Here is a 144179-nt window from a genome sequence, read left to right as displayed (position 1 = left end):
TAAAAATGCATAAAACAATTGACATTACCCTCCTAACCATTTTCTTATAAAAATAATAAATAGCGCCAAAATTAAGTCATATAAATACCACTTCATAAAATATACAAACCAGCTTGTCACCCCATAAAATATACTCTTCCACTAATACAAGTTTATATATATATATATATATATATATATATATATATATATATATAATAATTATTTTTACTCGCAACTCTTTAAATTTTGAAATAAAAAATATGCGCTTAAATTCACATTTTATTATTACAGTAATAATAATGATATTAATTTAGCTTCAATCAATCGTAGTAAAATTTAAATTATCAAAAGACAAATACCAAAATATATTTAAATTCCTTTAACCCATATTAGTTTTCATGTAAATAGGAAACATAACAATATATAAAATTAAACAAAGACTAAACCCCGTAATTTACTCTTTGGACTAAACCCATAATAAGTTAAGCATTTTTAATCTTCCAGACTCACTTTCAAAAATAGCAATTAAAAAAGATAAATAAAAAAGTAAAAGTATCGCAATCTTTATATTTATATTTTAATTTGTATTTTAGTTTTTTAAAAAAAATAGATAAATTAACCCTTATACATTAGATGAGTGAGCAAAACAATCAATTTAACCATCAACTAAAATTTAATGTTTATATGTAAGGTATAATAACAAATTTAACCCTCAATTTTACACATTTATTTTATTTGACTCCTACTCTTTTATTGGAAGTAAATTAGAAATTTTTAAACTAACGGGCAAAAGGATCAAAAGACCTTAATAACAAATTAAAAAAATCAATTAAGCCCTTTTAAAATTTAAAATTATAAACAAAATTTATAAAAAAAAAAGTAGTAAAAAGTTTGTAATTATAAAACCACGTTGTTAAGAGATTCAACTAAAATTACAAGTTTAAAAAAAATAATTTACATGGATTGGAAAATAACAATTGTGCATAATAAACAAAACATCTACGCATGAAAATTGTATAAGATGTCAAATATTACCAGCAAAAATATTAATAAAATCTTTCCCAACAACTTTTGAGTTGGTAGAAAGGAGGAATCAATTCAATGGCCCAGTTCATGAAGTCATGAACTAAAGAATTCAAGATTGCCAAACCTAAACAATGCATATCATCTTTTCGTATCCGGCTAGTCTTTGATTGCCCTTTTATTTTCAATTTTTTCATATAAAGACAAGTTTGGTGTCACAAATGTGAAGGAGTGACAGGAGGGTGATGGCTGATCCTTTTATTATGCCCCTTTTTAATTGTATATAAATACAAGTTTTATAGTAAACTTCATCATCACTTGCAATTGCCAATACTAGAAACAATGGAAACTACATCTTGGATTGCTTACTTGACAGCATGGCTTGCCACTCTAGCCCTCATCCTCCTCTCCCTTCATCTCCGCCGTTGCCGGAAACTCAACCTACCACCTGGTCCAAAACCCTGGCCGATAATCGGCAACCTCAACCTCATTGGTTCACTTCCTCACCAGTCCATCCATGCCCTCTCCCAAAAATATGGCCCCATCATGCAACTCAAATTCGGGTCATTCCCCATCGTTGTTGCTTCATCCGTTGAAATGGCCAAAGCCATATTGAAAACTAATGATGCTATCTTCAGTGACCGACCCAAGACTGCTGCTGGCAAATACACTACTTATAATTACTCCGATATTACGTGGTCATCCTACGGTCCATACTGGCGTCAAGCGCGAAAAATGTGCCTGACAGAGCTTTTTAGTGCAAAACGCCTAGAGTCGTACGAGTATATCCGAAAAGAAGAGAGGAACTTGCTTCTGAAAAGGTTGTACGAATCATCTGGTACCCAAATTGTTTTGAAAGAACATCTTTTGAGCTTGAATCTTAACGTAATCAGTAGGATGGTGTTTGGGAAAAAATACACGGAGGGAACCGGCAAAAACGAGATTGTGACCCCAAACGAGTTCAACGAGATGCTGAATGAGTTGTTCTTTCTTAATGGGGTGTTGGACATCGGTGACTCGATCCCTTGGCTCAGTTTCCTGGATTTGCAAGGCTATATAAAGAGAATGAAGGCCTTGAGCAAGAAATTCGATAGGTTCTTGGAGCATGTGTTGGATGAACACAACGCGAGGAGAAAGAGGGTGAAAGATTATGTTGCGAAGGACATGGTGGATGTGCTTCTGCAGCTTTCGGAGGAACCCAATCTTGAGGTCAAGCTTGAAAGGCATGGTGTCAAGGCCTTTAGTCAGGTAATGATTGTTTGTTTCTTTCTGGCTCACGTATTTTGATGGTTTTGTTTCACTTTCTTGGTTTGGCTGGCTTCAAATGAGTGGCCATTTGTTTAATCTTGGTCGACATAAGTTTCCTTGCATTTTACACCTTTAACCTAAAATTTGAAATCAGATAGGGTAATTACGTACATGGGTTACTCCTCCCATATCATCTCCCAACATAATATTTTTAAAGAATGGAGTACACCGGGCATGATAAAGCAGAATAGACCTGGAGCTTCATTAATCGTAAGATTGGAACTGAAGAATTTATATACATACGGAAGAAAAAAAAAACCTTAGCAAATTCTAAGAAAATTGAGTTCTTTCAGTTATAGAGATGAAATTCAAGTTTTTCCCATAAAAACTCATACAATTCCTTGTAAAAAGTAATTCTAAAAAAGGAAAAAAATAAAAGACATTTACAAGTGACCAAAATGGTAATTTACGAAAGTTGAGTGACTAAAATGAATATTGAATTAACAGCGGGTGACCAAAATGAAAATTGTTGTTAATAATAGTGCCTAAAATGTAATGTATTTTTTATTTTCAGTATCCAAATGAAAACTTATAAGAGTGGAGTGTTCAACTATGCAATTCACCCCTAAATTTAACTATTCGAACAAAAATACATGCATCGTTTACTTTCATTAACATTTCATTCTTCTACTTTATTTTGTTTTCTTTTGTAATTGTTTATTCAAACATATTGTTAAAAAAGTGAAGTGATGGATAATTGATTAATTTATTCGTAAAATTGAGGTAACTACTTTCTACCACAAAGGGTTTATCGATAATAAAAATAATATATATATACACTTAATATTTAGTCTAAAAGAGTTCCAAGTATAAGTGAGTCTGATATATATTTTAAATAAGATTAATATTTTTATTAGAATTTATTTTTTGAGTTTAATATTTTCATTTAAATACTCTTAAATATTAGGCGAATTATCGGGATTGAAAGGTAACCAAATCTATAGGTTTAATTGAATAAGACCAACTAATTAGCTGTGAAGGTTTTAGCTCTTTTCATATGATGATTCTCTTTTTTATACGTATTTCAGGACATCATAGCTGCTGGAACGGATAGTTCAGCAGTGACAGTAGAATGGGCAATTACAGAGCTATTGAGAAAGCCAGAAATATTGGCCAAAGCCATGGAAGAGCTAGACAAGGTAATCGGCAGGGAACAATGGGTTGGAGAGAAGGACATTGGGAACCTACCCTACATCAAGTCAATTGCAAAAGAGGCAATGCGTTTACACCCAGTGGCACCAATGTTGGTGCCTCACGTTGCTAGCCAAGACTGTGAAATAGCTGGTTATGACATTCCCAAAGGCACTAGAGCTCTTGTAAACATATGGACAATCGGGAGAGACCCTAATCTTTGGGACAAGCCCAATGAATTTTGGCCAGACAGATTCATTGGAAAGAGTATTGATGTAAAAGGTCATGATTTTGAGTTGTTGCCATTCGGGTCCGGAAGAAGGAAGTGCCCTGGATATCCTCTGGCGATTAAGGTCATTCAAGCAAGTTTGGCTAATATTTTACATGGATTTAATTGGAAATTGCCTGCTAATACTACAAAAGATGATCTCAATATGGAGGAACTATTTGGGCTCTCCACCTCTAAGAAGCACCCACTTGTGGTTGTGGCAGAGCCTAGGCTCCCACTTCACATGTACTCTTAATTATTGTAGCCTTTGAGGATGAGACTCCTAGTGATTGATGTTGTTTTGCTTTTGGGTTGTAAAATATAAGCTCCATATTCTCAGTGGTGAATATCAATTTCTCATATATATATATATATATATATATAAAGAATGGTCTTAAAAGAGAGATATATAAAATATAAATTTTGAAAAACTTTTTGGATGATTTCTTTCGTCACGTCATCTCCTTAGCTCATACACTTGACGCAATCATGATTCATATTTTGCAAAATTGGTATTGGATGGACGGTATTAATTCTTCTATTTATAATATTAATTTAAACATATTATATTAATCAAGTTGATATGATGTCATACCTATAAATAAATTTAGATGTAAATAATTTCTCTGGCTGAAAATGTGGTTTGAAGACATAATCAAAGGATTTGTTAACGTAAATTCTTAAACCTCAAGAGGTTTTTTCCTCTCATAATTATTAGTTTTAATCCACAAATATTAATTAAAATTCAGCTGGTAGATAAGAAGGAACAATGGGTTAATTTCATGAACTAAAGAATTCAAGTGAGAGACTCATCGCTAAACTTAATATATTTATATAACAATTTCTTGATCGGCTGATCTTTTAATTTCTCATTTAATTTTTGTCTGTAAATACATGTTTTATAGTAAAACTTCATCATCAATCGCTATTACTGGAAACAACTAACTAAAACAAATGGAAACTTTCCCTTCGGTTTCTTACTTGACTCCATGGCTTGCCACTCTAGCTCTCATCCTCCTTTTCCTTCACTTCTGTTATCGCCAGAAACTTAATTTATCACCCGATCCAAAACCTTGGTTTATAATCAGCAACCTCAACCTCATCGGCTCACTTCTTCACTAGTCCATCCATGCCCTCTCCTGAAAATACGACCCCATCACGCAACTTAAATTCAGGTAATACCCCGTCATCGTTGCTTCATCCATTGAAATGGTCAAGGCTGTGATGAAAACCAACGATGCCAACTTTATCGATCGACTCAAAATGGATGGAAAAGTTAATGTGTTGCTTCAACTTGTGCAATTGTCAAATCACCCCAAAATGGATGGGAAAGTTAACGTTTGTTAACTTTGCTGACATGGCACGTGTATGTCATAATTTGATACACCAAATTAGGCTCTCTAGAACACTTAAATGAGTTTGTTCCCAAGCGATTTACGAGTTTTTTTCTATGCTTTTATTTTATTTTCAATTTTTAGTATTTATGATCGTTTTCCTTTAGTTTTTTTTAGTCTTTTTGAGACCCAATTTGGCAAAATAGTCTCATTGGGTGTCTAATAGTGCAATTGAGTTCGTGTAGGAAGACAAGAAAAATCAATCCTTGAGGAGAACTACATCTGATGTGGGTGTCACGACACTAATGCTAGGATGTCGAGACACTAAGCCTCCACTACCTCAAGGGTGCAAGACTTCGACAAGAAATCAACCTGAAGCAGACTATCGAGGTGTCGTGACACTAAACCCAAAGTTGTGGCACCAAGCCTCCAAGGTCGTAATACTACTACTGATGTTGAAGTGAAAAAGTCATAGCCATTGCTGAGAATGTCGCGACATAGAGAACACCAAATCCAAGAGTATGCCATTGTCGAAAGTGTCATGACACCGTTGCCTAACGGGGTGAAAAATACTACAAAGGTAGTTTTATATCCAACACAAACACAAGTCAATCCATACACTCCAAGGGCATTTTTGTCAAGTTTAGGGTTGAATTTTTGTTGTACAAAAGATGCTTTTGTGTCAAACCAAGAGGAGAGACCTTTTTTATCATCTTTTTAACTTAGTAGTTATTATATTCTCCATTTTTAGGTTTTAGTTCTTTACTTTTCTCAGCTAATTAGTGGTTGTAGCTGGTAGTTTTCTTAGTTTTTACTGTAGTTTTTCCTTTCTTTGCACTTTGAACAAAAACTTTAATTTGTATTTTGATTTCTCTTTACATCATTTACTATATTTTCGCTTTTTTAACTCTCAAAAGTATAAAAATCTAAACTTTAGTTGTGTTGTCTTCTTTATTGTTGCTGTTGTCATCTTCTCCAAAGAACTCATCAAGAGTCTCTAAGATTTTCCTAATTTTGCTTTTTATGTTTTCTTTAATTGATCATTTGAGCATGTATTTGACTGATGTTTGTGTGCTGATGATGGGTAGTAACTAAATCTACTAGTGGTTGGTTGATAGAAATGTTGCATTGTTAGTTTTTCAGCTAGGGACTAAATTGTAAAACTGGACTAAATCGAATAAATTTCAAAATCTAGATTTGATGCCTCTAGGTGAACATTTAGATAGGTGAGACCAAGAGAAAAGTTTATTAAGAATCAATTTGATTGTTTCTATTTAGTTTGGTGAGATCAAGAAATAAATCAGACTAAATCGTCTAATTGGATAAAATTATGCCCGAGAGTTAAAATTGAACCCATTAAGAGTTTGAACCCTTTAGATCCCTAGTCAAAGAACTAACTTACAACATGGAAGTCAATTGATTAATTTTGCATATTGTATTGTTATTTGTGCACTTTTGACTGTTTTGCAATTTAGTCATTCTAGTGTCACGGGACTAGATCTTTTGTCTTGCGGTCCGTGCAGCCTTAGGCGATCCGTTCGTCCAAACTCGCCTAAGTTAGCTTAAACACAAGTGAGGATTCCTTTAGAATTCCTCCAATGCACCAATTTGTATAAAAGAAGTAATTTATGCCAAAAGAAGCCACAAAAGAACAATAAAAACAGCGCACGAGAGGTGTTTGAGTAAATGCTTTTAATATTCTCTTATTCACAAAGAATAATGAAACAATGAATAGAGTGAGTACAAATGAGGGGGAGGATCTTTATTTAAAGTTGAGCTCCCCCAAAACCGATAATCAAAGATTAATTTACATCAAAGGACGAGATTAGCCTATCCCTTGATTTTAGGGATTTACAAGATTACATCAAATAAAATCTAACCTAATTTTTACAAGATATGATTCCCTATCAATCTTTAAAGATTAGTTCCCATACTTATCAAGATAGCCTAAGTTTCCATATCTTTATTATTGGGCCAACCAGACTTTAATCTGATAGGCTTCTCCAACAGCTTACCGAGTCGGCCCAGTTCTTGTGGGCCAAATGATTCCCATCTAAAAAATAATCCTCCAATGGATGCATTTGGTGCGATGGTCACGGGCTTTGAACTTTGACTCGTGACATCCTCCCCCACCCATTTTCGTAACGCCCTCTTTGCGACTTCAGAATGGCACTGACTTGATTCGCCTCTATCTCGTCTTGATGCTTTAGCTTTTTCTTTCCTTCAGAACTTTTTCCTCCGTTTACGTCGCTTCTTAACTCATACCATCCCACTTGTTTATACATCTCGATGGCAAAAAGTTATGTCACTTTCTTGCCCACATTCTAATTTGCCTCGAACAGAATCCTCTTGATTCACAATACTTGGCTTCGATTTGCCCACAGTCCTTCAGCCTCTTTGCTCAAGAACTTCAAAAGAGCCCTACATTCTTGCCAAGTCAACAAGTTAGAACATAAAACACAATCATAATGTTGAGAATGTACCTTCTTCGTTGCATTTACTTAAGTCAACTGTCCAACTTGCATCACCACTTTTTCAAAGTTTGATGCACACCCTACCTTTCTCATAGGTGGTAGTCCCTCTGATGTGTCAACAGAAATGAGCCTCATTGATCCTAGCTTCAAGGATTGCATCGCGACTTCTTCTTCTAAATCTGATGCCAAACTCACCTCTTCTATGGGTGAAAGCCTCGTCGATGACTCGACCAACTCCGTCACTTTACTCGAATTAAGCTTCACTAGTCCTAGCTTCATTATTTTCATCACAACTTTTTCCCTTAAGTTCGATGAAAAACTCACATTTTCCTCAAGTAGAAGCCCCTCTAATGACTCAACAAGCTCCGATGTTGCATTTTCTTTGTCCACAACTGACTTGGATTACTTTGGATAGTTCTGTAACTCATGCGAACCACGGCATAAGAAGCACTTTACTCGCTTCTTTTTGCTCCTCTTTGCCCTCTTGGCTTCAACTTTTCCCTTGCTCGAACCAAGTTGCTTGGGCTCCTTGTCTGCTCCATCATCCCTTTCGATGACAGACTTCCTCGGACACTTCTCCAACCTATGTGGACCATGACATAAAAAGCACCTCACTAGCTTCTTTTCACTTTTGGTCTCATTGGCTTTGACACCCATTGTGCGTGAACCAAGTCTCAGGGCCTTACCTACCGGTTTCTCCTTCTTAGAAAGTGCGAATTTCTTCGGGCATTTCTTTAACATGTGTGGACCGTCGCAAAAAAATCATTTTAACTTGTCCCTTTTCTTGTTGGGTTTCTTTTCCCCAACTCGTGGTTTCCCATTACTACCATTGTCGTTGATGCTATTGCCATCAATATCTTCCTTATGATTCTTTTCACATACGCTCCTTTCTTCGGACTTGGAGGACCCAAGATTGTTTTTTCCTAGACCAAGCTTGACTACGGATTCCGTTACCGTCATTGCTTCCAACAGCTTTTAGACACCACTTTGTTTCACCTCCTGTCTGACCCACAGCTTCAATCCATTCTGAAAAACAAGTAATGCTTCTTTCTCGGTCACATCTGAAACTTGGAGCATGAGTTCCTTGAACTCTTGAACATACTCTCCCACTATACCCCGTTACATTATCCATCACAACTTTGCCCGAGCTTTTTCCTCGGTAAATTATGGGTAAATTTGTCCTTCAACTCACATTGGAACTCTTGCCACGTCCCAATCTCACTTTGCCTTTTATCTATGTACCTGCCTCGCCACCATAAAAATGTAATAGTAGTAAGAAACATTAAAGCAGTGTTTACCTGAACCACATCATTTGTGATGCCTTTGGCACGGAAGTAGTTTTTCATCCTCCATAAGAAATTATCCATATCGCATGCAGACTTTGTCCCCACAAAATAGTTTAGCTTCGGGACATCCTCATAACTGAGTGCTGCATTTGACACTCCTTCCCTTATGGCTGCTCGACACAAGGCTAGCTCTCCTTCGAGCTCCTCTATTCTTGTGCTCAAAGCCATTGCCATTGTTTCCTCCTTCAAAGCCATCACTATGGCTTCGAGAGCATCGTTCTTCTCCTTTCTTTAGGAATCTAGCAACTCTTGCACATTATCCCTATTGGAAGTGAGACACATAGTCACAAAGTCCCTGGGCTGCTCCCTCAAGTCATCTATGCTTTCACCAAGCGCATTATGTGACTCTTCTGCCTCATCCATGGACTCCTCGAGTTTCCCCACGCATTCCTCTACTGCCGATAACATCTCTTTTAGAGATTTTCTGGCCTATCTTTGTTCGAACTCTTCTTTCGACATCCCAACGATGCATTCACAACCAAGAGCTTGAATACCACTTGTCACGGGGCTAGATCTTTCGTCTCGCGATCTGTGCAGCCTTAGGCGATCTATTTGTCCAAACTTGCCTAAGTTAGCCTAAACACAAGTGAGGATTCCTTTAGAATTCCTCCAAGGCACCAATTTGTATAGTGGAAGCAATTTATGCCAAAAAAAAAAACAAAAAGAGCGCACGAGAGGTGTTTGAGTAAATGCTTTCAGTATTCTCTTATTCACAAAGAATAATGAAACAATGAATAGGGTGAGTACAAAATGAGGAGGAGGCTCTCTATTTATAGTTGAGCTCTCTCAAAACCGACGGTCAAGATTAATTTACATCGACAGACGAGATTAGTCTATCTCTTGATTTTAGAGATTTACAAAATTACATCAAATTAAATCTAACCTAATCTTTACAAGATATGATTCCCTATCAATCTTTAAAGATTAGTTCGCATACTTATCAAGATAGCCTAAGTTGCCATATATTTATCATTGGGGCAACCAAGCTTCTCCAACAGCTTACCGAGTCGGGCCAGTGCTTGCGAGCTAAATGATTCTCATCTAAACAATAGACCTCCATTGGATGCATTTGGTGCGATGGTCACAGACTTTGAACTTTGACCCGTGACACTAGGTATTAGATAGCGTAATTAATCTTTGATGATGATTTGTTATACTATAATACTTAGTGAGTAGCTAGTTAGACTTCGTATTAACAAACATTAAATTTTTCATCTATTTTGGGGTGATTTGACAAATTCAAAAGCTTAAAAAAATGAAAAATTAAATATAAAACTAAAATATTTTTTTATAAAATTAAAAGACCAAATAAATCATTATGCCTAAATTTTAAACCTTTAATTCTTTCGATTTAAAATAAAACTAATTGAGAAACACCACTTAATGAATTAAAATATTCAAGTGGTGGAACACATTTCCATACTTGAAATATCATTCATAGGCTGATCCTTTATTTGGTGCCCTTTTATTTTGTCTATAATCAACGCTACATTTCATCATCTGCAATCATCAATGCTGGAAGGAAAACAAGTGGGAACTCCATCTTCGGTTTCTTAATTTTAATTTACCAAAAAATGTTCATTTAGTTTATTACTTAGTTACAAAATTTAATCGATTGGATGTTTCTTTTCTTTTCCAGCTAAATACTAGTTAAATGAAAATATTATTTACAAACCTTATTTTTTATTTCTTTCATAATCTTTTCTAATTTTAAAAAGCTTAAGACAGGATTAAGGTTTTTCAATAGATGTTAAAATTATTCATGATTTTCTCTAATTTTAAAAAAATATCGAACAAAATTAGAGTTATGTTAAGGTTTTTAAATAAATGTAAAATCCATTTTAAAAATCATGAAAAGAATTTAAACATTTAGATTGACTGTTTAAGTGTTGAGGTGTATTCAATGTTAAGATTTCTACATGACTCAGAAAACCCATTCATAAAATAAAACATATTTTGAAAAATAATGGAAATTTATTATATTTACCATATCTATAAATAAAATTAGGTGTAAATCTGTTTTTAGTGGAAGAAAAAAATCCAAGGATTATAATTTAACAAAAGACTAAGGAGTTTGGATGACTCCTGAGGAGGGGTGTCGAAGTTTGACACCCCAATGTTTGTTTTATAATTTATAAAGGTGACTTCAATGACCAAGTGGGCTTCTAGGGACTGCTTAATATTTTTTTAATTAAATATTTCCACCAATTATTGGGCTAGTAGAATGTAAGAATCAATGAGCTACCTAGTCTTTGATTTATCTTTTACTTGGCCCTTAAATCATTTGATTAGTGAAAAGGAAAATCAAGTGAGAGACACATTGATAAACTTAAAATGTTCATATCAACGGCCGATCCTTTGATGCCGCTTCTGTTTTTTGTCTATAAATACATATGTTTGATAGTGAAATTTCATCATCAACACCTGCAATCGCCATGACTAGTTAACAACTAACTAAAACGAATGGCAACTCCCTCTTGGTTTTCTTACTTGACGCCATGGCTTGCCACTCTAGCTCTCATCCTCCTCTCCCTTCGCCTCTGTCGTCGCCGGAAACTCAACTTACCACCCGGTCCAAAACCCTGGCCGATAATCGGCAACCTCAATCTCGTTGGCTCACTTCCCCACCAGTCCATCCATGCTCTCTCCCGAAAATACGGTCCCATCATGCAACTCAAATTCGGGTCATTCCCCGTCGTCGTTGCTTCATCGGTTGAAATGGCCAAAGCCGTGTTGAAAACCAACGATGTCATCTTCACCGACCGGCCCAAAAACGCTGCTGGCAAATACACTACTTACAATTACTCTGATATTACATGGTCTCCCTATGGTCCATACTGGCGTCAGGCACGAAAAATATGCCTAACAGAGCTTTTCAATGCGAAACGTCTAGAATCATACCAGTATATCCGAAGAGAAGAGATGAATTTGTTTCTCAAAAGGTTGTACGAATCATCTGGCACCCAAATCGTTTTGAAAGATCATCTTTCGAGCTTGAGCCTTAATGTAATCAGTAGGATGGTGTTTGGGAAAAAATACACGGAGGGGAGTGGCGAGAACGAGATTGTGACACCAAATGAGTTCAAGGAGATGTTGGACGAGTTGTTCTTGCTTAACGGGGTGCTAGATATCGGTGACTCGATCCCTTGGCTCACTTTCCTAGATTTGCAGGGCTATATAAAGAGAATGAAGGCATTGAGCAAAAAATTCGACAGGTTCTTGGAGCATGTGTTGGATGAACACAACGCCAGGAGAGAAGGGGCGGAAGATTATGTTGCGAAGGACATGGTGGATGTGCTTTTGCAGCTTTCTGAGGATCCCAATCTTGAGGTCAAGCTTGAAAGGCATAGTGTTAAGGCATTTACTCAGGTAATGGTTACTACTCCTTAATTTCTTTCCCAGCTGTCAACTTTTTTTTATCGTTTTGTTGAGTTTTTTTGCTGCCTTCAAAGGACTGATTGTTTTCTTAATCTTCGTCAACCCTTGCATGTGACGCTTTTGCCTCTAACTAAACTTTGAAACCCCATAATCTAAGTACTTGTAGTAAGTTTATAAAAAGAACACATACGCCATATTAAGGATTATTTTGTGCATATTTCAAATTTACAAGTATTGTTTGGCCTAAAATAGTAAAATCTAAACTAAAGGAACAAGACTTAATGGTTACAGTTTTCGCCTAAATGAGTCAGATTTAGAACTTGTCATACTCCTTTTTCTTTTTAATATTATATTGATCAAAGAAAAGTGACCATTTGTTGGTTAAAAGCACTTATTGTTTACTGCAGCATGAGCAAAGATGCCTTTCGTGTGGTTTGTGAGTTCCTTATATTTACTCATTTTTGTTTGTTCTGTCAATGATATTTTGTGTAGAAAATTCCCATGATTGGATAAGACCAATGGGCTGTTGAGGTTTCAATTTTTTAAAACAAAGATTGTTTTTCTTGTCTGTCTTTTTAGGACATGATAGCTGGTGGAACAGAGAGTTCAGCCGTGACTGTAGAATGGGCAATCTCGGAGCTATTGAAAAAACCCGAAATTTTGGCAAAGGCCACGGAAGAACTCGACACAGTGATCGGCAGGGAACGGTGGGTCGAAGAGAAGGATGTTGTGAACCTACCTTACATCGACTCGATAGCCAAGGAGACAATGCGGTTGCACCCGGTGGCACCAATGCTAGTGCCTCGCGTAGCTCGCCAAGACTGTAAAATAGCCGGTTATGACATTCCCAAGGGAACTAGAGCCTTTGTAAACGTTTGGACAATTGGGAGAGACACTAGCCTTTGGGACAACCCCAATGAGTTTTGGCCCGACAGGTTCATGGGAAAGAGTATTGATGTCAAAGGACATGATTTTGAGTTGTTGCCATTTGGAGCCGGAAGAAGAATGTGTCCCGGATATCCCCTAGGGATTAAGGTCATTCAAGCAAGTTTAGCTAATGTTTTACATGGATTTACTTGGAAGTTGCCTAATAATACCACAAAGGAAGATTTCAATATGGAGGAAATATTCGGGCTTTCCACCCCTAAAAAGTACCCACTTGAGGCAATTGCAGAGCCTAGGCTCCCACTTCACATGTACTCTTAGTGATTTTAGTCACTGAGATTCTAGAAAAAAAAATCTTTAAAAATAATGGTGGTTGGTGTGGTTTTGGAGTATTCTTAAGTCTCATTTGTGGTTCACTTATGGTGTGTTTTAATACTCTTGGTTTTTTTTAAATAAAATTTACTTAATAATATTCGAGAAAACATGGAAATTTTTTAACTAAGCACGATTGAACCTATAAAATCATCTTTTAGAAGAATATGCGTGAGAAAAATATTAACACTCTCACAATGCATAAAAATTGATGCTTCATTTATTACTTGTTTCAAGAATCACATAAAATCAACTTTTAATATCTAAATATGATCCTTTAAATTCTAAAATCATTTTTCCAAATATGGAATTTTATTATTTTAGTAACCTTATTTTTTTTAAAACTTAGACAAAATATGATTACAATTGAATTTTAAAATTAACTGAATTATTTGAAATTTAAAAATTTTTAAAGAAAAATATTTTATAAAGAATTTCTATTTTATATTTTTATTTGATATGTAAATATGTATTAAATATATTTTTTAGAATTAAAATTAAAATGATAAATATAAAAAGTTAATAATCATGATCAAACTAACATAATAAAAAAAATTGTAACTTTAAAAAGAATTATACATAATTGAGGATTTATAATGTAGTTTTAACCAATACTTTCTGTTCTTTTCCTGCGTGAACAAAAACAATGTTATCAAGCGTCGCTCAGAAGCTAATCGGTCGCCGTTTCTCACATTATCCATCATCTAGTTTATGCATACTCTCGAGATATTTCTCCAGCGACTCAGGATCTAATAACTCAGTGCTTCCTGAGACAACCAAGTTGACTCGGACGCCAGTTCTGGTGGAGGGATGTGACTATGAACACTGGTTCGTAGTTATGGAGGCTCCCAAGGGATACCCACTTCGAGATGAGATCGTTAACACCTACATTAAAACCCTAGCAATGGCTTTGGGAAGGTCAAAATCCGTACTCCTTTTTCCCCTTTTTGCAGTCCTAAAATGGGTATTTTTTCATTTTTGTTTTATATTTTTGCTATTAATACGCAGTGAAGAGGATGCCAAGAAGTCTATATACTCTGTTTCCACCAAGTATTATTATGCATTTGGTTGCAAAGTACCAGAGGATTTGGTTTTTAAGATTAAAAGTGAGTCTTTCTTTCCTTTGCAAATTCGTTCTTTTTCAAGTTTGTAAAGTAAATACAGAATTGTGTTGGTTGGTTGCAGCTCTGCCTAATGTGAAATGGGTTTTACCAGATTCTTATTCGGGGGACCCTGGTGATAATAGCTATGGAGGTTAGTTTTAGCTTTCCAGTGTCTTTGCTTCTCATTTGCTTTATTACTCTGTTATTAAGCTATTGTATTACTCCGGTCCTGCTTATGCTTGATTGCTGGGAAAAAAATGACTAATAATTTCACTTCGTTTCTTTTGAGGATGATAAAAAGTACTTTTGGAAGACAAATGGGAAGGCAGTAGAGTGAATGTCATTAAGCATTGATGATGATGCTTCTCTAGTTGATTACTTAACAGCTATTAGGACTTGTTGGTATTGCTGTTGCTATTAAAGAAGAAGATGGGAATCCTTGAGACATCGAAGTGTGGTGGTTCATGTGCCCCAAAGTGTTCCATTTCACATTACGGAAGTAAACTGTTGATGCTTACTGTTGTTTTCCTCATTCTTCTTAGGTGTTAAGTTCTATTTCCTTAGCAATCATTATCAGTAAACATAAATGGTGGCAGTAGAAGAATTTTTTACGCGCAGCAGTTGATAGAGCTGAATGGCATACACTTTGTGTTGGATGGTTTTCTTGACAGATTAGTATGAGTTTCCATTTGTTCTGCTATTCTAATATGCATGCATTTCTTCCTCCATTTTCTATTAAGGTCACACGCATGCAATTCCTCCTGCCTTTATGACAACAGTTGAGTGTTAACGTGCATTGTGGTTATTTTACAGGAGAACCGTTCATTGATGGGAAGGTTGGTCCGTATGATGACAAGTATCACTCTGACTGGATCCAGGCTCAAAATGATTATAGAAGTAAAGGAACAACTCATCCAAAAAAAGCAAGTCGAAAACAAAAGAAACAGTAGTATTATTGCGAGCATGCTATCGAAAACAAAAGAAACAGTAGTATTATTGCGAGCATGCTATTGATCTTCAGCTTTGTCTTGTATGAATTTTCCAAATTTGCCCAATACTTCCCATGTTTTAGGAGGAATGAAAGAAACGAAGCAAATGCACTAAAATCAGATGTTGGTTTGGACTATCCTGTCAATCGAGCCTCAGATATTTGTTTTACTCATCCGCTGTATGGTTTAGTGCTTTGGGGTGGAATTCATGGTCGAAATGAATCTTTACACTGCTGTTCAAAGCTTGGTAACATTGGCTCATAATGCGAGTTTGATAAACTACAACCAAAAGGACCACATGGTTCAATAACCAGCCATTGGCCTAATACTGGTGTGTGCTGAGAGTAAGAGAACAGATGACTAGGCCGGCATTGGTTTATGCTACAAATATTCAAGAATCCGGTAAGGTTGCTTGGCGTATTTATATATTTCAAAATCGGAAAGGTGTTCAGTTGCTTTTGATCTAAAGAGAAACCCTTAAGGTAAGGGTGCTCTGTGTTTTATTTGTACGATTGTAAGCAGAGAGAACTCAAACTTTTCTGGCTACTATGAATTATTTGATAGATGATCGAAAAAAAATTTGTTATTAAGATCCTTGGTTGATTTCTTCTTTTTCTAATGCATTCATTCTCAATACTTGCTCACTGTATCTGATGATATGATAGCAGAATTGTCTTACAAATATTGAATAAAAGGAAATAAGCCTTGCAACAAATCTGCAGGCGTCAGATAGAATTTCACTAGACAATTTAAGCGGTTCATGGTCCCTCTGCGGCTTGTTATACCTACTTCTGCAACACCTCCACGTGTCATATCATTGAGCGCACCTTCGTCATAGACTACCTCTGCCAATTGTGATGGGACAATCATTGTTTGTTAAGCCATCTTATTATGTCACATCACTAATATATAGGGTTGTATTGTTACTTTTATTTGGAAACAAGATCTGGCATTACAGTCAACATGATCCTTACATGTGGCACCTCTATATGAACTCTCACCTAAGTTTTGATTCTCTCCTCCTTTCAACCTTCTTCCACCACTTCATTACATTACGACGGCTTTCTACCTTTCAAGGGTGAACCGTCGATCACCTCTTCCAACCTTTTTCTCTTTGTTGATTTGTCGTATCAACAATGCTAAACTAGTTTCCTGAAGTTTTGGTTATGCAAAGCCACAAGCAACTGGCATTCTGGCTGGCCAGCCTGTTCTAACATGCAGATTCATCGTATGCTTTGGATATAGCAAAATAGGCAATGATGGAAATTACTTGGTAAATCTGCCCATACATTGACTGCTTCAATGCCCTTTACCTTGCTAGTTTTTGTGAAGACCCAAGGTATCTCGAGCCATTTTAAACTAATTCTTTTCGACTCAGGACTCAGGAGCGTCTTTAAAAATTGCATTTTTCACAATTTAAACTTTTATTCTATTTTTATGAGGCAAGACTCACTTGTTAGAGGTATCTAATTAGAAAATTCAATAAATAAATTAATTTAAGCTATGTTGAGCAAATAATTTTTTGATAAACAAAAACAAACAAAAAAATCTGTTATGAGCCAATAAAGCCTTAGCACAGTTAATAAAAATGGACTCGGGTTCTTGAATTCTTAAAGTTTTTAAGTTTGAAATCCACTATATGTAATTGCTCTGTATGAGTTTTAGTCCAGATTGTTTTAGTTTTAGTCTATTTGTACTGTATTACTTTGATTTTATTTTATGGTTGCTTGGATATTTATTTATAACGTATTTTGATTGTATTGTACTTGTCTAAAAAATACATGCTAAAGAGTCTGCTACCTTAGTATGCAACTGTCTACTCTCTCTGGCAAGTTTTTAGGTTTTTATTGAGTTTTCTGTTTTTTGTCAGCTGCAGCCATATTTAAAGTCTTATTTAAGTCTTTAGAAAAGGATTTTCACGCTTCTTGAAATTTATCTCCATCCATGGAAACTGACTTTGCTAGATTAACGCTTAATGAAGAAGAAGAAGCAATTTTACAAATACAAGTATATCCGAATACGGAAAGAGAAAAGGGGGCCTTTAGATTGGTGGAGTGTTTTTTAACAACCAGTATTATTCACTTCCTAGCAATGAAAAGTACTATGGCTAACTTATGGCATCTTGTTCGGGATGTTCAAATTCGAGATCTGGGGGAGAAAAGGTATTTATTTCAATTTTTTCATGTTATGAATATAGAAAGGGTTTTGAAGGGATCACCGTGGACTTTTAATAATCATTTATTGGTGCTATACAAGCTGCAAGTGGGGAAAACCCATTAAAAGTCCCTTTAATTTTAACACCTTTTGGGTACAAATTCATGGTGTTCTCATAGGTTTTTTTCTCGATAATCTGGCTATACAATTGGGTAATTTCATAGGAAATTTTATGGAGTATGATGGTTCGAATCTGGGGAAAGAAAATCAAAATTTATGAGAATACAAGTCCAAATAGATATTTGGCGTCCTCTTAAAAGGAAGAAACAAGTTATGTTTTGTGGGAAATACTCATATGTCAGATTTAAGTATGAAAGATTTCCCTTTTTTGTTTCTATTGTGGTAGTTTAGGTCATAGTGACTCTTTTTGTGAAGCAAAGGTGGCATTAGGGGTAGAAATCACTTAGATGGGTTGGGACTAATCATTGCGAGCACAATCTCGAAGAGCCCAAGCAATGAATAGAGTTTGGCTACGTGAGGAAGGAGAAGGAGTACTAGGTGGAAACAGCACAGACAAACGAACAGAAGGCAATAGTGGGTGGGGAGTAGGCAAAAAATAAGGGTATTACAAGGTTATTGACCCTATTTTAGGTTTTAATTTGGAAGGAAGAATGTTCTCTTCACGCCAATAAAGGAAAATTTATTGACAGGTCAAGCTCAAACTGCAATGGATCATGATCTGGAAGATGCTGTGTTAATAGTAGAGGAGAGGGAAAAGAGAGCTGGGGGTAGATCAAAGAAAACAACATTATGGTGGTTAAAAATAGAAGGTTGTTGGAAATTAATCATTTATCATCGGCGACTGCCAAGAGGCAAGCCGATTGGGCGCAATAAAAATCTTAAGTTCGAATGTCCATGGATTGGAGAATACACAGGCATTTCGAAGACTTCGGCTGAAGTTATACAATCCTCATATGGTCTTCTTCATGGAGACAAAAATTAACAAGAGTTAGATGGAAAGAGTTCAAAGGAGTTGTGATTTTCATAATGGTATCAATGTTGAATCGATTGGTTTTAGATGAGGATTATGTTTAGCATGGCGTAGGGATGCTAATATTACGCTCGAGTTTTTCAAACCGACATATTGATGTGATAATCGAAGATGCAAATGATAGAAACAAGTGGAGATTTACTGGTTTTTGTGGTTCTCCTACACACAGGATAAGGATGAATCATAGCATCTTTTAGGACACTTACATAATGATGGAGAGTCTCCATGGCTAGTTTGTGGGGACTTTAATGAAATTATGTATGGTTTTGAAAAGAATGGAGGCTTACCTCGAGAGGAGACAAATGGAAGCTTTTCAAAAGGCATTGGAAGATTGTAATCTAGTTTATATGGGTTATTCAGGAAACTGGTTCACTTGAGGAGAGGAAATTTGTTGAAACGAACATTCAAGAAAGATTAGATAGATGAGTGGCCACTGAAGAATGGATATCTTTATTTTAGATTCCTTAATTCAACACCTTCTTCATTCTTTTTCAAACCATTGTCCTCTATTCATTACTACAGAACGTGAAGTTAAAGGGCAATTTAATAAAAGTTTTAAGTTTGAAGCTTGGTGGGTTTTGGAGGAACATTTGTTGAGGAGGTTAGGTACATTTGGGAGAATTCCACAGGAGATCTACTGAGCAAGTTAGAAAGTATGAAGAAAGGCTTAGAGAGGTGCGCTAATCAAATTCAACGTAGTATGAAAATAAAAAAGGAGGCATTAACTTCTAAATTGACAAAATTGTTGGAATCCGATAGAAATGATGAAAACTTGCCAGAACTCACTGACACAAAGATACAACTAAATTTTGAGATTGAGAATGATGAGTGCTACTGGGAATAGAGAGCTCGAGTAAACTAGCTAAAATTTGGAGATAGAAATACCACGTTTTTTCATAAGCAAGCGACACAGAGGAGAAGAAGAAATTTTATTCGCAAAATGCAGTTTGATAATGGTAGGGAGAAGGAAGAGGTTAGGGAAATGGAAGAAATTGCTAGATCGTATTTTCAGATATTATTTTCACTAGGAGGCAAGGAAATTATGAACATATTTTGTCAGGGATCGATTGTTGTATTTCTGATGAAGACAATTCTAGGCTAAAAGTGAGTTACACTAAGGAGGAGATACAAGAAGCATTATCAAAATTAGGTCCCACAAAAGCACCAGGAGAGGACGATTTTCCGGCCTTATTTTATCAAAAGTTTTGGCCGATCATCGGAGAAGATATTTCAGCCTTTTGTCTTCAATGACTGAATGAAGATATGGATATAAATTCGATCAATAAAACAAATATTATGCTAATACTGAAAAATTCAAACCCTTCTAGTATTACTCAATTTAGACCAATTAGCTTATTTAATGTGCTTTATAAATTGATAGCTAAAGTCATTGCTAATCGACTTAGGTAGTGGTTGATAAATGTATTGATTTAGCACAAAGTGCTTTTGTACTTGGAGATTGATTTTTTATAATGTGTTACTGGCTTATGAAATTTTACACACATTAAAGCACAAGAAAGTGGAGAAAAAAGGGTTTATGGTGGTAAAATTAGATATGAACAAAGCATACAACAGGGTTGAATGGAATTTTGTGGAAGAAATAATGAAGAGAATGGGTTTTGATTCTAGATGGGTTGATTCTTTAATGAAATGTATATCTACAGTATCGTACTCGGTGGTTTTCAATGGACACATTGGGGAAATTTTTCATCCGACTAGAGGACTAAAACAGGGAGATCCCTTGAGTCCGTTTCTATTTTTATTTTGTGGAGAAGGCCTCTCTAGTCTTATGAGGCTTGCAATAAAAGAAAATATACTAAGAAGAGTAAAAGCAAACAGATGATACTAAAAGAGGAACACATTCTCTAAAGTAGATTTTGAAAGAATATGAGATTTGTTCAGATTATTGTGTTAACTTTGATAAGTGAACAGTATTTTTCGATACTAATACATAGGATGGGGAAAAAATAATAGTTTCTAATGTACTTGGAGTGCGTAGATCAAATAACTCAGAACGGTACCTTGGTCTCCCTAATATGGTGGGAAGAAACAAGAAATCGTTTTTTCAAGTCTTGAAAGGACAAATTTAAACAACGAATTGATAACTGGAGTATAAGGCGTCTCTCTTAAGGAGGAAAAAAGGTTTTCATAAAGGCTATACTACAATCGATTTCAATTTATACTATGGCTTGTTTTTTACTCCCTAAATCTTTATGTGCTGATTTGGAAGGTACTATAGCTAAATTTTAGTGGCAAAGAGGTCGAGATAAAAAAGGCATCCATTGGTGTGCTTGGCAGGAACTATGCTCATTAAAATAAGATGGTGGTCTTGATTTTCGAAATTTTGAAAAATTTAACATAGTGTTATTAGCAAAGCAGGGTTGGCGTCTTATTAATTTTCCAAATTCTTTATTAGCCCATGTCTTGAAGGCAAAATATTATCCTAACTCGAATTTCTATAATGCTAGGTTAGGGAATTTACCTTCGCTTACCTGGAAAAATGTATGGGCAACAAGAGGACTTCTGGAAAAAGGTCTATGCTGGAGGGTTGGAACGGGAGATCAAATTTTCGTTTGGGGTGATTTATGAATTTCGGAAGAAGAGGCAGACAGATTACAGAACCAAGACAACAATGAAAACATCAAGTTAGTATCGGATTTAAATGAGGCTATTGACAAGACCTGGAAAACAGATGTTATTATGAATACCTTTCATACAGATATTGCAAAAAAAATCATGCAGATTCCTCTGGCGGAGATAACATATGACAATTTTCAAGTGTGGAGAGGCGAACTCTCAGAAGTGCCTATAAACTATTACAGGAGACTAACTTGGTCCTAGTAATTATATTATACAAGCCGAAACAAAAAATTTCTACAGGAAACTTTGGAATTTATACATCCCTCAAAAGTTACAATAGCAGTATGGAGAATCTCCTGGAATTTTATTCCTACTCTTGTCAACCTTAAGCATAAGAAAGTGGCGATGGATGCTCAATGCCCTCGGTGTCGTCAATATAAGGAAGATAGTAACCATATTTTTCGACAGTATCCTATAATGGATGTTTGGATTTACTTATATCTTTCCTAGGTTCTTAACAACGATATTCACAGTATGTGGGAATAGCTTACCTAGGTCTTTTAGTCGAGGATTAATGAACAATGTTGACTTTTCTATTGCGGGCTTTGGCTAATCTGGTCCAATAGAAATCGGTTACTGTATGAAAGAAAAAATGTGACAGGAAGATACATTTTGAAGCAAATATACAGTTACATCTTTGAGTTGGATGGAATAAAAAAAGAAACTCACCTTTCAGGCTGGCAAAGGCCTTCAACATGTTAATCGAAGAACAAGGGTAACAATCTATTTTGATGCAGCCTTTGACCAGCAATCCTTCAAATATGCTTCGGGTTTGATTGTACGAGATGTGGGGGCGAGATCTTAGCATCTAAGACGGTCATTCACTCCGATATAGCAATTTCGTTTGCTACGGAAGCACATGCAGGATTACAAGCCATGAGATTAGGAATTTATATGAGCTTAAACAAACTGGAAATAATGGGAGATTATAAAGAAATGCCAAAGTACAGATCTTGACAAATCAGCCATTGGAGCACTCATCAGAGATATCCAAAACAAAAAGTTAAATTTCAAGAGATAGGGTTTCAGTTTATCCCTAAAATAGAGAATACATATGCCCATGTTCTTGCGAAAGAGGCTCTGAAGAGGGGAGAAAGCCATTACCTATTGGGAGGAGTTCCAGATTACGTTTGCCATGCACTGGAGAAACTTCGGCCAAGGCAGCCAGATTGAGAGAAAAGAGAAGATGAAACTCCTTTAGAAATGGGTAGCAAAAAATTAAAAGATACTTTGAAAATTGCTATCATTAAAGTTGAGTCGGTGATGTAAACAGACATTGACTAATGGTATCCAGCTGTCGATTTGACTGGTATAGGATAAGATTAGGTTTCCTCTTTTTTGTTATAGTTAAGTATGAAGTTATGGATCATTTCTGAGTGATCTAGGCCTGTTTTCTTTATTTTATTTAATAGGCTTCTGTTTTTATTTTGTTTAATAGGGTTTTGCTATTGAACTTCCGTCTAAAACTATTAATATTATTTGTTTTAATCTATAAAGTTGAAGTCAAATCTTTTCATAAAAAAAAATACATGCTAAAAATAGGATTATGAGAACGTCAGCCATACATTTGAATTACATAAGCTTTGTAGAAATTCACAAATAACAGGTGCTGTGGTGAAACATAATTTTTCCACATATATATTACTACAATCGTTGAAGCCTCCAGCATATAAACTATGCAGCATGAATGGTCAGTGGGATGGATTGTGAGTTGAAAATTCAGTAATGCTTTATTTACCAATTCAACACCATTAACCCATTAATTTAATATGCTTACTGTTCCTTGAGGAGCCTTTTTTTTTTTTTAACAATGCTCCATACCTTTCCCCATACAAAGTTCCTACATTTCAAGTCTAATGCTTTGATTATACTTAGTTTTAAGCATTTGGAGTTTTTACATTGATTCCACGCTAATAATGGCTTTGCTCCTTGCCCCATTTTTCCTCTTTATCCCCCGCAAATACTTGCATTAATTTCAAGGTTTACCAAGAAATATTAACAAATGGAAAAGAATTTTAAAATAATGTTATGATTGCCAAACTTTTGGATCAGATATTTGTGGATTTCAAGGGATAGGATTTGGGAAGGGGGTTGGTGGAATTGCCCCCAAGTCTTGTGTGGTGTAGTAGTCTAGCACGAAAGAATATCCAGCAGCTTTTGGAAAATTTTGCTTCATTTTGAAGGAGTCAATGGCTCTAATCAGAACTTTGAACTTTGATGTCACACGCCAGTGAAGATTCAGCAGGAAAATTTGCACTAATTTACAAAGTCCCAAACCCAATGAATTTCAGTCATTTCCTTCCATAATGAAATTTCGGGGAAACTTAGAAAAATTTCATATCATGTTGAATTATGTAATTACTTAATTAGCATCATTTACAGACCCCAAAAAAAAAAAAGCATCATTTGCTATTGTTTAACGTGTAGAAGTCGTATGTTGTCATATTGGCCCACAACTTAGGCGAATCTTTGTTTATAGAAAACAAACAAATGGACATGTTTTTCCCTTGCTGTAAAAAAAATATTAAGGTATGGAAACTCTGGAAAAATTGGCTCAAACACCAGTTTCGGTTGGCTTTGTATATTCTATGGAAACTTCTATTATGCCATGACTTTCTAAACAGATAGACAATGACAAGAATGGAAAAGATATATAATTTTTTTTTTTAAAAAAAAAATACAACGAACTTCAAATGTACAAGGTATGCTTGTTTTGTTTGGAGTGTCTCTAGTGCTTGGGAGTATACAAACTAGACCCTAAAACTTTATACAAATCAGTGTCCGAATAGACAGCTCGAGACCTCGATGGCTTAACCCGGGGTCTATGCTTTCGGGCTTTTCTGTGTGGCAATCGGTTTTTCTCTTTCTTTTCTTCCTTACGATCGATGTTTTTCTCTATTCTTAACTCGTCGTGTTGCTTTTCCTCTCGTTGTATGATGTTCTGAATGATAGGCTCGCTATTGCCGTTGGTCGGAACAATGTACACAAAGGGTCCAGTTGGGATGTCGGTTAAGTCCAGCAGAGGCTCCAAGGCCTTGACCACATTGCTCATAGTTGGTCTAGACTTGGGGTGGTTGCTTAAACATTGAAAAGCCAATGCAGCAACCTTTTTAACCCCCTCAGTTGAGTACTGTCCTTCAAGTCTTGGATCCATTATTGCATCAAGTTTGTAAGGGTCCTTCAAACTAGGCCTTGCCCATTCCACTAGGTTCTTTTCTCGAGCAGGGCGCGATTTGTCGACAGATCGCCGGCCTGTTAACAGTTCTAACAGAACCACTCCGAAGCTGAACACATCGCTCATAGTCGTCAAATGCCCTGAAAAATACAAATTCTGGAATCACATCAATTTGTTCCATCAGTGAAAACCGAGATAAGTGCTGAACTTTTAGTACCTGTTGTAATGTATTCCGGAGCAGCATAGCCTTCTGTGCCCATTACAGCAGTTGTAACATGAGATTTTTCACCTTCTGGACCGTCGGTTGCCAATCCGAAATCCGAGACCTTTGCATTGTAAGCCTGCCAATAAAACAAACCTGTTCAGTCTTTGCTGATGCATGAAAACCAGTTGAACTAAAAGGTGGTATGTTTTTACCAAGTCTAATAAGATATTTGAAGTTTTGAAATCCCTGTATATGACCGGCTTCTCTTCTTCATGAAGGAAAGCTAGTCCTTTTGCAGTTCCAAGAGCAATTTTCAACCTTGTTAGCCAAGGCAATGGTGGACCATACCCTGCACTCGTTGACCACAAAGATTAATAATTTAACAAAGTTTAATAGCTGATTACAAATTTTAAAAAGGGAAAAGAGTTAAAACCAACTTTTAAACAATTGGTTTTCTAAGTTGCCTCGTTCCATGTATTCATAAACCAGAAGCCTATGTTCCTCTTCATAGCAATACCCAATTAAGTTCACCAGGTGAGGGTGCTTCAATTGCCCCAAGAAAATAACTTCAGCCTGTTCAGGAAAAAGGGTCAATAAGGAAACAAACAGAGTTAAAATGTTGAGATTCTCAATTTGCTTACCAGCCATTCCCTGTGACCTTGAGTGCCATCCAAGTCAAGTACCTTAACAGCAACAGATTGAGCCTTCAAAGCAGGCTTAAACTTGTCATCAATGAACCCTTTGTAAACAGGTCCAAACCCACCCTCACCCAAAAAATTAGCCTTGGAGAAATTGTGAGTTATCACTCCTAGTTCCTTGAGGGTAAAGATATGAAGGCTAATGATAGAAGTTGAGAGATCACTCAATGAGAGTGGTGACCCAGAGTGGCTAACATCAGTAAGTGATAACCTTTGGCTTGGACTCTGTCTGGTAGCATGAATTTTAGGCCCGGAAGATGAATCCTCGGGTTTAATGCAACTAGGGAGGATATTTTTCAATGACAAATACCTTTTGAGAGAAGCCATATTTTTATTGTGTAGTTAAGGGTTATAGGTGAAGCTCTAAGGTGGGTTTAAATAAGACAATACAGGAAATGAAATGTGATTGGATTAGAAGACTAAAGATGAACCTAAAGTCTTCAACCAATCACCTCTTTTTTCTTATTCACCAATTCTTATTATTTTTATTATAATCTCATATGGGTGGTGAAGGTGTGTATTTAAATACTGAATTTGGAATTGAAAAGTCTATTTCTGGCTAGAAAGCTGATTGACTTTAGGCCTGCCTCTCTCTCTACTTAACAAAAAATTTGGCATTTGTCAGCTGGAATTTCTCTAGATGGTTCATATTATTATAAACAGACACAAAAATAAAATAAAATAAAGTATTTCGTCTCTATTTTTCAATGTCATGCATAAAGTTACCAACTTTAAACTTTAAAATTTAATTTTCAAAATAATTTATAATTTATGTATTCCAATAACCAAAAACAAAAAAAACAAAAAATCCCAACTTCTCAATTTCTTCCGTTTAGAAGACCCCAAATTTCTTGTCTTTAAACAAACCCCTTTTCTCTAAACAATACAATTAGCAACCACTCTCCTAATCTATGAAATATTATATTCAAATAGACAATCTTTTTTTTTTTTTGTTGCAGTTAGTTGATTGAAGTTCTCATGTGTCTGTTTGTATATAAATACACATATTTTATACTATTACTGCAATTTAGATTTATAATATTAAAAGGGTAGCGATGAATAGTAATTGATGATCATCTAAATCATTTCTGTTAATAAGTTATTAGAGAAAAGAGTAATTTAGTTATTATAAAATTGGATCGGAGAATAGAACTGCCAGGCTCGAATGTCTAATTGGAAAATAAGAGGATTTAGACTAAATATAATGTCCAAAAAATGGGCTTGGATAAATTTAAGTTTCGTTTTTTATATGAGTTGGGCATTAGACAAGCTTTTTTTACCTGAGCTCGATCCGGTCTAAATATATTATATTATAAAAATAGTATTTTAATTTTTATTTTACATAATTATATATTAATATTTATATTAAATCACTAACTCAATAACAATTAAACCCATTGCCCAAAATCTAACAAAATTACCCAACTAAATAATTCAACCCAAAATATAAAATTTTAAAATTATATTTAAACATATTTATTATATTTATTTGTATTTCTTAATAAAAATACTTTTTAATGTATTTCTCATGTGTTAGAAAAATTTATTTTAGTGTTTTTTAATGTATTATATTTTTAAAAAATCTTAATAAAAAGTAATCTAAAAAAAGCAAATCTAGGGAGTTGGTCAGGCCTGAGTTTAATTTCTTAAATCAGGTCGGGCTTAGACAAAAAAGTAAGCTTATTTTTCAGATCGCATCAAGCCCAAACTTGAAATTTTAATCTAGATACCTTATACGAGCCCGACCCGACCTGACCCATGAATACTTCTACCAAACAATTTAATCTCTATAATATTCTACATAGAAGAAATAAAAAAATAAAAAAAAACTGAATCAATTATTTCCATTAAAAAATAACGTGACAAAATAAATAAATTCTAATTGATTGAATTTTAAAAATAATATATATTTAATATTCATAAACATTATAAAAAATTAAAACTTCAAAAAATTCTAAAATTTTGGGGAAAAACTAAGAATTTCTTTAAAACATAATTTAACTTATAATGTTTCTAAAATTCAAAAATTTATTAAAATTTTTTTTTGTTTTTATTTCAAAACTTTGGATATATTTATTAATTTTTATATACATAATGGGGTTTTTAAGGTCAATCGATCAAATATAGGTATATATATGTAAGATGTTGGTCGCAATGATATCTTTTTTTTACCAACTTTTACAAACATAATTAATTAACGTCATTTTCAATTGTGTTTATTTACTCATTTTCAACAGTATAAGAATTAATTTTTCTTGTTTAATTTTAGGTATAATTACTTTTTGACCCTTCAATTTTATAAAAAATTATTTTAACTATCTATTTAATTTTTCGTCTCTTTTAGCCTTAAATTTGTGTTTTTAATCAAATCACTACAAAATGAATGAAAAAATTAATATTTTTAACTTTGCTAATAAGACATACACGTGAATGACATGTCACGTTTAATTAAAGTTTTAAAATTCAGAAAATATTTTTTATAATTTCAATGATTTTAAAGTTTTATAATTTTTTTGAATTTTTAAATTTTTAAAAAATAATTAAATGTTGATGTGTCATCCACATGCATACCATGTCAGCAAAGTTAAAAAGCATTAACTTTTCTATCTATTTAGGGGTGATTTGACAGAAAACATAAGTTTAAAAATTAAAAAAAAAGGTGAAAATTTAAATGGAGAACTAAAATAATTTTTTTTATAAAATTAAAAAGCTAAATAAGTCACACTTAATTACACCTAATGGCTTATTAACAAAAAAAAAAAATTCATGTTGCTAGTAATTGTTTTTCTCTCACCTTTCAGTAGTACAAAAATTAAATTGCTTCGTTTATTTTATAAATAATCAAATTGATCCGAACATTATGGTAAATAATCTGATGAATATTTATTTGTAATTTTGTTTTTGAAAAAGAAATTCATTAATTCACTCTTTGAAAGAGACCATAGAATTCAAGGGACCAACAAACACCAATTGTAAGCAGTGAAAAGCAAGCTCCATCAACACAAAAAATGCTTCAACCTTAGCATCATAACACGTTGATAATTGGTTCTATTATAACTCAAGCATGATATATTTGGAGTGATTACAAATACTTGATACGATAAGAAAATTTTCCCTAAATGGTACAACACGACTGGCAAAAATCAACAAAAGCATCAAATATCCACCAAACTGAAGAGGACGACGACAAAACAATCCCTAAAATCATTTGCAAAAGTAGGACAAAAAAACATGTTACAAGAGTGAACAAAAATTTCTAAAAGTAAAGACTTATTAAATAATAAAAAAGAAACATATAAAATTTAAAACATGAATCCTAACCGACTCGTTAAATCATTTATTATTTTAGAATACTCTCAAAATAGAAACAAATCAATAAATCGATAAAGAGCCACCAACTTTCCAAGAGAAACTATTGGTAATCGGTGGAGTTTCAGCAATGATGTGCAGTGTCACCTGTTTATCGCAACTTGTGAAGACAATAAAGATATCCACAAAATAAATCTGCAAGTTAAAAAGAGAAAAAACACATGAAGAGAACGAGGAGAAAAAAAGAAAGAGAAATTTGGTAGGAGGGAAAAAAAAATATAAGTGTCAATCTAGAGACTAACACAGTCAAAATAAAACAAAAGAAAAGAATAGCTTCAAGAAAAAAAAATTAAGATTTATATTTATTGGTAATGAAATGATGGTATGAAAATTACTAAAATTTCAACCTAAAGGCCATGATGGATTTTGTAAATAAAATCAAAATGAGAAACACAAATTTTCCAATTGTTGGGATCACACTTTCTTTTAACTCTAAATTCTCCACTCGTGAAATATAGAGTCTTCAATGAACAAATCATTAAACCTTTTAAATGTTGATATATCTCTTTCTGCTTTTACACTCAACAACTCATTTAACCATTTTCATAATATGGTTAACTAATCATCATTATATTACTCACCCATATCAATTCCTTTTCCCACTAAAAAATTTGTTTTAAACAAAATGTATCATCTATTTACCTTAGAAATAGTTTGGAGGTAGTCCAAGCAATTTAAGGGAATATTTCGACAAATCCGAACTTAATTTTGATAAAATAAATTTAATAAATGTTACGAAATAAAAGATATTAAATGATAAAACATATTTTTAAAGAGATTAATTACACTACTGACCGAATTGTCAATATATCTTTTGCAGATATGAAGAAGGTACATATATTAATAGACGTCCTTTAATAGTGATAAAAGCTAATATCTTCATAACCTTTGTTTATCATCAAATATATATATTATTATCCGTACACAATCAAAATTAAGAACACGAATATGTGTTCCTTTAATGAACAAAAATAAAAGTGTTGTCCTTTATTATTAAAAAATAAAAATATTAAATGCTGCAACATAATAAATGTAAATAAATGACGTAATACATGATATTGGAAAAAGTGCAATATAATAACTGTAAATAAATGACGGAGAAAGTGGCTTTTTTACTAAAATAAATTTTAAAAAAAATTATTTATCAAAATAAATTGTCAGCCGGATTATGTATGAAAATCGGATTTTTTTTTATTCGCGCCTATCTGACAGGCGTGAATGATTATTTTATATTAATTTTTTTTGTTTTTTTAAATAAAATATTTTTTTTATTTTCGGAACAGTAATCAAACCTTTCTCTGAGGCGTAAACAGTGAGGCCTATATTTTTCATGTGTTATTAAAACGCATACTTTATCTGGATGAAGTATGTATTAGCAGATTTACTAATATGATTATATATATATTTACGCATGTATCACATTACAAAAAAATTAAATACTTATACCTAATAAAACATGTATCTCATTACAATAATAATTATTTTCAAATAACATATTGTTTTATAATTTTATTTCTTATTTAATATTTTAATTTAATTTTAATAATGCATACTTTACGAATGAAGTATGTATTAGCAGATTCACTAATATGATTATATATATATACGCATGTATCACATTACAAAATAAAATTTAAATACTTATACCTAATAAAACATGTATCTCATTACAATAATAGTTATTTTCCAAATAACATATTGTTTTATAATTTTATTTCTTATTTAATATTTTAATTTAATTTTAATAATGTATACTTTACGGATGAAGTATGTATTAGCAAATTCACTAATATGATTATATATATATATATATATATATATATATATTTATGCATGTATCACATTACAAAATAAAATTTTAAATACTTATACCTAATAAAACCTAGTATTAAAAATAACTTTATAATATTACCAACTTTCATCGACTATATAATCCACAAGTTTGCCTTAAATATTAATGTCCACATCTTTCATGTGTTATTAAAATGCATATTTTATCCGGATGAAGCATGTATTAGCAGATGGTAATATTTAAGGCAAACTTGTGGATTATATAGTCGATGAAAGTTGGTAATATTATAAAGTTATTTTAATACTGCTTTTATTAGGTATAAGTATTTAAAATTTTGTTTTGTAATGTGATACATGGGTAAATATATATATATATATATATAATCATATTAGTGAATGCAAATACATACTTCATCCGTAAAGTATGCATTATTAAAATTAAATTAAATTATTAAATAAGAAATAAAATTATAAAACAATATGTTATTTGGAAAATAACTATTATTGTAATGGATACATGTTTTATTAGGTATAAGTATTTAAATTTTGTTTTGTAATGTGATACATATATATATATATATATATATATATATATAATTATATTAGTGAATCGCTAATACATACTTCATCCGTAAAATATGCATTTTAATAACACATGAAAAATGTGGACCCCACCATTTGCGCTTCAGAGAAAGGCTCAATTAGTCGCGCCTCTCAGGTAGGCGCAATTACTGTTCCGAAAATAAAAAAAAAAATATTTTATTAAAAAATAAAAAAATAATATAAAATAATCATTCGCGCCTGTCAGATAGGCGCGAATGAAAAAACACCTCATTTTCATATATAATCGGGCTGACAACTGATAAATATTTTTTTTTAATTTATTTTAATAAAAAAGCCGGAGAAAGTCAAACTCAAATAAATGTGCAATGAAATTCAAAAGTTCTTGCTCCACGCCTTTCGCCGTTAACGGTGACGACTACTCTTCCTTTTTCTCTATCACCATTGCCGGAATAAAACAACCGCCGACTCTCAACGTTACCAAATGGTCCAAATCCATAATATTTTAATATTTCATTGCCATGCTTAACACAGTTGGAATATTCTGATGATGGGTTTTAGTTTAGTTAGTTGATTATAATTTAGATTGTTTTTGTTTTTAGTATGTATATTTATTGTAATAATTTAATTCTATATTTTGTAATTATTTGAACATATATTTCTACGTTAATTCTATTAATAAACTTTTAAAATATATATTGATATATTATTAAAAATATTTGTATTTATATTTTATATGTACTGGTAAACTTTCAAAATCTTGTTTTATTTTCATTAATTAATCTTAGATTCTAATGTCACACATTCTGCACATAATCTTACGTAGTTATTTTTAATTTATTAAATAATATATTTTAATATATTAATTAATATGTTTATAGAGGAATAACGAATTTACAAAATAGGAACGTTTCATCGAGTGTTTGAACTAACAAACTATGCACAATCATACATAATCGAATTTAAATCCATGCCCTATAGCTTATAAAGTATTTACGGGCAAAAAAATACCACTATTTAAGGTAATTAATCCAAGTGGTACCTAACTTGCACTTATGTTTGATGCTTTAATTGATTGTAAACGCTTTAAATTTTCAATAGAAGTAAAAAGAAAAAAGAAAGTTGTAATAATTATATTCTATTTCTAGTTGGAATAGGATTTTTTACAAAAATGCTTTTGTTAGAAAAACTTTTGAACTAATTGGTAATAACACTCTCTATTTTTTGTGTTGAAAGAGAATAAAAGAAAATAGTAAATAAGAAGGACTTATGAAGGAATTTAACCTTTTTAAACTTTGGCGGCATTGTAAAAGCTTCTTTTTATCAATCAATTAAAATGGTAAATTTCATATTAGGTCCTAAATATTTTAGGCCATCACATTTTAATCCAGTACCATCTCTCTCTCATCGCCCACTAGTCAGATCATATTTTTACACCAGAAAATACTGGTGCCGCCCATCTCTTCCCCTCCACCCTTAAAAAAGTAATTTTTTTAAATACACGTCATTTTTGTAATCATGGGTGCCGCCCATCTCTCTCCTTTCATCCCTTATTACTATTTCAAACATACTATTTTGATAAATAATTGTAGTGACATACCATTTCAGTATTTAATTTTTTATTTACATTATACAGATAAAAAATTCTAAAATTAGAGAGAAAAGGAAAAAAAAAAAAACAAGAATCACATCTCTATTCATATGTTTTTGTGATGAGAAAACTAAAAAGAAAGTTGGTCCATTATAGACAAATGATAATAACATGATTTTAAAGCGTCAAATCATATGCCTCAGTGCGTTCAAAAATGTGAACTTGAAATGAGTGAATGTAATCAATTTGATCCTCCGGCATCCACATTTAATAACAAAAGTAAAGCTTTTAAATTTTCAATCAATTTTACTTTTTTTCGTATTTGAGAAAAACCTTTGAAGAAATCATTTTCATGATTGAAATTTGACAATTTAATTTACATGTAAATAAAATAAAATAAAAACATTATTACGAATGAGGAAAAAATTGATGCACGAAGATCTTCCTTGTTTGTTTCCCATGAAAACAATTTCTTCAATTTTAAAGGATATATTTATTAGGTTTAGTTATGAATTAGTTGAGGAGTTTCCTCTAATTTAATTTGTTATATTTTGTAAATATATATAAGTTAGTCCAATTGAATTTACGTAAAATATAAAATCAAATTTTGATAAATTAAAATAGAGAATTACCTTCTCAATTTGTGTAGGTGTCTTTTGATATACGAAAGAAATTAAATATTTTTTATTCAAATAGTATTGTTTTTAAACTTGTCTCAAATGCTTACTATAAGTATTTATAATAATGTTGATCAAAATTCAATTTTATTACTTGAAGTACATTAAGATATAAAAGAATATATTTATATCAACATTTATAAATTCAATAGGGACAAATATTAAAGGTGTATTTATACTTACAGAATAATAATTGTAAAATAAAGTAATTATTAAGGTAACAATTATACATTCTTATAATTACGAAAAATTTTAATTTTTAAACGTATTTAACTAATTACATCTTTAAAAACCCTGAAAATCATCATCACCAACTACATTGCATAATTCCTTCGATTTTCGATTTCTTATAATAATTGAATGCTTAATTTAAAAAAAGATTACCCTAATTACATTCTGCAATATAAACTTGCTCTTTTATTGCTTGTCCCCATCTCATTTTTCTCCCTTAATTACTGTCTTGCTTTCTTTTTCTGAATTTCTTTACTGTATTTTATTTTAATGCCTTTTAAAGCATGAAATAAGGGAACAAGTTAAGAAATTTGTAGTAACTTAACCATGTAATTTTAGCCTAGTAAACAAATTAAAACACTCCTTTTGTTTTTTCTTACTAATTAAGAAAGCAAGGATTAAATGCACTTCCCAGAATAAAATTTAAAACAGGGTGATTAAGATTAAAATCTATCTAAATCATACTACTAATCATATCAGCATCTCAGATACAGCCTCATCACTGAATAATATATGCTAATTTGAATTGAATTTATAATTATAAACTTTGGCCCCAAAATAATTGTATTAAAACAATGAATAAAAGAAATGGCTAATGGCCCTTTTTCCCTTTTTTTTTTTTTTTTTTTTTTTTTTTTGAGGGGGAGGGGGGTAATAATCTAAGTCACACATACACTTAATTGAAGATTAAAAAAAATGATTCCAAAAAATGAAAGGGAAAACTATGAAAAGCTCTCACAAAAACTCTCACCCTAATTCAGCTGGATGAAACTGAAGGATATTTGAGCAACTTAAAAAATACCTCTTTGTCCATGGAAACAAGCAACATAACACATTTGATATTTACATAAAGAAACCTGCAATGTTAACTTCAAATCATAAGAGACTTGAATGAGGAAAATGGAACAACACTAATTGCAAGATGGTGGGAACCTTTGCTGGCAAAGTATGTGTGTGTATATATGTGGAGCCCTCAGTTAGAAAATATAATCATATGGCCACTGCTATCTGAAAACAAGGCTTCCATTCTGCTGGACTCGTAAATGTTCAATAAGTGACTGATAATACGATCTCAATGCCTTGATATCATTACCCTGCAAATACAAACTATCAGCAGCTGCGGTGAAGTACTTATTCCATTTAAGCCCATAAACCCAAGTTTTATTAAGGGTCCCAATGCAGAAAATCAACCAAGTCATGAATTCAAGATTAGATTTTAATTAGTACAATAAGTGTGGCTTGGCCATTGATGCACTAAGTGGCAAGTTTTTCTTTTTCCATGAGATCTTGGATTAGAGTTTAACATTCTATATTTACAATTATAGTTTCATAGGAAACTTGTGTCTAAGGTCCAAACCCAGTTGGTAGTGCAGACGGTTAAGAATTAAGTAATTTAATAAATGGAAAGGGTATCAGGAACCAGGTTTAAGTCACAGTTTCAGGATGGTTCTAGAGTAGGATGAAAACCCGTTGTCACCGTCAGTTTCATTCTAAAATCCAATGATGAATTGAATAAAACCAGAAGGATCACAGAAATAATTATGCATGAAAAATCAAATATATATGGATTATAAAGAATAGTACCTTCAACTTTTGGCAATACTGCTCTGCCAGATTTTGCGGGGATGGAAATCCTTTTGATACAAAATGAACAAGAAAATCATCCCCAAACTTCTCGTACATCACTTTCTGAGCCAGCACAATTTCTCCAAATAAAACAAGCTGAAAAAATAATAGAAATAATGAGTAAGCATGAAGAAATGGGCATAAACCATCAGTTTAACTGTATATATTTGTCAACATTGTCTATTCACCAAGCAAAGCAAATAATGCTCTTTGCAGGCAATGTAGAAAGAAGGTAAACAAGTTTCGGTTTTCGGAACAGGCAACAAATGTTTCTCCATTGTTACTTCACTGCACAGCAAATTCTAATGCAGCCTTTTCACTGTTCCAAGTCACCATGCACCTTAAAACATTTAATCAAGGGTATGTCCCTAACTATCCGAGAAAGCAGATGGATGCAAAGACGTAATGGCCAAGCATAAGAAGGTTTTTTTTTTTCTGTAATAAATAAAAACCCTCAAACCATGTTAAATTTAATAAGAAGTTATTCCCGTATGTATGTAACAATGATATCTTGCATGACACCGAGTAATGCAGAACACAGATAAGATAAATGAATAAAAAATAGGTTATTCTTACAGTATTTGCGTCACCGAACTCGAAGGATTTGTCAAGCACACTGTACAAACAACAGTTTGTGGCAAAGGTCTCTATGATAAAACTTTTGAAACCAGGTACCTACAAAATATTTAATCACTTACAGACATAAGCATCATATCACCCACACAACAAAGCTAGGAATGAAATTTACAAGGGAAACAAACCTTTTCTTCACCAGATGACTTGGCACACCAGTCTTTAATTAATTTGATAAATATCTGTACACAAGCCTATCTCACAGATGGCAATAACCGAAAGTTAGGTTCAGTTCCTGATTATAGTACAACTTTAAAATGTCCAATACTTAAAGTAATGAATGAAATAAAAAGGCTATTAGCTCACCTTTCTTGTAACAATATCCTTATGGTGGCAAGATGTATGTAACAGCAACTGCATGATTGAAGTCAAGTAGTCCCGGCTTCTGGGGGAAAGGAAAACGGAAGAGAGATCATGTGTGGCTATCACATGAAGAAAAGTATATAGCGTCTTTTGAAGTTCCTGCAATTCACGAATTTCCTGATAAAGAAAAAAAAGAAGGTTCAGTGAACACAGAAAAGGCATTGCACATGGAGCATATGCTTGTGATAACCCATTAGAGATGCTGTTGCAGTGTTTCACAGTTGAACTGGAGGTTAAAAGAGAAAATACTAATTGCATAAAATGAAAATAAGTTTAAATCAAATCATAAAGCAATACAATGAATGCAGCAGATGATGATAGAGATAAAACACTAGGCAAGAATATGTTTAATTTCAGACTTGAGCTAATGGTTACTACCTCCGTATTGGTTTCCGTAACTGAAGAATCAACAACCCTTTGGATGGCACAAAATACCCTACCAGCAATAGTAGGAAACACTTCTTCCAATATGTCACGGACCAAGGTGCTGAATTTGCATATAAGTTGATTGAGCAGTAAGAGGAAACCGACCATTTCTTTCGGCTGCAAAAGGACATAATCCAGAATCAAATAAATAAATATGAAACTGAATCATACCAACATAAATTCTAAGGATGCTTCTTTTCATGTGTACGGAAAGAGCACACATACACATAAAAAGAGATCCCACAAAAAAAAAAAAAAGAGCATTTGTGTTTGAGAAGTAACTCCAACTTGGATCATACTTCTTCTCGGTGGTAATAAATATATAATCTCTAACAGCTCATACCCAACATCAACAATTAGTATCAATTGACAAGAGAAAATTCTGCATCTAGTTCTGAATGCAGCAAATTATGCAGATTCCAAATATTGATTTGATATTTTGTTTGATTAATAAAATACTACCTTAAGAACTGTTCTTTAATGGCACATATGTCCCTTTAGAAAGAGAAGTATATTAAAAGTTGGCTAAAAGTTAACTATTTTCTACCTCACTTTCTGCAAGTAGTTGCTCCAATGCCTTCGGAAGGTAAGGAAACACAGATGCTCCTAAGGTGTCCACCATACGGTGTATGAATGATAAAACCTAAACACCAAAGAGATTAGCTTTAGGCAATGTTTTAGATTGAACAAAACCAAGTACGTTCAATACTAAGCGTTGAGCTATTACCTTAGTCCGCAAAGGCTCTACCTTTGGAAATACAACAAGAATTTGTAGAAGAACATCCAATGTCTGGATCGAAATAAATGAAGCAAAATTTAGTAAATAGTAAGAAAAAGAGAGAAAACAATGGCATTATTTCCTTCCCCCACATCCATGTTACTAATCTAAACAAACAAGTAACAAAACCTCTATTATGAACTACTGTAGGGAGTGACAGTGATAAAAATTTCTCAACCTTTGACTGCAGAAGGACAGTTAAAGTGCAAATAAAATCATTTATCTTTAAAACTAACCTGCTTAAACATGTGACCAATTGCAGGTCGACTAGAGGTCACAAGGCGCTCACTGAAACCCTGGATAATGAATAAAATTATGAGGATAAGATCTATGCATGGTCAAGGCTCAAATTTACAATTAAAGATGCTTAAATTTTTTACATCACGTGAGACTGATTCTATGTAGACAAGCACAAAAATTACAACATGGCGAGCTATATGCTATGGTAAATGGTGATACCATAATTGATTGGTATAAAATGAAACCCAACAATTTTAAGGGGCAAAACTTCTATGCCAGTAGCATATTCAAAGATCTCAGGATGGTAGTAACCAATAGGCAAGCGAAAAATTTTATGGAAGGCAACTGTAATTAAGGAAAAACGCTTCATCAAGGAGAATATTAGATGGTCTAAAGATAGAATATAACCTTGCTTAGAGCATTAATTGCCACGATTATTTGCTGGATATTAGCAAGTTGTAGAGAAGATTCATCTGGATTCAATGCTTTTGCATTCATCAATGTTACTTCGACCTGTGACATTAGTCATATGAGTAAAATGCTGCTGGAAAAATGTAAAATAAATCAATTTGCTCACATGCGGACCACATGAGAACACTACGCAAAAACATTTAAAGATTTCATGGGACAGATGAAAACCTGTTGACAGAGAGGAGTGAGCAATGAAGAGAGATAATCGGATTGCTTTTCCAGTGACACATCTTCCATTCCAATCAATAGGCCGATTGCCTGTGTAAAATATCACCCAAAAAAAAAGTAGACAACAAAAAGGTCATCACTTGCTAACAAAAGAAGACATAACTTTGAATGTATATCCATGGGTCCATAAAGAGTGGAGGTACAAGAGTAAGCACACCAAAAGAGGAAAGGTGGGAATGAGATAGTTACCTCAAAAACGTAAGCACCATCTTCAGATCCTGCAGGTTCCCTTGATGCAAGATTCATACTTGTAAATCGAGCAACTACATCTTGCAGGCTCTGACCATCAACAAAAGATTGCAGAAGGTAATCTAAGATATGAGGTGGCAAAAAAATTCACAAACATGTTTGGAGGGCAATGGTACCTGCAAAATTGTCTCTATGAAAGGCACAAGCTTAGATTTCAGCAATTTTACAATCCTCATGAACAGATAACTGGCCCTGCGACTCACATAAATGTTTGGATGGTGTATACCTCTTTCATCAAGAAAGGCAGCCAAAACCAAAGGAATGCATTGTACATTCTCCTGAATGAACTTCATATACCTTGCTATAGTCTCCAAGTAGACAAGGGCAACTAACCTATTGGAATGGCAAGGAAATCTTGTTGATAAAAGATTTGTTACCAGTTCACTTAATAGTCCATTTCCCACCCTCATTGCCTCATCACTCATCGTCTCTCCAAGTGCATACAAAAGGGAAAGGGCAGCTTCTACCTCTTCCGCATTCTTGTCTGATGATGATGAAATGGCACTAGCTAATGAATTTCTGATAAAGATCCTAGTAACTTCAGGTGCTACTCGACCCACATTCCGTAGCAATACAAATAAATCCTTTCTAAATTCCAACATCCTGCTTTCTTCTTCCACCCCAATCATATCTACCATATCAAGATTATTGCGGTACATGGGATCATAACGAATCTGTGTACGAATCACTTCGAGGATCTGACTTATGTGAAGCATTTGATTCTCTTGCAAAGAAGAATGGGTTTTCATGGTGGCAACATAACCTGAAAGAAATTGGACAATACTAAATGCTGCATCCATCTCGCAGTTCTGCATTACATAGAAAACCGTTGGCAAAACTTCATCTAAAAGCTCCATGGAAATCACCTTAGCATCTTCTGTGTTCACCCTTTTGGAACACTCTAAAACCTCCACTGCATACCCTGTAATTAAGGCTGCTATTGCTGAAACCAAGTCAGAATCATTATCATCAGACACCAAACCAAAAACTCGACTTATTTGAAGACTCTTCAATAGAGATAATTTAGAATGCGCATCCATTCGCTTGGAAACTACTGCCAAAACACATCCAGCAGCAGCAGCACGAAGTTGTTCCAACAAACCATCAACCAAAATCAACTCAAACAATAGTGGAATAAATGCATCATTCACAATCAACCCAATGTCAATCCAGGAAACATACCTCCTCATACAATCCAAAACAGTAACACAAGTTTCAGGATCGGTATTCCTATACATAGACACAATGTCATACCATGCTCTGACAATCTGAGGCACACACTGGTTCCTCATTGCATCCTTTACCCTTCCTGCAACTGCCACTTCTTCAGCAGTCCGTGGATAATCCATACTAACCAATTCATCATCTAATGCATTCAAAAGCCGAGAAAACATATCTATCACCACAGCCCCTTTACTCAAATGGGGCAGGAAATCAACAAAAACAGATGACCAAATCAAAGGGTACTCAAAGTAAATCAAAGTGACCAAAACCTGAGAAAGCTTATTCTTTATAAATGCAGGACTATCCAAAACAACACACATCTTATCATTGATACCTTCTAAACACGCAATAGAAAAAATCGACTTCCTGATAAAGTTCTTCTCTTCCAAGCTCATGGACCCATATTTTACCCTAATAACCTCCTGCAAAGCTTGTAAACACCAAAACTGAACCTGAACGAGCTTGCAAAAACACAACTTCTCAATACAAAGGCTGCATATTGATGGGGTTTCTTTAATTTTCTGACAAAAGTTCACCGCTTGTAATTTTAACTCTGAATCTATGGCACCTGATTCATCAAAGCTAATCAATATTGCTTTTTCTACATCGTCCATATTGATTGATTTTTTTTTCCCTTTTTAACTGTTCAGTCCTTGTATAGTAGACGGTTCCCAGACCCAAGTTACAAACTTTATTTGATCCTAATTCTGGGTTCTTGAAGAGATATATAAGGGGGAGAAAAATAAGGGTTTTTGAGATTTGGGTTATTGAGAGCTTACCTTATAGGTGAAAAGGTCAAATAAAAAAAGAACTCTTTTTTTTTATTTTACTTGTGAATGTGAGGTTTTAGGGCTTGGGTTTTTCTTCTGTTAGAGTGCTGAAGAAGAAGAGGGGAAGAGGAGGAGAAAACCCTAAGGCGTGTTTGGATTGGCGTCTTTTAATTTATACGTTCTTCAGTTTCTCCACAGAAGAAAAAGAAATCGTGTAAAAAAAAAATTTTTAAGGGAAATTTTACTGGGGAAGAAGGAGGGTAGTGTGACGTAGTGGTGAATCTTATAAGGGGGAGGATTAATTGACTATTTTAACCCTGACGTCAAAAGGAAACTGACTTTGACCTTTTTTGGAAACCGAAAGTTGATAAATTAAAAAGGGTAGTTGTGGGAAAAAATTTTGAGGGCTGTAATTGACAGCCCAATGCCGCTGGCATATATGGGCCCAAAGGTACTATGCTCTTCAATTTGGAATTTAATTAGTTTAGGGTTTATTGTTGACAAAGAGTTCGACATTTATTTTTAGTGCGGTGTGTTTAATTTTTTTTTACGTTATAATATTTAGTTTTATTATCATCGTTGTGTTTACACTAATCGCAAGTAAGCTTACCTTCCATCTAAAGGAGCTTTGGATGTGATATTTTAAATTCTAAAATTGAATTATTTAAAATATTTGAATTTATGGAACATTATTAAATTTAGATATAAAAGTAACATTTGCTTTTTAAATTTGATAAAAAAATTTTATTTTGATTATTAATTTTCACTTTTTTGTAAATTTAGTATTTTTTTTAACTTTAGTTCTGAATTTGAATTGTATTAAGGTGTAATTATATGGTACAATTTTAATATATCACGTTATTATACCTTAAAAGAAATTTAAGTTTAGAGATCAAATTAAAAAAATACTAAATTCTAAAACAAATGTGAATAAAAAATCAAAAATCAAATTAAAAGAGTTATCAAATTCAAATCTAAATGTTATTTTACTCTTAAATTTATACATTTCAAATTATATATACAAATCAAATTCTATAATATCCCAAATCCAAATAATACATTCAATAATACACAAATAAAAAAAATAATCATTTCCCAAATTCAAATTCAAAATATTTTAAATAATCATTTTAAAAGTTAAGTTGATTTCCATAAAAATTAGTTTGGTTTATAAAATTGATTGTGTGGAATTTCAAAAAATTAATTGACTTAACCTGACTAATTAATTGCTGACCCGTAATTACAAAATAATAATCCATATTGCCCTTATTTTCTTAAGAGTAAAATGAATTCTATTTGAATCAACATTAATTCGGATATTTAATTGAAAGATTGCTATCCAACCTCCTCATAAATAATAAATATAATATCTATTATCTATAACTTAATTTCAACCAAAAAAAAAAAAAAACTATAAATAACCCCAATTGCATGAGGAGTCTTAATTGGAGATTCCATGTCATTGTGCAGTGTACAATTTTCCACCGCAATTTCTCAAAATTTTATATTTTTATATTTTAAAAATTAAAATTAAATAAAATATAATTTTACCTTTATGAATTTTAAAGAATTAAATTATAAATTCTTTTATAGGAGAACCGGCTTTGCAAACGCTGCCCCGCCATTGATGAAAACTTTTGTTATATTAGGGTAATTTAATTTTTTAACTTTTCTCTAAAAAATGGTTATTGGAAAAAAGAGAAAGGAAGGAAATAATAGGCTATAGTATTTAAGAAGTCTTATATTATAGGGTAAATACATCGTTTTATTCTTTGTACTATTAAAAAATTTAAATAAATTTAAATTATAATAGAGTTAATATTACTATATAAAATATATTTAAAATTATTTTTTAATTGCAGTTCAATTTAAAATAAAGTTTGATTCATTAAATCATAAAAATTTTTAAAATGTTAACTTTATTAAATAATAAATTATATTTTTTAAACAGTAAATGTTAAGTCTATTCCAATTTGGTATTATTTAATTTTTTTAATAGTACAGGATCAAATCAATCAATTAAATAATAAAGGGACTAACTTGATCAAAGCCTTCTAATAGAGCGACCTCTCAAGTACATTCACTAAAAATATATATGTATATTAATATATGTAATTATTAAATTCTTAAATATATATGTATATTAATATATAGAAATTCTAAGAAATTTTAAATACAAAAAGAAAAACATAAACATAACATGAATAGATGCAATATAAGATGAACACATAAATAATAGACAATGCAAGCACAATATGATACCAAAAATAGTATAAAAATGTTGTACATTTAAAAACACGTCATGATATACATAAAATAAAGTATTAGCATGTAAAACTATATTTATGATGTTTTAAATTCACAAAATAACACAATAAACATGGTATCAAAAATAACATTAATGCAACATTAATATCAAACAAAATAACACAATAAATATGACATAATTGACAAAAAGTGCTTTTACACCAAATTTCAATTTTAATCCTTATAACATATTTTATATAATATTTATAAAAATTTAAAATATATATAATATTATATTTTAAATTTTTATTGGTTATTTTTATTATTTAAAATATAATTTATATATTCAAATTAAATCTATAAATAATTAATATTAATTTTTTAAAAATATTTAAAATTTATATTTTATATATTAAAATATTAACAACAAATTATAATAAATTATTTTATATTCTTACTAAGATATTTAATATTATTTTTTAAAAAATTTAAAATTTATATTTCATATGTTAAAGTATTAACAACAAATTATAATAAATTATTTTATATTCTTATTAAAATATCATAATATTAACTAATTTGAATATTATTTAAATGCATATTTATTAATTTATAACACCATGTCTAAAATAGATATTTTATTTTTAAAAGCACTTTTTGACAATAATACTAAATACTTAAATTTTAACTAAAATTTTCAAAAGTACTTATTCAAATCACTTTTTAAAATACTTCACAAAAATAATGTTAAAACACTTCTCAAAACAATGCTAAACTAGTCCTAACTCTCTTTTTGCGTTATGGATATTCTTGTCTTTGTGATTTTTTTTTTTAACAATCGTACTCATATTTAAAATATTGCAAAAATTTTGACACATTAATAGTTTTTATGTAGATCTTAATAAATTAATTGAATCTTAATAAATTTACTTAACTAAAATTCAATTTACTACTAAACTAATCTCATAAGTATTTAATAAAAATATTTACAAATTCGTTTTACGAAAACGGAGTCTCAAATCTCATTTTTTGATACCGAATCATTACATGACCGAATGGCAAGGGAGCTTGAAGCTTTCTTCTTCTATTTTAATGGTGGTTTTTCGGTGATTAAAGAACAATGGAAGAGATTATGCCTATTTGTTTATTTTATTTCAACTTAAATTTATCTTTTCTTTTAATTAACTAATAAAACATATGTATTAACATAATAAAACAACGTCAACCGTACCTACCTTTTAAATATGGCATAATTTCCACATAAGCCCTTTTATCTATCTTAAATTAATCAATTAACTAATAGAAATTAATTTTTCAGCTTTTACAATTTAGTCATTTTACCTTAATTAGTGATATAAATGTTAAAATCTCTTAACCAAAATTTAATACACCTATATAACCATTTCGTAAATATTTAATAAAATATTTATGCGCTTGGTTTATAGAAGGTCCTAATGCCTCATTTTCTAAAGCCACTTAACTTTAGGGATATACCACTTGAACCTAATTATTTGTTCAAATTTCAAAAATTATCAAATCAAAATTTATTGTAATACTATATTTGACTCGTATAGACTCACTCTTCGAATTTGTGGCCCGAAACCACTATTTCTGACACCACTGAAAAATGAGTTGTTACATGAACCTTGGTTAATGCTTAATTTTGGGAGAATTAATGTTCATATATATATATGTGTGTGTGTGTATGTTTTAGTAATGTGTTAAGTTATATATGTGGCTTTTGAATGATAAATTTAAGTGTGAAATGGAATGATAAAAAAGATGTTTAGAATGGCTAAAAGAAATGATTGTATAAGTTAAGTTTGAATAGGTTAAATTGGTAAGTTTTGATGCCAAATTGAGATATATTGGAATGGATGGTTGTAATTGGTTAAATGTTATGTTTTGGCATGTATTTGGTCTATTTTTTGTGTAAGAAAATATGGTGCAAATGCACCAAATGAGAAATTTGAAAGGTTGTCATGAAATAGGTACCAAATGACCTAATTTGTATAAAAAAATAGAGTCCACGTTGTGACGTTGGGCAATGGTCGTCGCGATGAGCTCTGGACTTCAGGCCACGGTGTGACGAGGAAACCCATTACCACAACGAGGCCAAACCAGTATGTCATGTCGTGACGTCAACTCGAAGCATTGAAACTTTTACATATTGGTTTTTATTCGATTTCGAGCTAACTTTAGAGCATGCATGATCTTGTATAAGATTGGGGAAAAATTATATATCATGTCTATGGTTTAATAATTTTATGTTTGCATGATTGTATGTTAAATGTTTGTAGTTTCTCTGACAACGAATGTTGCATCCTGTAGCTCAAACCCGGAGATCGGGTCGGGTAAGAGATGTTACATTTAGTGGTATCAGAGCTACGGTTTAGTTGATTCTATGACTGAACGTAGTGCGTGTTGAGTCTAGAAATACATGTCACAATAACTTGTAATAGTGTGATGCTTATGATTCGAATTGATTCTATTTTTCATATTGATAAATCATGTTGCCAGAATCAAATCGTATCGTATCTAACGAGGTAGAAGGTAATGTTCATGTTTTTTATTAGGGAGTTGTTCATAGTGTGCTTGTTTCGCAAGGGTTAGAGAATGAGGTAAGAGATGTTTTCTTTTAGATGATGAATCGATGGTTTATTCAGTTTGTGGAAGCTACCTCTTTAGCTCTACAATTCCAAATGTAACCTCCAACCCCAATTGTACCTCCTCTAGCACCCCATTTTGTCCTCAAAACCCAAATCCAGTGAATGTTAACAACCCATGATCAACAAAATTCGTAAATGTGGAATAGAAGAATTTTGAAACAAGAAAAATGATGATCCAACAAGAGTTGAATATTGGTTAGAAAGCACTCTAAAAGTTTTAGGTGAATTAATATGTTCTTCGAAAGGCTGTTTGAAATGTACCATATCGTTGCTGAAAGAAAAAGCGTACCAGTGGTGGATGACTCTGATGTCTATTGTTCCTAAAGATTGAATAAACTAGGATTTCTTCCAAACCAAATTTAAAAAGAAACATGTTAGTCGATTGTATCTAGAAAAGAAAAGGAGATAGTTTAACATAAACAAGACATGACTGAAACAACATAAAGAAGCTACTAAGCTTAACAAAATTGACTAGACACAAAGCACAACATAAACAAGGTGAGTTCAATATATAATTAAACTGTAACACCCCTAACCCGTATCCGCTGCCAGAACAGAGTTTCGGAGCATTACTACCATTTACAGATCACTAAAAAAATTAAAATACTTACCGATTGAATGCATCATATAAAATAAATATATTACCATTCAATCAATAGTTTGGCACTTGTATAAGCATCAAACAACAACATTGTTAGTATACTTGCACATATCTCATATAAATTCAACATTGATATATCTATTTTCTCGACATGTCGCACTTGAGTTTAATAATAGTCTCAATTACATAATTTCCTTGTATCAACATATCAAAGATAATCATATATGTACATGTCATGAAACATATCATGCTCTTACCGTTTCTTCACAAACATATATCATTCATTTCATTATATCAATATTTTATGCTTCATCATTTCCATATATTTTATGTATATTTATTCTGGTAATAGCTTATATAAAACTTAACATAAATTATATCTCATGTACTTATACTTATTTCGTTTATCCATTTTCATAATTATTTCATACAATGCTTTTGTACATATATTTCCATATGACCAGTTCTTGTAAACATTTCACACAACAATTTCATAAAACCATTCGTCATCTGATACATTTTACCTGAATATCAATTGTTCAACAGATGTTATAGCGTCTCCCATCCACGGTCTTATTTATCTTTGACGTGATGCCATAGTGTCTTTCAACTATTGTCTTACTCATTTTCTGTCATGTTGCCATGGTATCTTTCAACCATGGTCTTATTCTTTTCATGTCACGTTGCCATGGTATCTTTCAACCATGGTCTTACACATCTCATATCAGTTGCCATGGTATCTTTCAACCATGGTCTTACACATTTCATATCGAGTTGCCATGGTATCTTTCAACCATGGTCTTACACTGAGGTTGCCATGGTATCTTTCAACCATGGTCTTACACATTTCATATCAAAGAGCACATTCCCGTGAACCTCATCCTTACAGTGGGACTACTAGTCCAGGCTAAATCCCCTGTAATATAAACTCATAGAGTATTGTCGGGATTACCGGTCAAAGCTAAATCCTCGCAACAACAATTACTCTAATGAGCTTGGATCCGAATTACCATCCAGGCTAAATTCAGACCCTAATTGGATTACCCGTCCGGTTAAATCCGTTTACACATATTCTTCGGAGGGCTATATCGGGATAGGATCACCCGTCCGGCTAGATCCTTTTACCGTCAATTCCTTTTCGAGATCCATCGAATTTTCCTTTCATTCAACCGGGATTTCTTCTCCTTTTATCAAATTTATCAATGTTTCATAAATTTTCATACAATGAACATTCAAATCATATTCACATAAATAACATACAATCTCAAGCATTTAAGAATATAATTCAAGTTACACGAACTTACCTCATTGCTTGTTTGTGTTTATAAATTCATTAATCTGATATCTTTTCTTTTCCACGATCAAGTCTTATATTTGAGTCGTCCGGATCTTTATAAATAAATTTGATCATCATTTTCATTCATTTCATATTCTAATGCATTTAATTAATGCTCTAGGCAAAATTACCATTTTGCCCCTAAACTTTTAATTAATGACGATTTCATCCTTAGGGTCAGGAAAATAAAATTCTTGCAATTTAATCCTTATTTCCAGCTATTATTCTCATATATATTGATAACAATCCATGAATTCTATAAAATATCGAATTTTTCATAATTTCAACACTTTTCAATTTAATCCCTAAAACATGTTTTCCCGATCTTAAACTAAATTAATAATTTCATTCAATTTTGTAATTTAAATAATAAAATAATCCATTTCATGCAATTTGGTCATTTTGACATGTTTACAAAATTGCCCACAGTTTTACTTTTATTCAATTTAGTCCCTGAGCCTAAAATATGCAAATTAGCCATGCTAGATGAATATTCATACATATTTTTCCTCCTCCTCCTCTCCATTCCACATCCTTAATGTAGATAACACACTTGTAAGTAACATTATCCATAATTTTTATTATTTACTTTTATGAATATTCAAGTTGTCTATCTGCATCATAGTCACTAAATTATTTATATCTGGATATATATAACTCCAAATTAATATCCGATAATTTTCCCTGAATTTAGACTCATATATATTCTTACCATAAAAATTTCAGAATTTTTGGTTTAGCCAATAAGTACAGTTTATTCTTTAAAGTTACCCCTATTCTGCTGTCTGACAGTTCTGACCCCTCTTCACCAAAATTAATTATCTCCTCATACAGGATTCAAATGATGTTCTTGTTTGTTTCTCTTAAAAATAGACTCTTCAGGATTTTAGAAATATAAATTTAAGCCCCTAATTATTTTTTTTCAAATTTTTATGATTTTTCAAAGTCAGAATAGGGGAACTCGAATTCATTCTGACCTTGTCTCACAAAATTCATTATATCTCAAAATTTACAAATCCATTGCTTACACTATTTCTTCTATGAGAAACTATACTCAATAAGCTTTAATTCTATATTTTTTTTTCATCTTCTAATTCGATTTCCACAATTTATGGTGATTTTTCAAAGTTAGTTTACTGCTGCTGTCCAAACTGTTTTTGTGCAAGCTATTAATTACCATGTTATAACACCCTTATTTTCTTTTTCTACACCATTTCTCATCACTTTCTCTTATTTTCTCTTCACTAACATATCAAAAACATAGGACTTTATGTAAGAAAACTCTACTATAACATTATTCCATGCTTTGTCAATAATAACAAACTTAAAAACATATTGAAATCTTGATATACTTACCTTGTTCTATTAATACTAATCTTTAACTTGATTTTCTCTCTCCTCCAGCTTCTATTTCTTGAATCCAACTTGATATTCTAACTCCCCATGCTCTCATTAACATTTTTGTTTCTTGGTAGCTATGGAAATTCATTTGATTTTTGGGTGAAAATGGTGAATTTTTGGTAAAATGACCAAATTGTAAAAAAAGCAAAACTTTCTTTCTTCCTCTCTTTCTCTCACGTTAGTGCATGGAAAAATATGGATGAGAATTTCTCATCTTTCTTTCTTTATATACTAATAAAATAATAATAAAATATCTTATTAAAGTATTAATAAAATAATATTTATCTAATTAAATAATTATAAAATATCAAAATATCTCTAGCATCATTATTACTTTCTAGATTTCTCTCTCTTCCAATTGACCATTTTGCCCTTCATTATCTTTTAAAATTCCATCATTGAGTCATCATTTAATTTGGTAAAATTACAATTTAGTCCCTCATAGTTCTTCATCTATTCAGTTTGGTCCTAATTCATCCATTTTCCTTAGTTTCTAGATCATTCCACTCTTAAATTATTTACACTATTGGTCTTTCAACTTTTTCATATTTACACTTTAACCCCTCAAATTATGAATATTTACTCTTGTGCAACAAAAATTTTCCCATTTTTACAATTTAGTCCTTTCTTGAATTAATATATCATAATATACTTCTCAATATTGACATAACTCAAAATTTCCCTTTTTGTCACTTTATTTCCTTATTTTACTATATCAAGAATAATATCTTACTGTAAAAATTTTCAGGGTATTACATAAACTATATGATATCTCAGTCATATGTCATGCCAATTCATATTATTTTGATTAACTAGTTCAAAACTTGTTCAATCATAAATGAAACAATTGCATGCATGCTAATGTCATTTCTTCAATACCTTGTTCAAGTTCAAATTTAACATTTCGCAAATGAATATCAGGGTCGTTATGTCTTATTTCAATTTCTCAATTCATGTAATCTATTTCGTCTGATGAACTCTAGTAAATGGACTCGGATACAAAGGTATCTACGTCACATTAGTTGCTTGTCCAAGCTAAGTATATTCGTGTTAGGTTATCAGTCCAGGCTAAACCTTTATAACAACACATCCGATTGCTTTTCCAAGCTAAAAATATAAATGTTAGGTTACCTACCCAGGCTAAACCTTTAAAACGACATCAAGTTACCAGTTCAGACTAAACTTGTGTCACATGTATCTTTGATTCCATAATAAATTCTGGATCTCGATAACATATGTAACCAATCCTGTACAAGCATGCATAAAACCTTATTGACATGCCAATTGTATCCTAACCTTTACTAAGTTCACGCGGACCTTTTTTTCAGTTGTAATCAACATTTTACAATTTAGTCGAATACTCACCTTTGCATCAATTCACAATTAAGTACATATATAATTTACAAATCAAATACACGACAACCTATATAAACAAATACCATATGAAATTACCTGGTCAAAACAACAACCAAGTTGAATCTTTAAGGGCTATTCGACAATTTTAGATTTTCCCTGTTTATCCTTAGTTTGATCCAATTCTTGATCTAAACAATTATTTTAGACAATTCATCAATACCAAATATTTTTATATCATTCTATGATATGCATGAAACTATTTACTTTCATTTTTTGAATGCCCCTTAAGTTTTTTATTTTATTTAATTTAGTCCTTAAAATTAAATTAACAATATCTTTTAATTTTGAGCTTTGGTTTCAAAATCAATCTCAATCACATCCTTTAGGGACTCCTTACTATCTATTATTACTGAAATTTCACATAAAATTCACAATTTATACACTTTATTCCTTTTATACAAAAACTAACAATTCAATATTATAATCTAATCCCTTTTCACATCTAAGCTTAAAACCTATCAATTTAACACCAATATATTCGAGAAATAAACAATAAAAACTTTAACAATTTTACAAATTGGTACGTGAGCTAGCTAAATCAAGCTCCCATGACCTCAAAAACATAAAAATTACAAGAAAATAACTTAATTTGCTTACCAATTGAAGGATCAAATGTTAAAATGTTTCCAAAGGTTTCTTCCTTTCTTTGTACGATAGAGAAAAAGATGAATAAAAAAATGACTTTTCTTTCTTTAATTTATCTTATATGGTAGATTAATGGTTAATTAACTAGGTTTCATTAACTTAATTATAATTAGTTTAACTTTTTTTTTTTGGTAAATAAAACAAAGAAATACAAAGATTAATTCCTAGACATATTATCGAAAGTACAGTCTTCCTTCATTATCTCATTAATCTCCAAAGGGGAATCTTCAAACATATGTAATGTTTCGCTCCTCGTTAAGGCAATTTTTGCTAAGGCATCAGCTACCTGATTGGATTATCTTGGAACATAATTTAAAGACCACTTCTCTTCAAAGGCTAGAATTTGTTGAATCCTCCTTATTAGAGAGCTTTTTGGACCATCAATGTAATGCCCCTAACCCGTATCCGCTGCCAGAATAGGGTCTCGGAGCATTACTACCACTTGCAAATCATTAAAAAAAATTCACTTAAATACTTATCAATTTAATGCATCAATAAATATGTTACCATTCAGTCAATGGCTTGGCACTTGCCTAAGCATCAACAACAACACTTGTTAGTGTACTTACACATATTTCATATAAATTCTTATTTTCTCAATATGTCATATTTGAATTTAATACTCGTCTTAACTTACATATTTTCCTTTGTTAACATATAAAAGATAATCTCATATGTACATGTCATGATACATATCATTCTCTTACCGTTTCTTTAATAACATATATCATTCATTTCATTATATCAACATTTCATGCACCATCATTTCCTTATATCTTAGGTATATTTATTTCGTAATGGTTCGTATTAAACTTAACATAATTTAAATTCCATGTACCTATACTTATTTCATTTATCTATCTTATAAATTATTTCATACAACTATTTTGTACATTTATTTCCATATGGCCAATTCGTAAACATTTCACATTACCATTTTGTATAACCAATTCATTTAACCATTTGTTATATTACACGAATATTAGTTGTTCGACAAGATATCTTGGCGTTTCTCTTCTACGATCTTATTTATCTTCGACATGATGCCATAGTGTCTTTCAACTATGGTCTTACTCATTTTCTGTCATGTTGCCATGGTATCATTCAACCATGGTCTTATTCATTTCCCCGTCACGTTGCCATGGTATCTTTCAACCATGGTCTTACACATTTCATGTCACGTTGCCATGGTATCTTTCAACCATGGTCTTACACATTTCATATCAGGTTGCCATGGTATCTTTCAACCATGGTCTTACACGTTTCATATCAGGTTGCCATGGTATCTTTCAACCATGGTCTTACACGTTTCATATCAGGTGGCCATGGTATCTTTCAACCATGATCTTACACATTTTCTATCAGAGAGCACACTCCCGTGAACCTCATTCTTACAGTGGGATTACCAGTCCAGGCTAAATCCCCTGTAATATAAACTCATAGAGTATTGTCGGGATTACCAGTCCAGGCTAAATCCCCTGCAACGACAATTACTCTAATGAACTTGGATCTGTATTACCAGTCCAGGCTAAATTCAGACCCTAATTCGGATTACCCGTCCGGGCTAAATCCATTTTACACATATTCTTCGGGAGGGCTATATCAAGATAGGATCACCCGTCCGGGCTAGGTCCTTTTTACCGTCAATTTCTTTTCAGAGATCCATCGAATTTTCCTTCCATTCAACAGGGATTTATTTTCAAGTTATATCGAGTATTTACCAATATTTCATCAATTATCATAAATTGAATATTCAAATCATATTTTCATTACCATAACCACATATTTCAAGTGTTTAAAAATACAATTCAAGTTACACAAACTTACCTCATTGATTGTTCGTGTTTATATTTCATTATTCTGATATATTTTCTTTTCCATAATCAAGTCTCGTATTTGTGTCGTCCGGATCTTTATAAATAAATTTGATCATCATTTTCATTCATTTCATATTCTAATGCATTTAATTAATGCTCCAGGCAAAAATTACCATTTTGCTCCTAAACTTTTAATTAATGACGATTTCATCCTTAGGGTCAAGAAAATAAAATTCTTGCAATTTAATCCTTATTTCCAGCTATTATTATCCTACATATCGATAACAGTCCATGAATTCTATAAAATATCAAAATTTTTCACAATTTCAACACTTTTCAATTTAATCCCTAAAACATGTTTTCCCCCGATCTTGAACTGAATTGATAATTTCGTTAAATTTTGTAATTTAAATAATAAAATAATCTATTTCATGCAATTTAGTCATTTCTGACATTTTTACAAAATTGCCCATAAAGTTATACTTTTATTTAGTTTAGTCTTTAAGCCTAAAACATGCAAATTAGCCATGCTAGATGAATATTCATACATATTTTCCTCCTCCTACTCTCCATTCCACATCCTTAATTTATAAAACATGCAACAAGTAACATTATCAATAATTTTACTATTTACTTATATGTACATTCAAAACTGTCCATTTGCGTCATAGTCACTAAATTATTTATATATTAAGCTACAGAACTCTAAATTAAGATCCGTTAATTTTTCTTGAAACTAGACTCACATGTCTTCTTACCATAAACTTTTCAGAATTTTTGGTTTAGCCAATTAGTACAGTTTATTCATTAAAGTCTCCGCTGTTTTACTATTTGACAGTTCTGACCACTCTTCACTAAAGTTTAATTATCTCTTTAAACAGAATTCAAATGATGTTATAATTTGTTTCTTATAAAAATAGACTAATTAAGGAATTTAACCATATAAATTATGTAACAAAATTATTTTTTTATAATTTTTAGTGATTTTTCCAAGTCAGAACAAGGGATCTTGAAATCATTCTGAACCAGTCTCACAAAAATATAAATATCTCAGAATACAGAATTACTTTACTTTCTCTATTTATTTTATATAAAAATAGACTCAATAAGATTTAATTCCATATCACCCTTAGCTTCTAATTCAATTTCTATCATTTTTGGTGATTTTTCAAAGTTAGCCTATTACTACTGTCTAAAACTACTTTAGTGCAACATATTGATTACCAAGTTTATAACACTCCTATTTCCATTTTCTACCATATTTTCCATTATTTTCTCTCATTTCCCTTCACTAATATATCAAAAACATGGAACCATATAAAAGAAAACTCTACATTAACATCAATTCCATGCTTTTCAACAATATTAGACTTAAAAATATATTGAAATCTTAATGTTCTTACCTTTTCTTATTAACTTCAATCTTTAACTTGATTTTCTCTCTCCTCCAGCTTCTATTTCTTGAATCCAACTTGATATTCTTGCTCCCCATCATCTCCTTGCTATCTTTCTCTCTTGATGGCTATGGAAATTCTTTCAATTTTAGGTGAGAATAATGAATTTTTGGTGAAAGGACTAAATTGTAAAGAAAGAAAACTTCTTTTCTTCTTACTCTTTCTCACGTTGGTTTGCATGGAAAGGAAAGATGATGAAAATTCTTCATCTTTCTTTCCTTATATACTAAATAAATAATAATAAAATAATATTAAATATCTCATAAAATATTAATAAAATAATATTTATCTAATCAATTAATTTAAAATATCATCAACATAATCATTACATTCTAGAATTCTCTCTCTTGCTAATTAACCATTTTGCCCTTCATGATCTTTTAGAATTCCATCCTTGAGTCATTATTTAATTTGGTAAAATTGCAATTTAGTCCCTCATAGTTCTTCACTTATTCAATTTGGTCCTAATTTATCTATTTTCCTTAGTTTCTAGATCATTCTACTCTTAAAATATTTACACTATTGGTCCTTCAACTTTTCATATTTACACTTTAACCCCTTAAGTCTTGAGTATTTACTTTTAGGCAACAAAACTTTCCTGACTTTTACAATTTAGTCCTTTCCTGAATCAAGATATCATAATTTACTTCCTAATGTTGCCATAACTCAAAACTTCCCTTTTTATCACTTTGTTTCCTTATTTTATTATATCAAGGATAATATATTACTGTAAAGATTTTCGAGGTATTACAATCAAGCTTGCTACCACAAATAGAGATAACATTTTCAAGGTTATCAGATTGAATAATGACCTTAGCATAGCCTTGTTTCTAAAAGAGAAGTAACCCATTCAATATTCCCCAAAGCTCAGCAATCGCTGCTGTACATTTCCCTAAAGGTCGATTGTACCCTAAGATCCACTGTCCTCTACCATCACGTATAACTCCTCCTGTAGCAGAAAAACCAGACACAGAGTGAACAACACCGTCAGTATTAAGGTAGAAACACTTACCTGAATTCTGATGAATAGATGCTGTAATCTGATAAGAGGAAAAATGATTCGCCCAAATATAAGATGTATTGATGATGTCCTTAGTACTCATAGAAATTTCTTGAAAAATGATCGAGTTTCGGTTTTTCCAAATGCGCCAAAGAAGAATCCCAAAAAGGTAAGTCTAATTAGAGATATTTGCTCCAACGGAAGGTTGAAAATGCAAATTCGAGAGCAGCTACTCAGAAATATTACCAAAGAAGAAACTATCCAAATGATTGGAAGGGATGACTTGTTTCCAAATTTCTTTCGCATAAGAACAATCCCAAAGGGTATGAAAAATATCCTCTGTTGAATAACCACAAAGATGACACGAAGCATCTTGCGCAATACCTCTTCTAACCCTTTCGGAATTAGTTAAAAGACATTGCTTAAGAACCAACCAGATAAACTGTTTGACTCATTGGGCCCTGGAATTTTCCAAATAGTATTCCAGTTCACATCCTTTGGATTCCAAGACTCCTCCTTAAGCAAAAAGTAAGCACTTTTGATAGAAAAAACACCAGTCGTAGTTCTAGACCAAGAAAGAATATCAGGCCCGGGTGAGTCTAAAAGAGGAGGAATGCTGATGATTCGACTGACCACTTCTTCTGGCAACCACAATCTGAAGAGATCAAGATTCCAATCACCATTATCCATTACCATCTCATTAACTTTACTTTGAGAAGCAATGTTGACTTGGTCCGGTATATACTGGTTGAGGGATCCAACATTTGGAACCCAGTTATCCTTCCAACAACGGATAGACCTCCATTACCAATAGACCAGATCATATTACTGCGTAATAAATGCCAAGCTTTAGTAACTACTTTCCATATATAAGAACACCTATTCTGTATGATGGAATCTGGCATTCCTTCCTGAATACCATACATAGCTCTAAGAATTTGAACCCATAAAGCTTCAGTCTTAATAATAAGACTATATCCAATTTTCATCATGAAAGCTTTGCTTTGATCCTCCAAATGTCGATACCTCTATGTAACTTAGGCTAGCAAATGTTATTCCACCCTACCAAAGCCAATTTCCTAGCTAATTCTTCGATAAAATCACAAATTCCTTTAGAGATTAGAGTTGACAGCATGAGGTAACTCAGAATAGCCAGAAGCACCGAATGTGTTAAGGTAACCCTACCAGCAAAAGAAAGCCATTTCGTATCCCAACTAAAAAGCCGACTTCGAACTCTTTCCACTAAAAAATTAAGAATACTATTGGTTATCCTTTTGTGAAAAAGTTGAACCCCGAGATAGTAACACAAATCATTAACTTCTTAAAAGCCAAGAACGCTATTGATCTCACTCCTTAAAGACTTATTCACACTCGTGGAGAAAAAAACATTAATTTTTTTGACATTAACCTTATGTCCTGATAACTCACAAAAATTCCTCAGAAAGTTCTTAAGGATTCCATTATGAGACAAATCTACTCGACTGAAAATCACCAAATCATCTGCAAAAAACAAATGTGAGAGATTCAGCCCTGTACGAGATAATCAAATGGGACTCCATTATCCTGAGGAGATACCCGCATGAAAATGATGACCTAACCATTCCATACACAGAACAAAGAGATATTGTGACAGAGAACATCCTTGCCGAATACTCCGAACCAGCATAAAGTTTTAAGTAGGAACACCATTCCATAAAACCTGCATAGAATAAGATGAAATAGCATTCATAATGACTTTGACCAAGTAAGAAGGAATACCTGCTGCATTGAGGGAAGCTTCCACGAAATCCCATCTGACTCTATCATAAGCCTTCTCCAAATCAATCTTAACAACCATCCAAAATTGATCTTGATAGCCATCCACTAAAGTTTCTTCTTAGATCTCATTGAATGCAACACTTCCTGAGCAATAATGACGTTATCAATAATGCTTCTCCCTGCAATGAAGCCTGTTTGTTCTTGGCCAATGATATTAGGAAAGATACTCTTGAATCTATTTGCAATGACCTTCATGACTAGCTTATATAACACAGAGCAAAGACTAATGAGATGAAACTCCGAGAAATTTTTTGGGTTTCGAACTTTAGGGATTAATATAATGAGAGTGTTATTAAACTTTGGTTCAATGGTTCCTACCTTAAAAATCTTCTTAACCCACTCACAAATAGCCCCCTATATTATCCCATTGGTTCTGAAAGAAAGCCGTTTGAAACCCATCATTACCCGGGGCTTTTAAAGGAGCCATGTCAAAAAGGACAGCCCTAATTTATTTATTCGTAACCCCTTTCTCAAGTAAATCAACATCTTCAGAACTGAGTCTTGGAAAAGCATTAGGAGGTAGAGTTCCTAACGGACCTGGATTTTTCCCATAAAGATTTTGGAAAAAGTTAACCGCTTCCCTTTTAAGAACCTCAGGATCGAAAATCCAATCACCATTGGCATTGCACAAAGCGGTGATTTTATTAAAAAATTTTCTCAAAACCATGCGCCTGTGAAAGTAGCTAGTATTGCGATCTCTCAATTTTAGCCACTTACATCTAGACTTTTGCTTCCAAAGCATCTCATCATGATGGAGAATATTTTCAAGTTCATCATGAACGATCACTTTTTGCTGAAAAAGAGAGTTAGACTCCGAAAGATCTAAAGCATGCTGAATCTTAGCAAGCTTGTGTATTAACTACCTCTTCCGTTGACTTATATGACCATAAACACATTTGTTCCACTCTTTAAGTTTATCCATAAATTCTTCAACTGCACTTGTCATATTGCCTTTGAAGCTCCAATTATTCTTAACAAAATAAAAAAAATCCTGATGATATAACCATTCAGCTAAAAACGGGAAGGGTCGTATAGAAGTATTACTACCATCATAGTGAAGCTTCAAAAGCAAAGGTCTACGATCATATTTGATTCTAGGAAAGTGAGAAATTAAACAATTTGGGAAAGATTACATCCAAGCGTCATTTCCCACAGCCCTATCAAGTCTTTCAGAAAGATTACCATGATACCACGTGAACGGGGGACCTTAAAAGCCCAAGTCATGTAAAAAAACTTTGTCCATAAAGTCACCAAAGGACTAGCATCTACGACTTTTGACATGACCATCTTTTTTATCATCTGACGAGAGAATGGCATTGAAATCTCTAATGGCCATCCAAGGAACATACTCACGTGGAACTGTACAACTTAAATCATTCCACAAAATTTTATTTTTCTGTTTATCAGGGCTCCCATAAACAAAAGCAACAAAGACCGGATCATGGTGATATTTGGAACATATTCGAGCCAGAATGAATTGAGGACGGTTGCCGATCACCTCTAAATCAATAGAATTCTTCTAACCAATCCAGATGCCTCTAGAAAATCCCATTGCTTCCACTCGATGTTATTTATCCCAGCTTAACTTAGCAATAATTGTGTTCACTTTAACCCCATTGATTCTTGGCTCAAGAAGACTAATTATATCAGGCTAGTATTGATTATTATACTCACAAAAAGCCTTCAAAAATTTATCAGACGCACAATCCTGCACATTCTAAAATAAAATGGGCATATTCATCATAATAAAATTTAAAAAAGAAAACTTATCTCAATGATGTCCAGTAGAGGAAAACTCATTTCGCTCTCCCTTTTTTTTTGCGAAAAATCATCAGCAGAATTTCCATCAATTTTGGCCGCAATAAGCTCTGCTGCCCTCTTCATAGAATTAGCAAAATAAACTCGGGTATTTTCAGAATTTTTGAAACGATTACCCCATCCCTTAAGAATTTTATTGAGCCTTCACCCTCCTTTGGAACTAGTAATTTTAGTATTAGTAACCTGTCCCTTTGAAGTTTTTCCAGATTATTTAATTTCAGTCGGATAAGTACTGCCCTCTATTTTCTCACTAATCGGTTCCAGAGTACTATTCCTTTTGAACAGCACTGCCAAATGATTTTTGGCTTCCAAAACTCCTTCATTAATCGCCAAATTAACAAGTTAACTCTCCTCAAAAGTAGGGTTAAAATGGATTACGTGTTGCACTTGTTGTTGTACTGGAGAAAGAAAGTCCACCTTCACGTGATCTGCATCACAACCAAGTTGTGAATTTGAAATTAAATAACAAAAGGGTTCAGAAATAGCTGAATTTTAGGGCTGATTATTATCTTCAAAATTATGGCATGTACTGTGCGTGAGACTAGGGGTATTCAATAAATTAGAATTAGCCTTCTTCATCAATTGGGTCGCTGTCTGCAGTCCATAATTAAGGCTGCTGGAGGCCTGCTGAAAGTCCAATGGGTTCTGCCGAGAAAAGGCCTGATGCACCTATGAAGCCAAGCCTGACTTGGGCCCAGTCTGTTTGTGAGACTTTAAAGAGCTTTGGGCCTTTAGGTCAGAGGTCTGGCCAATAAAAAGCTGCCCCACCTGTAGACCCACATCCATTCTCTTGGAAAAATCAGATTTTTTACCCGTTAAAAAATTTCCTTGAAATTCAGTCTTGATTTTCCCATTTTTCTTCAAATCTATGTGACTTTCCTTTCTTAAGCCATCCTCTATTAAATTTGCCTCCAAACCTGCTAGGGATTGGAATCTAAATCTCGAAATTTTCTCTCATTTGCTGTTATTTTCTTTTTTGATCTTATCGAAATTGCTGCGTCTGCTCCTCCTCTCCACCAGCATCCATGGGCCGTACTCTCCATCTCCAACCATCAAAGAAGATGCAAAGGTTTTATCGATCATCTCCTCTTTCTCTTTCGTCTCTGAAGAAATTGTAGTAGCCGTGTAGTTCTATGAGATGTGTCCATAACAGCCACACTTGAAACAAACCACAGGTAGATTCTCATACTCAATTCTTTGAGGGCTGCCATTGATGAGAATTATAGAAATTAAATGTAATATCCCGAATTAGGGCCTAATCGGAATAGTGATTTCGTGACTACAAATCCGAGATAGAAATAATTATTTTATAATTATTTTGAGGTTTATGATATGATTGAATGATTGTGTGAAAATTTCGTGATGAAATTCTATGCATAAAGTGCTTAAGTTGAGATTAGGGACTAAATCGAATAATTTGTAAAACTTGCATTCTAGAAGTTTTTAGTATGAAATTGCTTTAGAATATTAATGAGGAGGTCTTAAATAGCAATTTGACCAATTTCTAAGTCTATGGAAAAAAAATTTGGACATGGATGGAATTTTTTGAAAGTTTAGTAGTAAGGGCATTTTGGTCATTTGGATATTAAATGAAATTATGTAGTATAGGAAGTTGTAGATAAAACGGAATAAAAATGAGGTATCGAGACCTCAAATTTATAAACCGAGCCATAAATATTTTTAGAAATATTTATGGAGTGTAAATAAGTTAGTATTAAAGTTTAGTCAAGAAATTTTAAGATTTGATGATTAATTAGGTGAAAAGGACTAAATTGAACTAAGTGTAAAATTGTGAGATGTGATTAAATAGCTTAAGTATTTAAAAAGATGGATTTAAAGAGCAATTAGACCCAAAGGTTAATGGCTGGACTGTTTGGGTATGAAATAAGCAAGAAAACAATGTGAACAAGGGACAAAATTGGAATTAGCATAAAAGTTAATAGTTAAAAAAATGATGTAATTGAAAATCTAGACATTTCTTCAACTTTCTCAGCCAAAAACGCCGTAGCAGGTCTCCTATGCTGGTTTTTCATATTTTTGCACCATGTAAGTTCAATTTTTACTATTTCTTAGTAATTTTATGTTTTGTGACTTTTACAATTAGGTCCAATCATCTAATTCATTAGTTTTTGATTTGGTGGGTGAAATTGGAAGTTACCCTGGCTGATTAAGGGCAGTATATGATGAATTATTATGAAATTGAAGTTCTAATTTCATATTAAGGTTGTTTTATTAAGTCATTTTGATAGAAAATGGTATTTAGGACCTAATTGTGAAAAAGTTGTGAATTAGATGTTGGTGTTGAAATTGAGAATATCAAGGGTTGTGAAATAATTTATAATGATAAAATAAAGTGTTAATTGAGAAAAAAATAGTTCAATTGATGGGTGAATTGAGCAGGACTAAATTGTAAAAGCTGTAAATTTTAGGGTAAAAGTGTAATTTCGAAATTTGAACAGCATAAATTGTGAAGTGAAATAGAAATCAAATAAATGCTAATGAGTAGAAATAATTTATATTATAGATCAAGAGAAGCGAGATTCAAGTCGTGATCGAGGAAAAAAATAAAGTTTACGAGGAATAGGCTCGATTGCTAATATTTTATATCGAGGTAAGTTCATATGATTTTAATAATGCAATGTGTAATTTAATGTTTTGAAATGAAAATTTCATGAATGATATAGTATATTATTGCATATAAAATGTCATTAAATTGTGATAATTGTAAAATGATATTTGAATAAAAGTATAAATTAAATGGAACAACGGACTTGAGTACTTTCATTCGAGTGGCTAAGGCGAATTGTGGAAAAGACCATGGTTGGACCATGGCAGCATGTGAAATCTGATTTTCGTATAAGACCATAGCTGGGCTATGGCTTCGGAGAAATGTGATATGTGCTTCAGTATAAGAGCATATCCGGGATATGGCATCGGTGTGATATGTGCTACTGTATAAGACCATATATGGGATATGGCATCAGTGTGATATGTGATCCGTGTAAGACCATGGCTGGGCTATGGCCTCGATATGTGATATGTGACTATGTGCAAGTCCATAGTTTTACTATGGCATTGTGATAATGAGGTACTCAATTCGTAATCGTTCCCTAATTTGATTATGAGCGAAAATGTAAAATGGCCGAAAAGATTAAGAATTGGTGAATACTATGAAAATGACACGATTTGGAATAAGTTCTTGATACTTGATGACATTGAGATTATGGATCTATGCTTATGAAGCATAATTATGTGTTCTTACCATGATGGATGAAATGATATTGTATGGATTTAGTGAATAATAGTGGTGAATGAATAAATATGGCCTTGGCAGTTTTGGGTTACTGCAGTAGTGTAACTTTTGAAATTCACCATAAATTGTGGAAATTGAGTTAAGGGCTGAATAAAATATGAGATTAAAGCCTGATGAGTCTAGTTTCATATAGAGAAAACGGTACATGCAATTGGACTTTATGTTATGAGATATTTAAATTGTTGTGAGACAGAGTCTGAATGACTTCGAGATCCCCTGTTCTGATTTTATAAAATCATTAGAAATTGTACAAAAATAATTATGAGTTTTAATTTATATATTTAAAATCCTTATCGAGTCTATTTTCAATATGGATAGACGGGAACATCATCCAAGTCCCGAATTATGAGATAAATAATTTTTAGTGAAGAGAGGTCAGAACTGTTGGACAGCGAAACAGGGGAAACTTTAATGAATAAACTGTACTAAATGGATAAACCAAAAATTATGGAAATTTTATGGAAGAAAGGTATATGAATCTAGTTTCAAGAAAAATTAACGTAACTTAATTTTGAGTTTCGTAGCTCCAGAAATAAATTATTTAGTAAATATATCTCGATAAAACAGTTTAAGCTGAGTATGTATAATTGTACAATTGTGGTGTTTTATCTTAAAAGCATGTTGGTAGTTGCTTATTAATTTCATATGGACTTACTAAGCATTTATGCTTACCCCCTCCTTTTCATTCCTTATAGTTTTGACAAGCCAGCTCAGAAATCGGGAACGGTCGGAGGCCCACTCACACTATCCGTATACCATCTTGGCATAATGGCTTGTATGTTTTGAGTATGGCATGTATAGCATTATAATCATTTTGTATATATGGTCTTATGATATGGATATTGAGTGGTATGGAAATGCTTGATAATGATTAGCCATTGGAATGGCTAATCATGATCATATTTGGTGTTATGTATGCTAAATTGTTAGCTAATCCATGGAAACCATGAAATAGGCAAAATTTACCATAAAATAGATTCAGACAACAGCAGTGACGTGAGTTTGAAAAATCATTAAAAATAGTAGAGATATAATTAGTTGATGAATAAAATATGTAATTGAAGAATTATGAGTCTATTTTCATATGGATGGAACAAAACAGGTATATGAGTTATATTTTATGAGAAGTTAAATTTTTTGTGAAACAGGGCCAGAGTGATTTCTGGATCCCCTATTCTGACTTTGGAAATTCACCATAAATTGTACAAAGATAATTAGAAGTCATGCTTTATATTTACAGATTCCTTATTAAGTCTAGTTTTATTAGTAACAAACGGCATAGTCATTTAAACTCTGTACAGGGAGATATCTGATTCGTAATACACAGAGGTCAGAGCAGTCGAACCCTAAAATAGGGGAGACTTTAACTAATAAACTGTACTAATTGGCCCAACAAAAAACTCTAGAAAAAAATTTACTAGATAGATATATGAGTCTAGTTTAAGAGAAAATTTACGGAATTTTATTTCGAGTTTCGGAACTCGAGATATGAATTTTTAAGCAACTATGACGCAGTTGGACAGCTTGTCCGAATTTGTTTAAGTGCTCAAATAAGTTTAGTAATGCCTCGTGCTCGACTCCGACGACGGTCTCGGGTAAGGGGGCGTTACATTAAAGGTCTCCCTAGATTGACATAAACTGCCATGCGAGCATACTGACCCCGGGTTTTGCTATTCGTATTGAAATCTAATTTAGTTACTTTTCCCACCATTCCCTCAATTTCCAGTAGGATCTGTTTTTGATATAAATGACTAGGAAGACCAGGAAATCAGATCCATGTGAGAACTAAATTGGGGTAAGGCAACCTAGGGTTAAAATCGATCGTCCATGGCTGAAAGGTTAGATAATGTCTGAATATAACCCACGGCCCCTGGGACAAGATCATATCATAGTCGGCAGTGCTTTGGAATTTAGCAAGAAAATAACCATTCTCTATATCCATTAATTGAAAAGGCTTAGATAGCTTCCAAATCCCATATAGTCTGTTATGCAAGGTCGTAATTCCAGGGTTTCTGTAACGCCCCCACGCCCGAAACCATCACCGGAGTCAAGCTTGAGGTGTTACTAAACTTATCTTACCTTTTAAACAACTCTAAATCACTTATTTTAATTTTCGGAATAAACTATTTTTCTGCGTCATGGTTACTTAAAAATTCATTTCTCGAGTTTCAAAACTCGAAATTAAGATCCGTAAATTTTTCATGAAACTAGACTCATATATATATCTACTAATTTTTTTCTAGAATTTTTTACTTAGCCAATTAGTACAGTTTATTAGTTAAAGTTTCCCCTGTTTCAAAACTTGACTGCACTGACCTCTTCTTACTACAAACCATTTTTCTTCCTGTACAAAATTCATATGACTAAGTCGTTTGTTTCTCTCAAAACTAGATTCAACAAGAATTCTAACCGTATAAATTATACCTTCTAATTAGTTTTGTACAATTTATGGTGAATTTCCAAAGTTGAAACAGGGGATCCAGAAATCGCTCTGATCCTGTTTCACTAAAACTCAGATATATCATAAAATATAATACTTTTACCTGTTTTGCTTATTCCATAAGAAAATATACATAATAAGATTTAATTTCATATATTATTCATCTTCAAACTATGTTTCTAAAATTTTTAGTGATTTTTCAAAGTTACATCATTTCATTACTTGAATCTGTTTTTAGGTTACTTTCACATTTTCATAATTTTCATGTGATAATCATCATTCAATCATACATATTAATAAACATGTATATCATCAGCTATTTTCTTAGCTAATCACTAGCAAGTATTTACACATCATTCATTATTCATATTATACCAAAAGTAGCTAAGTTTCTATACATGCCATACCCAAAACAAAACGTCTAGTTATACCGAGTTATTTCTTTGATAGTGTGATCGGCCTCCGACATTTCCTTCGATCCCGAGTGACTAGATAAGTACTATAAGAAGAAGAAAATAAAGAGATTAAGCACTAGGCTTAGTAAGCTTACAAGCAAATAAATCACAACATTCAACATAATGGATAATTATGCATAATATCATCTAACATCATAAATTTCTTTACTTCTCAATTTCTATCTTCTTCTTTATTCCCTTACCTTCTTTCTTACGACCTTTCCTTTTCATAAGTATAATCTACTTTTCCTTTGCTGTTAATTCACTGTAATTTAACTCGTATCCTGACCCGTTGAACCACTCGGAATACTAAGGATACTAGGTCGTTCTGTCTATCAATATCTCGCCAATGCCATGTCTTTGACATGGACTTACATGAATTATTCTGTCTCCAATGCCATATATAATATGGACTTACATGGCTCAATCCTGTCTCCAAAGCCATATTTCTAATATGGACTTACATGACTCATTTCGTTTCGTCTGTCAACCCTAATATCCTAACATTCCTAGGGTTCAACCGGGCTTTCTAACACTTTTCCTCTGTCACTTCACCTTAAATTCGACTTTAAATATTTTCATAACATAATATATAAATGCTGAAATTGACAATAATAATGTAAAATAAAAGAATATTGCATTTATTTCTGTAAACTTACCTTGATACAAAATGTGACTAAACCTTACAATTTAGTCCTTTACTTTTCTTTTCCTCGTTCTTCTTTGGATTCTTGATCTATAATATAAAATATTTCTACTCATTAGCATTTATTTGATTTCTATTTCACTTCACAGTTTATGCTGTTCAAAATTTGAAATTGCACTTTTACCCCAAAATTTCAGCTTTTACAATTTAGTCCTGCTCAATTCACCCATCAATTGAACTAATTTTTCTAAATTAACACTTTTATTTTATCATTATAAACTATTTCACAGCCTTTGATATTCTGAATTTCAACACCAACATCTAATTCACAATTTTGCTCACAATTAGGTCCTAAATACCATTTTCTATCAAAATGATGTTGAAAAGTCAAAAATGGTGGGTGGTGGGAGGTGCAATTGGCACCGAAAGAAAAAAAGTGGCAAGCAACTTGTTTAAAGTTGAATGGGATAATTGCAATTTTGGTCCCTAATTTTTTAGGCCATTTGCAAGTTAGTCCCTGAGCCTTAACTATAAATAGGCCTAACCATTTCTCATTTCAATCATCCCAACCAATCTTTCTCTCTTAGTTTTCTCTCTTCTCCCATTTGAGAATTCTTAAGGAATTCTATTTGTTTGTAATATTTTGGAGATAGTAAAGTTATCATCGGTGTTAGTGCGGGGCGTAGGTATAATTTACGAACCTCGTTAAAACTCTTGTGTTCTTTCTTGTCCTATTTTTCTTTCAATATTTGAGGGTATAATAGTAGTATTTAATTGTGCTATTAAATTACTATAAAGGGATATTCGACTAAGGAAAGACTTGGTATTTAAGAGATCCTTGTGATCCACCTCTCTTCCCCGGAATTGAACTTTGTGTGATTTTTAGTACAATAATTTACACGCTTCGAACCTATTGAAACAACAAGTGGTATCAAGAGCCGAAGGTTAATCGTAGTATGCTCTGTGGTTGCGTTTAAACCGATCTTCCACATCGTAAAAGATTTCCTTAGGTATATTGAAAGATTATGGAGAAAGCGGTCGGTGTAGGAGCTTCAACATCGTCCATGTGGACAAGACCGACAATTGCAAATGCAAGATTGGCCGTGGAGATCTTTGATGGCATGGGCCATTTTGGTATGTGGCAAAGTGAGGTTCTAGATGCCCTTTTCAGCAGGTCTAGACATTGCCATTGATGAAGAGAAACCGGATGATGTATGGGAGAAAGATTGGAAGGCGATCAATCGGTTGGCATGTGGCACAATTCGATCATGCCTTTCTCGAGAGCAGAGGTATGCTTTTTCAAAGGAGACTTCGCAAATAAGTTGTGGGTGGCACTTGAAGAAAATTTTTGAAGAAAAACAGTCAAAATAAGCTCCACTTGAAGAAAAGATGTTTCGCTTCACTTACGTCCCAAGTACCACAATGAATGATCACATCACCAAATTTAATCAGTTAGTCACCGATTTCTTTGAATATGGATGAGACATTCAAAGATGAAGATTTGGCTTTGATCTTTGTTGGGGTCACTTCTGAGGAGTTTGAGTTCTAGAAACTACTCTACTTTATGGCAGAGTGATATATCTCGAGCGAAATGCATGCGGCCTTATCTGATTATGAGCAGAGAAAGAAGGACAAACAGAAAAACTCAATCGAGAGATCTGAAGCTTTAGTAGTCCGAGGTCGTTCATACACTCGGAAGAAAACTCAAAAGGGAGATCAAAGTCAAAGTCCATACTGGGAAAGATGAATGTGCCTTTTGTCATGAGAAAGGCCTTTGGAAGAAAAATTGTCCAAAGTGAAGAATAAGGAAAAGTCTGCTGTAGATGCTTGTGTTGCAAAGCATGATACCGTGACTCAATTATCATGGTTGCATCATCATCGTCGTTCCATTCGGATGAGTGGATATTGGATTCGGGTTGTACCTATCATATGTCCCCTAACCGGAGTGGTTCTCGATTTAGTAGAACTAAATGGAGGAGTTGTTTATATGGGCAATGACAATGCTCAGAAAGCTGTTGGGATAGGTTCAATCCAATTAAAGAATCAAGATGGATCAACCGAGTTCTAGCGATGTTGATGCGTGCCCGTTTGAAGAAAAATCTCATCTCATTGGGAGCCTTGGAATCCAATGGTTCGGTTATTACTATGAGAGATGGGGTTTTGAAAGTGACATCTGGCGACTTGTGATATTGAAGGGCATCGGAAAAATAACTTGTATTACTACCAAGGTAGTACAGTTATTGGAGCAGTCGCTGCTGACTTCCGGTAACAAAGAATTGGACTCAATGCAGTTGTGGCATATGAAGTTGGGACATGCCAGCGAAAAATCCTTGCAAATTCTGGCAAAGCAAGGATTGTTGAAAGGTGCAAAGGCTTGCAAATTAAAATTTTGCGAGCATTGTGTTCTGGGAAAGCAAAAGAGAGTGAAATTAAGATCGCTATCCATAATACAAAAGGTATTTTGGAATATGTTCACTCAGATGTGTGGGGGCCTTCCAAAACACTTTCGTTGGGAGGAAAACACTACTTTGTTACTTTTGTTGATGACTTTTCCAGAAGAGTTTGGGTGTATACCATGAAAACTAAAGATGAAGTGCTTGGAGTTTTTCTTAAATGGAAAACTATGATCGAAAACCGATGGCAAGAAAATCAAGCGGCTTAGGACGGACAATGAAGGGAATATAAGTGATCCGTTCTTCGATGTGTGCCAAGAGTATGGTATTGTTCGACACTTCACGCTTAGGGATACACCACAATGAGAATGGAGTGGCAGAGCGTATGAATCGAACATTCTTGGAGAAAGTTCGATGTATGTTGTCCAATCTTTGGGTTGGGCAAGCAATTTTGGTGAGGTTGTGACATCTGCTGGCCATCTTGTTAATCGTTTGCCATCATCTGCATTAGAAAGAAAAACTCCTATGGAGGTATGGTGCGGAAAACCCACTCTGATTATGATTCCTTACATGTGTTTGGATCTCGCATATTACTATGTGAAGGAGTCAAAGTTAGATCCGAGGGCAAAGAAAGCTCTCTTTATGGGAATCACTTCAGAGTGAAGGATTTCGTCTTTGGTGCTTAAGCACAAAGAAAATGATCATAGCAGAGATGTTACCTTTGATGAATCGCCACATTGAAAAGGTAGCAGATGAAGATATTCAGACAAGCGATACTCCACAGCGGTGGAGTGTACTCCAAAACAGTGGAGTTTGAGCAGATGGGGATTTGCCCATTAATAAGTCTAATTCTCCAGCCACAATGGAGGAATTAGAGGTTGAAGAGGTTCGACCCAAGAACCATTAAGTACACGAACCGATTGCGATTGCAAGGCCAAGGAGAGAAATTCGTAAACCCGCCGATTTATCGATATGGTGGCCTCACGCCTTCCCGTTGTTGATGATGATATTCCTATCACTTATCAAGAAGCAATGCAAAGCTTAGAAAGTGATAAATGGAAAAGCGCCATGGATGAAGAAATGCAATCTCTCCGAAGAACAATACTTGGGAGTTGGCGCAATTACCGAAAGGTAAAAGGGCAATCGGATGCAAGTGGGTATTCGCAAAGAAAGATGGATCTCCTAGCAAGAAAGATGTTCGCTACAAGGCAAGGTTAGTAGCTAAAGGCTACGCTCGAAGGAGGAATTGACTACAATGATGTTTTTCCCTGCTGTGAAGCATTCCTCCATTAGAATTTTGTTGGCCTTGGTAGCAGTTGAATTTGGAGCTAGCTCAACTTGATGTTAAAACGGCTTTCTTGCATGGTGAGTTAGAAGAGAGATCTATATGACTCGGCCGAAGGATACAAAGATCTTGGTGGTAGAAATTGGGTTTGTAAGCTGAACAAATCGCTATATGGATTGAAGCAATCCCGAGGCGATGGTACAAGCGATTTGATAGCTTTATGAAAAGCGAAGTACACAAGAAGCAAATATGACAATTGTGTGTATTTGCGAAGCTACATGACGGATCTTTCATTTATCTACTCTTGTATGTTGATGATATGTTAATCGCTTGAAGAGCCAAAAGAGATAGATAAGTGAAGGCTCGTTGAATCAAGAGTTCGAGATGAAAGATCTAGGTGAGGCCAAGAAGATTCTCGGCATGGAGATAAGTAGAGATAGACAGAGAGGCAAGCTTTGTTTGAATCGAAGCAATATCTGAAAAAGGTATTACAATGTTTTGGTGTAAATGAAAACACTAAACATGTAAGTACCCACTTGCTTCTCATTTGAAACTTAGTGCTCAATTATCTCCGAAAAGCGAAGAAGAAAGAGAATATATGGCAAAAGTCCCATATGCTAATGCAGTTGGGAGTTTGATGTATGCGATGGTGTGTACGCTGGCCCGACATTTCACAAGTTGTTGGAGTTGTGAGCGGTATATGCATGATCCTCGAAAAGGACATTGGCAAGTCAGTGAAATGGATTCTACGGTATCTTGAAAACCGTAGATGTTGGTTTAATTTTGAACAGGATGAAGCACTTGGTGGGTTTGTAGTCGGATATGTTGATTCCGACTTTTTGGTGATTTAGATAAACGTCGTTCAACTACGGGTATCTGTTTACTCTTGCTAAAGCCCAGTGAGTTGAAGTCTACCTTGCGTCTCTGATGAGCGTGTCTACTACTGAAGCGGAATATATGGCGATTCTGAGAAGTCATTACGGAGGCTATTTGGCTTAATGGATTGTTGAAAGACTTGGGAGTTGTTCAAAGTCACATTAGTCTATATTGTGACGATCGAGCGCTATTCATTTAGCGAAAAATCAAGTCTATCATTCAAGAACCAAGCATATCGACGTAAGATATCACTTTGTGCGGAAGTCTTTGAAAAGGAAAAATTCTACTTGAAGATTCCGATGCAGATAATCCTGCAGATATGATGACCAAAGTGGTAACAACAATCAAGTTTAATCATTGTTTGAACTTGATTAACATCCTGAGAATTTGAGCACCTTCAGTGTATGGCGCCGAGCGCATTTGGAGGCATTACAAAAGATAGCTTTATCGAATTTGGGGAGTTGAAAGAAGTGAAGATGTGATTATCCTAATCAAATCTTCAAGGTGGAGATTGTTGAAAAGTCAAAATGGTGGGTGGTGGGAGGTGCAATTGGCACCGAAAGAAAAAAAGTGGCAAGCAACTTGTTTAAAGTTGAATGGGATAATTGCAATTTTGGTCCCTAATTTTTTAGGCCATTTGCAAGTTAGTCCCCGAGCCTTAACTATAAATAGGCCTAACCATTTCTCATTTCAATCATCCCAACCAATCTTTCTCTCTTAGTTTTCTCTCTTCTCCCATTTGAGAATTCTTAAGGAATTCTATTTGTTTGTAATATTTTGGAGATAGTAAAGTTATCATCGGTGTTAGTGCCGGGGCGTAGGTATAATTTACGAACCTCGTTAAAACTCTTGTGTTCTTTCTTGTCCTATTTTTCTTTCAATATTTGAGGTATAATAGTAGTATTTAATTGTGCTATTAAATTACTATAAAAGGGATATTCGACTAAGGAAAGACTTGGTATTTAAGAGATCCTTGTGATCCACCTCTCTTCCACAGGAATTGAACTTTGTGTGATTTTTTAGTACAATAATTTACACGCTTCCGACCCTATTGAAACAACAAATGACTTAATAAAACAACCTTAATATGAAATTAGAACTTCAATTTCATAATAATTCATCATAAACTACCCTTACTCACCAGGTAACTTCCAATTTCACCCACCAAATCAAAAACTAATGAATTAGATGATTGGACCTAATTGTAAAAGTCACAAAAACATAAAATTACTAAGAAATAGTAAAATTGAACTTACATGGTGCAAAAATATGAAAAACCAGCATAGGAGACCTGCTACTGGCGTTTCGGTGAGAAAGATGAAGAAATGTCTAGATTTTCAATCACATCGGTTTTTAACTATTAACTTTTATGCTAATTCCAATTTTGTCCCTTGTTCACATTGTTTTCTTGCTTATTTCATACCCAAACCGTCCAGCCATTAACCTTTGGGTCTAATTGCTCTTTAAATCCATCTTTTAAATACTTAAGCTATTTACTCACAATTTAACAAATTTTGAGCTATTTTCGATTTAGTCCTTTTAATTAATTAGCTATCCAAACATCAAAATTTTCTAACGAAACTTTAATACTAACTCAATGACACTTCATAAATATTTATAAAAATATTTATAGCTCGATTTTCAAATTCGAGGTCTCGATACCTCGTTTTGACCCGTCGACCTAATAAATTATTTTAATTCACTAATTTCACCATTTCACAAATTCTTTTAATTCTTACTTGACTCATAAATATTAAGTTACTATCTTGTTCAATCTTATTTGTCCGATTTAGTGATCTCAAATCACCATTTTGACACCACCGAAAATTAGGCGTTACATTCTACCTCGGTTTGTGGTTTCGCAACCACTGTTCCGTTTAGGCCCTATTTCGGGATGTTACAGTTTCGACCAAGCATCTTCGTTGTAATTCCAGGGTTTTGACCAAGCATCTTGAGAACCACATAGGTCGACATCTCCTTCTCCAATAACTGATAAACTCTTTCCGAGAAATCGATTGAAGGAACACCATCAACAACTGATTTCTTTACATCCTGCTCAGTGATGGAAAAATTATCAACAAGGAAGTGACCACCATTTGTATCATTCAATGCAGGAGTATCCTTCCCCACTAACATACCTTTCTAGGAAATAGAAGGCATTGGTGATGATTCCACAACCATCACATCTTCAGAAGCCCCGTCTGATTCCTTGAACCGAACCTTCATAGTGTTAGAATCCTCCACAGCCAACACATCTTCAGTAATCACATCCGAATCCTTGAATCAAACCTTCTTTGTAATGGAATCCTTAGGAAGCGAGTCACCATCTTCAAAACTGTTAGCTTTAGAAACCGAAGAAGACGAGAGCATTTTCTGTTTTGATTGATAAAGTTTTAATCATATAATTAGTTTCTCTTAATCTATCATTAACATTCATAAGATAAATTTTACATCATATTCCACTAACATGTATTATACAATGATTTAATTACCATTTTGGTCCTTTGGCTAATTAAAATTTAAGTCCCTTAGTCTTTGGCCAATTAAAAACTTATAGCGATAAAACTTTTACGAATTAGTAACCGTACTTAAATTAAACAATTAATAGACAAAATTGATAGGCCAAAATCTAATATTAAATATAAATATTTACGGATCCGGTTTACCGGAATGGAGTTCCAAAACCACCTTTTCTAGCACCGCTAAAAATTGGTTGTTATAATACTATTGTAATTACAAGGAATTCTAGTTTTCTAGACATGTTTGACTAATGGAGTGTAATTATATTGTAATTCTTTATGTTATGTTTGGTCGTATAAATTGTAATTACATAACGCATAATTTTAAATTATAAAAATATTAATTATTATAAAAATATCAATAATACTTGAGACAAATTTTTCTAAAAAGTAACAAGATCTAAAATCAAACCATCGGATATAATAGTTAGTCCAAAAAAGTATTTGATAATATGCTTACAAATAAAATCAAGAAGACAAATAACCATTTTAAGCAATTTTATATGATTACTTTAGCATTCCAAATTAGTTGAGCAATTCTTTCTCTAACATTAAACAAATTCTCATTATTATTAACTAACGATTCTAAACCAAGTCTAAGTAATTAATAATAAATACTATGCAATTTAATTAAATTTAGTATAAAACAAATTCTCATTATTATTAACCAACAATTCTAAACCAAGTATGAGTAATTAATAATAAGTACTATGCAATTTAATTAAATTTAGTATAAATAATTTATGATAAGCACCAAGAAATGCAGAATATGAAAAATTAGGTCAAAATGAATAGGAATTATCTCGTCAATATAATTTTCAGATTAGATGTTATTTGATAAAGGATAAAATTAAATACTAAAAAAAATTAAGTGTTGAAAAATTATGTATTGAAAGAAATAAAACAAAATAAAAATATTTTGAAAAATTCCATATTAAGTGATAACTAACTCCTTGTCTACTTATCATTTTTACAATTTTGCATTGAAAAAGTTATATAATTTTCTTTTATTTTGAATTATCAAATATGGTTAAAAATTAATCACTAAAATATTAATCTTCAATAGATTTAATTTTTTAAATGGATTATTAAACAAGGCGAACGAGATTAATAGAATAACATATAATTGCATTTAAAGATCACAAAATTTAAATATTATTTTTGTTGTTGTATAAAAGCAACTTTTAAAGCTTAAATCATGTATGACATGTCTGAAAAGTTGTAAAATATTTGGTTTCGAGTTTAATTATTTGTAATTACTAGCATAATTACTTCAATGCTCACTTTCTCACTAAGAATTTTAAAGTGTAATTATAGTATTTCAGTTACACCCAATTTAATGAAACCCATTAATTACAATATTTATCAAAACATATCACAAATATGTAATTACATACCAAATAATTTTTGCTGAATTTAGTTACTTTTCTATAATTTGATTTTTAATTTTAGTTCTACTTTTGAAGTTTGCAATTTTGGTCTTGCAACCCATTTATTTTTTAACATACGGTGATATGATATATACAGATATCTATACTGATGTAACAAATATTATACATTTCTTTTAAATACGCAACAAATTTATCTCTGTGTATAAAAATATATCTGCAATATGTATTCCATGTCATCACATATTTGAAAAAAAAACATGTAAAGTATTTTACTGAATTAATTTTTAAAAATTGACTTTAGGATTGAAATATACATAATTTAAAAGGAAGGATTAGAAAGGACAAAATTATAATTGAGGACTTAAATCTACCACATGAATTTTGTATACAATTTTAATTTTAAATTTATTATAAAATTTCAATTCAAATATGGTTTCATGTCCATAGCTTTTATCTAAAAATATCCATATATATAATATTTAAATTTGTAAAAAGATATTTCTATCTAATCTATAATACATATAATAAATATAATATCCAAATAAAATATTTGTCAAAAAATCAAATCATATAATTATTTTTTAAGTCATAATAACTTCTTTGCCCTTTCAATTTTATAAAAAATCATTTAACCATTCATTTAAATTTTTTTGTCTCTTTTAATTCTTAAATCAAATCATCCAAAATAGATAGAAAAATTAACAATTATTATTTCATTAATTTGTAATGGAATAAGAATTAGAAGATAACTGGAATTTTTGGCTGGGAGGATGGGAATTGGGGGTAATAAGGTGGCGTGTTGATTTTCTTTTTATTTTTTTGGGCATAAAAACATATCCATTGATGAGTTAGAAACAAGAACATCTCTTTCTAGCAAACTGGAAAGAAAAAGCCGTACAGAGGAAACCCAGTCAAGAGGGCAAATTCTTTTCCTAGTACATTGAACAATCCAATCCACTGTTTTATTAGCAGTCCATGGAATGAAAGAAAAGCAAGCAGAAACAGTATTTAACGAAGAGACAATATCTTGTTCAATGGCGAGTGATCCCCAACAGGTAAAAGATTTATTCTTCACAGGGTAAATCAGCTGCTTGTTGTTAGATTCAAAGATAATAGGCTGCCATTGCCGTCTTTTTTTGCAAGAATTAAAGCCCAAGGCCTCAGCCACTCGTACAGATGTAGTCTGAACAAGTGCATTGATTCCGTCAAGAATTTTTCCGTTAAAATCTCTTGCAATTACTGCAATACCAGTCATTTGAGAATCCGAATCCCTCGACGCATCACAGTTAAAAATTTAACAGTCCAAATGTTGGTTTTCTCCATCTTTGATTTTCACTCACGTTATGAATTGCTTCCATTTGATTGCTTCCTTCATAAACACAAGGGTTGTCGAGCAAAGCTCTGTTCCAAGTCACAATCGGATCGCAAGCACGGTTGTCAAAGATCAACTCATTCCGTGCCTTCCAAAGGGGCCAACAAGTTTTAGCAATCAAAAAAGCTTCAGACCACAACCCATTTTTCTCGAGCCAATTAAAAATCTCCAATCACCAATGCCTGATTCCTCTAAATCCCTCTATTCTTGGACAGTAACCGCAGTGGTGAAGGCAGGGCAGGGGCTTAGCAGTCCAATGAAAAATTTTCTATTGAACCTACTTTTTATAATTTATAAAATTTTAAATTAGTAATGATAAAATTATATTTTAGCTTTTAAATTGGTAAATTTTTTTAAAATTATAAAAATACTATTAAAATACTAAATTTATATTTTTACTATTATAAAAATATACAATTTAATTTTGATTCAAATTTGTTTTTAACTTTATCCTTGTAACTTAATATTGAAACTTTCCAAACACCTTCTACATACAAAACATTCATAGTATGTTCAAGTGTCTCAATCTTCAATTCGCATCTAAAATAGATCACCGAGTCGGCTTTATGATAAAGAGTTGTGACAAACTTGTCATAAAAAGTTGTTAACTCTTGGTAAAGACTCGATTCTCCAAATGCTCTTCCAAAAACTTCCATCGATAATAGGATCATCAATTGGACCTTCTTCCTTAAAAGGACTTTGCTTTTTGAGAATACAATGATATCCCTATCTCACGGTGTAGCGGCCATCTCAAAGATTCTTCAAACTATGGGAATACAATTGGACTTGAGTTGATATCTCTAAAACAAAGTATTTTGAAAATATTTATGTATTTTGAAAATATTTATGTATTTTGATATTTTGATAAATTTATATACTATGGGAATTGTAAATTTTCAATCTAAAACATTATAGATTTCAACCCAAAAGTAATACCAAACACTTGGTTTTCAAGATCGAAACTGCAATCAAAAAATACGTTTCTACCTAAATACAAGTAGGGATGGATTTCAAGGTTGAAACTTTTGTCAAAAAATACTTTTCTACTTAAATAGGGATTTAAGTGTTTCGGGCTTTTGCATTTGAACTTTTAAAGTAAAATTATCAATATATTCTTAACTATTCAAAATGTACTAAAAATTTAGATTAATTTATTTTTATGTATTATTATATTAAATTATTTAAATATTTCATGTAGCATAACATTTACAAATAATTTATTATAGTATTTAAAAGTGTCAACAATCTCTTGACCTAATGGCAAAATATAATTTTGTAGACATGAGAGTTTGGGTTTAATCCCAAGCAATCCCATACCCCTCCCCTAATTATAAAAAAATTTTTAAATGTATATTTCATGTATAATCATATTAATTATTTAAATAGTCTAAATTAATTAATTTTTTGATTTCAAACATCACGCTTAAAATGAACATTTTAACTTTCCACTGCAATTTTTTATAGTAATATCAAACATTTGAAATTAACAAACCATACTTGAAGAAGAAGAAGAAGAAGTGTCAATTCTTCTCGTTCAAGAGCTTGGGAAGACTCAATATTGCGTTCAAGAGTTTGGGATTAAGAAGACTAATATCTAACTCAAGATTTTGGGAAGATCTAATTTTTAATTTTTCTCCACCAATAACAGAAGGTTTAGGAACCGATTGGTCATTATTGCTTTCTGACACATTTTTCTTGAAAAAATATTCGATCTTTTTGTTGACCATAATTTAATAAAAAAACCTGAAGACTATAATAATATATTAAACAACAACATACTAGGAAAAAGAAAAAAAATAAGTCAAATAAATAAAGAACATAATTTATGCAAAAATATTTATTGAAAAGTCTTTTGCGTAAAGAGCAGAAAAGAAGATAATTTGTATTTTTTTAATCTATCCTTTCAGTCTCGACATCAAATTTTTTCTTTTTCTTTCAGCAGTGTCAATACCTTGCCAGAGAAAGATAATTTCTTAACAAGACATACAAATCAAAATACAAAAAAGCCATTAACCTAAATAAACAGGTATAAGTCAAATCAATTAATTCTAGAATTTGGCTTTAAAGTCTATATTGGACTTAGGTTTAGTCTTTCAAAACCTATCATACATTAATATATGACTATTATTATTAAAGTTATATAATTAAAAAATTAAAAATACTTTGTTAATATAAAATATATCTTTATGACCTAAGGCTAATTATATGAAATACAATTTATTAAATAGGGCAAATGTTGTACAATATTAATACCAAATCTAAAATATATAATAATTTATATATAAAATTTAAAAATCACAAAATTCTAAGAAATGCAACCTCCCAACGCCCCTAAATCCATCCCGACGACTTGGGAATACAAACCACCAAAATCTAGGCCATTCAATTGGCCAGAAACGAAAACTACCTAACAGAAGACAAAATACTTGAAAAACAACAACCATAACCTTATTCACCCCATTTGTTCATTGCCGAAAAGAAAAATCAGCAAATCCTTTCAATGGAACCTGAAATCTTCCATAGAAGCATAAACATTTCATAGTTTAAGAGGACAACCACTATGCATGGAATGAAGCTTCAAGATTTTGAGAGAATTCGTTCATCAAGAATTGACTTACTCTCAACTTCAGTTTGGTGGGTCAACCCATTAACGGTTTGCTTCCACAAACAGCGTCACACTCCCTATAACTTCCAGCATTCAGTAAGTACTTCATTTCTGATTAAACCCCTCCTTTGTTAGTTGATGGGTTGAAATGTTTGAGGCTTTCTGAATATATTGAATTGACACTACAAGAATCTTTGAGACGTTGCTTTCTTATCTATAACATGTGCACTAATCTCAGATTTATTCTCTTTTGTTGAAATAGACTTCTTGATGACTTAAAATGAGTCTCCATCTATTTTAACGTGTTAAAAACCACAAACCCGTTACAAATTGGAAGGCTTGGATATAGGCGATGGCCTCAACAACAAATGAATTACATAAATTTATGTTCTCGTGTACGCACAATGCCATAACAAGGGCCTTGTAGTTTCTAACTGTGACCCCGTACTAGATTTTTTGTGTTTGTTTTAAAACTTACATCAAGTTTTCCTTAACAAAAGGGTTCACCGGAACAGACCACCTTCCCAATTGAAACGATGAAGAGCCGGAATTTGTAGCACTCAACGTGTCCAGTTCAAGGATGTAAGCTTGAACAAAGGTAACAACATTTTGTATAGATTGTAAAACTCTCTTATGAAGTAATTTATTCTTGGAAAACCAAAGATTAGTTTACCAATCCCCAATGTCATTCAAATTTGCAGCCCATATTATCACGAGAACATCCCAAACTCCCTTTGTGAAGGCACAATCTCTAACAACATGGGTAGTAATCTCTGGTATGGAGTTACATCATGGGCAAATGACATTAGTAGCAACTATTTTTTTATGTAAAGATTGTGAAGAGTAGGTAAATAATTGTTAAAAAAGTCTCCGTGTTGTAATTTTAATCTTTGATGGCGCTATAATTTACCATAGTCTTACGTAGAAATTCCTAGTCACGTGGCTTAAATTATTTTGGCTATTAGTATTAGGAGATTAGTCTTCAATAAGTAGAGTTATGTAGCCATTTCTAATAGAATACTACTCTCTATTATCTCTCTGCCAAACCAATGTATTTATTCACCTGATAAGTCTCAAAACAGAAACACAAATAATGCAGCTATCCTCATCCTAATTAAATAAGGCATGAATTAAGGGCTCATTCCATATCTTCGTGTTGGGCACCAAAAAAGTGGTACCTAAAATATAAGGTACAAGGCCAGAAGCAAGAATTTGTATAGAGAAAAAATGAGAGGCCATTACATTGAATCAAGGAACATAAGAAGAGAATGATTATATGCCATTATTGTAGCATGGGTGGTCATATCAAACCACATTGTTATAAGATATTGAAAGATCTAAGAAGGGGAAATGTTAAAAAGCAAGTTGCAACTCAACCAATATTCAATCAAAAATAAATATAAGTGAAAAAAGATCAATAGTTGATTGATGTACTAGTAAAACCTGAAGCGATAACTAATGTAACAACTTTTGAAAAATCAAGATGAATATATTTCTTTCTAGATCTCGTGGTAAAGAGTTTTGTTGTTCCACTACTTGCATCTCCTATATATGGAATTGTTGATGAGTTAGAATCGATTGTACCCCTTGCTGAAACATTTTATTGAGGGGAGTGTGTTGATGGTATGACTAAGAGGGAGTTTTTATTTTTCATTCTTATTGTTATTATTTGTTTTCTTTATTCATGATGTCACATACATGTTATCACTTTGTGTGGTTGACAAAATTTTAGCTTATGGAGAAATTTCTTCAGTTACATTTGCTAAAAGTTCTTTTAGATTTTTGTCTTAAAAAAGGGAAAAGAATAAACAAAGTTTTAAGGGAGAGTTGGAATTTGATTTTGATGATGCTAGTATTACATTCATTGCTTGAAGAATTGGTTGCATGCTTTTTGGTCAAAAATGCCAATGAGGAGATTATTGAGACAAGTTTTTGATACGGCTCGCAAAACGCCAATGGAAGTGGCCACTTCCACTATCACTGCACCAGACACATAATTTATCTTTATTTGTTGGCATGTTTGACCGAAATATTTTGATTATTTGCTTGCATTTTTTGAGGTTTTTGTGCATCCAACCTCGTGTTCATCATTGTAGAAGAGATTGAATCAAGCAAAAATACTTGTGGAGGATTCTTATGTGATATACTTACCTAGTATAGTGAGACATGCAATCCAAGAAGATTGAGTTAACTTTATGATCTTTTGTGCCCTTATATTACGGATAAATTGATTTGATGAGATTTAGATAGATCAAAGGTTACTTTGTGAAGATCGATTCGTGTTCTAAATATGAAAGACTTGTTCAACCTTGCTAGATGTTTTATTGTTAGGGCAAGTTTTTTTAAGTGGTTGTCAAAGTGCCAATGAAAGTGGCCACTTCGATAGGCAACATAACTTGCCTCATTTGAAGTTGGAAATCTTTTGAACCAAATTAGTTGAGTTGAAGATCCATCTTGTAGAACAACAAATCTTTGATGATTAGATTGGGTCATACATATCAAATCTCTTGCTTTGTGGAGACTGCATTGGAAGCATTGAAGACATATCTCTCAATAGTTCACTTTATATTGGTCTTTATTAGCATATTGTGTTTAGCTATTTTAGTTGTTGTTTAATAGGTATTTGAATTGTAATTGATCTCTAGTATGTTAGCAAATTTGAAAAATTTCTATATATTGAAAGACATGTATAAGTTTATGACACTTATTTGTTCAATGAGGAACATTTTTGTAATAGTGCAATTGAGAGAGTAAAATTGTTTGTTTCTTGGTTTTACAATCTAAGTTCTCAACAGGAGAACTTTGAGGTGAAATATTTAATTTTTGGATACAAAATTGAGGTTACTATACTGGGGAGTGATGGAACTAAGGTCACTTGTTGTATTGAGTTCAAAGATAGTAAATTCTTCTCATTGAGTTAAGCTTCACAAACGTAAAGAAACTGAACTGAGTAAACAATTTATTGTCCCCTATTTTTTTTTTGTTGTTTAACATAGTGCTATAAGAAATGCCCACTTTTGCTACCATTTTGGTTACCACTTATGCACTTTATTTTTCTTAAACAATTATCGATTGGTTCGGGTAAATAAACTTAATGACACCAAAACTCCGACTTAGCATAAAGTAAATCGATACAAAAACATCTTTACTAATTTTGAAAAAATATAAAAAGATATAAATATTTTGTCAAAAAATTTAAATTTTTTATTAATAATTTTAAAAGTTTACAATTATTCTTAGAAAAATTACAAATATATAATTTATAAAACTATACATATAGCATCATTTTTATTTAAATATAAATAAAATTTTAAATCAACGACTAAAATTAACATATAGAGAAGTAAATTTAGCATTACTTTTGAAAGTTACTCTTGAAAATTTTGGTTTAAGATGATTTAGCATTATTGTAAAAATTGTTTTAAAAGATAAAATTATTTTAAATATGATATTATAAAATAAGAAAAGAAGTCTTTATTTAGTCTTTGAAAATATTTTTATTTTCCCCACAAAACTACTTTTTGCTAAATTAAAATACAGTCCCTAAATAAATATATGTTTGATGTTTATTTTCTATAATAGAAACTTGAAAATTAAAACAAAATAATTCATACATTTATATGAGTTTGAACTTTGAAATAAGGTGGATTCATTTAAAATAATGTTTTCAATCTTTTAGCCCAAGGTAAATTAGATAAAAGTATGATTACTAGGCTAGTAATTACACCTTTTATAATTATAAAGAATTTCAATTGGTTGATTAAGTGTAATTATATCATTATATTCCTATTAATTGTAATTATATGATTATATAGTTTTAATTTTTAAAAGAATATTAATTATTAAAAAATATTAATGTAATTAATATGATATGTTACTCGAGCAAGTATTTGACAATACAATTACTAATAATTAATATTTGTTGGATTATTCTCTCTTTTAATATTAAACATATACTCATTGCCATCATTGAGTGGTCATTGCACAAGTATAAATAATTAATAAAAATATTATGTATTTTAGTTAAAATTAGTACAAATAATTTATAATAAATACAATGTAATTTAGTTAGTTAACTAACAAGTCAAAATGTGTGGAAAAATATATATTATCAGAAGAGATTAGTAAAAACATTCATGATTATAGTGATAGCTCTAGTTATTATAGTAAGGTTGATCATTTAGTTAACGTCAAAGGTGTCGAAGCCATTTTTATTTTGAAAAAAGGGGGTCGACTTTAGAGCGAAAATGGAGTCGCCACCAATCCTTTTTGTTTAGGTGTGATCGGGTCACCCTGTGATCGATCATTTTAATAAAGCATTTTGGTTTATTAAAATAACGTTTTTGGTCTATAAAAAGCTAGAAAATGGATTCGGGAGTCAGTTACGCGCGAGGAAGGATTAGCACCCTCGCAACGCCCAAAATTAGTACCGTATTGATCAATTAACGCCCTAATGTTGAAAACTTGAAAAGATTTTAAAATACAATTCCTTTAAAAGTGTTTGGATAACTTGAATTGGATATTGAGATTCTCTTGTTCAGAAGGAATAAAATATCATATCCAGCACGGTAGGACACAACATTTCGAACCCCAGGTACAAGATTATCTCATAATTTCCAAAACTCATGCATTTGAAATTTCAAAAGGATATTTGGCTATCTAGTCAAACGGTAAATCGAAACCCAGCACGATTGGGCACGATTTCTCGAATTTCCAAACATAGAACATTGGCTTTATTTTTTTAGAAATCCTTATCTCGAGATACAAAATGTCATATCCAGTGAGTTAGGACACAACACCTCAAATTCCTGAGAATAAGCTTTTATTTGAAACTTATGCGTTTTGATTGAAAAAGGGGTACTCGGTTACTTAGATTCAATGAGGAAAATCGGGATCCAGTAAGTTAGGGCACAATCTTCTTGAAGATGCCAAATACCGAGTAGTGCCTTATTTTGAAAACTTTTGAATAAAATGATTTTAAAACTTAAACGATATTAAAACATGACCTTTTAAACGAATAAAATGCGATGGAATAATAATGTACAACGCAAAGTAATAATTCATAAACAAAATCTTATAATAATGAATCACAAATAACAAATAAAGACAAAGTAAGAAAATCTAAAATAAAATATAAAACAATTCTAAGCAAATGATACATAAAAAAAATTTAAAATGGATATTATAAAAGTGATCTAAAGTGTATAAAATAATTTTAAAAAATTAGTATCCATTCAAGATAAAATAATATATAAAACTCTTTAAAAATAATATATAAACAATTCAAAATATATAATGTGAAAAAAGTTTGAAATACATAATATATGAAAATATTAAAATAAATAATGTATAAAAATTTGAATTGAGCATTATATAAAAGTTAAAATAGATAATAACAAAAATGTAAAATAAATAAATAAATAAATAAATAAATAGAATGTTAATAACAAAAGTAAAAAACATATATGAGAAAAATAATAATGAAAATAATATTAGTATATAAATAGAAATAAAAATATAATAAATAGAAATATAATAATAGTAGAAATATAAATAGATAAATAAAATTAGATAAATAATAATAGTATTAGAATAACAAAATAAATATAAATAGAAACATAATAATAATAGAAATAATATATTAAAATAGTTAATTTGATAATAAAATAACAAAAATAAAAAAAAGATTAAATCGAACATTAAAGCAAAATTTTGGGGCAAATCGAAAATAAATAAAAGGAAATAGACCAATTTGAACATGCAAATAACAAGGAGGGACCAAAAGGTAAATAATCTCCACCCTCCAAAACGCACAGCTTCAAGGATGACCAAAATGCAGTCAAAACAAATTTTAGGGCAAAAAAAAAGCTTAATTGCAAAACAATAAAAAAAAGGGAAGGGCTAAAAGCAATTGGACGAATTTAGAAAAAACAAAGAAATTTAAATGAAATTGACAAAATTCTCACGTAATTGAAAGAGAAAAGAAAATAATTCAATTCAAATAGAAACAAGAAAAGAGAGAATAATTCAATTTCAAATTGAAGTAGAAATACAAAAGTAATTCATCCAAGTCTCTCCCTTCAAAGAACAAAATACACCTATTTATATACACGGGGTTTACTAAAAATAGCCTAACTAATTTAATAATAAAATAAAATAAAAAATAAAAATCAAATCTTCCTAGTTTTAGTCTTTTACCAAGTCAACAAATTTTGATAATTCCTTGGCTTTCTCCATCTTTTTTATTTGACCACAATTTAATGGTTGTCTTTCAATTTGATCCTTTTTGACTTGTTTTCGACCAATTGTATCTTTTGGATTCGGTTATTATTTTTTTGGGGCCCAGGCCAAAATTAGCCTATTACAAAAGGCATTCGGAATTTCAATTCTGATGACACATTTTTATTTAAGGATAGTAATCAGGACCATTGTTCCATATATTTGATAGTGAAAATCAAATTTTTGAGCTTAACAATGATTATTCTTTTTGGAGCAAACTAGAAAGTTTTTTTTATAGTTATCATAATTCTAGTCATATGAATAATGGATCGAAAATTGATGAGCCCCACTATCATTTTAACTTGTATGATAATGATAGTAACTATGGTTGGAATATTCACATTAATAGTTGTATTGACTCTTATCTTCGTTCTCAAATCTGTATTGATAGTTCCATTTTAAGTGGTAGTGACAATTCTAATGATAATTATATTTATAATTACATTTGCGGTGAAGGTGGAAATAGTAATGAAGGCAAGAATTACAATAAAATAACTCGTGAAAATGGTAATGATTTAACTCTAAAAGAAAATTTTAATGATCTCGATCTATACAATAATTTGTGGGTTCAATGAGAATGCGAAAATTGTTATGGAGTATAATAATTACCAAAATAACGAAAATAACTTAAAAAGATGAAACCAATGTTTTCTTTGTCACAATATATACTTTTATCATAACTTTTAAAGTCTTTATGTCAGAGAAAAATGCACTTAAATGTACTTTGCTAAATTGAGTTAATGGTGAATTAGAACCAAGTTATTTTTTTACTGGCTTAAAAATTTAATTTGAAAAATATTTTTAACTTAAGAAAACTATAAGTGAAACCTTTGCTTATAGATGAAAAAGTTGATTTAACTTGAACATACTGGTAGTAGGTTGAGTATCTTTGCCAGATTGACTTTGAATAAAACTAGAATATTCAACAATCACAGATGAGTACAACACCACCAACAAATTAGCGGTCCATGATTCCTCCTATTTTTCGCACCGCTCAAACAGGATCCACACCATTGTAAGGAAGCCACTAAATTGAAAGAGCTGAGTCGACACACAAGATACCATCTAGTGGTAGGATGTCACGACGGTGACCGTTTCCCGTCTGAATTCCAGATCCAACCGAATCCGTCGTCTGCATAATTAACACGTGGCGGCCCGACACGCTGACCATATGGCCACGGCGGGTGCTGGTGACAAGCCACGTGCCTCCACCGAACAGCTTGGAACCTATGTTTTTGGCACAAAAAAACAACGCATAATGGGAGAAGGGAAAGAAAGAGGGAAGAAGTCATTATCGTGGACTTGAGTGTATTCTCGAGCTTCTTCGAAGGTTGAAAGATTTATCACGATTATCTAAGTTAGATTTCCCCTTCTGCCCTTTCTTAATCATTGATTATTATTAAAGAAATAAAAAAAAAATTGTAATTAGAGATGGATAAAAGGAAAAATTGCACGAGAAAAAAGTGAAATTTGAGAGGAATTCACCACGATTTGAAGTGTAAAATTAAATTATTACAACATAAATTAAAATAACTTAATTTAAAATTAATTAATTAACTAAGACATAAGAACATTAAAATAACCAGATTTAAAGACACATTTAATTACATATCTTGAACTTTAATACTCAAAACTCTGCCAATTAGGCCTGCCCTGTAGAGTTATTTGAGAATGTAGCTGTCTAAAGTTTAAGACTAGAAAGTTCCAAAAAAAGTTTATTTTTTAGCTTTTAATATGAAAAAATATTTTAGATTAAAATAAACTAAATAAATATGTAAAATTTTAATTATTCACTATAAATGCTTTATCTTTTAAAGAGTAAATTTTTTTAGTGTTAAAAAGATAAAAATGGTTTTGAATTTTATTATCAGATTTAATATAAAATTTAGATTTGATTGTAACTCAATTTAATAAAATTAAATTTAAGAAAAAATATTTTATTATTCAATACGAAAATCTATATTATTAAAAGAATGAGATATGATAAATAAATTATAAAATAAATGAAATTAGAATCCAGATTTTAAAATTGATTCAATCATGCACCACAAAAAATTCCATAAAAATAAAATAAAATAAAAATCCGTAAAAGGACCACATTGATTACAAGTTGTGCACCAAAAGCAACAACACGAATAAACAAAAATAAAAATAAAATAAAAATAAAAATAAAAAAGAAGAAGAAGAAGAAAGAAATGATGTAGGTATGTATGTATTAGTGATATTAAAGTCGTACAATCTTTGATTTCCTTTGCTTTATTGTAAAGCAATAAGATTTGGAGTTCCAATGCCATTGCTATTCCAACACTAAAACAAATCAAAGAGATAAGAATAAATTTCTCTCTTAAAATTTATGGTTTAACATCAAATGGAATTGTTAGTGAGTGCAAATTAGAAAACAATTTTTTTTATTTTTATATAATAATATATATTTTTATAAACATGTGTTTTTTTTTATAAAAGAAATTATTTTAGCTTTTCATTTTATATTTTGTCTCTTTTAATTCTTAAATTTATATTTTTATTAAATTATTAAAAATAGATAGAAAAGTTAACCTACATAACATACATGTGAATGACATGTTAGTACTTAATTAATTTTAAATTTTAAAAATATTATAGAATATTTTATACTTTTCAAATAATTTATGATTTTTAAAATATTTAAAATTTTAATAAATTAATAAAATGTTTGTGTGTTATCCACGTAAAAGTCTATGTGTATGTCACGTTAGTAAAATTAAAAACATTGACTCTTCCTCTATTTTGAAGTGATTGGAAAAAAATATAAATTCAAAACTAAAAATAATTTTACAATTAGGGACCAAATAAATTATTATATCTAATTTTAATTTATACTTTTAATGTTTTTTATAATTTTCTAATTGAATAATTGTAATTAAAAACTCATTCAATACTTTTATTTATAGTTTTATACCAACATAAATGATTAGAAAACCAATTTTTATAAGATTAGGTGGCTTTGATAATTTTAGAAGAAGACAATTCATTAGAAATAAAATTTTAAATAATTTTATTAATTTTAAAAAATAGATTAAGGACTACTTTTCACTTAATTTAATCAAACATTATTTTACCTTCTAGATTATATTATCCTTTAAATAAAAATAAATCATAATAATTTAAATTAATTACTTTTATTATTAGTTCAGATTTTATCTAATATTTAAAATTTCAAATGAATTCACAATTTAATTTTCAAATTCTCAAACCATTTAATAATTATTTCTTAAAACTTTATTTTTATTTAAAACAAAATAAAATTCCTAAAATTTGAAACCAATCCCTTCCTAGATATGGGGTAAGTTGTCCCTAGCTAGGATTAGTTTTCTTTTCTCTTAATCTATTCTTAGCTTAACGACTTTTAATTTAATTATTGTTTTTTGTCATTTTCCTCTTTTTTAATGTTTAGTTTTAACTAAAAATACAATTATAATTTTAAATATACATAACAGGTATTGGTCACTATAATTTTGGAATTTTGAATTCCTAAATTCTTGGACTTAATGTAGTTTAAACATAATTAATTATTTTAACAAAATAGTAGTTAATAATTAAATATTCACAATTGGCCAGTTATAGTTATTTGACATTAAAATATATTTTAAAAGCATATAAAAATTATGTGAATTTTTTTCATGATTGTTTTGCTTTTGCCCCATTCTCCATGTTCTTGGACTTTAAAATTTTAATTCCTTTGTTTTTAAATTTAAAATTTTAGTCTATTTACTAATTTAAAAATAAAATCTAGCTGACAACATTATTAAAAAGTTTTCATTTATTTGAATATGTGAGGTTCTAATAATTAAAGATTTGATTTAAAATTAATTCACTTAACAAAAGGGAATTAACAATTTTATAAAATGAATTTATCTGAAAGAGGACTAAAATTAAAATATTTAGAGATTGCAGGGATTGGTGGAAAAATTAGACCTCTCATGATTTATTTACGATTAATATCCTTTAAAACAAAATGAAAGCAGTTAAATTAACCAAAAATCCAGATTATCCAGAGCGGTTGGAAATTGTCCTATCCAGTTAATTCCGTTAATCACCAAGGGTACATCCGTAATTTAATAATTCCTATTCATGGTCGCAAAGCCATTCCCCATAAAACTCCATTGCAAAGAGTTACCAGAGAAAAAGAAAGAAAAATCAAATAAGAAGAAAGGAAAGCTCTCTCTCTCTCTCTGTCTTTCAATTTCAAGCTTTCATTTCCAAAAATTGAGCGTCTTTGTTGACTCCTCATTTCCAAAACTAAAAAAAATAAAATCCTCGTGTTCTTTAATTTGTCAATTTATTAGTAGAAAATTTGCCCCCCCCCCCTCTATATATTTGTAAATAGTGTAGCTCAAGATCAAACAGTTCCTTTTGATTCTTTGTTTTTTTTTTTCTTCTATTTCTGTTTGTGTATACATATGGTGGTATAAATATACGGGTAGAAATTTCGTTGGATTCCTCAATTGGGTCTCCTTTTAACAAATTCATTGGCTTTCAATTGTAGGGGGAAAAAAGGGGTGGGAGTTTAGGGGTAAATCAAAATTAATTTTATCGTTGGAGAAATTGTGAGAAAAAATTGTTGTTTCTTTGAAGGAAAATTCTGGGTTTTTGACATAAAATCAAAATATAAAAACCATTTCTTTTTGGGATCAATCTTTGGGGTTGTTCGTAAGCCATGGCGGTTTCAACAATAGCTCTTTACGCTAGTCCACCGAGGAGCACACCAAGCACCGTCTGTTCCACGCCTCACCAGATCAGCATGAATTCTCACGCTTCTTACGATCTCGATTTGAATTCGAGATCTTCATCAACTTCCTCGACAACGGCTTCCGCTTCTTCCCAGAGACCTATTGTCGGTGGCCTGTCATGCCTCTTCTCCTCGCCTACGGTAAAATCGAGCTTCTCTAGCGGTGGGGGAGAGGATTTAGGGTCCCATAGGGGAGACGATTTGAAGGAACTAAGCAGTTCATTTTGTTACTCATCGAGTAAATTCGGGGGGTCTTCTTTGAAAACCAACCAGAGCCCAGTATCGGTGTTTCAAGGCCCTGTTTCGTGTAGTAGCAGCAGCCCTCCTATGAGAATTCTTCGCGAAAAAGGTGGGGATGGGAACTTTCAGGGCTCATTTCGTGTTGGGACAAATCGATTGTTCAATGGATTCATTAGGGGTGCATTGGGATCTTGTGTTCATTATGATTCCCCGAGTTCTGAGGTGCAAACTGGTAGTTGTGTTGATGAATTACCCTTCACTATGGAGGATAATTTCATGGAGGAAGTGGATTCAGATCCATATGCTAAGGAATTGCTTTTAGGTGCTCAAATGAGGCACAAAATATTTTCCGAAGATATTGTAGTCAAAGCATTTTATGAAGCCGAGAAGGCCCATAGAGGACAGGTAACAAAAAGAGAAATCAATGCTAAGTTTTAAGCTTTCTTATCTATCATTGTTTTAAGTGTAATATGAAGTCCTTTGTCTGTAGATGCGTGCGAGCGGTGATCCTTATTTGCAGCATTGTGTAGAAACAGCTGTGTTGTTGGCATCCATTGGTGCTAACTCCACGGTGGTTGCAGCAGGGCTTTTACATGACACCCTTGACGATGCATTCTTGAGCTATGACTATATCTTTAGGACATTCGGTGCCGGGGTTGCTGATCTAGTTGAAGGGGTAAGAGACATTAATTTCTTTTGTATCTTGTTTTAATAGTTGATTTTGTTACTAACCCGAATCGTTTTTACTATTAGGATTGACTTGTATTAATTTGGAAATTTTGGTATATTGAATTAGCAATCTAATGGTGCAAGCATGAAAGACTACTTGCTAAGCCATATTTAGTTAATTTATCATATTATAGGACTCGAACATGCATATGATTATAAATAGCTGTAGCTTTATTATGGTTGCTACATATAAATGATTGTGGATGAGGTTATACTGACCAAATACAAGGTGGTTTGATATTCTTTGCAGCATGTGTTGTTTTTATTCATAATCTTGGTAATTCAATTAATATATCAGTTTGCAGTTTTAGTTTGAACTTCGCTTTCCCGGTTTATAGCATTATAGGCAGAGCTAGCATATTCATTCATGCCACTTGGTTGGTTTTAAATTCCTTTATTGCATTATAGCAATCAATGTTCCTTTGAATGAAGTTGTGAGATTTTAATATTCTAAATATGTTATAATTATGCCATCCATGTAGGTCTCTAAACTTAGCCATCTGAGTAAGCTAGCACGAGAAAATAATACGGCAAGCAAAACTGTTGAAGCAGATCGCCTTCACACCATGTTCCTTGCCATGGCAGATGCACGGGCTGTTCTTATTAAATTGGCAGATCGGTTGCATAACATGTTAACACTAGATGCTTTGCCTCTGCCCAAGCAACAGAGGTTTGCTAAGGAGACTTTGGAAATATTTACACCTTTGGCCAATCGGTTAGGAATCTCTAGTTGGAAGGAGCAATTGGAGAATCTATGTTTCAAGCATCTCAATCCGGAGCAGCACAGTGAACTCTCATCTAGGCTTGTGGACTCCTTTGATGAGGCAATGATCACTTCTGCTATAGAGAAACTCGAGAGAGCTCTCAAGGATAAAAATATTTCTTATCATGTTCTCTCTGGACGACATAAAAGCTTATATAGCATCTATTCGAAGATGTTGAAGTACGTTATCTCTCTCTCTCTCTCTCTATATATATATAAATATATATATCTCATACACACATAAGCACCCATGGCAGGCAGAGGAACATGGAGAGATTCTTTCACATGCACCTTGACTCCTATTCATGACTTACATTGAGAGACATTCACACAGCATTTGCACAAGTGTACGCGCACACATGCTGTTGTCTACATGTCCACCTAGTTTAAAAATGTCATCTTTTTTTCAGAAGACTAGGAATGGCTTTCAGGATTTTTTTCCTAGAATTTGGCTACAGTTGATTAAGCGAAGTGTGAAGGAGTAGGCCATTGTTGACACTAGATATTATATTGTCTTTTGCAGGAAAAAGTTGGCAATGGATGAAATCCATGATATTCATGGACTACGAGTCATTGTTGAAAATGAGGAAGACTGTTATGAGGCTTTGAGAGTAGTTCACCAGTTATGGTCTGAAGTGCCCGGAAAGCTGAAGGACTATATAAGTCGCCCTAAATTTAATGGGTATGTTATGGCATAACATGTTTGGTATCGTTCTTAGATGGAATCTTAAAAAATGCTGAACTTCCTTCTGACTTCATTCTAATCTGCAGGTATCAGTCCTTGCACACGGTGGTGACGAGTGAAGGTACAGTTCCACTTGAAGTTCAAATTCGAACAAAGGAGATGCATCTGCAAGCTGAGTTTGGCTTTGCAGCTCACTGGAGATACAAGGAGGGTGACTGTAAGTACTCTTCATTTGTACTTCAGATGGTTGAGTGGGCTCGATGGGTTGTGACTTGGCACTGTGAAACAATGAGCAAGGACCAATCATCAATATGCTACACTGATTCTGTCAAGCCACCCTGCACCTTCCCTACTCATTCGGATGATTGCCCGTTCTCTTATAAGCCTCACTGCAGCCAGGATGGACCTGTCTATGTTATCATGATTGAAAATGATAAGGTATGTTTCTTAAACAGCACTTCATTGCTTTTTCAGGTTGAGCCTGTAGTCATGCTTTGGGATTGGAAATTTGGTCTGAATATTTATGGGTCTATGAATGTTGCAGATGTCGGTGCAAGAGTTTCCGGCAAACTCAACAATGATGGATTTGCTGGAAAGAGCTGGGCGGGGTAACTCGAGATGGTCTCCGTATGGTTTTCCAGTGAAGGAAGAATTGAGGCCAAGGCTGAACCATGAGCCGGTAAGCGATGCTACATGCGGGCTGAAGATGGGTGATGTGGTGGAGCTAACACCAGCCATTCCAGACAAGTCTTTGACAGAGTACAGGGAAGAGATACAGCGCATGTATAACCGAGGTCTCTCTGTTTCCAGTACTGGGCCTCCTGCTAGTAACATGGTTGCTTCAAGAAGTTGACGCCTCTTCAATTCTTTCTTTTATGCTAAACCCAAAAAGGGGCAAAAAAGAAGCAACAGTTTCTCCTTGTATATAAATGAAAAAATATTTGTACAGGACAAAGCTATAGGTTCTGTTACTAAGAAACATTGACTAACTGGATTCAACAATGAATTAAACTATTTGATTTCTTAGTAGTTACCTTATTTGATCAGGCTTTCTATTTTAATTTGTTCTCAGATGATGTTATTAAACCTTTTAATAAAAACCAAAGTCCGACAAAAGGCAACAGCATGTAAAAGAATTGGATGTTTTGTGTCTGGTTTTGGAGTTCTCCAAGTTTCTAAACAGTGCCCTAATGCCAAGTCCCATTCAATTTATAAGCATATTGGGAAACAGTGTTCAAATTGCCAAAGAGTTAACTGACTGAACTACGAGTGAACATTTAACATTTTAACACTAACAGGAGAAGCAGAAACTTGATTCTATTACAACGATTCATTACATCCAATCATGAGAAAAATCTACGATTCATTACATCCAATCATGAGAAAAATCAACCCTTCATTCTCATGAATATGATAAAATCTTCAAGCATATATATTACCCTACCTAAATGGATTATTGAAACATCTTACAAAAGCAGAAACCTCACTTAGAGCGCTTAGTGAGAGGGAACGATACTCTTTGAGACGTTGGGTGCGGTGCATCGGTCTTATGCTCTTGCGAGGAATTAGGTTCAACACTTTCTTCATCCTCTTCCATCTCTTCCATCGCCTGTGCCGGTTGCTTCTTAGGGATAGCCAGTTGGTAGTTTGTACTTATCAATGTATCCTGCTCAGGAGGAAGGGGAATCCCAGGCCCTGGTATTGCCTTTGGCAATGGAACTTTATTCCTATTTCTTGCCAATTCCAAAAGCACCTAACACCAACAAATATAATATAATATAATCAATTTCACAAAAATCTTTAACTCATATATTGCATTCATTCAAGAAAGCACAAGATTTATGATATTTCAGCACAAAATTGATCTAAAAGCCATAGAATTTAAACAATTTGGTTAAATGTAAGTAGTAAAAAGGTAACATTTTTAAGCAAAAGTATCTACCTCTCTGGGTGGGGGTTGCGAGAAGCTGAAATTGACTTTAGATTGAATAGCAAGTTTGACATCATCGCAATCGATGGTTTGCTTGCCGGCATGTTCAGAGTACACCTGCGCATCCGTCAACACATCCACGACATAGCGATACCAAAGCTCGAGAAATTGATGGATAACGCGAGGTTCATAGTCCTCCACGCCCATTGATTTAAGCAGTGACTTGACAATCTTAGCATCCCTCGGCAGATCCTCTTCGCCTTCTGCCATTGTCTATAGCTTGGCCCTTTAATCCCATATCAGAAAGTTAAATCTTAATTTCTCAGCTTTCGAACAAATAAAATTAACGAAAAAAAGTTCGAAATTCAAAAAAAGAAAAAGAAACCCTAAGTGGAGAAACGATATGTGAAATTACCTTTGCTAAGAGATTGATTATAGGCAGGGATTTCAGTAGTTCCCGGAGAGGAGAGAGAGAGGAAGAGAGAATCGAAAACCTTAAAGAACTTCGAAATCTGACTGGGTTTGGGTACAAGATGCGGTGGCGACGACTTATTCGGGTCGGGTCTTATGAATAGTAATTAGCAGAATTTATCATTACTTTTTCTTAGGATATTTTAATAAATTTATATAAACTTACAAATTGATTAAAGTTACGAATTAAATCCTTCCGACATGTGAGTTTGAAACCGTTAAAATGAGTTATTCTCTTATTTAATTTAAAATAAATTTACCTTAAATTTTATTAGATCATGTATGTAAATTTTATTCAATTTTTTACCACTCAATTATATAAAGATTTTAAAAGATTTCTCCTGTCTTCTTTTTATTTGTGTTTGGTATTTAAATTTAGAAATCATAAATTAATTTAAAATTTTTTAGGTCCTTGATAAATACTATTAAAATATGTTGACGTGATATCAATAACTAATAACATGATAACACGTGATAGTTTAACATTTTGATATATAATAAAAATTTAAAAATATTTAAAATTTATAAAAAAATGTTTGTCATGTTTCAAAATATGAAATTGTCATATGTTACCATGCTATTAGCCATCAAGTGCTACATCAATATATTTTAACAGTGTTAGTTATATACTTAAAAAATATTAAATTAATTCATAATTTTCAAATTTAAATATTAATTAGATCTAAAAAGGCTTAAGCATAAAAGAGATACTGATTGTCAATACTATAGTATATATTAATCCTTAAAACTATATTTGATAATTTATTAAAAAGTTTAATTAATTGAAATTTAAAATTTTGATAGTTTATTTTTTATAACAAATTCTGAAAACCATTTAATTGATTTTTAATAAAAAAACCATTGAAAGTGGTAAGTAACTTAATGAATACTTATATATTAATAATAGATTCATAATATCGATAACATTATATTATTCTATAAATTAAAAATAATTTAAGTTAATTTAAATTAGTTATTTTGTTTTTATGAAAATTGTGTTTCATTAAAAACTATTTTTATGAAAATGTCAAAAAAAAAAAAAACCAAGTGAACCAATAAATTAAAAGAAAAAACAGAAAGAAAGAAAAGAGTGTACCAAAAGTTCATTGATGTTGACTTGCAAGATATTCATTCAATTGCAACGGTGTGAAATAATTTATAAAATTAAAAAATTAGATATAATCAATTTGTTTGGGCAATGTTGAAATTTGCTTATGTTTATGGGATACTGCTTAAAGAGTAATCTAACTCATTTATAAAGTTGTGATTTCACTCTTATATTATATTATTCTCTCTTTAAAACATTGCCCCTAACCATTTATGCACACAAAAGCAATTCTTAATTAAATAAATAAAGTGTTACATCTCTCATATTTAGTTATAATCAATATCTATATCTCATTTCATTAAAATAGATACTTAAAAGTATATTTTCAGTAATAGTTTTCTAATCATCAAACTCTTTTAAGATCAAATCTTTTATTTAGAAAAATTTCGACTACATCAAAAGATTGAATTGAATTATTGTTTTACTTAATTATTGCAAGTAAAATCTTTAAAGTCTTCAAAGATAAACAAATAAGAGTACAAATATATTTAATCAAAACATACCAATCAAATAAAACAAATTATAATATATTGTCAACTTTTCCTTAAGTTGTAATTGGAGTTGTAGTCGATAATTATAACTCACACTCAATATCCTTCCCTCTAACTTTTTCAACATCTTAGCAATATATCAAGCAAAAACAATAGACTCAACACTCTTCTTTAATCCATGGATTTCATTGTGAATTCCTGAAATGATTAAGGTGTCAAAATACCCTTAATAGAAAAGAAGTTGTGAAAACAAGCTTCATGTTCAACAAAAAAAAAAAAACTATCTTCTTTAGTAAAGAAAAAATCCATGAGCAGGCAAATCAACAACTAAATCAGCTACTTAACTCTTGCCCCTGTATTAACTGACCAAGATCAAAGGGAAAGAAAGATACAACCTTGTGAAGAAGCGTAGTGACCTTTTATAACAACATTCCTCTGATTGTTTGAGTGCAGCATGGGTAAGTTCAAGCTCGAATGCTTTAATGTCCCGACTCTCAGACCAGATACGTCCCACATATTTTGGTCAAACTGAGCAGCAAGATCATCAGTCAACAACAAATTGATCATCACCAATCCCTTGATGATGAAGAAAGTCACTATTGGCACTTAAATTGAATATGAAATAATTATCTTGAACAAATGCTTGTATATTAGATTAAATTAGAAGTTGTCATATATCACTATCTGATTGGTTTATCAATTTATTTTAGCGGATAATGTAGTCAAACACGGATTTGTTAATGGAGAAGTTTAATTGATTATTTTAATTAAAGTCAAAGACTCAACTGGGTGCGAATTTAATACAGAAATTTAATTGGTTTTTTTTCTTTTTACATTTTTCAAGGGCTTTTTTGATATATAAACTATTTTTAAATATAAAAAACAAGTAAATCAAGGATTATGATTAATAGACTAAGTTGATCTTTACCCATATATTATCATTGGTGTACGTCGCCATGGGATAAACTTAAATGCAATATTGATGGTGCTATTTTTGCTCACAGCATCACTATGGGTTGGGCAGCGATTGTGAGGAACGACAGAGGTGACTTTGTTCATTGTATCTCAGGTTCTATGAAGAGTAATTTGGATACTTTCATGGCCGAAATCCTTGCAGCTCCTGAAGCCTTTTCTTGGCCTAGGTCGTTGCATGTAGATGATATTGTTTAGAAATTGATAGTCGATGCCTTTGGTATGTTTTTTGCCATGGTAGTTTAGATATTTTAGATTGGAGGTTGTTGATCGAAGATTTCTTCATATTAGTTCCTGTTTTTAATCTTTTTCCATCAGTTGAATTCACAGGTAAATTAATAATGCAGTTCATCTTTTAACACGAGCGGCTTTATTTTATGCAAATTACTCTAAATTTATTATTTATCTTTTTTTTATAGGTTTGATTGTTCTTTATTTTAAATTTGAGTGTATGTTGGCTTGGGTATTTTAGTGAAATTTACTTCTCTTAGAAGGATAAGTTCTATTTTCTATAAATTTTATTTTAACGGTTGATTATATATATTCTTTTTGACATAATGTTTAGAACTATTCATAGTCCCTCATCAACCTATAAATAGTAAGATAATATATTTTAGTGTACTCAAACTCATCTCCTCTACTAAAATATTTATGCCAATTAAACTAAGATAAAAGGAGTACAAAAATAAATAAATCGTTCGACAATAATAAATCAGTACACAGCCATTGTCTTGTACAATCTATCAATCCGGTCAGATTGCTATTCTCCGCAAGCAAATTAAATATATAAAACAATTAATTTTAATTTTTCAACATTTTTCAATTTACAAAAAATCCCTTAAATTTTAGTAAATAATTTAAATGAAGTTTTATATTTTATTGCTTCAAATAAGTTATTACTCTTAGTATTTAATGAGTATATAATAAAATTTCTCTATTAATTTTACCACTTTTAACTAATTATTTGAAAGAAAATTAAACATTTAAGTCGATAAATTGTATTTATAACATAAATAAATAGAAACTGATGTTTTATTTTGATATCATTATAATAAATATATATATTTCTGTATTAACATAATTATTATAAATTTTTTGTTTCAATAGTATTTTTTAAATTTCACAAAGATATTTTTAGATAAATTTTACAAATATATTAAACAACAATCATGTGTCTTTTTTTTTTTCATTTTATGATTTTATGTTAACTATAGTAGACGTAGTATTATTTTTGAGTTCTTTTAACAAATAAAAAAATAGAGTTGTTCATGATCATTTGGATTTAAATCGAGTTCGAGTTCAACTCATTCAGATTATATTTTTAAAATTTTTATTTAAAATTTTAAAAAATATAATACGCCAACAACACTAAAAAACATTAAATAAATATTTTTAATAAATTAAAATAAATTAAAAAATTAGTTATAATAGCGAACACTAAGATAAGTGCAACTTAAACAAATGTCCCTAAAATAATAATAAAATTAACCATAAAATAAGAGTTACACAAAATTCAAATAATAATAACAAGATAAAAACACCTAATAGTGTTAATAACAGCAAAACAGTAGAAAATAACAGTAAAACAATAAAAATAATAGACAAATAAAAATAAAAATTAAATTTAAGCTAAGTAGGGTCTGAGTTAAGATAAAAAACTGTAACTAATGCCTAACTTATTTTCTAAATGTTCCTATTATTTTACCTAATTCCATTTTTCGAAAAGCTCTAACTCTAATCTTAACTCAACTGATGATAATATTATTATCCATGCAAAAAGAAATGTAAATTGAATGGCATTAAAACGTGTTTATTCCTTATTTATATTTATAATGGGTTAACATTAACTAATTATGTAATCTAATTATAAACCAAAATAAAAAATAAAAACCTCTTTCTCTTTCGCTCAGTCATTTCTCGTGCGCTCGATCAGTCTCTCTTCTCCAGTCGCCGGTTGCCTTCCGTTTTAACGCCGATAACGTGGCCGCTGATGTAAATAGTTATCAAAATGTCCTCACATGAACAAGCTGTAGCCTCCTTAATCTCACAACTAGCGCTTTCTTTCGATGGCGCCGTTTTAGGTGCTGCCCTAGCCTATGCCGCCTTGCGCACAATCTTCCGGTTCAAGGCAACCTCCACTGCCCTACGAAAAATTCGTGGTGCACCGTACTTGCGTGTTGCCGACCTCCGTTCCCTCCTTGAAGAGGATAGGTCGGATTCCCCCGAAGAGCCTATCGTCGTGATTCGCGGCGCCGTCGAGGCTAGATCGGCTACCGATTTACGGAGCTTGAAGAGCCTTAAGAGTAACGTTCTCGTCTCTCAAGAGTCCGGTGATAAAGCTGTTATCATCCAAAGAACACAAACTGTAAGGACTTAAACAATAAAGAACTGTTTTCTTTTTTTAATATAATCTAATTGTTGAAGTTCTAATTTTTTGTTATTATTATTTTTCAAAATTAAGTATATTTATCATGAATGGAGGGGATTGTTTGGATGGACTTCTGATTTACGTGCTATTATTGGGAGATCTTGGAATAAAAAAGAGTCAACTTCTATGAGAACAGTAAGTTAAAAGTTTCCATTTTCCCTTAATTCTGAATTGATTGCTTTAATGCTTAATTGTTTTTGTCATATTATGCTTTCAATTAGAACTTCTTTTTGGAGTGTTTATTATGTTCATTAGAATTTTGTTCTGTTTTCGATTTTAATGTACCGCAGGTTCCTTTCATTTTGGTTGAAGGTGGTCAATGGCCACAATCTGATTTTGTCATTGTGAACATGAATGGCTCCAAGCATCCCCTGCCTCTTACTACAGTTTATCATCAATTGCATCCTATAAATGCTTCACCTTATACATTCCTTCAGGCTTTGTTCGGTCATGAATACCCTGTGAGTTAAGAAAATTTGAAATTTTATCACTACCTTTGAAGCTAAAATTTGAAGATTTCCTTTGCTTATTGATTGTAGTGTTGCATCATTTGTTAAGCTCATCTGTATGAGAAATAATAATTTTACCTGTTTTTAAGGTTGGTCTGCTTGATGAAGAGAAAATTCTTCCTGTGGGAAAGGAAATCAGTGCTGTTGGCATTTGCGGTTTTAGTAATGGAGTGCCTGAAGTTAAGGCATGCAAGGAGCTTCCCTATTTCCTGTAAGTGGTCTAGAGACGAAGTTCATTTAACTTTTTATTTTTCACTTTTAGGACTTGGAAATTTCATGCTTGCATGCTCATAATCTGAAATAGGAGAGCGTAGCTTAGTCTCAAAATTATTGCTTTTCCATTAGGACTTTCCTGATACTTTTAAGTGCTAGTAATTTACTTTCCTATTTTTCTTAAACCTACATGTTGCATTTTGTTATTTACTTGGCAAGAATAAAAAGAAAAAGGAGTAGAAAATGGCCATAGCCCAGATTAACCTTAAATGTGATTGTCTTTCTTGAATTGGTCGTCTTACAAACCTCTTTGCGCTTGCAACTGCAGTACTGACATGACAAAAGATCAGATGCTGTTGGATCTTGCCTTCAAGACAAAAATACTGTTCTGGAGTGGTGTCGTCCTTGGTTCTCTTTCTATTGGTATTCTTGGCTATGCTTTTGTAAGGTATTTTGTTTTAGTCTAATGATCCCTTTTTCCCTACTTCCTCATAATGCTGAAAGGCTCATTTGGTTTATTCCTATAAAAATATGCAGACCGTCCAAAAAAAAAACAGAGCAATTATGCACATTTGCCTTGTTCACTTTGTTAAAGATAAACATAATGTCTTTTAATGAATTGCCTTCAGGAACTGGAATAAATGGAAAGAAAGGAGGCTAAGACGGTTTCAGCAAGCAGCCAATGCTGCCACTGATGACTCCACCTTGCAGATGGATTTGGATGAAGAGTTAAGTGATGTTCCAGATGGAGAGTTGTGTGTGATTTGCTTGATGAGGAGAAGACGATCTGCATTTATTCCATGTGGACACCTGGTTTGTTGCCAACATTGTGCTGTATCGGTCGAACGGGAATTGGTGCCAAAGTGCCCTGTTTGCCGCATGGCGATCCGAAGTTCAGTGCGAATATACGCATCTTAATTAGCAAGAACATGGTTACTGTATTGAATTTTTGTAATCATTGAACAAGATATTGACACCAGGATGTCATGAAAAAGCTTTAGGTACAGTTTATACCATTCCCTATGATACTAATTAACTATAGCATTGCTAATTGGCTTCCATAACATTGAAAGGGCTGGAGTTGGCTTAGCTCCATAGCGGGGTTATAGTGATATGAATGGAATTAAGTCAAACAGGAGATTCTCATCTATAATCCTTTTTTCAGGGTAAGACTTCTAACACTGTTTGAATTTTAGTTTCGTTCTATGATGTATATGCCTAGGGAAGAACTAAAGCAAAATGTAAAATTCCGTATTCCTATAAATGATTTTAGAGCTCTGAGATTGGTGCTAAGTTCTTCAACAAAACAATATGATGATATGTTAGTCATCGGTTTACGGTTCGGATGAAAAATATGGCAATATGTTTAGTTATTGGTTTACTATTTTGATGGAAGTTTATGATGATATAATGCTACCTCAATTCTTTAACTGGTATCATTAGCTTTGCTTGAGGGAGCATTTCATATGTTTGTGATTGAGCTGTGAAATTCAAATAGTGAATTGCTTCTTAGTTTGCACACAAGTTGAATTTGATTAAGATTATACCAATTGTCAAAACTGACTGCAAGCCATCCTTCACACATAGTTTTATACTTTTTAAGAATTTACATAGAGATTATGGAGAAAAATGAAAAATGAAAAAGCAAAAACAAAAGCAAAACAAAGCAATATCGGGAACTGTTTTTTTTTTTTTTTAACTTTCCTCTACCTTGACATCTAGCTTCCACAATGAACAAAATGATACAGGCTGCCCTTTCCACCACAACCCAATACAACCCTCTTTTTCTTCAACTATCATCTCCCAGTTACTGTCATACTTCCTCAGCAATGCTCGAGCCCCGTCAATGGCGTCCTCTCCAAACACTTCTGCCCTAAACCCCACGCCTTGCATCCTCTCGTACCATTTCTCTTTCCCTTCGTTCATCTCTCCTTGGTTTGTTAATGCCTTTGCTGCTTCTCCTTCCATTACTCTTCTTTCTTCGCTCTCTCGTCCTTTAAATGCTGAGCTTGTTGAGTCCAAAAACTTCCATAGGTACTCTACTCTCCGTGAGAATCCGGTTGCGAAATCTCCGCAGCTGCTGCAGCTGCAATCCATGTTGTTCTCGCTTAGAATCACCCCTTTTGGTTCTAAACTTCGTAGTACTTTCAAGAACTCGGTTCTTTGATCAGGCCTATTGTGGTTAAGATGATGAAGTCTGAACTGTGCGCAAACTATCAAGGTCTCTCCATGTGAGTTGTTGATAGTTTGTGCATTCAGGTGTTGTATTGGGTGGTTCTCGAGTCTATTTATCTGCAAATTGATGTTCATGGACTTGGCGAAACCGGGAAGTCGGGAATAGAAATCGTGGCCGGGTGGACCAATAGAAAAAGGGGTGTCCGTGATTTGATTATTTTCAGCTGTGGCCGCCACAACGGTGATGCGAACCACAGGTGGGGGACCTCCGGAACGGCGAGACAGCGCCTCAAGGAGCGTAGGCCATTGAACACCATGAGATACACCGATGTCCAGGATATGTAGATTTCGGGTCTTATCAGGCTCTTGAGCAAGAATTTGGAGTATGGAAGCGTTGGCTATGGTATTAGGGAATGCAAACCAAGGACTAACCTCATAGAACTTGAGTAAAGATCGTTGAAAGAACTTCGGCTCAGTGGAAGCGAAAGTAACAGGCGCAGTCGAGGCAGAGGATGACGATAAGTGGTGCGTCAAGGCCCGTAGGCCATGATCCGCAAGCCGGTGGTTGGCATCTCCGGTCGATGAGGCAAGCTCGTTGAGAACATACAATAGATGCTGAGCACGAGTGAGGTTACCGGTGGTTATCGCTGATGCACAAGGGTTCAACAACTGTTCAGCCCATCTTCCTTCCTTGTTATTACCGTTATTCCCTGAAGACTTGTTTTTCTTATTTCCAGCTGACCTCTTATTCCCCATAACCTCTTCAACCCCCGCTTTACCGTCTTCGTTTTCATCGTTCTTACCATTCGAGCTCTTCTTCGACATCCTCGGAACGATGCTATCAGTGGGTCTCCTTCGCTTGGACGAACTCAATGGCACGGGAGGATTAACAATGGCAGAATCGGACTGTACGAGACCGGCATCGACATTACTCACAGCAGCTGCAATGGCAGGACTATTAGTAGAAGCTACAGCAGCACCTATGGTAATAAGATCTTGACCGAAATCATGATTGGGATCCCACCATTGACAGCCATTGATGTCGCCTGGGCTGTACGGATCATCCAAGAAAGATGGAAGTAATGATGCAGAATCCTCAAGCCAATCCAAGATATGATCTTGGGATGGATTTGGTTCTGCTGATTCCTCAAGTGTCATATATGAATCCTTAGCTTGAAGAAAAACTCAGTTTAGACAAGGGTTGAAGAGATATGGAGTTTGTTTGATGATCATTGACCAAATGAAAGACAAACGATGGTTATACTTTTGTCTTTCATTCATGACATCGTTAAAAACATAAATAATAAAAATAATTAGTGGGGGCAGTGATGCAGGTTTGGAAGTGGACGGTAAAGGGCATATTGAAGTGTCTGGTGTGCTGTTTTATTTGGAAGATGCGATGCTTTGTTTGGGTTTAATGTAATTAATTAAGGTTTTTTATTTGTTTAATTAAGGGTGTAAGAAATGTTGGGAGCTTTGTCTATGTCTTGCTTTTCATTTTCTCTTGGATCAATGTCACCATTGGTTGATATCAACGAGTGAAATGACAGATTGAGAGACGGCAAACTCTGTTTCTGCTTTTATTAAAATTATTAAATTATTTGATTCCGCTTTTACTTTTTATATTAAGTTTGATAATTTTTTTCTGATTAAATTATAAAATAAAAACCTAAAGGTTATATAATTTATTAAGATTTATTATATTTTTACATTTAAAATTTAATCTCTATATTTTATTTTTAAAATTTAATTTCTTTATTTTTAATTTAAAATTTAAAATTTATTTATTAACACTGTTAAATTTCTTTTATTAAATGTGCTGACATGACATTTTTAAATTAGAAAGATATCCACTTAGTATTCTTGTAAAAAATAACATTGTAATTAATATTTTAATTAAAATAAAATATTTAAATTAACTAATGACATTTTAAAAATTAAGGTGTCAAATTATATCAAAATTAAAGTATAAAAATTTAATTTGAAGTTTGAATGAAATATAGATATTGAAATTTAACTATTATTATATAATTTTAAAAAATAAAGAGATTAAAGCTAAAATTTGTTAAAAAAAGGAACGGCAGCTTTCATCAAAATATTCCATCTATTAAAGTAATTTAAGTTATTTTACATTTAATTTTTAAAGTAATTACGAAGGCAAAGTTAAACCTAAAAAATGCTTTGGTGACTGAATTTTTTTGAATAATTTAATTTTAGTTATTTTGGGTACTCAACAATATTATCTTGATTGGATTGATTGGGTATGATACTCTTTCGATCATCATTAAATCCGAATAAACTGATTGAATTAAATTAAAAATAAATAAATTATTTTTATAATTTTTATTTTTAGAAGTTTTAAATAATTTATTTATTTTAAATCACTTGAATTCACCCGTTGACCTTATCGATCTGATTCCAGATCCCAAGAAGTAAAAATATTGTCTTTAATTACTTCTTACTTGAATTGGCACTAACCAAAAGTGACTTTAAATTACACTCCACTTGAAAATTTAAACACACTAGAGCCTCCATTTGCACCGGAGGATCGGTTGATTGGAATCTAAGGTTTTTAGTGGTTGCACTAATTAAGTAATGGTTAATTAAACAAATCGGTTTCTCCGTTTTAGTATAAAAAATTATTATAAATTTATGAAAAATAAAAATTCGATTCAACTATTGATTCAGTCGATTTTTTAGTTCAATTTAATTAGTTTATATTGATTCTTAAATTAATTAATTTAATATTTATTTCTAGATTGATATCTTCATCAATTTACTGTCCAACCAATTTAACCAATTGCGTTTGAATTTGAATGGCAAGAGAAAAAAAATCTAATTTACCCTCACTTCTATTTTACTTTATTAATTGTAATTTATAAATTATTTAACATTCCTATAATTTATTTAATTAGTTTTAATATATCTTTTATTACTTAATATATTTTTAATATGTCTTAATTTTTATTTAACATAAATACTTCTAATTTATATTTATTAATTTATATAAATAGAAATAAAAATTTAATTGTTTATTATATATGGATATATATATATTAATTTAAGTTTCTTAATATTTTTTTAATTTTAATTTCATCTCACCGTTGCATTTGAATTTAAATACATATTTTACTATTAATTTTAATCTCACTGTTACCGTATTCAATCTCACTACTATAATAATTAATTCCATCATCATTGTTATTTTTAATTTGATCGAAATAAATTTTATTACCTTAAAAGGAGCTTAAAAAGGCGAAAATGGTGGTGAAGAAAGGTGTCATGGCATCAATAGGTTGGTTAAACGGCACCGGGAAGTGTTCCCACTCCGACACACGACGGAGAAACAAAATATAACGTTGAGGCAAAGATGTTGAGAAACTGTTTCCTTCACAAAATGTGTTGCCTTGGAATTATTTTCATAAAGTTTATGTTACATAACTGTGAAGGATTGTGAGAAAGATCGGATAACGGTAGGCATAGACCTTAGGTTGCTCATCCTTCTCGTTGTTTATGTCGGCCCAAAGTTAGGTGGTAGAATCGTTTGTGGCGATTACTAATTTAATTAAATAAATTATTAAAAATTTAAAAAATAGAAATTTAATTCAATTAATTTTATTAGTTTGATTCAATCAATTTATATAGATTATAGGTTAATCTATCTAATGTCTCTCTTTAGATTGGTATTATGATCACTTCCGAATTCAATCCAGTTTGAATGATTTTAGTTTTGGGATGATAATAAAGATAGTAACTCTTAATAAGCTCAAAGACTCGAACCGATAAAATAGGTAGATGCTTAAGGTTAAATTTATTAAAAATTTTAAAACTAAGATGAAATGTGTCATTAACATTAAATTATGGGACCAAATTTATTTTAATGTTGGAATGGCTACAACTTTAAATTTTTTTAAACAATGGTAACAAAGTTGAGATTATTATTATTTTAATAACTAAAATAAGAGTATTCTTAAACTTGGGTGGCATTTTTTGTCATATCATTTTAAGACACGATAAATTAACATTTTTTATAACATTTGAAATTACAAAAATTGTAGTAGTGTAAGTTTAGTTTTTTTTGGTTAAAGTTTTTTGTCTCTTTTTTAGGCAAGTGATGGGTAGAACCAATTCCATCGGAACTAGAAGACCTTGGTCAATGCTTTTAGCATGCACAAGTGTTGAAAATATCACATTGGCATCTTCTTAGCTCGTGCCTTCGAGCTTGTCAATTTTGCAGATGTAAGCAATTGTTGTAGTGCAATCCGAAGATGTGGATGAATGGCATCTAAGAGCATCAAGGGTATCGATAAGTGCCTAATCTCAGGCGCCAGGAATAGAGGTTATAAGTTAGTTTTAAGCTTATAGCACAGGATGCATGATCATCCTTGTTTTTAGTCCCAAGATTTAGTTAGTTAACACCGATTCAACCACTATTTTTTTAAATAATAATATATATGAAGGTTCTGAAGAAAATATATAATATAATAAAATTTATAAGCCATAGAATAATATATAACGATGCATAAATGACACGGATTGTTATGTCTTTTGAATGTGGGATATGATGTATAAGGAAGTGATTTTCAAGTCTAATGGTTGAGCAGTCCATTAACTGGCGGATATGGCGGAATAAGCCTCTACTCCAAGGGTTGCTAATCTGCTATTTTTTGAGGCGGAAAGTTGTTTGTGAAGTTGAGTGTTAGGGGTTCGGTATAATTTAAATAGATTTTTGGGTTGTCGGATAAAGCAACGCTACAAGATTGTACCAATTGTTGCAACGCAGGGTGCAAATGAAGGTGGAATCCGACCTCAAAGGCATACACAAGCATAAAAATCGCACTCAACAAATTCTCCCCAAGAACTCATAATTTCCCAGAAACACCTTCATCTCTTCCTCCATCATCATACATTCAAAGAATCAAAGGCATCGTCGTTGACAAATAACTCACCTACTCTTCTTCCACACGACACCACCACTCACCCCCCGGCCGTGGAGCAACTCAAAGTGCAAAATCAGTATTCGACTTACAAAAATAGAAACTCACCTAAGCAACGTGAAAAAACCCATAGGAATCTCACTACCCTCAAGCCACAAAAAACCATAACTAAAAAAAGCAACCAAAAAAGAAAAACACCATAAAATTTTTAAAAATGGATATTTTTAAGATATTTGGAAACCCGATCAAGTGAAGGAGAAGGAAACAAAGTTCATTATTTACAGAAAAAATGGGGATCTCTACACCCACTCCGTGCATGACTTTAGCACCACCGCTGCACGTTTGCCAAAAATCACAACAACTAATGAAAGGTTGTCACGTACTCCGTGACTCATCATAACCCTTGTAACACATGTAGCTCAAGTAACATCCAGCGATAAAAGCATGTAGGCCCAAACCTAAGGTGGTTCATAAGACCGAACACAACAACATATACACTAGGATCCATAGCCTAACCATAACTCAATCCAAAGCAAAATGAGAAGAAATGTCCTTTCACTAACAATCTTCCATATAAACAAAGTTGAAATAATCCTCAACACAAATATTCTCAGACATAAAACAAATGAAATTATACTCTAAAAGTATAATCTTATCTCGAGCATATCAATAGTAATGAATTTGAGGAAAGGTAAAACTTTTCTCATTAGAAAAAACAAAAAAATCGTTAACTCAAATTAATATATTTTTCATATCCATTTTACGTTTCATGAATATTAATCCTTTCAATATTTATAATTGTTTTCTTAATAATATTATTTTTAAAATTTAGACCGAATCTTCCTCTTAAAAATGTAATGTAACTTACAGTTATAATTGATACTTGTTAGTTAAGATAAATTTTAACATTTATTTTCTCTTATAATACTTCTAATTTTTATGCACGCATAATATACACTTGATTCAAGTGATTCATTGTGCAATCGATTCAATCTTTTTGTTCGAATCATTATACCAAGCAGTTCTTAGTCTAAATATTCGATCAGCTAGTCCGGATCCAACAACTATAGTGAAGATTAATTCTTATGTTTTAAGGGTGTATTTGATTTACCAAATATTAAATTATGTCTTGTAATAAGATTATAGAAATGTAAGATTACGGATGGAATATAAGATTAATTTATTTAGTTTATTTAACTATAATTTAAGCTTCATGTGATTAGTTGATTAAATGTAATATTACCTAAAAGCAAATATTACTAAATTGTCTTTATTATATAATTTTTCGTTTTTTCTATAAGTTTAACATTTTTAATCTTAAATTTTTCTTAAAAATAATAAATTGAGAAATTCATTTTATTACACTTTAATTTTATCATATGAATTCAATTCAACAACCATTAAACTGATAGTTTATTTAATATGAAAAGAGAGGTGAAACTAAAATTCATAATATAATTTTCCAAATTATCTATCTTATTAAGGGTTTAGATTTTTTTAAATAGTCTGAGTTCCTTTTAAATTGTTAATATTTATGTCAATCTGGGTTTTGTTGGGTAATAATGTAAGCTATTTTAACCTTATTTATTAAACTTTTATGTAAGATAATAAAAGTGGAGGCTTTTATTTCCAAAAAAAAAACATATAAAGAAAATAACTTTACAAAATTTACAAATAAAGCTATAATAACTTACATTATTAAACAAAATCCAAATTGCCATAAACATTAACATTTTATAAAAGAACCCAAATTGGGTTTTGGGAACCCCAAATCATATTAATTAGAACATAAAATTTAAAGCTCCATTTTATTATTTTACTTTCACTTTTTCTTTTTATATTAAAAGCAAATCAAATTCTCCAAAATAAACTAAAAATTATTGTTGAATTGAATTTATATGATAAAATGATATAATAAAAATGAACTTTCTAAATTATTTTAATTTTATGAACAATTTAAAACTAAAACATATTTAACTTACAAAATTAAATTTTTTTAATACAAACACTTTAATAAAATTTGTTTCTAGATAATAATATATTCTATTAACCAAACATATTACATTTCAATCAAATAAAAAAATTATATTCTACAAATAATTTTACATTCTAAACGTTGTTTAAGATTCACGAACTAAACACCTTTTATATCACAACATCTTAATATTATTTAAAAGTTAAATTACGAAACGATGAAAATACTTAAAATTTAAATATTACATAATATGATTTTAGAACATAACTAAAGATTCTATCAACCAAACCCCCGCTTAAAAAAGAAAAAAATAATAAATATTTAGCAGCTTTGCAAAATGAGATGGGCACTCATTTCAAGGAGAAAAGAGGTGGAGACAGCAAAAGGGCATATGTGCGTGCATGAAGTCAGTACTATTACTCAGTAGTCACCTTCTTTCCTTTACGTATGTACAATAATATAATACGATAAATTTATACTTAATACATCGATATATAAATGTAGAAACACAGAATAACATTTTATTAAAAATCCTCAATATCCCAATAATCATTCTTAAAAATAAATAATATTAATAATTAACAATGAATACATCAATTTTATACACTAATAATGTATATCATAATATTACTGGTATTTCTGTATTTGTTCTTTTTCTTTTATAGATTTTTTGTGTGTGAAGATGTCAGACAGATTAAAAGCAGCAGAAGCAGAAGCAGAAGCAATAACCCCCCTATTTCAGAGAGCTCTTTAGATTGGGTCTTGTTTGTTCTTCTTATTGTTCCATCAGAGAATCATAAGATAAAATAATTTTTTTGGGGTTCGTTTTTAGTTTTTTTCAACTTTTAAACATGATTAGTGCCAGAAATAAGTACCTTTTCACTCCAAATCAATGGCAAGAGCTTGAACACCAAGCTCTCATCTTCAAATACATGGTTTCAGGAGTTCCTATCCCACCTCAACTCCTTTATTCTGTCAAAACAAGCTTTGATTCTTCTTTGGCTTCACACCTCTTCCCTCACCAACCCAGTAAGTATCTGCAAAAAAAACAAAAAAAAACAAAAAAACAAATTGGAGTTGCACTACTTTTTGTATGTGAGTTACACTTTTATTGTTGAATGATTTTGGTCAAAAAATTAAAATGATGGTGCCTTGTGGTGGTTGCAGCAGGGTGGGGCTGTTTTCAGGTGGGTTTTGGCAGAAAACCAGACCCAGAGCCGGGGAGGTGCAGGAGAACTGATGGAAAAAAATGGAGGTGCTCCAAAGAAGCTTACCCAGACTCCAAGTACTGTGAGAGGCACATGCATAGAGGCAGGAACCGTTCAAGAAAGCCTGTGGAAGCTAATTCATCATCATCAACAGCACCACCAGCACCACCAACAACAGCAGCAGCTTCCATCCTTTCACCATCTTTCCCATCAATCAACAGTAACCTTCCCACTTCAAGTTCTTCTCTCTCTTTTTCTCCTATGGCTACTGAAAACTTCACCCATTTCGACCCCTTTCTTTATTCTCATTCTTCTACGAGACTTCATGGTTCAGGCTTATCAGTTCCATCTCATCATTTCCTAGACTCTGGAACTGGAATTGATTACCCTCAGACTGATAAACTTTACAGGTTTCTTTTTTATAGCTTAAAAGTAGATTAATCGAATAATCTTTTTCTTTACTTGGCCATCATTCTGTAATACCAGTAAAAAGTTGTTTTGTTCTTTATAAATAGGTATGTTCATGGAACAAGGGAAGGTGTTGATGAAAGATCTTTCTTCCCCGAAGCTTCAGCGAGTGTAAGAGTTGTATCTGATTCTTATCAGCCACTGACAATGGTCCAAAGCTTTGGTGACAACAATGGTTCAAAGCAGGGGCAGCAATGCTTCGTTTTAGGTACTGATATCAAGTCAGCTAAGCCAATCAAGTTAGAAAAGGATGAAGGAACTCAAAAACCAGTCCACCAATTTTTAGGGGATTGGACACAAGGGAACAACAATGGTTCTTGGCTTGATCTTGCATCCAATTCCAGGGTCCAATCAGGCAATTTTTTTTCAATTTCACCCATCATTTTTGGTTTTTTTCACATCTAGTACAAATGTTTGTTTGTCCATTTGCTCACACCGGATCTTTTTGGTTCCTGCAGATAGTTGAGGTCTCAATAATGGAATCAATAAAAGCACTTGAATGAAGGGTCAATTTCAATACCTTAGCTGTTGAAATTGTGGCTAGGATTGCTTTGTTCTGAAAAAGTTGTGAAAAACCAAACAATGTAGGGCCAGTGGAAGATTTATCTATTTGTTGCTGTCACCCACTCTGATAACCTACTTTTTATCTTCTTCCCTGGAGGAAACATGTTTCGAATATGTAATACTTCGTTTCTTTGACTACAGAATCGCCCTTATGAAGTAAGATATTTCCTTTTAGGTTTCTGCTTTGTATTATAAAATAAATTCCATTGCTTTATGGCCCATAAAGCATGTGAAATCAGAACTTTGTTTCTAAGCACTGTATGCCATGGACATTGTATTGCTCATCATATATTCCCAGCACTGAAATTTATAACAATTATTGCTAAAAACTTTTCCTGAAACCAAGATAAGCTAGCAATAGATAAATATTAAATAAAATTACAAACAGAAACCCTTTGGCTTGAATTACAAACCAACGATAATGAGTTGAACCATTAACATAAGCTGATTTTGAATACCATCAATAATATTGCCTTCCTTGTGTGAAAGTAGTATCCGCTACAGAAGAACCCTTGTTTCAGAGATAAAGCTGGAAAAGGCAATATTAAAAAGGATGGTTCTGAAAGCACTATGCATAATGAAGAATTTTAGGAAACAAATGAGTGAGTATATTTTACATTGCTGACAGCTTTTATATCAGACTCTCAGCAGATCCCATAGTCTCAAGACTTAGCCCCATGCCATAGAACAGGCATAATTAACCACCAGTTTACCATCAAAACCAAAATTCTGAAAAATGCAAACGCAGATCTGGTTATAGTAACAGATAAACATCAGCAATGAAATTTCTGTAGTTTGTGTATTTTGAAAATTTGTCAGGAGATGCAAGCAAGTAATGGGGTGGCATCCACTTAAGAAAAAGAATTCATTTCATTTTTCAGTAATCATGCAAGAAGTGAAGAAAAACTCTCATCATCTCAGTTCCATTGTCCAATAGGTGATATGTAGAAATGGTGGATACTGAATACAATTGATGTAATGTGTAAGAGAATCTATTTTCAATGCAATGACCATTTCTGTCAGAATACTCAGACCAATCTACTGAGCCTGTAAAATAATGGACCATTTCATGTGAAAATTCATTCGATTCTGCCATTATGGGCCCAAATGTCAATTTCAGATAAAAGGAAATGGTTGCAGAGTTGATAAACAATTATCTCTATACATTAAGGCACAAAAATCTAGAAAAAGCATATGATATATGCCCAAGTTAATGCCCTGAAGTAGGAGGTAGATTGATTTTTGTCATTGTCATGTCTAAATGAAAACCATCTTGCGTCTTTGATGATGACATATTCACATAAAAGAATACAGTCTAAAGATAAATATCTTTGCTATTTCCTATTCTGGTTTGTGTTTACAGGGAGAAAAAGCTAGTCATGAAAGTAAATATGCAAGTCAGTTCCCTCTTTAAAGAATCTATAAAGACTCTAAAAGAGTTAATCCTAAGACTAACATCAGCAAGAGGAAGTATCTAAGTAGTACAACTTACATTAAATAGGTCAATCACCAATTCATCTGCGTTCGGTGAGAAGGCGCTGTTGACATACACCAACTACAAAACAAGAGCTAAGAAATTAGTACTTTGCAAGCAACAGATTGAAGTATAGATGAAAATAGATTACCAAGGTATCCGAGTGCAGTGCCAACGTAGAAAATCGATTACTTTAGCAAATTGGTCAGTTCCGGGTATCTGTGGAGATGCATTACATTTTATGACAACCATTACATGCGAGAAGAGTTTGAATGAGAAAATATAGCTCAAAAAATGGATAGTTTATACTATTTTCACACAGAAAACCTGAAAGATTGGACTAAAGTATACTCAAGAACATAATCTAAGAGAGTGTTTCAAGTGAAGCACAGTCACAAAACTCCAATTGCACCACCAACTAAAACCCGTACAACTTATGCCGATTGAATACTGCTGCTGTTGCAGCAGCTTCCTGAAAGTTGGGGTTTGAGTCTGTGTAATATTCCTCCAATATAATTATTAGGATTTGGAGGTTGATGGACAGTTTAGAAAATGTATAAAAAAAAATTGCAACTTACTTTTGCGCAAGCTAAACTACCTAGTGCGCCATCAAAACAAGTTCATCAGGTTAGCAATTGCTTTAAATACTGTTGAAGCCATTCATCTGGACAAGTTCGAATTCTAAAATACCATATCCGAATACCAGTTGTTTCTCAAAGCAATTAAGTCAAGAAACTCAGAGTTCAATGAGAAAGCCCAAATTGCCAAAGCGAAAAGGATCTCCCGATTACAGTGTACATAGTGCAATTAGAACTAATAACAATGGCATTCAAAACATAATTAGAAGATGCCTGATTTTATAACTTCAAGCCGTTTTTGTCTTGTATGATATGTGTTATACTTCCATTCGTGACAAGACATATGGTAAATTTAGAAGATGCTTGAATAAATAAGATCACTTATGAGCTCACCTTCTTAAAGGACTATCCAGACAACGAATAATTTAATCTCCAATTAAATTTTGGTTCAGGTTCGAAACAGAATTTTTTTAAGAGCCGAAATAAAATTGCGGTAAAAATCTGCCCGTCCTACCCATTAACATCCCTAAATAAAACAAACCTTGAATTACTATTGGATTTCTGCAAACTGTTGGGTTTCTACTGCGATACTTGTATAGTTTGATTATCACATTTTATTAAACTTAAATGATTTCTTCTTAAATAAATAAGTTAATGTTCTTTGAGTGATGATAATTTTGGAGGTTACTGTTGGCTTCCCGCCAGGACTTTCAACAATTAATCAAGAAAAAATATTTTTTACTGTTCGAATGGTTTTTTTTACTAACTGATAATTACCGACAGGTATCATTTTGCATAAAAATCCTTATTCAAAATAAAATGACCGTACAAGAGTAATTTTTTTAAAATTCGATATTTTCACGTTAAGAATAACACGTGATTAGATAATATCATTTTTTATTAACAAGCTTAATATTTTTTTTTAACATTTTCAAAGTTTCAAGTTTGAGTCCCATAAATAAAGAAAACAACATTGAAAGAACTTTAGCTCCCCATTTAGGAGTTTGACTTGGCTTAACTTGGATTTAATCAGGACCAATGTGATTACCAGATAACTAAAGGTCGGAGACCAAAAAAAAAAAACCGTTTCTTCTTTTGAATCCAATAGATGGAAACTCAATCACTGAATCAATGTGCTTTTGACAACCTATATATATATATATATATTGTCCAAAACCCAAATGAGGGACCAACTACAATCATGAAAACTAACCTAAACCCAGTTACCAACAGAAATCATGAATAGAAATGATAAATTAGATGATCAAATGGTGTAAATCAATTCTAACAGTTGTACTTCCATCATGTCTCTGATACTTACCAAGTAATTACAACCTTTTCTTTTAGTCAATCCACTACAGCTTAAAAGCTTCAGTTTTAACTATATATTATAACCTGCAAACAAGGCAGTTCACAAGGCTAGTTACGAAATGAATGATAATAATAATTGACTATATCGACAAGAATATTTAAGGACATCATCGTAGGATTTAAGACAGAATTGAACTGACGTAGTATGATTTAAGACAGCATCGAACCATGTCTTTAGGGAAGATCAGCAGCTAGACATGATTCAGAATTAATCTCTATCTGGTTCATTAGACTAAAAAGATGACATTGTAATGAGTTTACTAATACTGCTTCAAGCAGGTTGTCACAATTGTGAGTAAAGACGAGTAGAGCCAGCTGATAAGCCAAATCCCCTCATTCGAAAGAAAATCAGAGTTTAGCCCATTTGACTGGTTGAATGAGCTTAACCACTCATTCAATTAGAATCACTACTCAATGAGTTAATTGAGACAAGACAATTGAACTAGGCTTAAGAATCCCGGGAAAGATAGAGGCAAGACAAGCCCATTTTCCATCATACCATGCCTGTATTTTTTCCTTCAAGCTCATAGCTCCACTATGTGGAGAAGGTAGTAGACATGTGATACATCCTAGCATGGATTCCATATGCTCAACATGTCCATAGATGAACAGACAATAAAATAAATACCTATTTGGAGACTGGCAAATGGAAGAGGAGACACCAAACCATTAGTTAAAGTGAATCACATTACTCACCTATGATATCCAGATAGACAGGCAGGTTGAATTGGGTCCGCATTATGAATGAAAAATTCTGTCGGTTATTACCGAGTTATTTGCTGCAGCATTTGTGAACCAGCTGCTTGTGAAACCAACTGCTCAGAACCTGGCGAAGGTCTCGATAAATGGTTTGCACTGACTGGGTTACCAAGCCCTTGCCGTATCATTTCTTTAGGATTATTTGCATTTGTTTCAGGCTGTGATGATTCCATAAGCGCTCGTACCTAATCAAGTAATTTGCATAAAAGAAGTTTTAATGCTGTAGGAGAGTAAGACATACTTTATGCTTTTGTCAAAAATTTCACTCACCATATCAAGACGCTTCTTGTGCAGGTCACTTGATAACTGCATGTTTTAAAAAGAAAATTCAGCATCGTCAATTGTATTCTTTCTTCTTTTGCAAATAAAAAAAGTCTTTCATATAAAGCAAAAAGTGCGCCAGAGAAGATAGTTCAAAAGGTTTCAATCTAACGGGCAAAGTAAAATGTGAAAGACAAATATCCAGAAACTATATTTTGACTACCAAAGAAAGGTGTTGAACTAAGAGTTCCTAACCCTGAAAAAGAAATTGGAATTCACATACATTGAAGACAATTCTATCTCATAAACAACAAACAGAAATGCTTACTGGACTTGTTTGATTCCGCTCTTCACTTGAAAATCCAGGAACAGGCAATTTCCAGTTTCTCTCTGCAAATATCCCATGTATAACATCCATTATAGCTCCATTGGCTTCACTTAAAGTATGAAGAAACTAAAATAGGCTATCTTATGGGGCCTCGACATCTAAACTCTTTTGTCATACTGCACTATTGAAAGTAAAGTAATACATAATTTATCAAAATTTACATAAGAGAGCATTGGAAGCAACTCTTGGAAGGAAAAGATTAAGCATGGATTATAGTATCTATCTGAAATTCTACTGACCACCAGCCACACGATGTATATAGTTGTAACTTGTAAGTGTAAGCTTAAGCTTGTGTTTTCTGACTTATATGAAAACACAAAGTAACTTTGCATAATTATGCAAAAAAGAGAAATCAGAGAACAAAGGTTCATCACGGAAAACAATAGCTTATATGACATGTTATGTATGGCAACCTCAAAACATGCAAAACCTAGATATTCCAAAATTTACCCCATCTAATAAAACGTAAGAACAGTAACCAAATATCACAACATCAACACATAACTCTTCCAACTAAATGCGAAATAGTGAAGCACAAACCTAACTGTAGCAAGAGATCCCTGGACTCTAATGTTGACGATTTCCTATGCTTAGCCAAACTGCATGCAAATGTAGTCACCTGAAAACAAGTGAAAAGGTGTAAGCTCTAAACAAAGAAGATTATTACTTAACAGCTGATGAACGTACTGAATGGAAGGACTAAGGAGGACACAGAGAAGAATAAGAAGAAAGACTGAAAAGGAAAAAGAATAAGACAACAGTGCATATGGACAGTTAAATTGTATAGCTGTGAGTAATGGCTAGCTGCCACTAACTGATAGAAAAGCTAAAATTTGATTACAAAGTTACAAATTGAAACACTATTTCCGTACTATAACTATTCATAGAAATAAAATAACTTAGATAAACTCAATATCTCCCAATCCATCCACTTTGAGCCCAAACATTTTCTCTTCAGGCTAAGCACAAAATATTGCAGGAAGAGATTCATGGAGTTCTTAAAGGATGTTCCAAAAATATTCAAGCTACATTTAACATCAACAATACCCCAAGGCTAACCATGTCTATCAATACATGCATAGATGGGGTGAAATTTATTAAATTCCATTTATAGAAGCTACCAATTTTCAAGTTTGGGAAATCATCAGTCTTGCGACTACATTTTGGATGGGATCCAGACATTTCTTGGTTAAGATGTCTTCATGGTGTTCAAAAATTTATCTCTTAGCTTCGAAACGCACTTTGAATCACTCGATTTTGAGTTCGGGAGCTCAAGTTATGACTGTTCTAATGAAGATTGCGCGAGTAGACTTTCTGGATGAGTTATGATAGAGAATTACGAGTTTCAGACTTTTAATTCGAGTTTAAATGTTATTGGGTTCAGGCTTTAGAATTAATTTTTATTATATATGAGCTCAATATTGTATTTATCAGCTCTTATTATTTTATTATTTTATTATTCCGAATTTTTTTATAATTATTAAGTATTTTAAGTTATTTAGGAGTTTTATGTCAACAAGAAAGTTTAGTTTAGATTTGCTCAGCTAACCTATATATAAGCCTTTGCATTATACACAATTTGGACAATTGTTTTTCATTAATAAAATTTTCAACTCTAGAAATTTGTTTATTATGCAAGATTCCTTTCTTGTGATTTTTAGTAGTTTTTTTCTTGATTCATTTTCACCTTTCAATTTGTCAAGGATTATGGAGGGTTGATTAGAGCCATTAATTGAGTTATTTTCTTGATGGATTGATTAGAGCTATTAATTGAGTTTGTTAGGATTTATATCTCAAATGGTTCAATTGGACATTTATCCTTCTATCCATCATATCCATCGGTTTATAATTCCATCTTCCACTTTACTTTAATCTATATTTTCACTATTTAATTATTATTTTGAATATTTTTTCACTTTTTTTAATTTCTATTTCTAATTTATTTATGTTTTTATTTTTTATTTTTCTTAAATTTCTTCTTTTATTGTTTTCAATCTCTTTATTACTAAATTTGTTTATTTCTCATTTTCGGATCAGATCCAAATCTTTCCTTTTCGAGTCGAACAACTTGAATTTGATCTTTCTTCCGCTTTCTTTGCTCCAATTCTGTGTCATCTATACTTACAACAGCTGAGCCTCTGGCATTATTTATTTTATGATTTGATGTTAAGACCACTAGAAACTAAAAACTATGAATGACAGATGCATATACCCAAGCCATGACCCTAAACGAAGAAAGGCAAATATAAAGCCTTAAAGTAGAGCCTTACAGAATCTATGAAGTCATCAGCAATCTCCAAAAGTAGATCTTCAACTTCTGGTTCAAGCTTACCTTGCGAATCAACCTAAGCACAGCCAAAAGATAATGTCACAGTTCACCACAAAAGAAGAAAACCATCTGAACTAAGAAATAAGAATGAAAAAACAAAAAGTTAAAGGCAGGAAAAACCTGTGAAACCAGATCCTGTATCTTTCTCTTTCCAAGAAGTTGATTGGTCGCCTCAGTTCCTTGGCTCGAACTTCCCCCAGGTGTGGTTGTACCGGATGCAGTTGCATCAGGCTGTGATCCTGTCAAACTGAGAGTTTTCTGGCCTGCTGGTCCAGACATCCTAGGAGACTGCTGCTGTTGGGGTTGATGCAATGGTGGTTGTTGTGGTTGTAATTGTTGTTGAGCATGTTGCTGTAGCTGCTGTTGTTGCAGTAGTTGCTGTTGCTGCTGCTGCTGATGTTGCTGTGGCTGCTGCATTTGAGGATGCCCCATTTGTGATTGCTGCTGTACGAGCTGAGACAACTGTTGAGTGTTCAAGGACATAGGATTCTGGTGCAACTGAGAAGAAGATGCCAGTTGCTGTTGCAAGAGGACATGTGATTGCCTCTGAAGGCGGAGTGAGGGTGAGCCTGGGCCAGACATGGACGGCATTTGCTTCAACCACTGTTGCTGCAAGAGAGAGTTCTGCATCATACCTGCCTGTCCATTCTGAGCCAGCCCTGATAACTGAGAGTTGATGAAGGCTTGAGAAGTTCTTGGTAAGCTTTGAACCTGTAGTTTACAGAGTGGATATTGCATACTGAGGTAACGCGCGCAAATTAATTGAAGACATTTTGAAACTTCATCACAGAACCACTTAAATATTGCTTACACACGGAAATTTTTCACAAAAGGAGGCAATGGCATAACAAGACAGGTCCAAAAATAAAAAGGCAATTAAAGGGATACTCTAACATATTTGGTTTTATTTTAGCTTATTAGCAGTTAAAATAGGATGCCATAGGTAATCTTGCATTTCCCCAGTATAGCCTAAGAAATTTAGGTCATCTCCAATAAAAGCATTTTGAGGGAATCAAACACAAATAATCATTAATCATACACCAAAAGATGTGCAATCATTTATCAACACCCAAATCTCTTTGCAGAAAATGTAAAAGCTGTTAAAACATCTTAGATAAGATTCTAATCCTGCCAAATTACAATAGAAAGAAGTGTATCAAACAATATGAATGGCTATCTAACTTCAAAATTATAGCATTCATTTCCAAGTCTTCACCAGCAGCCAAGATATTCAAAAATGATGAAGCCCATGCACCTTTACTTACACATTCAATTATCTTTGCATGTAAAGGGAAAGAAAGTTCAGATGAATGTTATGAAAGGTCATAACAATCCAGTTTTTGTAAGTTACAACTGAAGATCTCATTTTCCATTAAAAAAAAGTGAAGGAGTATGTCTCATAGGTCGTTCAAATTACCTCCAAGGTCTAAAGTCTAGACCAAAAGAAAAATGTTGTTTGCCGTGAGAATTTAAACATAGTTACTATTAATATATACAATAGTGGAACTTTGCTAACAGTTACTAAAACCCAATTTGGAATAACCTCAAAAAATTGTTGTCATGGTGGTATCCAAGGAGATGAAACAATTTCTGTTTCACTTCTTAGGTTTTATTCATGTACATATTTCAGAAAGTATAAACAACCTAAATCTGAAATTCTCCAGTTACAAGAACACATAATTAGAATTTTTCTTGATCCAAGTTGAGCAGATATTAAGAATAGAAAAGAAATGTTTTCCAAAAGTAAAGACCACCATGATGCAAAAAGACTAATCTTGTGAGGCGAATTGAAGTCTCAAAATTACATCACAAAGATTCTTTTACTAAAATAAATAGTAAATCTTTATACAAGTGTGGAATTTAACCTTCATGTCATTAGATAAACAAAATGCATGCCACCTACCAACGACAATGACTTAATAAAGAACAAAGAAAATGAAAGAGAAAAAGCATTAGTTTCTCTACTCACTAAAGGGAAAATGGTCAATACATTATTATCAGAAGAGACAATACCTGAGGAGATGTCAGTTGAGTTTGTTGTGATAACTGCTGCCTCATCTGTCCCTGATTTATCCGCTGTTGTGCATAAAGAGCTCCATTAGCCCTTAGTTGTGAGCCCAAATTCATCATCCCCATTGCCTGCATCCCTGGCAAAGATTGCCCAGTTGGATTTCCAGGATGAAACTGAGATCCTTGCACCATTCCAGCTTTTTGCCTCGGCTACATCAAAAAACTCATTTGAGTTTAGAATAAGCAAGATAAACATGAAACTGGTTAGAACTTTCTCTATTAAGCCCTATCTGGTAATACACTCTGCAATGGTTAGATTATTACCATTAAAATTTTCATTACTAGGAATTTAAAATGAAAACTAAGTTCATTCCAAGACATCAACATAATCATATAACTTTAGCTGGTTAAAAGACTAAAACATAATTTAAATTGCTCTGGACCCATTAGCTACTCCAAAATTCTGAAGGAGTAGAAATAGTGCATTTGTAACCATCAATAAGCAAGGAAACCACTCGCGAGCACCACTTAAACTTGAGTTACCAAGATTCATGACAGTAACCAACAGTAAACATCAATCATCAATTAAGCCCAACTTTCGCTGACAATAAAATCTCAAGTACATTAACTAACATAATGCCAAGGAAAAGCAAAAGAAGACAAAAAAAAAAAAAACGCTTTAAAATGCAAATTGCACCTTGAAATTTGTTCAGAAAATCAATATGGAACTTGCATCCAAATTTGAAAATTATATCCAAGAAAAAACAATCATCAGAGGAAGAAACGATTTAGCATCAATAAGTCATCCAATTCAAGGTCAAAAGAGTAATCAAAATAGCAACTGCATAATTCTAAACTACTTCCCCACTTCCAAGCAAAAAGATGTTGATTTCAATAGCAACAAATTCATTAAATTTCTTACTTCTAATCACTGAATAAACGAAAAGAAAATGCCTTCAAAAGCTAGAAAATTTAATTTTTTTTCCCAGAATAGTCTCTAAAAAGATTCATACCGAAGCTAAAAGCGCAGACTGCAAACTAAGCTGAGCTGCTGCACCACCGAGCAAATGACCACCTTGCCCAATCAAAGCTGACCTTGATAAATTGGGATTGCCCATCTGTTGATTCTGCTGGTTCTGTTGCTGGTTAGCTTGAACTGAAGTTGACGCACCAAAATTCATTTGCCCATATAACCCTTGCCTTAAAACATTATTGTATTGAGACTGGTGTTGTTGCTGCTGCTGCTGCTGGCTCTGTTGTTGGTGTTGTTGGAGTTGGTTAAGGCGTGAAATAGATGGAGATCTTTGAAGGGATTGCTGGATTTGGAAATTTGATAAAGCTGCAACGTTTGGCTGTGTTTGCTGTTGCCGCTGCTGCTGTTGTTGTTGTTGGGGAAGAGGTGGAGACAAAATTTGCGAGATTTGCTGCTGCTGCTGCTGTTGATTTTGCAGTGAAGAAGGGTCAATGGAAGGAGAAGGAGAAGGATTGTTGTTGTTTTGAGGAAGAATTGAGGAATTTGTTGAAGGTGCAGGCGTTAACGTTCTTGAAGTCGTAGTCGCCGCCGTGGGAGGCGGCGGTGCAGGGGTAGGCATCGCCGATGATGACGGTTGTGAAGGGTCCATCATCATGGGATTCGGAGATTGCGTAGAAGATGTAGTAGTAGCAACAGCAGCAGTCGTTTCGGCCATTCCCGGGTTTCTTTTTTGGGTGATTTTTAATGGTTTCTGCGTCAAGTTGAAATTGCTAATTCAAGGTGAAATTGGAATTCCGTTTCCTATTAAAAAAAAAAAGAAAAAGAAAAGACGTGTACGAAGAGAATGAATCTGGAGCGTACACGTAAGGAAAAAAAAGAAAAGGAATTGATTGGGTGATAGAAGCAGTCAAAAGTCAAAAACAGGGGTCTAAAGTACTGTATAACATTGAAGTAGCAAAGGTTTTTGTGTGTGACTAACTCTAAGGTATCTAAGGCACTGTCGTTTTTGTGGAATGTTGCATGAATCTCGTTCGCTTTCACTGCTCCAATTTCCGAATTTAGACACGAATCTTTACGACCTTTATCTAGGTTAGTTACACTCCACAACCCGTCCCTTCCTCCCCAATTTTAATACATTCATTCTAATTAAGTTATTGAATTAGAGGGAAATGTTAATTTTGTCCCATGAATTTAGAAATTAGGTTAATTTTAATATTTATATTTTTTCATTAGTTTATAATTTTGACAATTATATCCATTTTGGTCACTAAACTTAGATTCTATCAATATTTAATAATATGTCTAGTGTTACTAGAATAGGATCAAATTAGATGGAGTGAAAACTCATCTTTCATTTTAATACTTATATTTTTTATATAGCTTCAATAAGGTGAGATCCCAACTAGTGTAACAATCACTTTTTTGTTTTATGATTACACGATCAAATTTGACGATGGTAAATGCACCACCAACTCCAAAAGGACATTTTTCCTTGGTAATGATAGCGGACAATCCTAATTGCTGACAAACTGGTGCATTTTGTAAGGCAATAAGATTAGGCTTCTTGTGTATATAATTATTAAGAATAAGGCAGATGGTCAAGCAGAAGCCACCATGAAGAAAATCCTTTATTGACTAAAAAATAAGGTAGAAGACGCGAAAAGCAGATGGATTGGATGAGCTGCTAGGTATCATTTGATCTTTGCGAACCACATCACACTCAAGGACAAAAGAAACCCTCTTTAATCTTATGTTTAGCACCGAAACTGTGATACCACCAAAAATTGGCCTAGACACACATTAGGTAGTTTGTTATGCAGATCAAACCAATGAAGCAAAGCTCCGAAAGAAACTTGATTTCCTAGACGAAGTAAGGGAACAAGCATCTATCTGGATGAAAATACGAGCTCAACGAGTGGTACAATCCAACAATTCAAGAGTTCACAATAGGCAATACTAGGTGGAGACTTAGTGATGCAAAATGTAGAAACTAATTAACCAATTGGACAAAGAAGAAAGTTGTCAGCTACTTGGGAAGGACCCTATCGAGTGATAGTAGTTTTGGGATGCGAAACATATAAACTTGAATGGCTAGATGGAATTCACATACCGCGAATATGGAATGCTCTTTTTATATAATGAGAGTTTAGAGAGTTCAACTAAAATAAAATTTAATTATTTTAATATTAAATTTAATCTAAAGATAAACATTAAATTTAATTTAATTTAAAACATACATGTGTGTTTAAAATTAATATGCAATAAATAATAAGACATATGATTTAAAATTAATTAATCATGATAACATGAAATATGTATGATATTAAAATGAAAAATTAGATTAAATTGTGATTTAAATAAATAAAATTGAAAACATAAATATACTACATCAACAATATTAAATACACTATAATTATTTATTATAATATTTCATTAATCGTAAATTAGTAATTAAAGCCAAGTAATACAAGTTGAAATCCTGTTATTCCACCTGTTATTAAAAATACATCGAATTTGACTATTTATCAAACACCTTGAAAAGATGGAAGTATCTAAATTTGATACTTTAAAAAAATTAAGCAACGCAAATACTAAATACAGTAATTTTTTGTATTTATTTTTCGTGTTTTATGATGAATTAGAAATAATAGCTATTTAAAAAAATATTTTTCACAAATGAAATTTGTTTACTTGCATAATTTCCTATTTTTCTTAAAATTGTTTTCTAAAATTGGATACAAAATCCAAAACACAAAGCAGTTGAGAGCTCGGCTTCGACCTAAGAAGAGATCATAAAAAAAATTTCTTAGTGGGAAATTTGGTTAATTCACACGCAAAAGTTCAACTTCAACATTACTCCAAAAGGCAAAACATGTTATGTCTATGGTTAAATTATGTTATTAGTTATTGTACTTCACGAAAGTTGTTGATTTAGTCAATGTATATTAATTTCATCAATTTCGAATAGGTGAATTCAAGTCCTTGTACTTTTTGAGTTAAATTTTAGTATTTACCCAAATAATAGTAGTTAAATTTATTTGGTCAAATTCAAATACTAGTCTTATACTATGCATACAGTTGTAAATTTAGCCCGTATTCTTCAATTGGATCCTTTTAAGTCCCTATCCTGTTCGAACTTTGAAATTTTAGTCTAAACAAAAATAAAAATCATTAGTCCATTAAATGTAATTTTTTTAGGGAGTAATATATAGAAATAACAAGTTGACATAGTATTGCACACAAAATAATATTTTGCCACATCAAATTTTGGAAACACCATAATTTAACTTAATGAATTTAATAGTTATCATGATGACTAAAATTTTAAAAATTTAAAAGTACAATGACTGAAAATGACCAATTTGAACTACAAAGACTAAATCCCAAACTTTCATAAAATACTGGGACTAATGGCAGAATTTAATCTATATATTTTAGAATATTTGTATATGTTCTTTTCTTCCTTTTTTCAGACAGCATGCAATTTTTAGTGAACTATTTATATGTGTTATGGGCCGATGGCGTGCTAAACTTTTTTGGTTTGTCAGGGCACTTTATGAAAGTTTATGTAAAAATATATCTTTATGAAAAAGTTTAAGCTTGAACTGAAATGGTAAAATTGAAGGTTTAGGGATTTTGGTGCATTAGTTTCAACTAACATGTAAATTCATTTCAAGTTAATTTTTTAAGGCTAAAATGTTAAATAAATTTCGAGAATAATTAAAAAACCAATTAAGTTCTTTGTGGATATCAGTACACTCGGACTGTTGTATATCTCAACTTTTGTTGCCAACATCACTGGGGATATGTGGTTAAATTTCTACTTGTCATACTGAATATTAGGGTTCATATTTTGTTGTTGTCATTCTTTTCTTTTATTTGTAATATGTAAAACAACTCCTTTTTTTACTTATTCTTTTTATATTTCTTTTATTGCAATTGAAAATTTAGACTCTAAGAGTAAGATTCAAATGTTGACATACGTCTTCTTTTAAGTGTAGGAAAATAAATTAAATATTTCTAGTTTGTCTCTTTGTTTTAGAATGCACATATTGTTTGTCTGTTGGTTGCGCTTCGACGTGCGTGCACCTGAGCTATGAACCAACATTATTGTACTTAAATATTTAGTAGTTTTACTGCAAGTGTGATAAATTAGATTTAATATTTATAAGTGTTACAATAGAACACTTTAAGTATTTCAAGGATTGAACTTAAGAGATTGTCAAAGTGGTAAATATGTTTATCAAATCAATTACAAGTTAAACAATTACTGATCTAATGGAGTCGGAAACTATTAGTGCAAATTCAAGTAAAATAAGATTTGAGCTATATCTAAATTACCAAATAAAAATATTAAACTAACTTTCTTCGTTTTTACTAGAAATAATGCAAATGGATTGAAATAATGGCTGAATAAGTCATGGATTATTAACTAAGCTAACAAATCTATGGTGAGTATGTAACACTCCTAACCCGAATCCGTCGCCGGAATAAGGCTATGAGGTATTACCGATCAATTACAGCATACAACATACATTTCACATACATGAATTCAATATCACATACACATTAATCTAACATAATCATATTGTCCTTTACAAGGCTCTAAAAGACCTTTAATCATGCTTGGAAAAGATTCGGGATTAAACCAATAACATTTGAAAACTTTGGGAAACATAGAAAAATTTTCATGCATACAGGGATCACACGCCCATGTGAACAGACTGTGTGCCTCACACAACCACCAGACACACATGTGTCACAGGCCATGTGGAAATAGGGCATACATACTGACTTGCATCACACGGCCGAAGTCACACTCGTATGCCACGACCGTGTGAAATCTGGAGGGTCTACTAACTTGGCCACACATCCAGCCACAAGCCCATGTGCTAGCCCGTGTGTTACACACGGTCAGTTGGCACGCCCGTGTGTCAAAGCCGTGTAACTCTCTGACTTGTTTTACTAAGTTACAGGGCGTGTGACTCAACCGTGTGGGGTGAAATTAAGCTTAGTTTAAGCCACGTTTCTCACCCTCCTCAAGCATACCTAAATCACATCATTTCATACCATTTTAATACACTTATAGGAAACCAAAACATGCCAATTCATATACAAATCATGCAATTTCATCTTCAACCATTTCACTACTCAAATCAATACTATTTGTACATTCAAACACATACCAACTAGCATGATTCATTCCTCAATACTCACCTATTCAATCATATACCAAAGTACATATCATACTCATCAATACAACCTATTTCAATATGTATTTTTACTACCATCAATCACACACAAAGCTTGGTTCATAAATCATCTATTAAGCATTCATTTATTAAGTCCAAATTCATGCTTTTCATAAGTAAATACTCAACATATACCAAATGACCAAATGATCATCTTGAACCATCACCAACCATACCAAATTATGCCATTACACAAGGAAAATTACACATCAAACATAAGTCATTAATAAGCCATATAAAATGGCCAAATACATCACCAAAACCTTTATAAAAACATGCCACATAACCAATATCACAAAGCTTTTAAGTACCAAACCATAGCTGGATAGTGTGATGAGATCTTCGATGACTTCTACCTCGAGCAAATCTCTGAAATTCTATAAACATAGGAAAGAAAACAAAGTAAGCTATAAAGTTTAGTAAGCTCGTATGGTGATAAACTCATATTATTAAATAACCGCATTTTAAACAATTATTCAAAACATGATATAATTTATATGATTTCACCATTCTATCTCGAATTCATGCACATAGTTAATCAAGATATTCATGAGTTTATTCATTCAAAACACGTACAGTTTGAATACTTCTTTTCAATTCATTCACATTTTTATATGCATAAGCTATTATATATATAAACTTTATCCAATTCAATATTCATCACCTTTTCTTTAGCCAAGTGAATTATGTGAAATATCATCAAATAACAGTGTTTCGCACACTATGTGCCATATGTATATTTAGTTAAAACAACTATAACTCACATCTAACATATCATTCATTTCATACATCATTATAGCCAAATAAATACATTTTGGCATGAAACATATACGTAAATCTTTCTCATTTCATATACATGATACACTAAGAACTTACCAAATTACCTTTATTTGATTCTCATATAGGTTCTGTATGTACCTGTATCACTTAATTTGATTGTATTTTCATTCTCGTCTTGACTATGCCTGTTGAACCCTTCGGAATCGCTAAGGATACTTGGATATCACATAAAGTTCATACAATACCATATCCTAGATATGGTCTTACATGTTATCTCATATCGATTCCAATGTCCCAGACATGGTCCTACACGAAATCATATAACGATGTCAATGTCCCAGACATGGTCTTACACGTAATCACAATACAATGCCAATGTCTCAGACATGGTCTTACATGTAATCTCATCTCGATAATCTTAATGTCATGAAATTTGTATCCTATACTATTCCTAAGGTTCATATGGGACTTTCGAATGTCATAACTCTATCGATTCTAGCTCGTAGTTGCTCATTTGACATTCATAGCAGTTCAATGACAAATAAGCATATATATATATTTCAATTCAATTCAATAATAAATAAGCATTTATAACACAGTTTAAATACGTTTATTAGTATACAACCTTACTTCCATCGTTAAAACGACGGAACGGATCGACTAGTCCGATACTTTGTTTTCCCTCGTTCTAGATCCAAATCTCATTTTTCTCAATCTATATAATAACAAAATTTACTTATTTAATCATTAATTCATTCAATTTAACACAATTTACACATTTTGGTAAAATTACACTTTTACCCCTATTATTACACATTTTTGTAACTTAGTCCTTATCACATAAAATTGCAAATTCATGCAATTAAGGACAAGCACACGCTAGCCGAATTTTACCCATACTACTAGTAGCCCATATTTTTAGTTTATTCACACATCTAACCATGAATTTTATACTTTTCTCAATTTAATTCTTAATTCGCACTTTTTGTCAAAAGTCACTTTATAAAACCTGTATATCTAGCTTCAAACACTAATAAATTATCATAAAACATATAAATAACCAAGCATTCAAAAATGGCATCATTCAAAATCTATAACAGTTTCAAAAACGGAGATACGGGCTAGCTAGATAAGCTGCAACGATCTCAAAAACGTAGAATTTATTAAAAACCAGGCAAAAACCACTCACCTATCAAGCTCCAAAGCTTGGCCGAATGTAGCCATGGCTTTTCTAGGTTAGAAACGGTTGAAGAAGATGATGGATACAAAATAATGACTTTGATTTTATTTATTTAATCTTTATTAACCAATTTACAAAACTAACATTTAATAACATCATAAATTTTAACAATACCAAGCCATAGAATTCCATTATCAACATTTATGGGATAATTACCACTTAAAGACTCCCATTATTTAATTTCATAGCCATTTAATACATTTAACTTATAGAATTCAACTTTTATACTTTACACGATTTAGTCCTTTTTACCGAATTAACTATTCAAACGGTAGAATTTATTTTTGAAATTTTCACACGAACATTCTATCTTACTGCAAAACTTAATAAAATAATAAAACAAATATTTTGACTTCGGATTGTGGTCCCAAAACCACTATTCTGATTAACCTTGAAAATGGGTTGTTACAACTCTTTCCCCCTTAGGGATTTTCGTCCCCGAAAATCTTATCAGAGAATAGATTAGTGATTTGCTCTCACTAGCCTCATCAATTTCTCACATAGCCTCTGATTTCTGAACTTTTCAATCTCACGAGCTAAAATTCTAATATGTTCTTTGCTATACGTCATAACAAGCTGAATTTCTACTTCTGAAAGAGATACTATAGATAAAGGATCTTATCTGTATCATCACATCATATATATAAAAGAAACACATTATGGATCTTCTTAAGTTCTGACAGTAATCTCATACGGTCTCATTCTCTCAATAATCTCATACAGCCTGATAAAACACGAACTCAACTTCTCTTTATAGCTAAATTGAGAAATTCTATTCCCACTATAATACTTTCACAAATACTCAGTTTTCTAACTGAAATTCAAAGCTTTTATGTATCAAGCCCGCAAATGTTTTCTGCCACTCTGAAATTGCTTTTAGACTGTCATGAATTACTTTCATTTCTCTTTAGTTTTTCTAATCACATCGACACCGTAATTCTTTTTATCAAAATTTCGATTCAATAAAACTTGAGTTCATAATTGCAACCATACCATACTCATACAATGCTATCTTAATACTCATTTCATAACTAGTATTATACGCAAACTTATCTAACAGTAAATGTCTTTCTCTGTTGCTTTCAAATTTTAAAACACAATAACGAAACATTACCTTGTGAATCTGAATCTCTCCATCAGATTAGCCATCTGTTGAAGAATGTAATGCGATGCTATATTGAAACCATTTATCTAAAGCTTATTGTAGTTTTATATCAAATCACAATATAGAATTCAGGTCTCTACCCAAAATAATGGAATCTGGTACGTTGTGTGATCTGAGAATCTCTGATATGAATTGCTCAGCTAATCTATCAAAAGAGAAATTCGTACGTACATAGATAAAATATGCAGACTTCTTCAAATAGTTAACAATAGTTCAGATAACATATGTCTTTTAGAAAATTCATCGAAATTATATTTCATTACCACTTGGATAACAACACATGCTATAATAGTTTAAAAAACACTTGATGATCAGCATTATCTTGTTGATAGATCAGACATTTGGATAAAAAGTTAGAAATATCACGTTTCAAACTCATTCACCAATACAACTGTCTTAGATTATTGTACATCTTATTACTCCTGGAATGAACAAATAATTCCCACTGTGAGCCATATGTAACAATTGTTGCATAATCTCTGGAATTCTCAGTACACGAACTCTATCATGAAACAACAAACAATCATCGGTTCCAATCTAAAATTTCTAAATCATGAGTCAATTTACGTTGAATCCCTTTTTAACTTGCAATTCACTGATACATTTATGAACTTCACAAATTTGCTGAATGCTTTTAACACAGCTAATATCTGTCTATTATTTGATTAGATCAATCGCGTATTCATCACTCGTAAAACACAAAAAGGTTTCCTGCTCAATATATCTATGACTGTAATCATTTTTCCCTGGATGAAAATCAGTTTCTAACTCAAATTCTTTCGACGGTTCAAGCCACCTTTGCTGTCCTAAATTCAGATCTCTCTGTAACATTAAATATTTAAAACATTCTTTCGGTCAACAAATAGGTTACATTATTCACCAAACAATCAATGTCACTAACTATTCAACAAATAGGTTACATTATTCACCAAACAAATAGGTTACATTATTCACCAAACTCTCTCGATGTCTTTCCCTCAATAGGCTCTGCCTCTTCTGACTCATCATTCCTCTTGATAGCCGAAATCGAAGATACCTTTGGGTAGTCCCTCTTCATATGCGGTCCCTTACAAAGGTAGCATCTCAACTTTCCCTTCTTCTCTTTCGGGCTGTTAGGGCTCCACTTCCCTTTTCGTGGTTTTCCATTGCCACCATCGCTACTATTACCATTTCCATCGTCGCTATGTCTCTTTTTTTCTTCCTCATGATACCCATCATTGCCCCTCCCGTTGGGCTTAAAAGATTCAAACCTGTATATTCTCAGAACAAGTTCCACTAAGAACTCCACTACCATCATGGTGTTGGTAAGTTCTTGAACTCATCGGTGTTGCAACTCTTGTTTCACCCATGGTTTCAACCTATTCGTGAAGGAGAAAAATGCTTCATTCTTGCTCAAATCTGAAATCTGGAGCATGAGTTCACTGAACTCCTATACATACTCCCTAACCGTGCTTCGTTGCGTATGCCTCTATAACTTTACTCGAGCTTCATCCTTCGTATACTTTGGGTAAAACTATGCTTTGAATTCCTTTTGGAACTCCTCTCAAGTCCCAATCTCAGTCCCACCACGTCTTACATTTATGGACCTACGTCGCCACCATAATAAAGTAATGTCAGTGAAATGCATAGTAATAGTATTTACCTTTGTGGCATCATCATCAATGCTCATCGCATGAAAGTATTGCTCCATGGCCCAAAGAAAGTTGTCCACTTCACTTGCGGACCTTGCCCCCTTAAACGCTTCCAGTTTAGGCACATCCATTGCTCATTGCTTCGACTTTGAAGTCAACATTCCATTACCTACAACAGCCTTGAAAATCTTGAGCTCTCCTTTAAGCTCATTGATATCTTCCTTCAAAGTTGTCACCATAGACTCGAGAGCATTATCTTTTCCAGCCAGCTTATTCTCCGAGGAACCGATAGTATCCCACACATATTCCCTGAGCTGCTCCTTCATCATTTGTAACCCATCAGTGGTTCTATCATCGACATCGTTGATCTTCTCCCTGATGTCACCTATAAACTATCGAAAGTGATGACTCGATCTTCCAAACTTGACAACAAATCCCTCGACCAACTTACTTTTCTGGCCCTTTCATGGGTCTCCATTGGCTTACTCTGACTGACAACTTCTTTCAACATCCCAACAGTGCCTTCGAACTAATAGCTCTGATATCACTTGTCAAGAGGCTAGATCTTTCGTCTCGCAATCTGTTGGCCTTAGGTGATCCGTTCATCCAAATTCGCCTAAGTCAGCCGTTATTTAAATGAGAATTCCTTTATAATACCTCTAAGGCACCAATTTGTATAGCGGAAGCAAACTATGCCAAAAGAAGCCATAAGAAAACAACGAAAGCCACAATAAAATAACAGAAAGTCACAGACAAGAACGCACACAATGTGTTTGAGCAAATGCTCTCAATATTCTATTACTTTTAAGAATAGTGAAACAATCCATGATTTACAAGTGAGGGGGCTCTCTAATTATATTTGAGCTCCCCTAAAATCGACGGACAAGATTAAGTTACATCGATGGACGAGATTAACCATATCCCTTGATTTTAGGGATTTACAAGATATGTCATATCAAATCTAATCTAATATTTACAATATATGATTCCTATCAATATTCTAAGATTAGTTACCAAAATAACCTAAGTTGTCATATATTTATTTTCGGGCAAACGAGGCTTCAATCTGATAGGCTTCTCCAACAGTTCTTTGAATCGGGCCAATCCACATGGGCTAAATGTTCCCCATCTTATCGATAGACCTCTATGGGACGCATCTTGTACCATGGTCATGAGCTTTGCACTTTGGCTCGTGACACTAGCATCAAGCTAATTAATGGGAATGGGTTATAGTTGATTCAATTTTTCCATGTGGTGAATTTGAAACAAGCGAATTGTGGTCATTTAACAATTGTTGTCTCTTTATTCATAAGCTGGTTTATGGGAAGAATTTCGAGGATTTCAATTTTCATTATGCAGATTTCTGGTTCCAAGTTCATGATCTGCCATCTAGGTTTACATCAGAACCTTTGATAAGAAATCTAGTTAATGTTATGGGCTCTTTTTTAGATTATGATGCTAGTAGTAGAATGAATGTGTTTAGTAATTTTATGAGGATTTGTGTTCGTTTAGACATTCATCAACCATTGATGAGCAAAAAGAAATTGAGAAAGCAGAGGTTTTTTTTTTAATGTCAAATTTAGTTACAAGAGGCTTTCCCTTGTATATTGTTTGTGCACGATAATAGGTCATAGTGATTCAAGCTGAAAATCAATTACTTGATTAACCAGAATGGGAGCTTGTAAGGGGGTAGCCAGAAAAGATACGAACTGAGGTCCAGTGTTGGAATAAGAAAAGGTCACTCTAATGGAGGCATGATTTTAGATGGAAAGATAATCATGGGATGACAAATCAGGTCGAGTCACAAGAATCCAAGGGTGAAGGAAACGAATCTTGCATCCAAAACAGATATATTAATTATCTAAAATAGTAAACTTTTAAATGACTGGTGAGTTTAACAAATGAGGCCAAAAAGTTACGGGTGAATAGCAAATGGCTAGGTTGTCGATTGGTTAAGATGGCTTCTAGGATATGAAGAACATGCTAAAGAAAGCAAAGTTATGGATGCAGAAGAATCAACCTAGGCCTAGTTCAAATAGTTTGACCCAACCTGTTAATATTCTGGACATCTTTACATTTACTCAATCTTCTGTATCAGATGGTTTCCTAGAAGAAACCCATTAAAAGCCATGATTTGTATTGCCTGGAACTTGTAGGGACTAGGTAATCCCCGTGTAGTACCTACTCTCATAGAGCTTGTCCAATCAAATAAATCTAGTATTTTGTTTTTTTGAAACTTTAGTAAATTACAATTAAATTGAAGAATTATGCATTTTTTTTTTTACAATTTGACTCTTGCTTATGTATGGACCGTCTTGGTTGTAGTGGTAGCTTAGGGTTTTTTTTTTTAGAATTCTACTGTTGATGTCTCTATTTTTGGATATCCTCAAAATCACATTGATGTTGTTATTGAGTTAGACGATGGGTTTCAATGGAGACTCACTTATTTTTTACGATTTTCTACAGTCAAACAAAAAATGTGATTATTGGTCTTTGCTTCAATATTTGGCTTCACTTAACTCCTTTCCATGGATGTGTTTTAGAAATTTTAATAATTTTTTGTTGTTAGTTAATGATAGTAAAAATGGCATTGATTATCCCATATCATGGTTTGATGGATTTCAAATTTGTATTTCAGATTATAAGTTATACAATTTTGAATTGTAATTTATTAAAGATTCCTCTAATTGGGCTGACTTTTACTTGGAAGTAGGGTAGGGGGACCAGTTCATTTATCATGGAATAGTTCGATCAGGCTTTTACAAATGATGCTTGGGTGCAATGTTATTCATTTCATAAGCTTTTTAACCTTGTATGTCCTACTTTGGATCATTCTCTTATGTCCTACTTTGGATCATTCTCTTATCAAATTGGTGGCTAGAGTTAAGTTCTCAACAATCAAGGCTCATCGGTTCAAGTTTGAAATTTCTTGGCTTAGCAAAACCAATTTCTTTGATGTTGTTACTGAAGCTTGGTCGAAAGTTTTGAATGGAATTGTTTCTACTAAGTTAAATAACTATATCGCTTCTCTCTCTCAATGGAAAATCACGTTAGGGGTAATTTTAGCTTCTATATCAAGGCTTTAAAGGATCATCTGTCCAGGGCGCATTCTATAAGGAATAATGACAATGAGGTTTTGAAGCTAAATTCATTGTTTCCTGGAAATGAAGTCTTTTGGAAATAGTAGGCAAAGGTTTTATAGATGCGTTATGGTGATACAAATACAATTTTTTTCATGCTCGGGTGAGTAAAAGAAAATAGGTAAGTTATATCTTTATGCTTTATGATGATGGGACATAAATGCACTAATAAGGTGGGTACGCATTCTATAAAGTTATCAATGGCCCAGTCCGAAAGCCTGTTTAAAAAATGGGAAGATTTGGGCAAGGCCCGTTTAGAAAATGAGTCAGGCCTCGGGAAAGGTTTTCTTCGCTTGGGCCCAACTCGACTAGAATTTGAAATAAAAAAATCCTATTATTTCCGTACTTTTTGGCACTGTTTTTGTACCATTTTACTATTATGTTGGTACTATTTTGTTGTTAATGTTTGGATATTGTATAATACTTATTTTATTGTTAATTTTGATACTATTTTAGAGGTATTTGCTTGTTAAATTGCACTTATCTCATTCTTATTTCAGTATAAAGACTTTTTTTAATGTGGTTTCAATTTATTGGGAAAATTTTATTTTAATATTTTTAGTGTATTTGGTGTATTATATATATTTTTAAATTTTTTTATAAAAAAATTAATATGGGTAGACTGGGCCCAGGCTTTACTTTCTGTTTCTAACTGAATGTAAATATGTTTGTTAGGTTCGTCAGTTGGCTTCTCTTTAATAATAGTCGAAAAATGTGTTAGCTTTTCTACACCTTCACTTAGTTCCCGGTTTAGCTCTTTATCTACATCTACATCTAACTTTACTTCTACTCCTATTCCTAATCCTACTCCTATGTCAATTGGAGTGAAGACATCTTCTTTGTTGCTCACAATTTCATCACGGTCTTCAACTCCGAACTCTTGTTAAACACTAATGTTCAACTTATCATTCTCAATAACGGTAGATTGATCTTCGTCCTTAAGCTCGGGAACATCATGCTCGACCTCTTCTGTCGAAGTGTTCATATAGTTCTGCCTTGGACGGCTTTCAATATTTGCTCCACCATCTTGGACTTGGAAGATAAATCATCTTGTAATGAAGACATGCTTTCCTCTAACATTCCAGCCCGTGTGACAAGGGATGGATTTTCCATGTACTCGTCACTCTCTATATTACTTTCTAGATAGTAATATGAAGAATATGAATCTTTTTCTAGATAATTATCTGACCACCCTTGATTATAGCTACCTATCTCGGATTCATATCTATATGAACCATAAAGATGCTCGTATAAATACTTTTACCATCAGTAATCACCATCATAACTCCAATGGTTTGTCGAATATCAATTCGTTGAACTCGATTGATCTTTATAATAGTATTGGTCTTTCAACCACCTATATCCATTGTTATTAAACATGATTAAACTAAATAAAATCACAAAAATAGAACACTATACAATGAAATAAAAAAAAGCACTATATAATTTCTTTGTCTTTCGACTAATATTGCCTCAAAGGTAGCTAACTTGATTACACATTTACACCATCGCAATCCCTAAAAACGGCACCAACAACTTGACTATCCGTGCGCATGCCCATTAAAACAAATGATTTCGGAAAAAATATTTTGAAGAGAGGTTTTAACTACAAGCATATGGTGTTGATTTTAATTTTTATAGTTTCGATGGAACATAAAATATTCCCAGGAATCGAACCCAAGGGATTGCCAAGTGGGTAAATGTGTTTATTAAGTTAATTATAAGTTAAGCAATTACTAATCTAATTGAGTAAAAATTATTAGTGCAAATTCAAATATAATTTGTTTATAAACTAAAATTAAATTGTTAAGTAAAATAACCGAGCTAAATTTTCTTCCTAATGTTTTAGATATGTAAATTATTAAACGATGGTTGATTGATTAGTTAAGTGCTAATTAAATTAATGAACCTCTACTGATTATATTACTTGCCACTATTAGTTAGGAATCTCCTCTCGGTCTTATCCTAGACTAAAAGACACCACTTAAGATTACCTCTTGATCTCACCTAGGCATATAGATTACCTCTCGGTCTCACTACTCCGCATGATTATATCGAACTATCTAAAGATAAACTCTTCTCTCAGTCTTGTTTCCATAGGTTTTCTGCTAGAGGCGTCAATTCTAGCGTATTAAGCATTTTGATATAATAAAATAACCAATCAATCAAGAATAGACATCAACTTAAGCTAACAAACAACCAAACAATCAACGACCCAACAAATTTGGCACATACTCAAACTCAAATTCCAAACAAGCATTTTATCAAACATATTGTAAGCATAAAATAAAAGCAAAGAGTTTAAGAAAATGCTCATTCAATGGATTTTCATCAATTGAAACCTAAGAGTTTGTTCATACTTGTTTACAAAATATTTAACAATTAGGGATAAAAAAACTGTCACACTAAGATCTAACTTAAAAAGAAACAAAGAAAACCTAAACTAAAAATGAAAAGGAAAAGAAAAAAAAAACATAACGTAAACTATGAAAACCTAAAGAGTTATTCAGCCACCAAAATCTGAAAACAAAGGCTTATAAACTTGTATTTATAACCTACTCGTATTTAACCTAACAGTAATCATTTTGCCCTTAACTAAAAAAAAAGACAAGTTTGTTTGGACACAAAATTACCCTTGAATTTTTTTCACTCGTCAGGCTTGGGTATCGCGATACCCACAACAGTTTTGAAATTAGGAGTCTTGGGGGTCTCGGTATTGTGATACCACTGTAGATGGCATCAATTCTCTTCATTTCAATACTATCAGAGGTATCACGACTTTCATTCTTTGATATCACAATACCCCCTTCTAGATGATGTTTTCTTCGTGTTCGGGTCATTATCGACTCTTTACAGCACTCAATCCACTCGTTAGGTTCCGTATAGTATGATTAGCCAATTAGGGTTTCAAAAAATGGCTTAAGTGCAATAGAGATCCTAGTTTGACGTATTAAATTACGACAGATTAACGTTCCTCTAGATGCAAGGCTAGTACTTTCTTTCTATGCCTGAGTCTCTTTCTAGTAGAATTCACAAAGCTAGATACTTTCCAAGTTGTAGGTTTCTTGATGCATCTGAAGGTGCGTCATCTGAAGGCTATTATAGTGATTTCTAAAAGGGTACGATGAAGAGTTAGCGATGGAAAGCTAATAGGTTTTCAATGACCTTTGGGTTTGCGATGATGAGGATTTTTTTATTAATTCTATTCCTAGTGAGGGATGCAAGCATTTGAAGGTAAATGATTTAATTCACACAAATGGTGTAACTTGGATTCAGAATCGTTGAGGGGCTTCTAACACCATATAATGTAGGTCATATCTTTGCACGTAGATTAGCTGTTCGTTGGGTGTTGATCGACTTGTTTGGCACTTCCTTCCTAATGGTAAGCATACAGTAAAATATGCTTATAAAGTGGCATTGGATATATTTACTAGTTACGATAGTTTTCATGATGATGGTCCTTAGAAAGCTCTATAGAACTAAGTGTTGCCGGTTAAAATTAAAGTGTATTTCTGACATTGTTTGCGAGGTTTCATCCTATGTAATAGTTAGCATGTTAATCGTGGAATCCATGTTGATCTTATTTGCTTTCGATGATGCCAAGTTGAAGAAGATATTAATTATGCCTTTTTACGGTGTTCATATGCCAGAGTTGTTTGGGATTTATTGGGCATGGGTTTGTATTCGAGGTCATTTTAAATTTTATCGTCACGATCCTTATTGATCATCGGATTAAGCATTAATGAAAGCTTCTATGTACTTTTCAGATTATTTGGCACCATTGTAACATTGCCTATGGAAGTAGGACGTGTCGACACCAAAAATTTTATTGTATCGAACATTGTCTTTTTACATTGTTGGTTGGTTGCTCACCCGGTGTTTGAGTCACAATCGGTGCTTGGAGTGGTAGTTAAGGGTAGAAACAACCTTAGGTGCTTCCCACCAATAGGTAAATTAAAATGTAATTTTGATAATGTTATTTTTGCTAATTGTGCTTTTATTGGGATGGGCAACAATGTTGTGGAATGATATGAGAGGCTTTGTTCATTATATCACATGTTTCATGAAAAGTGATTTAGTCCCCTTTATGGCTGAAGTTCTTACTGCACGAGAAGCTCTTTCTTAGTTAAAATCTCTACAGGTGGATGATATTATGTTTGAGACTGACTATCAATGGCTTTGGTTTGCTTTTGCTCATAATTTTTTGGATATGTCAGATCTAGGGTCGTTGATTAATGTTTTCTCTCAAATTAGTTTTAGTTTTCAGTAATTTTTCTATTCATTGGATTCGTAGGTGTAACAACCCAAAATCCGTGGGCACCAGAAAAGTGTGTTATCGGGCCTCCGTCTTAGTGAAATAAGTTCGAAAATAATTATTAAAAATATTTATGAGTCTAATAGTGTGTTTAATTAGGTTTTAATTAAGTAAATTTAGCTTAATTTAGAGTAATTAGTAAAAAGGATTAAATTGAATAAGGGTAAAAGTTTAATTATAGATTAAAGAAAAATTAGAAGGACTTAAGAGGAAATTAAACCATTTCCTATAGCTGAGGCGGTTTAACGTGGAAAATATCAAAGATTTTATTGATTAAAAAAATTGGAATACTCGAACAAATCCCGTTCTACTTTTAATACGTGTTTGAACTTCGAGAGTTCAAGATAGGAACTTAATTATTATATTATACTATGAAAGTTATATTAATTGCAAATTATTCGTAAGTTGTCTTGTAACATTCCGAAATAGGGCCTAAACGGAACAGTGGTTGCGAAACCACAAATTTAGGGTAAAAAAATATATATATATATATATATTATTATTTTGAGGTTCATGGTATGATTACATGATTGTGTGAAAATTTCGTGATAAAATTCTATGCATAAAGTGCTTAAATTGAGGTTAGGGACTAAATCGAATAATTTGCAAAACTTGCATTCTAGAAGTTTTAGTATGAAATTATTTTGGAATATTAATTAGAGATCTTAAATGGTAATTTGACCAATTTTAAGTTCATGGACAAAATTAGGACATGGAAGGAATTTTTGAAAGTTTAGTAAGGAGGGCATTTTGGTCATTTGGTTATTAACATTAATAAAAGGTGAAAAGATGATAAAATTGTATCATCTTCTTCAAGTTACCAGCAGAACCTTACCTCTCTCCATAGCTGGGGTTTATTCAACTTTCAAGCTTCATAGTAAGTGATTCCAAGCCCGCTTTTAATGATCTTTACGTTTTTGAAGTCCCTAGCTCGATAAAGCTTATGCTAGCAATAATTTAAGTTAGAATCAAATTTGGAAAAATACCCATAGGTGAAATTTGTGTATTTTGATGTTTTATGATGGAATATGAGGTTTTAAATTATGTTAGACAACTTGTGCTACTTGGTTTTAAGTGAAAACGAGTAAAAGGCTTAATCGGTAAAAATACCTAATAGTCATAAGTACATGTTAGTGTGTGAATTTGATGTTGCCATAGAAGGAAAAATGATCAGCATGTCATAAAACATAAGAAAATAGGATGAAGTTTAATTTACGAGCCTTGGGGCAAAAGTGCAAATATGTGAAAGTTTAGGGCAAAATGTAATTTTTCCAAAGTTTGAGTAAAGGGTTGTTTTGATAAATGTTGATATTAAATAAGCTAAATTTGCTATTATAGATCAAGAAGAGCGAAATTCGAGAGTAGATCGGGAAAAGAAAAGTAAAGGACTAAATTGTAAAGTTTAGTCACATTTTGTATCGAGGTAAGTTTACAGTAAATAAATGCAATATTCTTTTATTTTACATTATTATTGTCAATTTCTAGCATTTATATATTTATGTTATGAAAATATTTAAAGTCTAATTTAAGGTGAAGTGACAGAGGAAAAGTGTTAGAAAGCCCGGCTGAACCCTAGGAATGTTAGGATATTAGGGTTGACAGATGTAACTAAATGAGCCATGTAAGTCCATATTAGAAATATGGCTTTGGAGACAGGATTGAGCCATGTAAGTCCATATTATATATGGCATTGGAGACAGAATAATTCATGTAAGTCCATGTCAAAGACATGGCATTGGCGTGATATTGATAGACAGAACGACCCTAGTATCCTTAGCATTCCGAGTGGTTCAACGGGTCAGGATACGAGTTAAATTACAGTGAATTAACAGCAAAGGAAAAGTAGATTATACTTATAAAAAGGAAAGGTCGTAAGAAAGAAGGTAAGGGAATAAAGAAGAAGATAGAAATTGAGAAGTAAAGAAATTTATGATGTTAGATGATATTATGCATAATTATCCATTATGTTGAATGTTGTGATTTATTTCCTTGTAAGCTTACTAAGCCTAGTGCTTAATCTCTTTATTTTCTTCTTCTTATAGTACTTATCTAGCCACTCTGGGGATCGAAGGAAACGTCGGAGGCCGATCACACTATCAAAGAAATAACTCAGATAATTAGACGTTTTGTTTTGTGTATGGCATGTATAGAAACTTAGCCACTTTTGGTATAATATGAACAATGAATGATGTGTAAATACTTGCTAGTGATTAGCTAATAAAATGGCCGATGATATGCATGTTTATTAATATGTATGATTGAATGGTGATTATCACATGAAAATTATGAAAATGTGAAAGTAACCTAAAAACAGATTCAAGTAACAGCAATGACGTAACTTTGAAAAATCACTAAAATTTTATAAACATAGTTTGAAGATGAATAATATATGAAATTAAAGCTTATTATGTCTATTTTCTTATGGAATAAGAAAAATAGGTAAAGGTATTATATTTCATGATATATCTGAGTTTTAGTGAAACAGGGTCAGAGCAATTTCTGGAACCCCTGTTTCAACTTTGGAAATTCACCATAAATTTTACAAAACTAATTAGAAGGTATACTTTATATGGTTATAATCCTTGTTGAGTCTAGTTTTAAGAGAAACAAACGGCTTAGTGATATGAATTTTGTACAGGAAGAAACATGGTTCGTAGTAACAAGAGGTTAGTGCAGTCGAGTTTTGAAACAGGGGAAACTTTAACTAATAAACTGTACTAATTGGCCAAGTCAAAAATCTATGAAAAAAATTAGTAGATAGATATATGAGTCTAGTTTCAGGAAAAATTTACGGATCTTAATTTCGAGTTTCGGAACTCAAGATATGAATTTTTAGGCGACTACGACGCAGAATGGCAGCACATTCCGAAATGCTTAAATAAACAATTTAAACCTATTTAAGGGATAGAATAAGTTTAGTAATGCCTCGTGCTCGATTCTGGAAACAGTCTCGGGTAAGGAGTGTTACATTTATTGGTATCAGAGCAGGTTTAGTCGGTTCTCGGAACAGTTAGTGTGAGAAAAAGTCTAGCTATACATGCCATACTTGTATTTTGATAGTGTGACGACTCCTGACGATTTTTTTTAAATATTTTGTTTTATAGTAATGGATCCCGGGCGAGCCGGTGATGATGATGTAGAAAGTAATGCTACTGCTTCCACGTAAGGGCGCCATCCGAGAATAGGCCAAGAATAGTTGATCGTGGAGGAGTGACTCGAGAAGCTCTTCCGAGCTTTGAATGATTTATTTGCCGAGTTCGCTCGTGCACGAATCCGGCAGCTAGACCTCCACCCCTCATGATTCTCGGGCTACCCATGTAGCTCAAGCTTCCCGATCCACAGTACAGTGGTAAGAGAAAACCACCATTGATAGAATCAGAAACAAGGCGAAGAGTTCCGAGCAACAAAAGATGATGATGCAGAAAGAGCAGAATTTTGGTTAGAAAATACTATCAGAGTCTTTGACGAATTATCTTGTACACCCGAGGAATGTATGAAATGTGTAGTATCACTTCTTAGAGACTCAGCCTACTACTGGTGGAAGACACTTGTATCAGTTGTACCAAAGAGAGGGTCACTTGGGATTTCTTTCAGAAGAATTTCGTAAAAAGTACATCATCGAGGTTTATTGACCGTAAGAGAAAGGAATTCTGGAATTGAAACAAGGCAATATGACGGTGACCGATTATGAGCGTGAATTTGTCGTGCTCAAGAATATGCTCAAGAATGTGTGTCCACAGAGGCTATCCTGTAAAAGGTTTGAGGATGGGTTAAATGATGATATCCGATTGTCAATGGGTGTCCTAGAAATAAAAGAGTTCGTTATTTTAGTTGAGAGAGCCTCGTAAGGCGAGGAGCTATTAAAAGAAAAGGCAAAGTTGAGACAGAGACACAAGATACAAAGAAGAGACAGATGAGCAGATCATTTCGTGCTACATCCAAGAGGCCCAGAGAGTTTTCTACCGGATCTAGCTTTTCGGCAGGCAATCTAGTCGAATAGAGGTAGTAGATTTAAGGATTCAAGGCTCGGACCACCTCGACTACGAGTGTAGGTAATGTCGACGAGGTAGATCGAGGTGTCCACGGTGTGGTAGACTTCATTATGGTCCTTGTCGGGCAGGCGAAAATGTTTGCTATAAATGTGGTGCTCCAGATCATTTTGTACGAGAATGTCCAGAAGTGGCTAGCCGAGAGGTAACACAGAGTGCTAGATCCGGAAATGCTCTTACTAGAGGCAGATCATCGAGGCAACCGGGAGTAGGAGCAAGTAACAAAGGTACCTCTAGAGATTCGACTGTGAGACCAGATGTTAGAGCCCCTGCAAGGACTTATGCTATTCGTGCACGCCAAGAGGCATCCTCCCGATGTGATTATTGGTACATTTCTCTACATGATATTAATGTCATTGCTCGATTGATCCGGTTCAACTCATTCTTATGTTTGTATGAAATTGATGCCTAGTATAAGTATGCCTATAGAATCTACAGAATTTGTGATTAAAGTATCGAATCCATTAGGCAAGCATGTATTAGTAGATAAGGTATGTAGAAATTGTCCTTTAATGATTAGAGGCTACTGCTTTTCCTACCGATCTCATGCTATTGCCATTTGATGAGTTTGATGTGATTCTTGGTATGGATTGGTTGACTACACATGATGTGATAGTGAATTGTGGAAAGAAATTCATTGAGTTGAAGTGTGAAAATGGTGAAATTCTTTGGGTTAATTCAGAAGAGTCGATAGTTCATTTCCTATAATTTCGTTATGTCCGCCGTAAATACTTGAGAAAAGGGTATGAAGCTTATCTTGCTTTTGTGTTGAACACTAAAGATCCGAATTGAAAATTGAATCGATTGCTCGTGGTATGTGAGTTTCCGATGTGTTTAGGAAGAACTACCGGTTTGCCTCTGTTAGAGAAGTTGAGTTTGGTATTGAGTTGATTCCGGTACCACGCCCATTTCTATTGCTCCTTATAGAATGGCTCTATTGGAATTGAAAGAATTGAAAGCTCGATTGCAGTGAATTAACAGATAAAGGCTTTGTAAGACCCAAGAGTTCACCATGGGGTGCACCAGTGCTATTTGTGAAAAAAAAGACGGATCGATGAGATTGTGCATAGATTATCGGCAACTTAACAAGGTAACAAGAAAGAACAAGTATCCATTGCCTAGAATTGATGATTTGTTTGATCAACTCAAGGAGCTACTGTGTTTTCCAAGATAGATTTGAGATCCGGATACTATCGCCATGAAGTTAAAGAGTCGATGTCTCAAGATCGCTTCCGGACTAGGTATGGTCATCATGAGTTCCTTGTGATGCCATTTGGCTTGACTAATGCT

At 32.5% G+C, this 144179-nt stretch overlaps 11 protein-coding genes and 4 long non-coding RNA genes across 21 annotated transcripts; 8 read left to right on the top strand and 7 right to left on the bottom strand.

The window, feature by feature from the left end:
- The first annotated feature begins 1222 nt into the window (after positions 1-1222).
- Positions 1223-4059, top strand: LOC108488792 (trimethyltridecatetraene synthase-like). Its single transcript, XM_017793078.2, has 2 exons — positions 1223-2253; positions 3342-4059. Exons 1-2 carry the CDS (start codon positions 1348-1350, stop codon positions 3966-3968), a joined length of 1533 nt encoding a protein of 510 aa, XP_017648567.1. The 5' UTR covers positions 1223-1347; the 3' UTR covers positions 3969-4059.
- Positions 4060-11152: 7093 nt separating this feature from the next.
- On the top strand, positions 11153-13611 carry LOC108487527 (trimethyltridecatetraene synthase-like). Its single transcript, XM_017791896.2, has 2 exons — positions 11153-12235; positions 12824-13611. Exons 1-2 carry the CDS (start codon positions 11330-11332, stop codon positions 13448-13450), a joined length of 1533 nt encoding a protein of 510 aa, XP_017647385.2. The 5' UTR covers positions 11153-11329; the 3' UTR covers positions 13451-13611.
- Positions 13612-14068: 457 nt separating this feature from the next.
- On the top strand, positions 14069-16183 carry LOC108489289 (multiple organellar RNA editing factor 7, mitochondrial). Of its 4 annotated transcripts, none has more exons than XR_008272169.1 (5): positions 14070-14419; positions 14510-14607; positions 14717-14755; positions 14906-15103; positions 15418-15550. XR_008272169.1 is itself a non-coding variant. In XM_017793725.2 (4 exons), exons 1-4 carry the CDS (start codon positions 14148-14150, stop codon positions 15552-15554), a joined length of 546 nt encoding a protein of 181 aa, XP_017649214.1. In that variant the 5' UTR covers positions 14069-14147; the 3' UTR covers positions 15555-16183. The 4 variants fall into 4 exon arrangements, 2 of the variants coding, with proteins under 2 accessions (XP_017649214.1, XP_017649213.1); XR_001871946.2 differs by having other exon boundaries at positions 14687-14755; XM_017793725.2 differs by lacking the exon at positions 14906-15103 and having other exon boundaries at positions 14069-14419; positions 15418-16183.
- On the bottom strand, positions 16173-22700 carry LOC108489290 (uncharacterized). The gene is made up of 4 exons (XR_001871948.2): positions 22543-22700; positions 22108-22285; positions 21291-21992; positions 16173-16438 (listed from the first exon to the last, which is right to left on the bottom strand). It is a non-coding gene; the product is annotated as an uncharacterized LOC108489290 (long non-coding RNA).
- Positions 22701-23883: 1183 nt separating this feature from the next.
- On the bottom strand, positions 23884-26002 carry LOC108488098 (putative receptor-like protein kinase At1g72540). Its single transcript, XM_017792404.2, has 5 exons — positions 25460-26002; positions 25256-25391; positions 25031-25167; positions 24831-24954; positions 23884-24753 (listed from the first exon to the last, which is right to left on the bottom strand). The coding sequence occupies exons 1-5, from the start codon at positions 25841-25843 to the stop codon at positions 24167-24169; spliced, it is 1368 nt and encodes a 455-aa protein (XP_017647893.1). The 5' UTR covers positions 25844-26002; the 3' UTR covers positions 23884-24166.
- An 8386-nt stretch (positions 26003-34388) lies between these two features.
- Positions 34389-41000, bottom strand: LOC108489552 (exportin-T). Of its 2 annotated transcripts, XR_001872009.2 has the most exons (14): positions 38867-41000; positions 38691-38780; positions 38442-38531; positions 38211-38315; positions 37799-37858; positions 37512-37574; positions 37332-37427; positions 36737-36901; positions 36302-36475; positions 36124-36189; positions 35939-36037; positions 35321-35458; positions 34670-34830; positions 34389-34593 (listed from the first exon to the last, which is right to left on the bottom strand). XR_001872009.2 is itself a non-coding variant. In XM_017794192.2 (13 exons), the coding sequence occupies exons 1-13, from the start codon at positions 40586-40588 to the stop codon at positions 34741-34743; spliced, it is 2958 nt and encodes a 985-aa protein (XP_017649681.1). In that variant the 5' UTR covers positions 40589-41000; the 3' UTR covers positions 34389-34740. The 2 variants fall into 2 exon arrangements, 1 of the variants encoding a protein (XP_017649681.1); XM_017794192.2 differs by having other exon boundaries at positions 34389-34830.
- A 19939-nt stretch (positions 41001-60939) lies between these two features.
- On the top strand, positions 60940-63252 carry LOC128281514 (uncharacterized). Its single transcript, XR_008271732.1, has 2 exons — positions 60940-61012; positions 62975-63252. It is a non-coding gene; the product is annotated as an uncharacterized LOC128281514 (long non-coding RNA).
- A 14774-nt stretch (positions 63253-78026) lies between these two features.
- On the top strand, positions 78027-79363 carry LOC108489029 (uncharacterized). The gene is made up of 3 exons (XR_001871876.2): positions 78027-78357; positions 78762-78859; positions 78963-79363. It is a non-coding gene; the product is annotated as an uncharacterized LOC108489029 (long non-coding RNA).
- Positions 79364-88673: 9310 nt separating this feature from the next.
- On the top strand, positions 88674-92763 carry LOC108489245 (probable GTP diphosphokinase RSH2, chloroplastic). The gene is made up of 6 exons (XM_017793642.2): positions 88674-89953; positions 90039-90224; positions 90760-91220; positions 91564-91722; positions 91812-92163; positions 92270-92763. Exons 1-6 carry the CDS (start codon positions 89237-89239, stop codon positions 92576-92578), a joined length of 2184 nt encoding a protein of 727 aa, XP_017649131.1. The 5' UTR covers positions 88674-89236; the 3' UTR covers positions 92579-92763.
- Positions 92764-93008: 245 nt separating this feature from the next.
- Positions 93009-94280, bottom strand: LOC108489246 (transcription initiation factor TFIID subunit 9). Its single transcript, XM_017793643.2, has 3 exons — positions 94071-94280; positions 93668-93941; positions 93009-93478 (listed from the first exon to the last, which is right to left on the bottom strand). The coding sequence occupies exons 2-3, from the start codon at positions 93923-93925 to the stop codon at positions 93209-93211; spliced, it is 528 nt and encodes a 175-aa protein (XP_017649132.1). The 5' UTR covers positions 93926-93941; positions 94071-94280; the 3' UTR covers positions 93009-93208.
- A 4239-nt stretch (positions 94281-98519) lies between these two features.
- Positions 98520-101200, top strand: LOC108487206 (E3 ubiquitin-protein ligase SPL2). Its single transcript, XM_017791483.2, has 6 exons — positions 98520-99062; positions 99159-99260; positions 99416-99586; positions 99724-99845; positions 100176-100295; positions 100477-101200. The coding sequence occupies exons 1-6, from the start codon at positions 98706-98708 to the stop codon at positions 100763-100765; spliced, it is 1161 nt and encodes a 386-aa protein (XP_017646972.1). The 5' UTR covers positions 98520-98705; the 3' UTR covers positions 100766-101200.
- Positions 101201-101397: 197 nt separating this feature from the next.
- On the bottom strand, positions 101398-103377 carry LOC108487205 (protein NODULATION SIGNALING PATHWAY 1). Its single transcript, XM_017791482.2, has one exon. The coding sequence runs from the start codon at positions 103178-103180 to the stop codon at positions 101543-101545; it is 1638 nt and encodes a 545-aa protein (XP_017646971.2). The 5' UTR covers positions 103181-103377; the 3' UTR covers positions 101398-101542.
- Positions 103378-109785: 6408 nt separating this feature from the next.
- LOC108487265 (growth-regulating factor 5) lies at positions 109786-111334 on the top strand. Of its 2 annotated transcripts, none has more exons than XM_017791566.2 (4): positions 109786-109963; positions 110105-110552; positions 110658-110965; positions 111069-111334. In XM_017791566.2, exons 1-4 carry the CDS (start codon positions 109786-109788, stop codon positions 111074-111076), a joined length of 942 nt encoding a protein of 313 aa, XP_017647055.1. In that variant the 3' UTR covers positions 111077-111334. The 2 variants fall into 2 exon arrangements, with proteins under 2 accessions (XP_017647055.1, XP_017647054.1); XM_017791565.2 differs by having other exon boundaries at positions 110102-110552.
- Positions 111335-111504: 170 nt separating this feature from the next.
- LOC108487266 (uncharacterized) lies at positions 111505-112985 on the bottom strand. Its single transcript, XR_008272071.1, has 4 exons — positions 112800-112985; positions 112667-112729; positions 111792-111903; positions 111505-111703 (listed from the first exon to the last, which is right to left on the bottom strand). It is a non-coding gene; the product is annotated as an uncharacterized LOC108487266 (long non-coding RNA).
- Positions 112986-114312: 1327 nt separating this feature from the next.
- LOC108489763 (transcription initiation factor TFIID subunit 12b-like) lies at positions 114313-122132 on the bottom strand. 2 transcript variants are annotated; one of them, XM_017794504.2, is made up of 9 exons: positions 121358-122132; positions 120348-120554; positions 118455-119045; positions 118276-118350; positions 116546-116624; positions 115946-116007; positions 115627-115662; positions 115294-115541; positions 114313-114621 (listed from the first exon to the last, which is right to left on the bottom strand). In XM_017794504.2, exons 1-8 carry the CDS (start codon positions 122030-122032, stop codon positions 115362-115364), a joined length of 1905 nt encoding a protein of 634 aa, XP_017649993.1. In that variant the 5' UTR covers positions 122033-122132; the 3' UTR covers positions 114313-114621; positions 115294-115361. The 2 variants fall into 2 exon arrangements, with proteins under 2 accessions (XP_017649993.1, XP_052875881.1); XM_053019921.1 differs by lacking the exons at positions 114313-114621; positions 115946-116007 and having other exon boundaries at positions 115498-115541.
- Positions 122133-144179: the final 22047 nt, after the last annotated feature.

The sequence above is a fragment of the Gossypium arboreum genome, chromosome 10 (genome assembly GCF_025698485.1).
Source record: "Gossypium arboreum isolate Shixiya-1 chromosome 10, ASM2569848v2, whole genome shotgun sequence".
In the NCBI taxonomy this organism is placed as follows: Eukaryota; Viridiplantae; Streptophyta; class Magnoliopsida; order Malvales; family Malvaceae; genus Gossypium; species Gossypium arboreum.
The sequence above is the reverse complement of the archived record's forward strand: the minus strand, read 5'-3'. Positions and strand labels throughout refer to the sequence as shown.

Excerpts from the sequence above, each read along its gene's own strand:
- LOC108487265 (XM_017791565.2), top strand. The coding sequence starts at position 109,786 with ATGATTAGTGCCAGAAATAAGTACCTTTTCACTCCAAATCAATGGCAA. Across the intron at positions 109,964-110,101 it reads CCTCTTCCCTCACCAACCCA|CAGGGTGGGGCTGTTTTCAG; the intron begins GTAAGTATCTGC and ends TGGTGGTTGCAG. Across the intron at positions 110,553-110,657 it reads CAGACTGATAAACTTTACAG|GTATGTTCATGGAACAAGGG; the intron begins GTTTCTTTTTTA and ends CTTTATAAATAG.
- LOC108487527 (XM_017791896.2), top strand. The coding sequence starts at position 11,330 with ATGGCAACTCCCTCTTGGTTTTCTTACTTGACGCCATGGCTTGCCACT. Across the intron at positions 12,236-12,823 it reads GTGTTAAGGCATTTACTCAG|GACATGATAGCTGGTGGAAC; the intron begins GTAATGGTTACT and ends CTGTCTTTTTAG.
- LOC108488098 (XM_017792404.2), bottom strand. The coding sequence starts at position 25,843 with ATGGCTTCTCTCAAAAGGTATTTGTCATTGAAAAATATCCTCCCTAGT. Across the intron at positions 25,168-25,255 it reads AGAAAACCAATTGTTTAAAA|GGTATGGTCCACCATTGCCT; the intron begins GTTGGTTTTAAC and ends CAACGAGTGCAG. Across the intron at positions 24,754-24,830 it reads TCCGGAATACATTACAACAG|GGCATTTGACGACTATGAGC; the intron begins GTACTAAAAGTT and ends TGTATTTTTCAG.
- LOC108489245 (XM_017793642.2), top strand. The coding sequence starts at position 89,237 with ATGGCGGTTTCAACAATAGCTCTTTACGCTAGTCCACCGAGGAGCACA. Across the intron at positions 90,225-90,759 it reads TTGCTGATCTAGTTGAAGGG|GTCTCTAAACTTAGCCATCT; the intron begins GTAAGAGACATT and ends CCATCCATGTAG. Across the intron at positions 91,723-91,811 it reads AGTCGCCCTAAATTTAATGG|GTATCAGTCCTTGCACACGG; the intron begins GTATGTTATGGC and ends TCTAATCTGCAG.
- LOC108489552 (XM_017794192.2), bottom strand. The coding sequence starts at position 40,588 with ATGGACGATGTAGAAAAAGCAATATTGATTAGCTTTGATGAATCAGGT. Across the intron at positions 38,781-38,866 it reads TCATAGAGACAATTTTGCAG|AGCCTGCAAGATGTAGTTGC; the intron begins GTACCATTGCCC and ends GTTGATGGTCAG. Across the intron at positions 36,038-36,123 it reads AGTCATCTGGTGAAGAAAAG|GTACCTGGTTTCAAAAGTTT; the intron begins GTTTGTTTCCCT and ends AATATTTTGTAG.
- LOC108489763 (XM_017794504.2), bottom strand. The coding sequence starts at position 122,032 with ATGGCCGAAACGACTGCTGCTGTTGCTACTACTACATCTTCTACGCAA. Across the intron at positions 118,351-118,454 it reads TACAGGATCTGGTTTCACAG|GTTGATTCGCAAGGTAAGCT; the intron begins GTTTTTCCTGCC and ends GGCTGTGCTTAG. Across the intron at positions 116,625-118,275 it reads CTGATGACTTCATAGATTCT|GTGACTACATTTGCATGCAG; the intron begins GTAAGGCTCTAC and ends ACTTGTTTTCAG.
- LOC108489289 (XM_017793724.2), top strand. The coding sequence starts at position 14,148 with ATGTTATCAAGCGTCGCTCAGAAGCTAATCGGTCGCCGTTTCTCACAT. Across the intron at positions 14,420-14,509 it reads CTAGCAATGGCTTTGGGAAG|TGAAGAGGATGCCAAGAAGT; the intron begins GTCAAAATCCGT and ends ATTAATACGCAG. Across the intron at positions 14,608-14,686 it reads TTTGGTTTTTAAGATTAAAA|CTCTGCCTAATGTGAAATGG; the intron begins GTGAGTCTTTCT and ends GGTTGGTTGCAG.
- LOC108487206 (XM_017791483.2), top strand. The coding sequence starts at position 98,706 with ATGTCCTCACATGAACAAGCTGTAGCCTCCTTAATCTCACAACTAGCG. Across the intron at positions 99,587-99,723 it reads TGTTCGGTCATGAATACCCT|GTTGGTCTGCTTGATGAAGA; the intron begins GTGAGTTAAGAA and ends CCTGTTTTTAAG. Across the intron at positions 100,296-100,476 it reads CTTGGCTATGCTTTTGTAAG|GAACTGGAATAAATGGAAAG; the intron begins GTATTTTGTTTT and ends AATTGCCTTCAG.
- LOC108487205 (XM_017791482.2), bottom strand. The coding sequence starts at position 103,180 with ATGACACTTGAGGAATCAGCAGAACCAAATCCATCCCAAGATCATATC.
- LOC108489246 (XM_017793643.2), bottom strand. The coding sequence starts at position 93,925 with ATGGCAGAAGGCGAAGAGGATCTGCCGAGGGATGCTAAGATTGTCAAG. Across the intron at positions 93,479-93,667 it reads CGCAACCCCCACCCAGAGAG|GTGCTTTTGGAATTGGCAAG; the intron begins GTAGATACTTTT and ends TGTTGGTGTTAG.
- LOC108488792 (XM_017793078.2), top strand. The coding sequence starts at position 1,348 with ATGGAAACTACATCTTGGATTGCTTACTTGACAGCATGGCTTGCCACT. Across the intron at positions 2,254-3,341 it reads GTGTCAAGGCCTTTAGTCAG|GACATCATAGCTGCTGGAAC; the intron begins GTAATGATTGTT and ends TACGTATTTCAG.